At 39.7% G+C, this 144,179-nt stretch overlaps 3 protein-coding genes and 1 long non-coding RNA gene across 9 annotated transcripts; 2 read left to right on the forward strand and 2 right to left on the reverse strand.

Annotated features, from left to right (window-relative positions):
* Window positions 1–45,529: 45,529 nt before the first annotated feature.
* On the reverse strand, window positions 45,530–46,348 carry LOC310895633. Its single transcript, XR_014580813.1, has 2 exons — window positions 46,210–46,348; window positions 45,530–45,944 (listed from the first exon to the last, which is right to left on the reverse strand). It is a non-coding gene; the product is annotated as an uncharacterized lncRNA (long non-coding RNA).
* A 245-nt stretch (window positions 46,349–46,593) lies between these two features.
* On the forward strand, window positions 46,594–84,425 carry NSMAF (neutral sphingomyelinase activation associated factor). 5 transcript variants are annotated; one of them, XM_083827131.1, is made up of 31 exons: window positions 46,594–46,727; window positions 56,228–56,317; window positions 56,415–56,493; window positions 56,586–56,653; window positions 56,741–56,777; window positions 59,664–59,714; window positions 62,172–62,243; window positions 62,625–62,672; window positions 62,771–62,823; window positions 63,320–63,449; window positions 64,422–64,493; window positions 65,363–65,471; window positions 67,339–67,515; window positions 68,369–68,448; window positions 69,829–69,919; window positions 70,013–70,076; window positions 70,206–70,257; window positions 71,210–71,330; window positions 71,619–71,750; window positions 73,274–73,316; window positions 73,713–73,870; window positions 75,355–75,463; window positions 76,825–76,883; window positions 77,530–77,597; window positions 79,309–79,376; window positions 79,606–79,729; window positions 80,463–80,546; window positions 81,634–81,784; window positions 82,254–82,356; window positions 82,984–83,093; window positions 84,058–84,425. In XM_083827131.1, exons 1-31 carry the CDS (start codon window positions 46,675–46,677, stop codon window positions 84,150–84,152), a joined length of 2,751 nt encoding a protein of 916 aa, XP_083683257.1. In that variant the 5' UTR covers window positions 46,594–46,674; the 3' UTR covers window positions 84,153–84,425. The 5 variants fall into 5 exon arrangements, 4 of the variants coding, with proteins under 4 accessions (XP_083683257.1, XP_083683259.1, XP_083683258.1 ...); XM_083827133.1 differs by lacking the exon at window positions 46,594–46,727 and adding an exon at window positions 46,963–47,331; XM_083827132.1 differs by lacking the exon at window positions 46,594–46,727 and adding an exon at window positions 47,358–53,114.
* Window positions 84,426–87,290: 2,865 nt separating this feature from the next.
* On the reverse strand, window positions 87,291–100,977 carry SDCBP (syndecan binding protein). Its single transcript, XM_083827144.1, has 9 exons — window positions 100,823–100,977; window positions 96,978–97,043; window positions 95,390–95,468; window positions 92,773–92,882; window positions 92,291–92,449; window positions 90,799–90,974; window positions 89,362–89,533; window positions 88,881–88,972; window positions 87,291–88,009 (listed from the first exon to the last, which is right to left on the reverse strand). The coding sequence occupies exons 2-9, from the start codon at window positions 97,026–97,028 to the stop codon at window positions 87,955–87,957; spliced, it is 894 nt and encodes a 297-aa protein (XP_083683270.1). The 5' UTR covers window positions 97,029–97,043; window positions 100,823–100,977; the 3' UTR covers window positions 87,291–87,954.
* Window positions 100,978–112,689: 11,712 nt separating this feature from the next.
* Window positions 112,690–143,280, forward strand: CYP7A1 (cytochrome P450 family 7 subfamily A member 1). 2 transcript variants are annotated; one of them, XR_014579226.1, is made up of 7 exons: window positions 112,690–115,644; window positions 116,905–117,145; window positions 117,794–118,404; window positions 119,854–119,984; window positions 120,879–121,054; window positions 121,709–127,935; window positions 134,969–143,280. XR_014579226.1 is itself a non-coding variant. In XM_083823019.1 (6 exons), exons 1-6 carry the CDS (start codon window positions 115,565–115,567, stop codon window positions 122,006–122,008), a joined length of 1,539 nt encoding a protein of 512 aa, XP_083679145.1. In that variant the 5' UTR covers window positions 112,690–115,564; the 3' UTR covers window positions 122,009–128,883. The 2 variants fall into 2 exon arrangements, 1 of the variants encoding a protein (XP_083679145.1); XM_083823019.1 differs by lacking the exon at window positions 134,969–143,280 and having other exon boundaries at window positions 121,709–128,883.
* The last annotated feature ends 899 nt before the right edge of the window (window positions 143,281–144,179 follow it).

Genomic DNA, 144,179 nt, shown 5'->3' on the forward strand with positions numbered 1-144,179 from the left:
GGCTCTCTGGTAGTCCTCAATGGACTGTGAGATGTGGATCCATTTGCACAGATCAGAAGTTAGTGAACTTCTTTTGTCACTGATGACACCCTCGGCTTTCCATCTCACAGCAAACAAATGCTGCACTGTATTTTATTTTCATTTCCTTTGCTTTGCCTTGACCCTCCCAGAGATTAGTCCCTGGAGCACAACAGACACCGAAACCATGAGAGGTACTTCGGACGGGCTGGTGAGGAATCTAGTAATTGTCTTTGGGGGGATTGCTTTCAAATCCTGGTCCATCCTTCAGGACAGTCCGACACTTTTTGGCCTCGAGCCTGCCATCCCTCTGACGGCATTTAGACAGATCGGCTTGTCTACCTCCTGTTTCTCTGCAGCTGAACGTGCCAAGCCAGGAGGACATCTGGGGGCAGCCAGGAGCAGCAGAGCCCATGTGAAGGGACTACCACAAACATGCTCCTCTGGGACACTTTCTCCACCTTGGTGCTGTTCTGCAGTCATTATTCTGTCCCCTCCAGCCCGCACCCAGAAATGCCATGTCAACATGCCAACACAGGAGTTGTTGGACACTCAAAGCTACCGAGCTACCTCATCATTTATCCACCTCCCCCGGCATTTTTCTGCATTCATCTCCACTCTCCTATCTGTACATTGAAGCCAGTTGCAGGTGGGTCACCAGCCACTTCTCACTCTTTCCTTCACACTGACTATTGTATGTTATGTGAAATAACTGAGAGGGTGTAGGAACTATTCCCATAGCCAGGTGGAAACAGCAAAAGAATTAGACCAATTGTATGGAAATTTTTCAGCATATTGCTTCGGGTAAGCAAACCTTCCCTTTCCCCCATGCTCTAAGAAAAGGAACTCTCATCATAGCAGCAAATACATATGAATATGATTTTGTCATAATGAATATTTGTACCAGGGAAACAGATTCTAAAAGAATAATGTGCATCCAGTCAGGGAAAATGGACCCAAACTATGACCTGCATGCCCTCAAAGGAGCTACGACTTGAATTACAATGAACCATTCATGAATAAACTGCATATCAAGAAACAGCTAGTTCATCTCTCTAAGCATCAGACTTATGGTGAATATTTCCAAACAGAATAAAATTGAATTCATCGTATGAATAATTTGTTGCAAACAATTTGCCTACATTAGCTACTTTCCAAATGGTTCTTTTTATCTTTTCTTCAGGGAGAAGGAATTTGTCTCAAGATTGTCATGCCATTCCCAAAATGAATCAGAATTCCTCTTGAGAGATACATACAAGTCAAGAAGCCTATGAAGGTGCTCTTCCAGCAAGACCTGATCTTCTACCATTAAGACGAAAGGGACTTTTGCCATTGTTTTCAATACAAGTAAATTTAAAAGTAGGAAAAAAAAATGTAGACTGTAGAAATAAGAGTGAAGTGAAGGGCAGAATGGTGTTGAATGGATGCATTGATGTTATGCTATGTTTTCTTTCAAAAGCAAAAACAGATAAACTAGGTAAAAGCACATAAGCAAGCACTTAAAATGAATTAAGCTGTGTTTCAAGAGAGAGTTGAAATTCCCCTTTGTCCTCAAAACAGATTCTTTTTTTCTTTGTCCTTAGACAAGCCAGAGATTTCATTTACCTCAAACAAAGGAAGTGCTCCCAAAGGAATAAGCATCCAATTTGCAATATGACATGTGAGTGCTCCACCTGCTTTGGGCCATGCAGAGAACCAGCCTTTCTCCTGAGGACACTGCTGCAGCAAGATCTCCATGGGGATTTGAAAAATTACAGCCTCAGATGGCTGCTGGATATGAGGAAGTTCAGCCTGAGCAGTGGGGAAAAAAAATAAGAAATAAAAAAAAAAAATAGGTAAATAAGCTGTATTCCCCTTCAGCACATCTTCAGGATTTATAGGGTATACCAACACTGCCAAATGACTTAGCTCACCAATTCACTCTTGGGCCCTGATATCTATGTTAAGCATCAGTTCACTCCCGGTCTCTCTCTTGTTGTGAAGTTCCTTTGAAACAAGACCTCTGTGTGGTTTTGAGCATATTTCCCTATGGAAATTGCTTAGTTTTGTCCTTGGGGATGGATGAGGTAGCACCAGCCCTTATGTGGTACTCCAGCATTATCCCTGAATGCCCATCACCCCCAAACATCCCACTCCCACAGAGCTTCCCTTGCCTGTCAGGGGGCCGCAACACCTCCATCAAGGGTTTTGAGCCAAAAAAATAAAACTTCATACAACCTGATTTATGTGTTGTGATTCCAGGGTACCGTGAGAGCATTGGGGGTGCTGAGCCAAGAGCTGTGGGGTGTGGATGCAGCCAGCCTGGCTGAGGAGAGGCTGGCCCTGTGCAGAGTGGCTGGACCATGCTAAAGCTCTTGGTGTGAATTAAGCATCCCTTGGACCTTTTCTGTGCCTCACACTGGGAATTGTTGGGACCAAATGGACCTTCAGACTCCCTGGACAGAGCTGTGAGCAAGGCATCATCCATACAGTGGTCCTGGTCTTTAAATACCACACAGGAAAAGCTACTGAAATTATTCTTGCTCATCCAACTGTGTTCAGGTTCCTGTTTATTCTGGAGTTGTATATATATATGTATGAGAGGAAAGGAGTTCTAGTTTCAACTGAGAGTTTGCAAGCTCTTACCGAGACTGTAAGAACCATTTCGCAAATACAGTAGTGCTTTTTTAATGTCACTTGTGCCAAACGTATTGTACCAGTTAAAGCAAACTCTGGATGGAATCAAATAAAACAGCTAATGGGAGAATATAATAGATAAACAGTAAGGTTATGCATTTGACAGTTTCCCACTGCTGAGTATTATTATCAGCAACACTATATCCAGCCATGTGAATTATCATTGTGAGCTATGCTTCATTTTATAATAGGAAAAAGGCCATGTTTGAAAACTCTGATCAACATAAATTATGCATGTCATAAGTAATTTCTAATTTATGTTTTGTTTTATTTTGTGACTCTCGGCTCTAGCAATATCTCAGTCCCAAAGCACGGGAGAGTCTTCTGTATGTACGCAAACCAGGAAGGCAGCAATTCACCAGCAGCATGTTGAGTGCGATGAACAGGGAGGGCATCCCAGTTCTCTGCTGCACTGGATCACATTGCAGGAGCCAGAGCAGGAGGCGACTGGGAGGTGAAGGGGTTTGCCATCAAGTCATAATCCTGCCATTATCCATAGATGTTTGAATGAAAGCAGCAGGAGCGTTCACACTCTCTGGGGACAGAGCATGTTATCTGGGCATGAGGTAGGCATGGATTCAGTGATCTCAGAAGACGATCGCTTGGGAGAAGTGATCATCACTTGCTTTGGGGGTGAAACCAGTGACTTAATAGTTGCTGAGTATCAAAGCGTGCCACTATGAATGATACTCTTTGGATTGTGGGCTTCTTTTCAGCCTCTGTACCTAGGACAGGTGGCACTACTACAGGCTTTTTCTATTTTCAAGCCACAGAGACTTAGCCTAAAGCTGAAGAGTGGCCTTTTCCAATACAGAATGAGCCAGAGAAGCAGCTGCACAGAGTGACCTACTGTCACGGAGCAAGACATTACCATAATAGCAGCCAGATGGTCAGGCTTTGCATTTATTATTGGAATTATCATTCCTACCACAGGAGTGCTGAGATTCACCAGCAGAGATTGGCACTTGACAGCCACGTGATAAAACACAGCCTTTGCCGTACAGAGGTTCCGGTCTAAAACATCAGGACAGGTAAGAGGAGGAAGAGGGGAGTACAGAGAGAAGTCAAGAGGCTCACCGGTTGTTGTAGAGCACCGCAGGCAGGTTTGTGCCAGTGCAGCAGGACCAGCACCACGGACCAGCCCCACAGCTCCACAGGCTCTGCCTCGAAACCATCCCACCTGCCTGAGACTTGCACAGGTCCCTGTAGAAAAGGTCCCAAGCTCTGCCCAAGCTCTCTTGTGGTGCAATAATAATAATGTCAATACCAGAGGACAAAGTGAAGTTTCACCATGTGAAAGACCATTTGTTGCTAGAAACTATCCTGGCCATCCCTGGATAAAATATGACAACAAACAAATTTTGTTGACATCCCCCTTTTTAATGCAGACTAGTTTGTTTTATCTTTTCCCTCTCTCATTAGGGAAGGAAATATCTAAGTAGTTAGTAAGAGTGTAGAGAAAGATCCACCATCAGATAGCATGCATACACTTGCTTTGTTTATTGTAAAACCACAAGGAGTCTCATGCCATTTTGTTTTTAATTTGCCAAGATCGGAAAAATCAGTTTAACAGAAAAAACAAGAACTTAGCCACAAAGGTAAAAGCCCTGGGGCAAGAGATAACCATACGGGATTTTATCAAGGTAGGTCACATTTTTCTATAAAGTTGAGTACACTCCTAGAATTGATAAAATCTTGCAGCCAGATTTCATTTGATATGAAAAAGCATTTGTGGGAGGGAAGCATCTGTTCATTATCACTCATGGGCTTAATTGTATGTTTGTTATCACCCAGTGGTGTTTTCATACTTACCACATGCACTACCGTATGTCCAACTTCAAAGAGAGAAAGGAATATGGAGTGACTTTTTTCACAAAGGAAGATAGCTTCAAATAACCTGGCTTCCTTCTGAGAAAAAGGAAGGGGGCAAAGTCTGGGTAGTGGTGTCTCCTATAGGCGCTAAACTGCTAATGTGAGAATAGCAAGCTGTTTGGAAAGAACATACAGCTCCAACAAGCTAGTTATCACTCTGCCTGGTGATTGCAGGAGCTCGTGTGATTCATTTTTCCCAGGAGAAGAGAACTTACCCTTTTGCCTCACTTAAAAATAAAATAAATAAAACAAACCAAAACAAAGTAAAATAATCCCTGTTTCTCCTGGAAAAGCATATTGCAGCTCAGAATTGTAAATTAAGAGGAAGAGGCAAAAAGCAATAGAAAAAAAAAAAATGGAAAGGAGAACGAACTGATATAAGGGCTGATGATATTCAAGAGAGTCTGCCCATTCCTTCTTGCAGTACTGCCCTCTGTTCCATGCCTGCCACCTTTCACCTTGTGCTCTGCTTCCAGCCTCAGGCCTGTGATTTCAGCTCTGGTTTCCATGCAAAGACTTCAACAGCAGAAAATGAACGAGAAAAAAAAAAAAAAAAAAAAAAGAAAGGCTCACCAAATTCTTTTCAAATCACTTTTTCTACTTTCCCATGGAAAAAAAAAAAAAAAAGGAATAATCATTTCAGGGCTGAAGTAGTTCTCTCGGTGTGAGTTTAATTAATTGAAGCAAGAAAGTCCCCAGGAACCCTGTCATAATTCCCATCAAAAACACTGTAGTAAGTAACCCCATAGCTACAGATGAGGGATTTTTTTCATTACTGTTTCAATCTCAACCCTTCAGAAATCCTTTTTATATTTCAGTCATGACTCAGCTGATTTAGGTACTTTAATTCCTCTTTTCTTCCTTCATGCTTTCCATATTGTTCTGGATTTTCTAACAATACATACATGAAATTCATGCTGTGAAAGATGAGAGGTAATCTCTGATAGCAACTTGAAAGCTCAAGTTAAAAATAATCTTGTGGAACAAAAAGCTTCTTTTTCTTGTTCTGTAGATTTATACTCAATATTGGTCACATGCCAAGGAGTTTGCTAAGATGTTTATTTCCCCACATATGGCCATGGCAATGTGCAAGTCTACTGAACTACACTCACAAGAGTAGCCATCCGCTGCACTTCCATGTCACATTGCATTAAAAAAATTAAGTGGACACATTACAGTGACATCTGAGGATTTCTTCTCCCCAGTGCTCTAAGAAGCTTAACTTCCAAAAACTGTTTATTTATCCAAAACCTCATTATCGCAGACACTGAGAATTAGGCAGTTCAATCTTTCTTTCTCTCTTTCCTTCCTTCTTTCTTTCTTTCTTTCTTTCTTTTTCTTTCTTTTCTTCTTTCCTTCTTTCTTTCCTTCTCTCTCTCTCTTTCTCTCTTTCTTTCTCTCTCTTTCTTCTCTCTCTCCTTCCTTCCTTCCTTCCTTCCTTCTTCTTCATTCTTTTTTCTTTCTTTTTCCATTCTTTCTCCCTTTCTTCATCTTTTCTTTTCTTTTCTTTTCTTTTCTTTTCTTTTCTTTTCTTTTCTTTTCTTTTCTTTTCTTTTCTTTTCTTTTCTTTTCTTTTCTTTTCTTTTCTTTTCTTTTCTTTTCTTTTCTTTTCTTTTCTTTTCTTTTCTTTTCTTTTTCTTTTCTTTTCTTTTCTTTTCTTTTCTTTTCTTTTCTTTTCTTTTTTCTTTTTTCTTTTTTCTCTTTTCTTTTCTTTTTTCTTTTCTTTTCTTTTCTTTTCTTTTCTTTTCTTTTCTTTTCTTTTCTTTTCTTTTCTTTTCTTTTCTTTTCTTTTCTTTTCTTTTCTTTTCTTTTCTTTTCTTTTCTTTTCTTTTCTTTTCTTTTCTTTTCTTTTCTTTTCTTTTCTTTTCTTTTCTTTTCTTTTCTTTTCTTTTCTTTTCTTTTTTCTTTTCTTCTCTTCTCTTCTCTTCTCTTCTCTTCTCTTCTCTTCTCTTCTCTTCTCTTCTCTTCTCTTCTCTTCTCTTCTCTTCTCTTCTCTTCTCTTCTCTTCTCTTCTCTTCTCTTCTCTTCTCTTCTCCTCTCCTCTCCTCTCCTCTCCTCTCCTCTCCTCTCCTCTCTCTCCTCTCTCTCCTCTCCTCTCCTCTCCTCTCCTCTCCTCTCCTCTCCTCTCCTCTCCTCTCCTCTCCTCTCCTCTCCTCTCCTCTCCTCTCCTCTCCTCTCCTCTCCTCTCCTCTCCTCTCCTCTCCTCTCCTCTCCTCTTTTCTTTTTTCTCCTCTCTTTCTCTTTTCTCTTTTTTCTCTTTTTTCTCTTTTTTTTTTCTCTTTTTCTTTTCTCTTTTTTCTCTCTTTCTGTTTTTAATCAGAAACCCCCAGCTTTGACTAGGTCTGCTCAAAGCAGTACAATGGGTAGTTCTGAATGTTCAGCTCCTTTTGACTTGCTCCCCTCTTACACCTCTCCTGCACACCCAGCCATGCCACTTTTTTGCTCCCCTGCATGAAGGCACCGTTTGGGGCTCTTCTGTCTCCCTTGCAGCCCAGAGCATTGGCCCTGCTGCCCGTAGCCAGCTAAGCAGAGGACACACAAACCCGTTTGGAGAACTTCCTTCTCTTTCCTTTCCTGGACTAGACCAGCCCCAAGCTGGCCTTGCTGATCAACTTTTCAGCTTTCCTGACTGAAGTTACAATAAAGCCATTAGATTTTGGACCCAAGGAAAAGCAATCTCTAAAATCTACTGGTGTATCTACTATATTTAATACCTTTTTCCTGAGATACTACCTTCATTTTTCTCTTTCTTCCATCCTCCAAGTATAACAGGACACAGTGTCCAGCGTATCCTGACACAGGCTTTAACACAGGGTCCCCCATGACCCCAGCGGTTCACCCTCATCTCCCACTCCCTGCTACCACCAACCATAAATTCTTGCTATTGTATATATATGAGATTAACATCCTTTCAGGTAAAGCAAACCCTTCATTTGCCTGCTGGTCCTTCCTGGCGCTGCACTTTTAAGCTCAAAATTAAACTAAGTTCCCCAAACTGAGATGCTATGCTCCCATGTTCCCCATTTCTCCATATTTCCTTTGTCTGCAGACTGAACCAGAACCACTTACAGGGCTTTGCCAGAACTCACTTGATTCTGTCATTTCAGATATTTATTAAATTCCAGCAGCTGTATTCATATTATGCTATATTTCCACTGCTCAATTTTAGGAGAAAAAAAAAAAAAGTTGGGGAAATATAAAAATGAAGCTTTAAATAGTAGCTTTTAGTTGGCTGCAGTATAGTTGAAGTATGTTTTCCAATAATTGTTGACCATGTAAAAACAATACAATGTATCAACATACTCATTTTACAAGAAAAAGAGAACACAGAAGACTTTGTATATGTTTCCTGCAGCCAAGACACTGTTTTTGAAGGAATTTTAATTTTTGCACCCTTTGAATTTTTAAATTTTTCCTATGCAGATTTTGTGGTTTTGCATTTAGTGTCCTGTTACTTGTCTCTCTATCTCCCTCTCTCTTTAAATATATACATATATATATATATATATATATTTGATTTGAGTAATTTGATTTGAGGAAGTCATTGATCCTTTGGACATGAACTCCTTAGTTAAGGGGTATTTTTATAATGACTATTTTCCAAAGCACCCTTTCCTTACTTACCTCTTCTAAATGCTTCCTTTAGATATTGCCAGCAAAATAGAAAATATTTTCTTGTAACATTTTATTTGTATTCTGCCACTTTCCTGCATAGCCTCAGAATTCAAACTTAGGAAACTTTTCTAAGATTTCTGTGCTTTTTCCATGTTCTACAGTTCTTCCCAAAGTGAGTATTTCTGTGTCCCCTTGTTGATAATTCTTGGTTCTCAAAGAAACAGAGAAAAAGTTTTGCTCAGGGAAATTTTCCTCTACTTCCCATCAAAGGGCAAAATCCAATGGCCACCAACACTAGTGAGATGTCATTTACTTCAAAAAGGGTGCTGTCTGGTGGGCAGTGTCTCTGCCCCATCTGAAAACTTCTGTCCTGGCAGAATAAGGAATCCTTTCACTCCACATTGCTAGTGCTTCTATACTGGATAAATCCCCACACCTACCATGCAAATCTGTTTCTTCATGCTTTCCCAAAATGTAATGCAAGTGAGAAAGCAGTCCCCCTGACAGCTACTTATAAGCACTAACTGGAAGCACAGAGAAGCAGTTCTCCCAGTGACGTTTTAACCACTTTCAGCGCTGGGAAAGCACAGTGGGGAGGTAGCGGTTGACACCGTGATTATAGAGTCAAGGTACCCATACCCCCACCAAGGGTATTAATGACTGTATTCTTCTGTATTAAAATAATAACAAAAACTATCAGATCAAATGATGAAGGTAAACATGGAGCTAATCAGGAAGGAGATTTAGGAGTTACCATATAATTCCCCCAAAGCCCCGAGCCTAATTAGTGAGGAAGATAAACCAGTTGACAGACTGCACAGCTAGAAAAACATAAAAAAAAAAGAAGGTTATAATATTTATTATAAGTGTATAAGGCAGTGATTAGACCCCCAACCTATGTACAGATCTAATCACCGTTCCCTGGAAGGGATAATAGACAGCCCCGCGAGTCGGGTTTGACAAATTAATCCGAGCCTTATCCAAATAAAGAGATTTGTAGTTTTCAATGAAAAATTAACTCCCTTGACTGGGAAGCGGGGACATCACTGCATGCACTAATAGCATTGTACTGAGAGACAGTGCTGCACCGTGTCTGTGCTCAAAGGTCTGTCAAATAGCATGTGGGGACTTGTTCAGTGTTGCAGCAAGGGGAATGAATTGATGCCAAAATTTGTGTATTTGTAAAGTATTAGTCATTCTAGGACATAAAGCCTAGTACCGAGATGTAGACAGTAGTCTATAAAGGTTGATGAAGGTGGTCATTCTCTAACTCTTGGCCTTGTTGAAGGACATCCATATATCTCAGACAGGTTAGGGTGAGGAAGTTGTTCACACTGAGCATGCACAGTGTAGAAAAAAAATGCACTAAACAGATTTAATTACGCATTTATACTATAGTGTTGTAATCTGATAGCAAACACAAAAGAAGCAACATGACTAGTAGGTGAGACATCATATGGACAACCATGTTTTTTCCATTAAAAAAAAAAAAAAGATTGTACGAAGCTTACAGAGCTCAGGGATCTCAGGGAGCCTCTAAAAATGCTGGAACAAAAAAATAAAGATAAGATAAGATAAGATAAGATAAGATAAGATAAGATAAGATAAGATAATAAAATAAAATAAAATAAAATAAAATAAAATAAAATAAAATAAAATAAAATAAAATAAATAAAATAAAATAAAATTGGAGCAAAGGATATAATCTGTGGAGAAAGGACAGGCCTGATTTGTTTTTTCCATGTGATGAGTGAGCTTTTCTGCTTTGTCTTCTATTAGAGCTCCAAGGATTTCAGGTCCTTTGGTATATTTGAAGAAATGGCATGGCCATGGCCAGCATGGTATCTTCTCCCTGAACATTAACAAATGTTCTTTATAGATGTTCTTTATAGATTTATAAATGTTATTATAGGCTTTACTTTACTCACACAAAGTATAAAAACTACATGCTGACAGACCAAGCAAACACAATTTCTGCCACAGTGCTTTTAGGAATGTATACAGGGAGACTGAGGCTATGAATCTAAGTAGCTTGCGGAAGTCAGTTCCTATTTTTCATGTTTCAGGGCACCTGAAATGAAAGCCTTTGTGTGGGGTCAGACAGGTAAGCACTTGTGTGATTGCAGGGCAAGTTAGGTTTTGCAGAAAAACTTCCTCAGCAGTTAGCAGCCCAAGAGAGTTGTAGTTATGAGGAACAGGAGGGGACAGAGGTCCCCCCTGCCCCTGGCACGTGGTTCTGTGCTGCCAGAAGACACTCCCTACTTTACTGGATTTTCTCGAATTCACTTTCTAAAAGCACTCAGGAAGGACCAACCAATCCCTCTTCTCAGCAAGAGCAGTTTTCTGGCTAGAAAGTGGAAAACTTCAGTTCATTTTCAGATAACTACAGAAAGGATACAAACTCATCATCCCACCCTATGGCACAATGTCCCAACCGTTAAGATTAGCAGATTTCCTTCAGTAAAAGTAGTAGAGATGTTGCCCCTGAAATGAAGCTCTAGCTCTGAAGAACTATTTTTGTGAAATATGCAGGTGCCCTTGGGATTACGCAGCACTGTCACAATATTTGACTTCAGCTTTTAACTTGGAAATTAGGCCAGACTTGAATACTTTGGGTGGGAATCTAATGCAATTTTCTACCTACAGATCATCTTTCATTCCCAAAGTGCGCAGAATTCAGTGCAATCTTCCTTTTCAGTTTTCAATCTGAACAATTTTTGCAATTTTGGCCAAAGAGCAGAACTTTTCAAGGGATCCTTTCTCACCGTTCTCCCGAGATTAAAGCATTTACTAAAACAATGTGGTGTGTTTACCATTCTTTGTGCTTGTATCTGAATGATTTAGAGAAGCAAGACTGTTATTGTCCAGCTGTCTTTTGAACAGCTGGGCTTTACAACAGTACAGACAAATAGCTGAGTAGAATACAGGCTTTTATAATACCATGAACATGATGTTCAGAGAAGAGAAATTACAAAAAGGATCTTCTTTTACACCAACAGCGAAGTGTTTAGCTGAAATTCATATGTGATGGAACCAGATAACTAACAGTAAGTCCTTAAGATAAGTGCCCAAAATGTTATTATGCTGGTGCTATACAAAGATTATATGTAGTGATAACCAGATACAGACACTAAGGAAAATAAGTTCTCATAAAACACTTTCTGAGACTAGTAAATAAATAAAAATACAACAGAAGCATTAAGATAAAAGTGAGGGGGACTTAAAGGTAGTTTATTCCCAGGAAGAGCCTGTCCACTGAATCTAAATCATTCTCCCTAGCTATGGTTAAGGAAAAGTTATCAGGAAAAACATTGCTGGAGCACTAAGACTGCTGGTCAGGGCATCCAGGGCCCATTGGTACTCTCAGGATGTGCTCCGATAAATATGAAGTGTTTCCTAACTGTTCTGTTCATAGGCTGTCTAAATAAGGCTGTCCCTGGTGTCCCTGACTAAACAAACCTTAGCGTGTTATCCACAGTCCTGCTAAAGAATGATGCTAAATGAAAAAAAAACAGCCTTGTTTAAGAGAAGATACCACTGTGATTACTTTACCTTCCTGTGTTGTACAAGACAAAGTGATTACAACCCAAGTGCAGTTCTAAGTGCTGAGCCACAAGCAGACAGCACAGGAGAGATGCCTCCAGTACTAGTTGCTTATCCCACGCGTATATAACAGCTCATGTCTCTCTGTGTGCAGAAGAAGGTACAAAACTGTGGGTTTTCATCTCCTGCCAGACAGTTAAATAAATATGCTGGACTGGAAAGAACCATGTTGTGGGTCAGTATTTGGCTCAGAGATCAGCATTTAGATATTGGCAATAGGATTCACTGAGCTGATTCCTGCTTGTAATGAAAAACACTTTAAAGGACATGTGATCTTAACTGAGATATTTCCAGATGACTTCACCACAGATTTCGGTAAACAATTAAAGTGTTTAACTACCATGGAGTGTATGTGTCCTCAGCACTGGGTCTGGTTACGCATGTCCATCCAGGCTGAAGCACCTATTCTGACCTACTTTCCTCCTACAGTTTGCTTCAGACTGTGACCAAAGGCATCCTTCCATCTTTTCCTGGTTGAGCTAAACAGACAGAGCTCTTGCATTCCCTCTCTCTCTAAGGTATGTTTACTTGTCCTTTTGTATCTGTCATGACTGTTCTCTGACTCCTCTCCAAATTGTAAACATTTTCCTCAGGCTGCAGAGAAAACAGTAACACAGTGTTGCAGTGACAGTCAGATTCATGCCAAATGAAGAGGAAATATAATTTTCCAACTCTTAAGATCACTGTTTACAGCCCAAGGATCACATCAGCACCAGGGCCCACTGCCACACACTGGGCACTTGTACTGGGCTGAGCTGTTTCTTCACAATTTACTGACTCCCTTTGCATAGAGAGACTAATTCAAGTGACATTACACATGACTGTCTGAAAAAGAAGTTTTGCTTACATTGAGCAGCACATTCCTTCCTCTTCCCCACTCGCCTGTCCCACAGTTTTTGTCATCTGCAAACCTGATCAGAAATGGTAGAAGCACGAAGTGGTTCTCGATCCACTCTCAGTAAAACAAAATACCTCTGCCCAACACTTACCCATGTTTGCAATGACTGGTTATTGAGTTTTCCATGAGCTAGATGTGCCTTGTTACTTTTTATCATCCCAACTGTTGTACAGAACCCAACACTTCTAAAAGCCAAGATCCATTACGTTCATCATCCAGCTTTACTGAAAAATCCCATTGGTTGGCTGGACAGGATCTGTTTTCTATTTGTGCGTGTGAACTGCCTTTAAACTTATTAGTGCTATATTAGCATTTTAAAGGAACCATAACACTGAATTATATTAGCACTTCACTTTGTTTTTTCTGTGTCACCTGTTTATTATTTGAATGGGAAGAGACTGAGAGCCCCATAGTTACCCAACTTTTTCCTTTAACCTATTAAAATACAATGGTAACTTAAACAACAAGAAACAAAAGTCTAACAGAATTTCTTTGGTGCTCCAAGACTGACTAAATTTCAGCCTCAATGTTCATTGAGTTCCTTTGCCAGCTCTTTTAAAACTCATGGGTACAGGATGTCCAGATTGCTGACTTTAAAGTATCTGTTTCCACATCTGTTCTGCAACAGATTCTTACAACATTCTGTTACAACTGGATAGTGCATATTTGACATTGACATATTCTACATTATATACTGTACATACATACAAATTGAAATGTTTATTGTATGCTTCGCTTTTTTTTTTTTTTACAATACTATTGGACTGACATCACATACAATTTTGTATTAATAAACTTCAAAAAATCATACTATTCTCTGTTTTTTCTGCCATCTCAAAAATTCTTCTTTATGATTAATATTTATTACTAGCAATTTCTACTTTCTTCCAGTAAATAAATGGATATTTCTAATACTCTCTTTAAGTAAGCTTTGTTTGAGTGAGTTAGGTTTTCCTTTTTTTTTTTGCTTGGGAAATGTGGCTTTTGGTCTACTTCATACAATGTTTATAAACATTTGGAATTAATCATTCATATTAATCATTCACTACAACTGTTTTTACAAATTTTTGAAAATTACTTAGCTTCATATTTCTGGCTTCATAAAAATGCACATTTACACAACTGTGCAATATAAGGAATAGGCACCATGAGTCTATAGGGATTGGGATCAGTTTACTGGAGACCTTAAGATGAAGAGAATTTGGAGGGAGTCATGCAGACAAATAGAAGTATCTTATGTTCAATGTGACAAAACCAACTAACATAAACAAACAAACAGTGGAGCCAGTGCAGCTATGCAAGAGGTGTGTATATTTGAAATGGTGTGTCAAGAAAGCAATTTCTGCAGTCTAATTAGCTATTAGTTGATTCGAACTGGCTTCATTGACAGAAGCTGATGGCCTCTTCAGAACTAAAAATGAGCTTTGGGAAAAATTCTCCAAAACAACTTCTAACCTAGCACAAACACTGACTCTGTCATTACATCACCACACCATTAGTGTAGGAGTCTGTAGAGAAGACAATAGGGTTATCTCATCACCTTTTGTGGTGACCAAACGGTAGGATACACACACTATAAGGGATTAAAACTTCTTTGTGCTATAAACTTTGCTTGATGACTGACACCTGCTCATAGATGTTCCCAGATGCCATATGCTGAACCTGCTTTGACAGGGGCGTTGGACCCGATGATCTCTCAGGGTCCCTTCCAACCCCTACAGTTCTGAAATTTATTTATTTTTTTTTTTTTAAAGCTCTCAGAACAGCAATTTTTGATCACAGCATTTGTTTGGATTTACAGCTATACTACCATTTTCAGTTTATCGTTGTTCTCTGGTTTACTCAGTCAGTTACTCAGTAAGGCATGATAGTTGCCAAGCTTTATTAGTAAGTACATCATGATGTGTAGAGCAACAGGGGAATAAACAGCCCAAGAATCCAAATGAGGAAGAATGTCTTTGCAACACAATATGTATGATAACAGATCTTTTTAAATGATATATTTTGCATTTTAGACATGAAGAAAAAGGGTTGGCTCAAGATCAAGGTAATCAAAGCACTGCATAAGCAGAATGGATGAAGAGTTTCCCAAACTGGAGTAAGAATTGATCAGTATGGGCAATTCAGCAGTTCTCTAATTGTCAGGCTAACATTGTAAGAGCATTTTATATGCAACTAAAATAGGTTCATTGATTTCAATTGAATGCATACTCTTTCACTTAGCTGGGGATCTGAACCATTGTCCCTGCAAATGGAAGTACTCATGAGCATAATAACAATGACATTATTCATCAATGATATGTTTTATAGCTCTTCTTGTGCTGTTTATTTGACTTTGCTTAGTCCAATTTTAATCATTTAACTTGTGGTTTTCATAGTGGAATGATGTCTATAGGCAAATATTTTTTTTCTAGGTTATATAACTGTTCTGCAATCTGTTTGACATCAAAAGAAGAGTTTTTTTTTTCCTTTGTGCTACTCAAAGCTTAGAAATGAAATTATTTCTATTGCTTGTTACTGTTTTCAATGTTTATTTAGTCTAACATCTGCAGCTGGGCAGATGTTTGTTTTTTCCTGTGTTTTCGTGAAGAGAGGAACACGTTTTCCTTTTTTTATTTTATTTTAATTTTATTTTTGTTATGAGAGAAAGCAGCAAAACTGTCAATGCTTTTAAGATGTACACAAAGGAAACACCTCTTATGTGCACATATATGCATATATTTGCATATACCTGTGTACTTATGTATGCATACACATGAATATGTATATATCATATTTATCACCATATTTATGTATATGCCTGTATGTATATAGCACAGAATCACAGAAGGATTGAAGTGGGAAGGGCCCTCTGGAAGCCATCTGTTTCAACCTCCTGCTCAAGCAGGGCCACCCAGAGCAGGTTGCCCAGGACCGTGCCCAAGCAGCTTCTGAGGATCTCCAAGGAGGAGACTCCACAGCCTCTCCGGGCAACCTGTGTCAGTGCTCCATCACCTGCAGAGTGAATATATATGTATTATATATGTATACATTAATATATGTGTATGCCTGAATGTGAATATATAACATATACAGTAAATATATAAATGTATATATGTATACTCATCATCCTTATTAATGTGTTAAAACTTTCCATGACAACAAGCAAAGTAAAAAGCAGGTTCTTCTTCATATACACACTTTGGGATCTATAGTTGGCACCATGGATTCCATATCCATGTGCAAACACTATATCATATTAAAAGCAGTGATAAACAAAAGTGAAACCTGTGATAAAAACATTTTGTTCATTGGATTCAAGGTTGTTATGCTTTTTAGGACCAGAGGAAGTCATAATTTTGCATCTCAGTGGCCCCTGGCCTATGGACCTTAAATATCATCTCTCTTTCTACAAGATAGGAGAGCATAGCAGAGAGAGATTCAGAATCCAACTGGGCACAGTTTTGGACAGCCTGCTCTAGCTGACTCTGCTTGATCTTTGAGCTAGATGATTTCCAGCAGTACCTCCCAAATGCAGCTATCTTGTGGTTCTATGGCATCACTTTTTTTGCCTGAATAGAAGAAAAAATATAAATATATATGTTAGCCAGATTTTAAGGGATTTGTATCAGTGTCGAGCTCCAGACAACCACCAGGAGGGATGAGAGAGAATAGAACTCTGAGTGAATGAAGGTCTAGAAAAGAGTCAGAGAATGAGGAAAAGGAAAAAAAAAAGTATATTAGTTGTGGTTTTTTTATTTATTTTTAATCTAACATAGACTCCAACTACTAAACATGAGAAGAGCAGACAAGGGAGAAAATACAACATGAAAAACTTGAGGTACTCTTGAAATATAACATAAACTCCTAGCTGTTTGGAGGAGTATTGAACCTTATAAATCTTGATTTATCCTCCAAGATACACTTTTCCAAACAGCTGAACGTCCTTGACCTCCTTTTTCCAAGGACTAGACTTGATAAAATTATTACTTGGATTTTTTTTGTTCAGGCAATATAGCAAACAGAAAAAAATGAACAGCACTATGCTATCCCAAAATCAAAATGGGCAACACAGCAGAGCCTATTTTTTCAGTGCCTAAGATCTGCAGAGTTCTAAACATACCTTCTTTTACACCCAAAGCACTGCTGACTGTTTGCATTGTGCCAGAGATTGCTGATGTATCTGAGCCACGCACTCACAGCAGTCCATCTCCTTATTCTGCATGGGACTGGTGTGTCCTTGCTTTAAAGCTGGACAGCTAAGCTAGGGATATTTAATTTAATTTACTAGTATTGTCATTACTCAGCCATAGGACCAATAGGCTATAGTTTTATTAATTGTCACATGCACTTCTTACTGACATTTAGGCCCAGGCTTACACGGTACAGCTTGAACTTATATTCATGGATGCTCCCATTAACCTCACAGTGGTGCAGGGCTAGATGCCAATGAGACAGGCAAATGAAGAGCACAGAGTGCTGAAGGTCCTATGAAACTTTAAAAATGGGCTGAAGATTCTGCAAAGAGCACGTGTGAGCTCCATTGACTTTATTCAAGGAGTGGTGGAATGGAAGTACAAACAATCAATCCCAAGGACACTGAAGATCACATTTTGGCAATAAGATTTGGTTCACACTGTGAAAGAAATTAGAGGGGAGCACATCAAAGAATGAGGAGACAAGAAGCCTATTTGCTGAAACATGCAAATGCAGGAAAGAAGCTCTGGTAGCTGTTCAGAGCTGTTTAGAGCTGTTCAGAGTGCAGATCAGGCTGGAAAAATGAAGATCATAGGACAACAAACAGTATTCCCCTCTCAGCTTGATGCAGGTGCGTTACTCCCTTAATTGCTCATGAAAAGAAAGAGACCCTGCAGTGAGCCTTGGGGTGTGGTGGTTTTACCTCACTGGGCAGCTGAACTCCACCACAATCACTCTCTCACTCCCCCTCCTTAGAAGAAGAGGGGAAGAAGAAAGTATTCTGGAAAGGAAAAAAAAAAACTACTCATGGGTTGAGATAAGGATAATTTAATTAAAGGGAAAAGGAAGAAAGGAAGAGGGGAAAGGAAAAAAAAAAAAAAAAAAAAGCAAAGGCCATGCAGAAACACAGAGAGAGAAGAAAGAATTTACTCTCAACGTCCCATCAATGAGCAATGTTTGGCCACATCCATGAAGCAGGGCCTCAATACACGTGGGGGTTGTTCAGGAGGACAGACGTTTTCATAACAAGAGCCCTCCCCTTCCTTTCTCCTTCCCCTTTCCCACCTTTTACTGCTGACTGTGACACCACATGGTATAGGATACCCCTTTGGTCGGTTTAGGTCAGCTGCCCTGGTGCTGTCTCCTCCCCACCTCTTTCCCACCCCCAGGCTGCTGGCTCTTGAGCAGGGTTGGAGGGAGTCTTGGTGCTGTGCCAGCATTGCCAGCAGTAGACACAACACTGGTGTGATACCAGTGCTGTTCTAGCTCCAAGTGCAGAGCACAGCGCTGTATGGGCTGCTGCAGGGAGACTTAACTCCATCCCAGCCAGACCCAGTACACACGGTAACAGTAAAATTTCTGAAATGAAAGCTGTAATAATTTTAATGACCTATGGGGACGGACCAGAAGGAGGTGCTGATGGCAGCAGGGAGCCCTGCAAGGAGGAAGGGTTGGTTCAAGCCCACCACCCACCAGAGCCAACAGCATTGTCTGCAACAGTGTGAGAGGAGGGCTGTGGGGAAAATAGTGCCAATTATCCATCAGTGATTACAAAACCTTTTAACAGGCTTGGGGTCCTGGGCCTTCCCTATGGTCCCTGTTGCTGAATGGGATTACCATACAGTCCTAAAGTCTGGACTTATCTCTTCAGTATTCATTTACATATTTAACTTCGGATTGATTGCAGACCTGACATATTTTTGAATAGGACTGCTCTTGCATTAATTTAAGGTAGTGGTTCTGATAGTGCTTATAAAGCTTGTTATTTTATACGCTTGTCATCAACTCATTCATTAGGTTTTTATGTATTCTTTTACGGTTTTAACTTACAAAATGAGCACTGAAATGCAGTGGTATTAATATAAAACTATCACATGCACCCACTGTTTCTCTATTCCTAAATATGAGAAGAGGTTATATGGTGTAATTAATGGAAGTTAAATGAAGAACAAATTCAAGGAAATATTATTTCATGCAAACTATGAGATTTACAGCCCCAAGAGACCTTTTGAGTGAACTAGTGAGTTGAGTGATTGGATTTTTAAAAGATCTAGATAATTATGTGACCATTAGCATTTATAATTATGCAAAGATAATTAAGTATAATGAAACCTCATGCTTCTTGGTATAAACGGATTACTTATAGAAGTCAGGAAGGAATGTGTTTTAGGAAATCAGCATTTCCCAACTGGCCAGGTGTATTTTGGTTTTGTTGTGCAGAATTTTTTTAATTTTTTTTAACTATTCCAATCAGACAACAAACACATCTGTAGGCAGAATGACAGATTGAGTAGGGTAGCCATCTATTTTGCTCTAGAATATGCTATCTCCTTACCAGTTGAAGATAACAAAGTTTTACTGTCTATTTATGAAACTCTCCATAAGTGTTCAAAATTGACTATTCAAAATTGGCACTGACGAAATTCTATTTGGAGATATGTCAGTAACCTTATCTGCGATATCACCTTCTTGTTGCTCTTTCACTACCATGATTTTCAATGATGGACACTGTAGTCTCAGAAGCCAGATATGTTTTTCAAAGGAAATGTCATCGGTCTAATAGAGGGTAGGCTTTTTGGCAGAAGACAAAAAGTTGTTGTATGAATATTTTTAACCTAGACAAGACTTAAAAGGTGGGGTTTATTTTGTTTTGTTTTTTTTTCTAAAAATAATTGTTAATCACATATATGTCACTGTTGTTTACAGAGTCAGGCATCTGTCTTAATGTATTGCACAGTCTGGTTCTTATTTATTCATTCATTTTAAATAAGACAGTTACAACAATTTGGTGGTGGATATCTCTGTTTACAAGCTGTATGCCTAATTTATATAACCCTGCATCTTGCATAGATGTTTACGGTAGTGCAATGTGAATGTGGTTTGATTGAAATATCAGTCTATTCTGTCTGTGTTTGGCATTTGGTTTCACATCACGGGGTCACAAGGACCAAATTTGGTGTAGCCAAGGTATTTCTTGCCCATTTTGTCCATTAGGTAATAAGCAATGCTATTTTGCACAAGTTGAGGTACACATCTCTAGCTATCTGTTGTTCTGAAAGAGTCTGTATTTAAACTACTGAAGAGACTAAAAATTAGCTGGAAGTCAATAGACAAAGCATATACTGCTGTTTCAAACAAAGACTTTCTTTGTTACCAAGTTATGCAATACCTTAGGATGTTGCTTTTCCTAACTTTAAAATAACGATAGCAGCATTCATTTCAATTGGTCTGGAACTGCAAAGATTTATAATGCTCCTTGAGACCTGGCTGTCAAATGCTTAAAGGGTAAAGTTTGGTCTTTCAGAACTGTGGACACTTGTAGAAATGGTTAAAAAAAAAAAAAACCTCATTGTAGTAACAATATAACTCAAATGAACTTTGCTGCAAGATTTCTGTTACTCTATATAAAAATGTTGGGAAACGGTAGAAATGTGGAAGTATTTATTTCTCTGTTTACATTTCTCTTAAAAACAAGCATCAGGTAGTAGGATGTCATGATTTTGGCTGGGACGGAGTTAATTTTCTTGATAGAGGCTTGTATGATGGTATTTGGATTTTTGATGAAAATAGTGGTGATAACACACCAATGGTTTTGTTGCAGAGCAGCGCTTACACAGCACCAAGGACTTTTCAGTTTCTTGTACTGCCCTGACGATGAGTAGGCTAGGGGTGCACAAGGAACTGGGAGGGGACACAAACAGACTGACCAAAGACACATCCCATACAATATGACATCATGCTCTGCAATAAAATCTGGGGTAAGGAGGAAGGAAGAAAAGGACATAAGGAGGGATGGTGTTTCTCTTCCCAAGAAACTGTTATGCCTGATGAGCCCTGCTCCTTGTCTTCGGAATCTGGAGAGGTCCTAGTTGACTCAAAGTTATCAAATGTTGTTCCAATTTTCAAGAAGGGCAAGAAAGAGGACCTTGGTAATTACAGGCCTGTCAGTCTCAATTCAGTGCCTGGTAAAATTATGGAGAAAATTACTCTGGGAGTTATTGAAAAACACCTGAAAGACAGTACAGTCATTGGTTACAGCCAACATGGGTTCATGAGGCGATAGTCCTGCTTAATGAACTTAATTTTGTTTTATGACGAGGTCACTCACCTAGTTGACCAAGGGAAGCCAGTTGATGTAATCTTTTTGGATTTCAGAAAATCTTTCAATATCGTTTCTCACAGTATCTTTCTGGACAAAATGTCCAGCATTCAGCTAGATAAATACATAATACAGTGGGTGAACAATTGGCTGGTGGGCCAGGCACAAAGGGTTCTAGTAAATGGGGTTACATCAGGCTGGCATCCAGTCACTAGTGGGGTTCTGTAGGCCACTGTTTTAGGGCCGGTCCTTTTTAAAATTTTCATAAATGACTTGGATGCAGGACTTGAAAGTGTACTAAGTAAGTTTGCAGATGACACTAATCTGGGAGGATCTGCTGACCCCATTGAGGGTACAGAGGCCTTGCAGACAGATCTCGACAAATTAGAGAGCTGGGCAATCACCAACTGCATGAAGTTCAACAAGAGCAAGTGTTGGATTCTGCACCTGGGACAGGACAACCCCAGCTATACATACAGACTGGGAGATGAGAGGCTGGAGAACAGCCCTGTGGAAAGGGATCTGAGGGTTCTGGTCAATGACGAGTTGAATAAATTCGAGCCAACAGTGTGCCCTGGCAGCCAAAAGGGCCATCTGTACCCTGAGGTGTATTAGGCATGGCATTGCTAACCAGTTGAGGGAACGGATTGTCCTGCTCTGCTCTGCACTGGCGCGGCCTCATCCTGAGTAGTGTGTGCAGTTTGGGGCACCACAGTGCAAGAAGAACATAAAACTATTTAGAGAGCATCCAAAGGATGGCTTTGAAGATGGTGAAGTGTCTAGAGGGCAAGATATGAGGAGCGGCTGAGATCCCTTGGTTTGTTCAGCCCAGAGCAGAGCAGGCTGAGGGGAGGCCTCATGGCGGCCTGCAGCTCCCTCACGGGGGAGCGGAGGGGCAGGCGCTGAGCTCTGCTCTCTGGGGACAGCGACAGGACCCGAGGCACGGCATGGAGCTGGGACAGGGGAGGGTCAGGCTGGGTGTTAGGGAAAGGTTCTGCATTCAGAGGGTGGTCGGGCACTGGGACAGGCTCCCCAGGGCAGGGGTCACAGCACTGAGCTGCTGGAGTTCAAGCGTTTAGACAACGCTCTCAGACATGTGGTCTGATTTTTGGGTGGTCCTGCAGAGTTGGACTTGATGATCCTTGTGGGTTCCTTTCAACTTGGGATATTCTATGATCCCATGATTCTTTCCTGGAAGTGGCTGAAAACCTGCCTGCCACTGGGAAGTAGCAAATTAATTCCTTGTTTTGCTTTGCTTGTGAGCGCAGCTTTTGCTTTACTTCACAAACTGCCTTTATCTCAACCCATGAATTCTCACACTTTTACCTTCTGATTCTCTCCCCCATTGACCTGAGGAAAGTAAGCCAGCGGCTGTGTGGTAATTAGCTGCCTGCCGGGTTAAAACACAACATGGGAAAAATGAAGAATGTAAGTTGAAAATAAGTGTTTTGTTAACCGCAATCTTTTGGACATCAGTGTAGGATCTACCATCAGGAAGGAGGATGGGAGGTAATATTAGCATCTTCTGTCAGAATGAGACAAGCATCCTTTTTTGGGGATGTGAAAAAAGAAGAAAACCCCACAACCTTCATTCAAAGAGGTAACACATTCCTTCTGTATTTTAGTTTAGAAGTATGCCCTGAGATGTGCTATAGTGTAGACAGTTCAATTTGTTTTTTTTTTTCCTTATAATACAAGCTGAATGCAAGTGCTGTCTGCACCTGCAGTCAAGTACAAGAAGCTATAGAATTATAAATATTTATTCAACATTAATTAGAATAAATAAACCTTTCCTATATGAAATCAAAAATTGAAGTTATGGTGAAGTTAAGGTGTGTAAGCAGATAAGGTTTTGGAAATGATCTAAATTCTATAGGAAACAAAATACTGGCAGTTCTCAAGACGTATGTACCTGTACTGCAAATGCTCTGTCTCCACCAGCCTTCCATATATTCTGGTGACTGTTTCTGCCAATGAACCAAATACCTCCATCCATTGCAATGGAAGATGCACCGTGCGGAAAAGGAGGTCAGATTCTTTGCTGAATGTTCTGTATAACATATCATTATAAAATTCACTAGTTGAAGTTTCTGCTTAGTTTTCTTTCAATCAGAGACTGCCATGGAACACATTGTTATACATTGCATATATATGTATATATATGTATGAGCATAACACACTGTTCTAAGAGATGAAAGGAAAAATTACATTACGATGTCAAAAGTCCTTGATATGGGCAATCACAGGAGTTTATTCCTCTGACTAGAGCTAAGGTACCAGTAACTGAACAGACTGCCCATTTCCCTTGCACCAACAGTAGAAAACCATGGTTTAGATTTCACCTTCCACGTGCTCTTCAGGAGTTGCTGTTATCCATTGAACATCCTGGAGCTCTAAGAGTCTCAAGCAAGTGATCCCTTGCCCAGACTGCAGTCTGAGGAAAGGTTCACTGAAATCAAATTGCTGTCATATGCGTAATGATGGCATCAACTTTTGAGGGTCTTGTTTAGGCTCTGAGAACATTCCTATCTTTATCTGCCTGCCTACCCATCTGTCACACTTACACAATTCATATTGCTGTAGTACTTGAATCTTTGTAACCTGAGAAAACACTCAGCTGTAGTTTCTAGGTACCATTGAAAAAAGAATGTGCAGACATTTCAGTAGATTTCAATAGACCAATGGTGCCAGAGCAGCCGATGGATCAGAACTTATTGAGATGAACTACCCTTATTCCTAAGGAAAAAAATAATCTGTTATTCTGCAGCCATAAATCAGTGCTTTCTGGTCCCCCTAATTCCCTTGGAAGTTTCAGAAATGAAGCATACAACTGAAGTATCAGCACACAGGATCTTTCAAGACTCATTTCTTGTTAAGCTGCCTCAGCTTCAGCCTGCCAACCAAGTCAGCCCAGCTTGGGTTATATTTCAGTCACTTTTCCAAAATCCACTACTGCTGAGTCCTGGATTATCCCTGTCTAAAAATTCAGTCCCCTGTGTCTGAAGGTGAAATTTGGTTTAGCAGTTGGAAGGTGTTAACACAACTGCATTATGGAGATTAAAGTTACAGCAAAGCATCAAAAGAACCAGAAATATCCAGCACATTCAAGATGTCTATTTTTGATGAAATCCTCAAGAAAGTAATAAGAGAATAGAGTTTTACAGTAGGTCAGTTATTAATTTTTCTTGGAACAACAAGACCTTGGCATGAAAAAACATGTCTGCAATATATATAATTTTTTACTTTTGATTTAATAAGAAGTTACATATACCAATTAACTTTCTTTGCTCAAACTACGTATTTATTGTTTCGCCTGTTTTGAACTAGGAACTTTGATCTCATTAATAAAAGGTTAGAAACAGTGTCTAGTTTCATCACAGTTCCCGTAAGTATCTCTGTGTAGAGATTCATCATGATTCACTATTCATGCCCCTCCCATGTCAAAAGCTTGATAAGTACCTGTACAAATACTGGAGTGAGAAAGAGTTTTGCTTTTCTGAGCTCTGGTCTTCAGGGGACACAATTGCCATGTTTGCACCCGTGAGCAGTTGAGATGCTCCTGGTTTTACCTGCCATGGGAATTAGAGCTGCAGAAGTCGGTAGGACTGGCCTCTTCCTGGCCAGCCCCTCCAAGAGAATGGCAATCATGCCAAAAAACTGTTGTGCCTACCTTGCATGTCTAAAATGTGCTGGCTCTTGTGGTGTGACAGCATGGCAATGAGTCCCACAAAGTCCCACAGAGCAAGAGCTCATTTCAGACAAGAGTATAGCTGTCATATCTCATGAAGTGTGATCCCTCTTGTTCTGCTAACATGTCCTGCACTGCTACTCAACTACATCTGTGTCTGCTCAGCCTTCTGCCAATACTAGTTCTCATACAGCTTGCTTATACTTTTACCATGTTAACAACAACATAAGCATTTTTAGTATATATTGCTGCTCTTGATGAGCTAGTGTTTATGAAGACCCACTTTACTAATGGTGATTCTGTATGCATTTCTGAGGGAGTCTGAAAATCTTTTAAAGAACCACTGGCTCCATCACCTTTCTAATCATTTGAAGCAATACCATTTAAAACCCAATTGTTGAAAACAAAAACATCAGAAGAATGTACTGTATGTAAATGGATATAGTGCTGCAAAAAGTAGTGAAAAGCTGATAGAAAATATATGATTTAATAGGGGATTGCCAGCTATGATGCTGTTATGCTAATCTTTAATCCATACGGGTAAAACAGAACAAAAAGTTCCTATCTACAAACTACAGACTGCTTAGCTCACATTGGCCGCACTTAGGGTAGAAGTTCGTGCTGTGAAATTGCCACCTCCACAATTTAATCTGTCAGATCTACATGAGGTAGATTGGAGAGGCACAGATCATGAATCAACTGCTAGACAACTGCCCAAACAAATGGCTGTGCAAAGAGAAGTGGACTTGCTCATCTAAGGTTTCAGACACACATTTTGTTGATATCTAAACTTTATCAGTCTATGAACATGCGCTCATTTGGTTTGAAAATTTTCCCATCTGAGCTCAAAGGTTTCACATTAATGCATCCGTTATTGTAAAAAATCAAAGCAGCAAAGTAAAAAAAAAAAACAAAAACTTCCCTAGCTTGCTCTCAGAGCTATCGCTGCTGCTTCAGACACAGCAACAAAACAAACTAAGATGTGTTTAGAACCACTGAATTAAAATCTTCAGTATGTGCACTCAAGTATGGGTGGTAGTCATGCATGTGCATAATCATGTTAAAACTGCAAACCCATAAGCCTAAGTTCAGACTCAAATCACAGTTCTCTGAAATGACTCTGACAACACAGGGAAGAGCTTTTCCTGAGTAGCTTCTAGCTACTTTTAGCTTTTCTACATCATATCCTCATATACTGTGTTGGTGGATGAAGAAGAGAAATATGATTAAGGTATTTCAAGCCTGACATGAATATTTTTCCAGTGTAGAAGGTTTTGATAATGTAGACTTGTGAACTGAATTTGGAATTTGCTTTGCTTCTGTAATTGGGCTTCTAATGCCAGCAGAAGAATCAAGGCCTGAGAAGCAAACTAAAAATATATTTCAAGGGAATGCACACATCTGTGGCACAGTAAAACTATTAGGCTACCGAATGCCTGTTTTGAATTATATCAAATTACCTGAAGACCATATGGCAAATGGAAATTTTTAAAGTTACCATTTATTGTCTTGTACAATATCATGAAAGATTTTTTGTTATTTTAGCTAAACCTATATATGTAAAATCATATGCTTTCAACATTTTGTAATCAATAACTGAAGGCCAAGTGCAACCTGCTACAAATGTATAATCTGCAGAACAGAGAGCCGTCTTCCAGTGGAGAAGCGTGTCTGCATTTTTAAAAAGGGAGTGAATAAAGGAACAGTCCATAGACAGTGTCATTGATTCTTCTCAGATTCATCGGGGGAACCAGGACTAAGAATCTTAAAATTAGAAGCTGAAATGTGGACTCAGTTGTCTAACCTTAGGAACCAATATTTGAAAGCATTGTCCTCTTTGTCCTTCCCTAAAAGGCCAGTGTTTTAACAAGGTGTACTTTCCCTGTGCACTTTCCCACGTACATACCACGCTGTATGTGGGTTGCAGATGAAGAGGGCAGGCAGCAGTCCTAAGAATGGCTTTCTCACCATGTGGCAGTTGATATTTGACAAAATGTCAGAAAATATTTTGTAATTTTCTGTGTACATTTCCACATATATGGGCATCAATTAGCCAAATTATCACTCAAACCATTTGCTTAGGATAGATAGTGAGCCTTTGCCTTAGTCTTTACGTTGCCAGAATGTGACTGTCTCTGTACTGATATCAACATCATTTCCCAGATTTGCATTGTGGGACAAGACCCATGCCCTCTGGATTCCCAAATCCTAAGAAAATTTGGCCTTTTTAGATAGTATGCCTATTGCAATAGAAACTAAATTAAAGTTTGCATCATATCTGAAGGCCATTCTGGATATGTGTTTCTCAAAGCTGGGTTGTTTTGGATTTTTCCTGGCCAAGGGTTTGTTGTATTTTCCAGTTATCCTTGAAGTACTGGTGTATGTTGGTTTTTGTTTGTTTTTGGTTTTGTTTTGTTTTGCTTTTGTTGTGAATCTTGAGCTGTTTGTCTCAAGAACTTTTACTCTCGGTAACTGCACATGAATGTGTTGTTTTAGCACACATATCAGCACTAATACACATTTAAGGCAACAGGAATTGTGTGAGTGTAGCTGAGTAAAGGATACCTGGACTTAAACATCTTTGTACCTAATGTTTTCAAAAACAGCCACTGAAACTCCATTGGGAGTTTCAAAAACTCCCACTTGCAAGATGTTTTTCCTGTTTTTCTGTCTTCTACAAGAGAGAAAAAGCACCAGTCTCTAAGAGCTACCACTTAGTTTATTATTCATTTTCTACTTCAAACCAGAGAGAAAAGAGAATCTTCTCTAGATCAAAAAGGTTGCATTATGCATTCTGTCCAATAAAAGATGGGACTTTATTATTGCCGTGTCATGGTTTGTTAGATGTAGTATAGCATATTAATGAGTTGTACCTATTTAAAAATGGAAGACTTTTTTTTTTTTTTTTTAAGGACTTTATTGAAAAGAACTCCTTGATGAAAAACACTTGCCAGACTTATTTGTATTTGGATATTTTATTTTTTACATCCTTACACTAATGTGCTTATCTAAAGCATGCATTGGAAAGATAAAGACCTCTTTTATACTTGTACTGGCTACATTGCAAGAGACGGTATTTCATTTCACAGGAACAAGTTACTCTGCAGCACAACATTTATTGTTTGATCCTGCTAGTGTAGCTGCTGGTGAATATGACTATTCTGCTAAATAACACCTGTTCAGGGACCATTATCTGGCCCTGAAGCAAAGTGTCCTGGCTTGGTCCTGTCTACACTACTACAACCACTTGTCCTTCAGGTCTCCTTTAGGTACCCCTGAGGCTCTCAGATATGATTGTTGCTGCATGCATGTGTGCTCAAAATGTTCGTAATAATACAAAAGTGCATTCTAGCTTACCAAAACAGTGTTTTTGCAGCTTGAAAATAAAATTATGATTGCATGCCTTGGGTTTGATATGCTGACATGTTTGAGGGTACAAAGGCTGCTAGTACAGCTTTGGAGAGCTGAGAAGGGTGGAGGGAGCCAAGCCTTGTCATTCTTATTCATACTGCCTTTTTGGGAATGGTTGTTAATGCCTCCAAACCTCAAATCTGAATCCAACACTTGTGGCAGAGCATGCTAGTTGGCACAGAACAAAATCATGCCATCAGGCTACTTACTAATTGAGCAGCACGGATGACCAGAGTATGAGTTTCCTCCATGATTCCTGTTATTTAGCAGTGTAGATGCACTTCCATGGCTTCCAGTGGTTAAAGAGAGCAGGATTCAGGTGTATGTTTATATAAGTATGCACATCCTGTTTGGTTTTCTACCTGACACCATGAAATTTGATTTAACTATTCCTAATTTCCACTGCTGACTGAATAGTCAAAGCTCCCATTTTGTCATGCTTAGCCCAGATAACTGAAAAAACACCTCTTTTTTTTTTCCACATTGAGTTATGGGGTTGTGTGTGCATCATAGACGTGTCCAATCTGTGATCCATGGCCTGGCAGGTCAGTTTGTCTTACCTGTATAATGTTTCCAGAAATATACTTGTTAGAGAACCATCACACCTGTTTGCCTTGGCCAGACCCCATGGCCTCTCCTGTGAGTCTGCAGAGGATGGGGCTCCCTTGGCAGACAGAGAAGACGTCAAGACAGAGAGGATTGGCATTGCTGAGGTACTACAGTCAACACACACAACGCTATTTGTACTTCTTTGGAAAAGACTAAGTCTTTCCCAAATTGCATATGCTATTCAGGACTGGAATTAAGAGACTAAAAGAAAGATGAACAGTTAGCAAACGGGAAAAAAGTCATCACTACTGTTACCACACTTAATTTCTGTAGAAAGACAGCTAAATTAAGTCTGACTTCTTGAGCAGCTCTTCATGCATGCAGCTCTTAATTTGGGATGAAGGAATGCACTTTGTGTGAACTCCATAGCCTTCTTTATTTTAATTATTACTTTTTTTTTTCTTTTTTTACGTTTCTATTAACTTTTCTCCTGAATTCACAACACGCTTCTGTTTCTTTCATGGAACAATGTGAGCACTTTCCAGTGGCCAAAAATAATATGTCTAAATTCCAGTGGATTTCAACGAAAGACTGCACAGACCCATGGATAAAGTGTCTGCCTTAAATTTCAAAGCACAGTGTTCAGATTTTGTAGATGCTTGTAGGTTTAGCGTTTTTTTTTTTTCTTTTTTTTTTTTAACAGGCCTGATTCTCAGTTTGTGTAAATCAGCAGAACTCCACTGATGCTAAGGGACTAACTATGCCAAGTTAGTATCTGGCTTCACAGTTTTTTTTTCTATTTGTATCGTATTTAGTCTCCAGTATTCACCCACTAATAATTTGAAGTCTAAAATTAAGCACTTTTTTCTTTTATTGTAAGTAAAACTGTAGTTCAAGAATTTGTGAATATGAGTAGGCTCTATGAGGGGAAGGTTGTGGGCATAAAGGAATATTAGAGCTGGACTTTCCCCATTTAGACTTCTACAGAAGTCAATTGAAATGTTCAGAGTAGAAAGTGAACAAAAGCATATGGACATATTCACTTTGGTCCCTGTAAAGAAGAAGACACAATAATTTCCTTCCCTCCTTTAAATTCAGACACAAGGCTGTTTGGAATTAGAAGGCAACAGCAATGTGAGTTTTGCCATCAGTCTCAATGTATGTCCCTGAAGAGTAGTCTTGAGACCACATCATACTCCCAGATCCGCCTGTTCCCTATCTATTGACACTCATGGGTTGCTTTCACTGCTGATCCTTTTTGCCATTCACATGCTTGGACTTAATCATTAAGTAAGTCCTTGTATTTAATGCTTGCATATAATGATCCACAAGCAACCAATTATTATGCGTGGCCCTGTATATTCTGGGGAGCCATGGGTAGGGCCATACTACCAGGTGTGCTGGTTGGGTGAACCACAAAAATAGATCTTGTTAGGGCTGTCCCTCAAGCTTCAGTATAGTCCCATCCAGTGAGACCAAGGTTTTATCCTTAATTTGATTATGAAGCTCATACATGCACATTCTCCACCTAGGTAGGCCTATAACTAACTTTGTTCACAATGAAGTGTTACTTCAGAAGAAACATCTGCCAGGTGCATAAATCTTAACATATCTGAGTGCACATAATTATGGGAGCAAGAACTGAAGCCAGCAGAGCTGTATTACCTGCCCTGTTAGGTGGCTAATGGCTGATGAGTGCTGACAAGTAGTGGAGTGAGTGGACACAAAGAGTCTCCTTAGGAGTCTCCAGGAGTGTTTCTAGTTGAGCTGTCGTCATCTCAGCATTTTATCCATTTATGCATTTCATCTGTACTCAGGTAGAAATGTAATGCAGATTTTTTTGAGTAAGTATCACGGGGTTCCATGAAGACACAGAGGAGCAGGAAGGGCAGCGGTGCCCGTGACACCTGGGCAGCATATCCACTGAGTCTCCCTATGTCCATCCTCCCAGAAGTCCCTCCAATAGCCCTCTAAGTGAATGTTAGGTTTTTGATTCAAATGTTAATGGATTTATTGATTTTGCAATTGTTTTGAAAACCCTTTAGAAACATAAAAATAAAGAAATGAATAAATTTATGCTGTACGATCAAACAGTTTTAGAAAGTGATCACTGTGCAGAAATATAAAGGAGAGGGTGGTTTCTGAGTTGCCATGAAAAGTTATTCATTCTGGGTACAACCATAATCAAAACTCGACATGTAATTAAAATGGTGATCATTTTTTACCGTGGCTGTAAAAAATTAGGTTTTGTGTTATGTGATTCCAGCACACTTACGGGAAGCATGAGATAAAGATGTGTAACAGTGGAAAACCTATATGACAATGTGTGGTACTGAAAAGAGGATTTCTTGAATTCTCCTCATTTCTCTCCTTTGTTTCTCTGTCAGGGTGGTTGTGAGTTTGAATTTAGTCTTAGTATTCTATTCTTATATTTATCGTATAAAACCTAGACCTGCATCTAAAAACTAGAACTGCATCTATTATTTTTGAAAAGATAATCATACATATTTCCATATTTCCATATGTATTTCCAAACACAGTTTGACTGGTACTATATAGAACAGTGTCATTTTTCACATGGCTTATATTAGCTTAGCTCACATTTATCCAACTTCATGAAGAGATTCAGTTTGTTGTAGTTGGATTAAATTTAGTGAGTGCATAATCAAATAGCCATGAAACAAGGTATTTTAAGCCAAGAAATCCAAATTTGTGCTCATTTACCTCCTGTGGAAATCTAGGCGCTTTCATGAATAGAAGAGAGAGCAGAAATTGGCTTTGCATATTGTGGAAATCAGTCCACTGCTTTGGCCAATCCTTTTCCTCTAACTTAACATGGTTAAGGACACATGAGATTATAAATTCAACCAAAATTCTGGCAATGGATTCACTGGCTGGCACCTTGCAAATTACCACTTAACAGAAGCCATGGCAAAGTTCACAACCCCCCAGCAAGCACCATACTTCTTGATCATTGCAGAATCATTGGGAAAAGGAAAGCGAGAGGATATGACAGTGAAGTCCCTCAGAGCCCTCTCTCTGCAGCAGTTGGACAGTGACAATGCAAAAAACCTGCAAATCAATGCTCCAGTGCTCCAGAAGTGGTGGTGAAGTCATGGAGGTTTTTCTCCCCTTGGGATGGGTACCATCCAAGTCCCCCATACTGCAAGTAGACACAACAGGTTAATAAAAGAAGAACGGAAACAAGTAAAAAATGCTCTATCTGTAAGTCCTAAAATTATCAAAAGAAAAAAAAAATCGCCTTTAAATACAATGACCACATTTCCTTCCCCTTAAGCTAGATGCATGTGACGTCATGGGACTTCCCAAATTCAGCTCTGTGAAAGCCCCTCTGCACAAGTGCTGCTCAGCCAGTCACTGCTGCTCTTTCAGAAGGGCTGTTGAAAAGGCAGAGGGAGAGTGGTTGCAATCGGCAGCATCATTTCTAGAGCTGCCTGGGAATTTTGTGCCATGGCTTGTTGTCTTTCATTAAGGCCTATTTATGGGAAAGGACTGAATGTAATCTCCATTTGAAAAAGAAAAAAATCCACCCCCACACCCACCCCCATTTATTTTAACTTGCTGTAATATCCTGCTTTAGATTTCCAAAATAAAAGATTGCCTTTGGAGGTTGTAAAAAGTCTTTCAAAACCTTTGGAGGTTTTGAAATCCAAGTGACTTCCTGTTTAAGTTAAAAACATCCAGAGAAAGAGCATTATCATAACAAACTACTTTCTTTGATCCAACCAAAGCATTTTTGATTCCTGGTCTGTTAAAAATTTTCAAAAAAATTATTTTTTCTCCCTTTGTAGGATAAGAAAATACTTTTAAAGCTTAAAACGTCTATCAATCAAATAAAAATGTTCCCTTACTACTGTAGTCGCATCCTAAAAAGTCCTGAAAAAGGCTCCATTTAGCTGAGATTTCTCTCAGATTTCTAACTGCAAATAAAGAGAATACAGCCATTGTGCTGGACAGTCCATGAGGAGTTGTCTTTACTGGGAGGCACAGCAGGCTGCAATCCCATCTTTAGCCATCAATCACACCAGCAGCTCCCTGTACGAGGACTGAGATCATCCATGCCAAGCTCTCCCCCCTTCACCTCTGCATTCACGCAGTTAACCCTGACATTTAGCCCTGAAATATTAGCCATTTCCCTGTGGACACTGAGATATGTGAAGGGCCAGGACGTCCGTGTGCTCTCTGCCTAATGCAGGTGGCTATAAACAACCTGCTGGCTGTACACTGTGGAGGAAACTACTGCTCAAGGTCTGCAGATATGTCCATCAGGTTTGATGCTGGAAGGCTTGGTTTGGTCTTCAGTACATTATATTAGAAAAGGGACTTTTTTTCTGCTCAGAAATGCTATGTATTCCATTACTTTGTGGTATTTGTAGTATGTCATGAACTTTAGCAAGACAGAAGGAACACGGTAAGCCAGATTTCACAACTGTTTCTTGGTTTTATGTTTGTTTATTTTTAATCTCTTTTATGTCTGAAATCTGTCCGGAACAAAACAAAGCACTTTCATCAGGCCAAGCCTTAAAAAAATACACTGGCACAGAAATATTCTTATGCTGTTGGCGATTAATATGTATACTGTGTTCGTTTAGTGCCATCAAGTGACCAAAAATGTGAAACAGCACTTCTGTTTCGTAGGGTGTTTTTTTTCTTTCTGACTTTTTTTTTTTTTAATAAGGAAAGCTGACCTGTTCTGCTTTCAATATAGGTACAGGGAATAGTTTCACAAGGTTTTGATGTGTTACTTCTAGGGCTTTTCTCATAAGAATCTAAAAGTTAGCTTCAAAATTTCTTCCATACATTGACATATCAAATCCTCCTCTGCTTTCTCAGTTTAAAAGGTTTGAAGAACTTCTGGCTGAAATCTTTGCTGCATGTAATTCGATAGGAGGTCTCAGCTATTTCAAGTCTTGATAATTTTTTATCCCATGGTGATATCCTGAGTTTCTGATACTGGCTTTTTTAATTCACAGAATCACAGAATTGTAGAGGTTGGAAGGGACCTCGAAAGATCATCGGGTCCAACCCCCCTGCCAAAGCAGGTTCCTTAGAGCAGGCTGCCCAGGTAGGCGTCCAGACAGGCCTTGAATATCTCCAGAGAAGGAGACTCCACAACCTCCCTGGGCAGCCTGTCCCAGTGCTCCGTCACCCTCACCGTGAAGAAGTTCTTTCTCATGTTGGTGCGGAACTTCCTGTGCTCTATCTTGTGGCCATTGCCCCTTGTTCTGTCCCCACAAACCACTGAAAAGAGGTTGGCCAAATCCCTCTGTCTCCCACACCTCAGGTATTTATACACATTGATGAGACCCCCTCTCGGTCTTCTTTTCTCCAGGCTGAACAGACCCAGGTCTCTCAGCCTTTCTTCATAGGGAAGATGCTCCAGGCCCTGCATCTTCTTTGTGGCCCTCCGCTGGACTCTTTCCAGGAGATCCCTGCCTTTTTTGTACTGGGGAGCTCAGAACTGGACACAGTACTCCAGGTGAGGCCTGACCAGGGCAGAGTAGAGGCGAAGGATCACCTCCCTTGACCCTTGACCTGCTGGCCACGCTCCTTTTAATGCACACCAGGATCCCATTGGCCTTCTTGGCCACCAGGGCACACTGCTGGCTCATGGTCAAAATTGAGGATATCATAAACTTGGTGTATAAATCCTTATTCTGAAATGCAGTAGCTAGTTCTGTCAGAAACATGAACCCTAAGTGGATTGAAGTGGATATAGCTAGGAAAATGGTTAGGTTTTAGTATGTCCACTTATTATATGAATGACCATTGCATAAACAAGCATATGTAATGTAAACTTCCAAGAAAACATTTCTACAACTTATTTTTCCAGATTCTATTTATATAAATATACCTGTAAATCAACTTCTTAGTGATCATTAATGTAGTAGTCAAACACAACCTCATTCTGGAGGGCAGAACCGATCCCTCCTGAGCCATTTTCTCCAAGGTGCAGGCACCAACTCTCAAGGACACTGCGCTAACTTCGCACCAGCAGACAAAGCTCTCAGTCAGTCAGGTAAACGTGAGCCTTACCAAGTGGACGAAGTGCCGTGGATGTGCAAAAACTACAAAACATGCTTGAGAAGAAGTTGGGAGAGCTGAGGATCTGCAGACAGAACACTAAAATCAAGCATTTTAAAAATCCCAGGTAATGCTCTAGTGAGAAACAGGCTGAGAATACTGGTCTGCCAGAGCTTGGCTGTGGTCAAGAGCAGCACAGAGTGTGACTACAAACCATGCTTGTTACCTGATCAATAGTCCCCTGGTCAGAAATAACACCACAGATGATTTTGTAAAACTCTTTCCTTGACAGTTCACAGCACCTCTGCCTTTACAAATTCCTATATCATGTGCAGACAGTTAGCACTTGTGGTTATAGCTACTGGTGAAATATAAGGAAGAACAAACCTTTGTGGTGTTGCTATTTCACAAGAGCCTGTGGTTTACAGTTGGATCTCTTTTGTGAAAAGCCTGCAAGAATTAAAAACTCAGCACATAGTCCCTAGCTTTTACAGTGGTTTCATGTTTTCTGGGAGTGTCCTGAATGCACTGTGCAATCAGTACTGAAATATTTACAAGCTATTTACATTCTAAATACATACTTAAATGTATGATAACTTCCTTTTTTTTTAACTTCTTCCTGCTTTGTTTCTCACTTTCCTATGAAGCTATAAAAATTTATAATTTAAAAACTATTTGCTTCTTCATAGAATTTGCTTCTTCTATTTGCTTCTGTTAAACTAACAACTGTTTGCTTTCAATTCTCTATGAAAAAAAAGGTTGTGGAAAACAAATCTAAGTTACATATCTGGAGACCTGTGCAGACAACAACACCAAGCTGAGTGGTGCAGCCGATACAACGGAAGGAAGGGATGCCAAACAAAAGGACCTGGACAGGCTGGAGAAGTGGGCCCATGTGAACCTAATGAGGTTCAAGAAGTCCAAGTGCAAGGTGCTGCACTTGGGTCAGGGCAATCCCAGACATGAGCACAGACTGGGAGGAGAACTCACTGAGAGCAGCCCTGCAGAGAAGGACTTGAGGATTCTGGTGGATGAGAAGCATGAGCCATGCAGTGGCTTTGAACTCGACATGAGCCAGCAGTGTGTGCTTGCAGCCCAGAAGGCCAACTGCGTCCTGGGCTGCATCACCAGAGGAGAGGCCAGTAGGGTGAGGGAGGTGATTGTGCCCCTCTGCTCTGCACTCTTGAGGACCCACTTGGAGTGCTGCATTCAGGTCTGGGGCCTGCAGCACAAGAAGGATTTGGAGCTGTAGAGCAGGTCCAGAGGAGGGTCATGAAGATGATCAGAGGGCTGGAACACCTCTCCTATGAAGAAGGGCTGAGAAAGCTGGGGATGTTCGGCCCAAAGAAAAGGCTCCAGGGAGACCTCATAGCTGCCTTTCAGTACTTAAAGGGGGCTTATAAAAAAGAGAGAGAGAGACTTTTGACTCAGGCAGATAACGATAGGACATGGGGGAATGGTTTTAAACTAAAAGAGGGTTGGTTTAGATTAGATATAAGGAGGAAATTCTTTACTATGTGGGTGGTGAGGCACCTAAACAAGTTGCCCAGAGAAGCTGTGGGTGCCCCATCCCTGGAGGTGTTCAAGACCAGGTTGGATGGGGTTTTGAGCAACCTGATCTAGTGGGTGGCATCCCTGCCCATGGCAGGGAGGTTGGAACCATATGGTCTTTAAGGTCCCTTCCAACCCAAGCCATTCTGTGATTCCACAAAGAGCACAGCCAGAAGCTGAGATCAGCCAGAGATACTCATACGCAAGCAGAAATTAAAAATAAAAAATAAAATGAAATTAAGTTAAACATCATCCCTATATCACAAGATTTCAGATTCTGGAGGGGTTCAGATACAGATGATTGACTGAGAAGCAGTGGTCAGTGTAGAGGAAAAGTTGAATGCCAATCAGATGCTACCAGTAATTCCGAGGCAAAATTTTACCTTCTAAACACATCTCCCTTCTGCTAACGATATCTGCTTATGGTCTCATAACAATTTATACTTTGTGTGCCTTGCTGTTTTTCTGGACTTTCTTATGGTCCAGTTGTCATCATCATCAACTACCGTACCTCTGTTGTTGAAATGTATTTAATGTTATGGACAACAATATGCTGCTACGTATCACACAAACACAACCAAAATATGCTCCATTTCCCAAAGAATTTACTGTTTACTTAACATAAAAAGGTTAAAAATGTTTACAGTCTGAGACAGGAAAATAATGAGTCAAAAACATCCAGTTCACGTGTACAATTGACTGGAGGAATGCATCCCACTTGTTGGACGCCTGTGGTGATAAACCATACTCTTGGCTTTTTTTTTTTTTTTTTTCCCTCTTCTGAAATCAACACCACAACTGCTAAAGTTGTAAACCAGAGTGCTGGATTCTTTTATGCCTGATCAGTAGTGATGCTGAGCACACAAGCTTCTTTGAAGCAATGGATTTCAGGCTCAAAACCTCAGAAAAGGAGTAGGTATCTTTTGCTTTACACTTTTTAAAAATTCTTCTTAGTTACTTAAAGTATGCCATTGCAACAGATGAACCCTTTAATCTTCCCAGAATTAAAATCCAAACACTGTTTCAATGTCTAAACCATCTTTCAAACATGTTTTTGAAAGAAGGGCTCAGATACCTTGAAGTTAAACAGCTTCTTCATCAATGATCTTCCCCTTTAAGAATTAAAAATAATAACAATCATAATAATTTTTGGAAGAAATACAGCACGAAGAGCTGTTCAATTTATTTCCTGCATATTGCGGAGTGATGTAGTCCTAAGCAGTTTCTCACACCTATTCTGTTCCAATTCTTTGAACAGAAGGCCATTGAAGTCAGTCTATTATAATGAGGCAGCAGTATCAAATACTGAATTTTTCTCTTTCAAATCATACCAAGTGGGAACTCTAAATGTGGTACTGTAAAAATTACCATATGCTTATGAGTACCGAGCAGAAGCCCTCGTTTGATTTTGGAATTTTTTCAGATCACACAAGAACCTAGAATTTCACCTCTGCTCTTGGATTAAAAGCAGTCCCCATGAAATACAAAAGACTGCTTCTCCTCTCCTTCTAACCAGTCAGATGCTGGCAGCCCTGTTTCCACTACAACAAATGAAAGCACAGTTTGCAAAGCAGCTGTAAGAACAGTGTGCTTTATGGCCAGTGAACTATCCCTTCACAGTGCTGCCCGGTGGACAGCCTGCCCAGGCACATCTGCCCGTCAAAATTCAGGAGGTCGTAGTGAATGCAGATCCCATAGGAAGCAAAGCATTATCCCTAGCGGTGGTGTCTGAGCTAAGAGTGGTGAATCACCTCTCTCCGTATGATCTACAGTAGAAATATGGAAGACTATCTCAGATTACAAGCTCAACTTATATTTATGGCTATATTTAGGGGAGAAAAATCCACCCTTAGTGCCTGCACTACAATTATTTCCTGAAGAAATTCTGTTCTGAACAAGCCCTTTGAATAGAAGTGCTGTATCCTTTAGTCACTTCTGCAGCTGCTCTGAAATAAAATATAACTCTGTTGACTGGTGACAGAGGAGACAGAAGTTTCCAGTCAAGAAAAAATCTGGTCTTGCATTCAGAAATACATCCACAGCACATGAGCATTACACATCATATAAAATGTGTCATGTTTTCTGGATGGGAATGCTGTTGAAGGAAGGGCCCTTAAATCTTTGTTTTGTGGTCTTCACTATAGGGTAAGCAGTCTGACTGCTTATTTAGGCTTTGGCTGAGCTGATCTTATACCTCCCCAGTTCATCATACAGTATTAGGTTTTAGACAGAACTTACGTTACCATAGGTATGCTCTTTATCTTTGCAGAAGTGGGTTCTGATATATGTAAAGCAGGACACAGTCAACCAATAATTTAAAATACATATCAAAGAAATATTACATGCTTGCATGTGTATCTGAAAATTAATCTAAATTATGGATCCATTTTACTTAATTTAAATGGAAGCATGAACGCTATTTCATCACAGCTTCTGCTACTGCAGCAGGAATGGTGTTGGATACAGAGTAGCAGTCGTCGATTAATAAATGGCCTAACATACCTAGGACTATGAGCTATGGAAAAAAAAAATATATATATATATATATATGCACTTAAAATATCCTTAGCCAAGATCTTGGGAAGTTTTCAGCTACAGCCTAACTAATCCAATTACATAGCTTTGCCCTGCATCTCGGTTCTTCTTTTGCTTTCTTTGCCATCCCCTACATCTGAGCAAACCACCCCTGCCTGGGAAGGTGCTTCCGTGCAGAATGTTCAAACTGTTGACCAAAAAAGGGAGACTTAAGACTTTAGCATTCGCAGAGTGGAATTTGAACTTCCCCTTGCCATAGGATTTCATACATACTACATACACATTCTTAAACGTACTGTCACATGCACTTGCTCACAACAGGAATAAAAACCAGTGTATTCATTTGCAAATTGATGTTCTGCCAAAAAATCAACTTTGCCCATACAAAAAAAAAACGGTAAAATCCAGCAATATCGTAAATTTCTTTCTAACCTGTAAGTACAATTAAGTTACATATTATGGTGGGGGATACAGTGAAAATCAGACTTTAATCCGAAAGGTTGTATTTTTAAATACTACTTTTGCATAATGTATCTGTCTTGAATAGATGTTCCTCACTCCCCTAGACTTTTTTGGTTGACTCATCATTACTATTCATATTAATTTTCATTTCTGCTATTTGAAATACAGCTCCATTGTCTTGAGGACTGTGTGTCTATATCTATATGTTATAAGGTTACTGAAAGGCTTAAAATAGAGGTTAAACAGGGAAATGACTCAACCACTCATCTATTTTTCAAACTAACATCTGCAGTAAGATATTCAGTATTTCTACATCGGATCAGAGTGACTTCTACAGATCTAATGACATGATTTATGGATGTTGGAGGGGAGCAAAGTCATTGCTCCATGAATTACCCAGGCACTGAGGTTGTGAGGAGGGATCTTACTTGATGAACATAATCTACATTTTTTCCTGGTATAGTTATCATGTGTTCTAAACCTATTTTAATATAGTAAATATACTCACATTAAAGTTTTGCCTTTGATCTTTAAATCTTACATGCCTGTAAAGAAACTTAATTTGTATTGAGTGCTGTATACCCCACCAGTGCGGATGTATAAATGTGTACTGGATTATTTTGGGATAAGCATACACCCTGCACTATTTTACGAGTCCTCTTCAGGACACTTCCATAATGAGACTGTAGGGATCTGCCTGTATGCAGACAGCAGAGGCTGAGCAGCACATGCAAGATGTCCACCTTCATAGGTCTTTAGTAGGTAGAGTTCCATGACCTGCCAACTGGGAACTCAGGATATGGCCTGAGATTTGGGCATCACTCTTATGCTGTCATACCTTCAGTGCTAGGCAAATAATAATATGATTAAACAGTAATTCACCTCACTCTGAGACTTCCAGTTTAAGCTTCAGCAGCAGGAAAAGCCAAAATGCCTCTCCAGCTTTCACCTCTGACCATAGCAGACATCTGCAACTCAAAGCAATTGAAGACTTCGGTGACAACATACCTCTTGCATTACCTAAAATGCCTCTGCAGGTGTTTCAAGAGACGCCTGCACTCTCTGACAACTATCCTCTAATGATACGTGCTTGCCTATAGAGGTGCCATTTCATGTTTGACTACATCAGCCACTTTATAGCCCATAAACAGGCTGAACTGACCAAACCAGAGGCTGAGAATGCAGCCCTGATATTCTCCATGGCTTAAACTGTGATAAAGAGCTCCTAGCAATGTTAGTGAAAGCACATGGAGACCTAAAGGAGACTACCTTTCAGTGAGCACTAAAATCATAGAATCGTAGAATGGCTTGGGTTGGAAGGGACCTTAAAGGACATCTAGTTCCAACAGTTGTTTCTCCAGGCAACCTTTCCCAGTGCCTCACTGCCTTCTGAATACTTTGTTCCTTATATCTAATCTAAACCTACCCTCATTTTTAGTTTAAAACCATTCCCCCTTGTCCTGTCACTACACCCCCTAACAAAGAGTCCCTCCCCAGCTTTCCTGTGGCCACTCTGTAGGTACTGGAAGGCCACTCTAAGGTCTCCTCGGAGCCTTCCCTTCTCCAGGCTGAACATCCCCAGCTCTCTCAGCCTTTCTTCATAGGAGAGGTGCTTCAGCACTCTGATCATCCTCATGGCCCTCCTCTGGGCTTGCTCTAATATGTCCACATCCTTCTTGCGCTGGGGGCCCCAGACCTGGACGCAGCACTCCAGGCGGGGTCTCACAAGAGCAGAGCAGAGGGGGACAATCACCTCCGTCTCCCTGCTGATCATGCTTCTTTTGATGCTGCCCAGGATACGGTTGGCTTTGTGGGCTGCAAGCACACATTGCTGACTCATGTTGAGCTTCTCATTAACAAACACCCTCAAGACCTTCTCCTCAGGGCTGTTCTCACTCCATTCTCCTCCCAGCCTGTATTTCTGCTTGGGATTCCCCTGACCCAGAGCAGGACCTTGCACTTGGCCTTGTTGAACCTCATGAGGTTTGCACAGGGCCACCTCATCCAGGTCCCTCTGGATGGCATCCCTTCCCTCCAGTGTGTCGACTGCACCTCTCAGCTTGGTGTCACTGGCAAACTTGCTGAGGGTGCACTCAATCCCACTGTCCATGTCACCGACAAAGATGTTAAACACCATTGGTCCCAATACTGACCCCTGAGGAACACCACTCGTCATTGATCTCTACCTCGATGTTGATCCGTTGACTGCAATTCTTTGAGTGAAACCATCCAGCCAATTCCTTACTTCCACATCTCTCCAATTTAGAGACAAGGATATCACGGGGAACAGTGTAAAATGCTTTGCACAAGTCCAGATAGAGGATGTCAGTGAAATAAAAACCATTTAGTCAAGTACTCCATTTAATCATTGGTGTCATTCGGAGGGATTTCACTAGAAACATTACTTTTGTATGAAATCATCAATTTAAATTGTCGTGTAAAATACTTGTACAAAATTCTCTCTTCCTTGTCTTCACTTTTTTTTTTCTTATAGAACAGCTTTAAATGCTGACTCTAAAGATCTGCCTATAGGATTGTTTTGCTACAAGTAAAATGGTAAACTATGCATTTGTTGATTGACAAAATTGGTTTAATTAAAATTGATTTTAAATCACTTAAACACTTGCAAACTTCTTTGTGTACACACTTACAACTAGCTCAAAAAAACTTTGCAGAATTTAGTACAAATAAGCCGATTACAAACTAGTTTAAATGTGTTCACACTGGAGCTTGCAATGGTATGATCAGGGCAAATTTTATATGATTATTTTCAAATTAGTGGAATTTCTGCATGTACCTCCAAGTCATCATTCAGATCAGGACAACAGTTAAGCCATGGCACATCTAATTATTGTTGCTGCCGATGTTGTTGATTCTATTATTATTACTGTGGTAGAAGCAAGATGTACCAGTTAGAGATATATTAGTCTAGGCTGTGAGTACACATACAATGAAAAGAGAGCATATACCACAAAGAACTTTGAGCTAGCATCTGCTTTACAGGATTTAACCTGCCCTAAACTCTTGCTGAAAGTACAAGTATTTGCTTGCACCTTTTAAAAAAGCTAACTTTACAAAATGGCAAACTTATTTTAAATAGTTTAAATGTCATTGAAAAACAGTGAGAGGTGACTATGGTTTTTTCCATGAAAAATGCGCTTCTGTTTTCTCACCAGTTCTAACAATAATAGCTAGACCATTCTCTACAAGTTCCGGTTTTCATTAACATGTCAAGGATTGGCCATTACCATACACTACAGCATAAATATAGTACTGGATGGATCCTTGAAATGCACTCAGGAAGCCTTTTACAATCCCAATAATTCAGTGGGAATTTCACTGACTTCAACAGATGAGGTTAAGCCTCTCCTGAACATGTCTAAAAACTCTCCATAGAACAGAATGGATTGACATGGAATACTTGAATGTTGTATTTCATTAAGCTTTTTAGGTACTTGAAGGACAAAGCTTTACTGAAGAATACCTTCCAGAAGCCTACTATTGTAGAAACCCTCCCTAATAAAACTGCTGGCACAGTACATATGATACTACACCTAATATATGACTCCCGTACTCACAATGATACTGGCTGATATACATTCATATGTTCTCCCCAGTCCTGAAAGAAAAATCTGTGTATGCCTTAACGTCTGTGCTGATACATGGACGTTGACTAAACTGAGCCCTTTATTTATGTAAAATGGCAGTAATGTTGTGAAAACATAATAGTAGTAGGTCTTGTCATTCTGCTGCTTTCAATTATTTGCCCTCCACCAGGTTCTTCAGGAAAAGGAAAATGAGCAGGGATGTTTACCTGGGAAATAGGAGGGTTGACAAGGACATCGTTAGCATGATGCTGACATGACACAAATACAAAATAGAGAAAGCTACCCAGGATTATAGCAGGACATTGACAGAAGAAAGAAGAAAGTCCTCTATGATGGAGGACTGAGCATTGGCTACTCTGTTACAAATACAGGGGTTAACAGCACAGAATTGTGGATGGTTTGACAGGGGGTCTGAACGACATGACCATGGGGTATTGTTCCTTAAGTATTTTTCTTCCATATTGGGAAGAAATTGTGTCAATTCAACAAAGACAGGAAAGAGCATCTGAGGTCATTGACTAACATATGCAGGGAGGTGATCTTTTAACAACTTGAGAGAGAGACTTTGAAAAAGAGACTTGCCACAAAAAGCCAGGAGAAGAAATCTTAGAGAGGAAGACAGAAGAAAGAAATGATTAAGCATTAAGAGAGAAAAGAAAATCATGAAAGACACGTAGGGATATTTGAAGTCAAATGTCAGGGATCTAACAAACCTGTGGAAATAATACGGTTTTAGTATCATCAGAGATACGCTGGCACACTTCAACAATAGCTGTATAAGAATGTGTATAAGAATGCAGCTTGCTAAGGAAAATGGGCAAAGGAAAGCAAGAGAAGGTGTTTCATTTTGTATCAAGTCCAGGAAGAGAGAGATTGTATCTTGGTGAAAATGAAAAGGCAGAAGTAGCAGTTTGTCACCACTGGGGTCTACTTTTCATAACAGACTATAGCTCTCTTAAAAAAGAGGAAGTTCATGCTTTTCTTCTGACTTATTCTGAGCAATAGAGGTATACAAGAAACTCGCCCTTGAGATAACAGTGGATTTCAACTACTTGAAAATGAGAATAATTATGTACTATAGCAAAAAAAGGTCCATGAAGTTCTTGTTACGTTTTAGGGATGATCTTTTGCTTCAAGGGACAGAAGTTAAAGAGGCATTACTAACTTGAATTTCATGACAGGTAGGGTAGAATTCATTTTGACTTTAAAGGGAGAAGGTAAACCGGGTGCAAGCAATCATGGCATATTTTTAGCAAAATAGGCTTCTCTATTCTAAGAAGAGGAAGAAAAAGCATTCTGCCACTGCCAACTACAGATTGCATTGTTATGTAGAAATAGCTAAACTAGCTTTAATCAAGCTAATCTGGGTACTAAAAGCAGGTTCATCATAACAGCATGCCATCCTATATGAGTTATTTAACCTCCCTTCTGTACGGTCTAGCCTGTGCTCGGTCATTTAAAGCTAACCTAGATTTTCTACAGAGAACAATAGACTCATTTTTAATTAAACATACAATAGCAAGCTATCTTGATGTGAACAAAAGGAATTGTAGAAAGCTTAGGTATACTGCGTTAAAGTTGCATTAGGAGTCATACAAGGATTTTGAAAAAAAAAAAAGGCCACAATAAAGGGACATAACTGAAGAGTAATCTAAAAGAATAGGAATAAAAGAATAAAATCACAAAGCCTACAGTACAAAATGAGTGACAGGTAAAAAGGGATAGAAAATGCAACAAGGAAATGTGCCCAGATACTTAGTTAAATTTATCTTACAAAGAATTTAGAGAAGGAATGGGTTAAAAACTATTTAGATGATATAAGTTTGAGTTAATAGAGCCTGAAGAATTTGGTTTAATAATACAGCAAAAGTAATCTCTGAATTGCTAAGACTATGCGGGTTCCAGGAGACAAGAAAAGGATAAAATGTGTCTATCTAAGGTAAGCAGGTCCACAACTATACATGCTAATTTTAATCCTGATATTCCAGAAAAATTGTTTTATAAAGAGGTTAACATGGGTTTGTCAAGAACAAATAATCTCACACTAATCTATTGCCCTCTTTTACAATCAATTTCACTGATTCAGTAGAAAAACAGGTATCATAGACCTTGAGTTTACTGTAATTTGGAGACTGTCCCACAACAGTTTTATTAAAACAAAAAGCAAAGGAAATACAGTTTTCATGAAATCACAACCAACTGGCATGCTGCTTGCAAAAAACAAACCTGAAGAGCATATTCAGGGACATCCTATAAGGGTATGTTGTCATTTCTGTTCTACTCAATATTTCTTTCAATGATCTGCAAGATGTAACAGAATATACATATATATTTAAAAAAAAAAAAAAAAGTAAATGTTTTTCACCAACCTGGGAGCTACAAGGCAGAGTCAGAGTTCAAAACTATTTCTATTACCTGGATAAGTATCTAAAGTTAGAAGGAGGGATAAGGCCAAACGTTACATCTGAGAAAAACTCAAATGCACAGACTAAAATTGGGAGAATTAGGTGGCAGTACATTAGAAAAGGTTCTCAGCAGAAGTAACACTGTCAGAAGAAAAGCAAATTATTTCTGCGATGTATTTATAGAAGTTCCTCTTTTGTGTAATACATAGGATGTAATTCTTACACTCTAGTTGGTGTTAGTCCTCAGCTGAACTGCTCTAAGCGTCCTCACACCTTAAGATAAAGGCAAAAACCATACTGGAAAGAAACTAGGGAAAATCAGTAAGAATAAATCATTTAATTAATGTAGTCTGGGAGGAAAATGAACAAAACTGTGTAGTCTGTGTGAAGATGGTATACATATCTACACATACAAACACTTGTATAAATAAATATCTATATATATTTACACACAGATTTATAAAAACATACGTGAACAATATAAAAATATTTTCCGTTTCCATTTTGAGTTTGACAGCAAGGAATGCAGTAAAAGAATAAAGTGGGATACAAGGCAAATACATTTTCGTAAATGCAGTTAAATATCGCTGCGATCTACATACCAGAGTTGTAGATTTCCTTCAAATAGGTGTTTTTATAAATCAATTACAGAAATATTTTTTATGGATGATATCACTTTTCAGACCATGATCCACAGCCTCCTTGGATTTTGTGAACTACTCCTAAGAGGTCCCTGAAAGACAAATGGCAAAAGCAAATCAATTCTTAGCATATACAGCACTTCTCATATTCATGTTTACGGGTCCACAAACTGAAACCGAGTAACACTGATCAACACATATCTGAATCAGCCTCAGTGCAGAGATTAGATCAGACAGACTCGAGGCCTACAAGCCTATAATTCTTTTTATTCCTACGTGAAAAATCACATTCCCTGCGTGACTCAACTTTTTTTTTTTTTTTTATTTATAAAAATGCAAACAACACTGTTTTCCTACCTCACATGAAACCGTGTCAGCGCACACGTTACGGATTGTTCAGATGCAGCTGCAGTGACACGAACTGAAGCATGTGGGATTTTATTTACCTCTTCCTCCCACGGAGGTTTTTTAGGTTTTAAACCCGTGACAGGAGGACGGCACCTCCATTCCTGCCCTGAACGCACCCCGTGGAGAGGGACAACCCCAACTTTATGCCCTCCGACACCAGTTTGGGCACAGGCCCTGCTGCAGGCCCTGCTGCGAGCCGGGGACGCGGGTTGCTCCTCTGGACCTGCGGCGGTAACAAAACAACACAGCTGAAGTTTTAAGGAAGGAAAGAGAAAGGGAAGGGGAAGAGGAAGGAAGCTTAGGGAAGGCACCCCGGCGACCCGCCGGGCCGGCCCTGCTCTCCCCGCCTCCCTGAGGCGCGGCCTGGCCCGGCCTGCTGCGACAGCGGCGGCGGCGGGGAGGCCGGGCGGCTCCATGGCTTTCATCCGCAGGCGGCGGCTGGAGCGGGAGCTGTACTCCAAGGAGAGGTGAGAGTCCCGGCCACGGCCACGGAACCGGCCCCGGACCCCTCGGGTGAGAGGGGCCGGGGGTGCAGGCGCCGGAGGATGAAGGGGCTGCAGGCGCCGTGCCCGCCTGCGCCCTCGTTGCAGTCGGGTCGGTGCTGGGTGCCCACAGTCAGGGCTGGAAAGGTGCCGGGCAGAGCTGGGGAAACGGAGGTAAATTAAGCTCGCTCGGCTTAAACTGCGTGGAAGCAGCGCGTGGGAGCTCCGTTTCGGGTGTTTTCGGTTGTGTTGGTGGTGTCGAGGCACAGCGCTGTTTCGCTGTAGAGGCTGTTTGTTATTTTTCTGAACATTACGATCGGCGTATCGTCAGTCCTTCAATTACAGACTCTCTGACAGCTCCTTAAAGCTCTAAATGCAATTACCCCCTTCCTGCTTTCTGACTGTGTTTCGTGTTCCTGTGACTAACTGACCGTATGAGAAAGGCTTACCTTGCGCCCGGCCGGAATTTGCTCTCTTATTTTCAGCTTGTGTCACAGTTTCTTTTATGTGGCTTATCTACGCCTGGCTCGTCAGAAAGTTTCAAAACCCTTCATAACCGTCGTATTGCCATGTAGGAGATCTCTGCAAGGTAAGAGCATGGCACCGGGGTGCCCCCCGGGTGCCTCCCGTTGCAGGATTTGCAGGGTCTGCAGCCACAGGGGCCCGCGGGGACACCGAGCCGGGCCCGCGTGAGCCCTGTGCAAATTCCTGATGCTGGTTACACAGTGATGTTTATTGTTGGGGAGAAAAACATGTGACGAAGAGTTTGGCTCACTTTGCCCATATAAATTCTGATTCATAGGTATTCAGCCGATGAAGCTGCTACAGCTTTTGAACCGTTTCCAAAGGCCAAACGTATTCTGGATCCCTTTTTGCTTTCTTTTGCTTTCTTTTCCTTGCTGCTTTTGGGGGCTGCTGTGGTTTCAGTTAACTGTGAGGGTCCTGGAGGGAGAATGGACAAGCTTCCTGTGGAGGAGGAGAAGGATTTTTAATTGTGAAGTAAAACATCTTCACTGTAGGAAAAGCTAGAAGTATGACTATAATAGCTCTGTTCAGGTTTTAACGTAACTTGTCTCCACTTTTTTGAGAAGCTGAGGAAGAGGCCACAACTCATCAGATTTGCTCTAAAGATCCAAGTGGTATAAAAGTCTCTCCTAAAAGCCCTGACAACAAAACCAACTTATCAATGTCTGTCAGCGTTACTGATCTGCAGTTAATGAAAGTTCCTTGGAAGCGTTTTAGGATCTTCTATCTTATTGTTTGTAGTTTGAGAACATCATGAAAGATTAATTTTGTTGTCATTTTCACTTCTAGCTTTTCCCACCTAAATATCTGCAAACTCATTTCTCTATTTCTTCCCCTTGCCTAACTAGACATATGTGTAAAATAAGAGTAAATTTGTATATATGAAATCAGGTGTGGGCGTCTATATATATATATATACATATATATATATCTCTCGTGTCTCTTCTCCTCTCTCTCTTCCTGTGCCTTACTGAAGAAGAATAAAAAAATAAAAAAAAGGAAATCATAAAACATTTCTTAAGCACTTTAAAATGATTTTGGCTGTGAAATATCAAATCCTGTCTTTTGTTTTCCTTATAGGCAGTCCTGCCTTAAAACAGCACAAAAGAGATGTTTATTTTGCTTAATAGAAGTGACATCCTCTGGGAGCTTTTCTTTTAGCCTTCTTGCTGGGTAATTGGTACAAGAACAATAGCTCATACTTCTCTTAAGTAATCGTGCTGTAGTTATTTCCGACTGAGATGACCAGGCCTTTCTGAAACTTTATGGTAATGGTGTTTCATGCGTGGGTTTGTTAGTTTGCTGTTTGTTTGTTTTTGTTTGTTTGTTTTTATATAAAGCAATGAACAAATCTGCAAGCTATGAAAGTTCTGGTTGAGAGCACAGGGAAACAGTAGGTAAAAAGTTAATCTTCTTATATAGTTGCTCTGGGGGGGAGGAAGGAAGATCAGTTCTAAGCGATCAGGAAAAAATCCCAAACTAATTACTTGGACTGATTTAATATCTGATTATGTAAGTCTACTTTTCTTACTATGTTATTTTCTAGAAGAAAAGAAGATCATTCTAAAACGTCCTGTGTTCATACACTGAGAACAAAGAATGGGGTTTACTTTATATTTTATTAAACAAATCGATCTACCTAATGAGTTGGATTAATTTTGGCAGGATTTTTAACTTCAAATGTACCTGTATTCCTAGACATCTATTTTCACTTTTCCTAGGTGTTCAGAGCGGAGAAAGATATTATGTTCTCTTCTAATTAATGCAGTGTTGTGTGCATGATGACCCAATTTAATCAGTAAAAATAACTCAACATGCATTAGTAGGAGTCTGTTGGTTTGTGTTTTGTTTTTTTTTTTTTAATAATTTTAGTTACAAAACTTCAAATTAAATGATGTGGCGTTTTGGTAAGGTTGTTGCTCTCTTTATAAATAGAGTTCCGGGTTCTGCTGGCTGTGTGCCCAGATGTAGGCATATCTAACACTTGATACAGAGACTTTTTGTAAATAGTTCTGCTGGTTTGCCTGCTCGGCTTCCTGTTTGAGGAGTTCATCTGTTTTTCTGTTCACATCACTCATGTAAGACAACATACTGGCGGCATGTAAGTCCTGCAGATCGATGATGGTGTGTGATGTCCGCTTGTTTTTTTGTTTCATGATAAGTATGTAGCCTTATCTTAGCCTCTGAGGACAAAGTATATGTAAGGAAGACTTTTATTCACACATCAGCTGGCCGATAGATACTTTGCTCCTAAGAGGAGGTTTACTTAGAGCTGGTTTTGTGTAGCTGCAGGGTGCTACTGAACTGGGTGGCCTGCTTGTTCATCCCTGGCAGTGTACTTCTATTATGAGGACTGTACTTCAGTATCGGGTCAAGTGATTGTCCAAGGTGTGTCCGGTCAACCACTTGAAACTGTTCTGCCCCAGGAGTTTCCCAGCATGTGCAGTGAAGTGGTGGAAATGGTAACAATTCAATCACAGATGAAGAATTTAAAGCAGGATCAATGGGCTGCTGTTTCTTCTGGATGATATAAATGGGGTTCTGCTGAGATGCTGGTCCCTGCACGCTCATTCCTGTGCCTGATTTGGTGCTGCAGGTGGTGGGTGACATTGGAACATAAAATAAATTGTGGGTTTGTTGGTTTTTGTTGTTGTCGGGTTGGATTTTGTTCTCTCCCTGCTCACTGTATTGCTGGATCTCACTTGGATCTTTGCAAATTGAAATATGGACGGATGTGCACGTGAAGCAGAATAATACTAACATTCTCAGATAGACTGAGCCTGATATAACACACTTTCTACTTGGGGGATATTTTATTGCACCTTGGCAGGACTTACAAACCTCAAGTTGTAGTTGGTAAATCAAGAGTTGTGTGTTTGGCTTCTTTGCTGCATGCTTTGAGCAATGCTAGGAATGTTTGGGTGCAATTTGGCTTCCCAAACCTTGTGTATAGGAGGTGACATCACATGAGGTTAGGTTTTGCAAGTGTTCTCCCGCTGCTTAGTGTCCTGCTTAGTTTTTGTATGCGTCTAGGGTGTGTTCTTGACTCATAGTCCTCAGCCCTTTTTTGGAGTGGCAATTATATTGGAGCTTTTTGAAAAAGGCAAAAAATAAGCAAGACAATACTTTTTTTTTTTTTTTTTTTAGAAAAGAGCAACCAGAGTTTCTCACTGCTTTGTTTGTGTACCAGCCTTACCTGCGGTACTCTTTCTTCTTCCTGCTACAGATTAAGTTTTGTTTGTCTTGGCAAGGTGCTTGCCTTCTCTTTTTCCTTTCCTTCTTTTTTTCCCTGAAGCTACTTTTTGAACCAATACCGATTCTCATCACAAGGGAACACCTTCCACATCACTTCAATTTGACTTTTTTTCAGATTTTCTTAATGTCACTTTTCAGGGACAACACAAAAACAGGAATATGAAAAAGCCTTCGAGCAGATTTGTATTAGCGTGCTTTAATTTACGCTTAAGTGTAGGTACTTAGGTTTTAAGCAACAGCTATTAAAAGGTTGATCCTCATGGAATAAAGAGTTAATGGACAAACACCAGTGGATGGGTATCGAAGATATTCCAACAAAAAAGCTGTTAGGGCCTTCATTAAAGTTTCTTCTTTTTCTCCCTCCTAGCTGCTTCTGCTGTTGATTTCAGATACAGGGTTTGCATTAAATCTGAACTGTAATAGCTCAAATGCCCTTCCACCCATGTTAAAGCTCGAGGCTTTGCCCTGGTGGCCGTGGAGGCTGCCGATTCGTTTCATCCTGGAAGGGGCACTGCTGCCTTCTCACTCTGACAGCAGGGCTGCTGCCCTCTGAGCAGAAAGGTCTTGTTTCTGGCCACGGTGTTCTTGCCCTTGACCCCTTCATGCTGTACAGTCTGTGTTACTTGTTGTTCCCCTCCATGAACTCATTCAGGTTATTAAACCTGTGCAAAACTATCCTGAGGGAACTCCACAGCTCTGACTGGAAGCTGCTGTTCTTCTCTGTCTGCTAATTTGATGGCTTCTGCAGTTTGAAGTGAGTTGTCTCCTGAACTGTAAGTAGTCTCTGAGGAAGCTGGTAGGCTGGGTTGGACCAGGGAAGCTGTTAAAGCTTTTTTCCTTCAGATTTTGAAGTGATCAAATGCATTAAGCACATATCATTTTCTGAGAAGCTTTCTTTTACTGTTGGCAAGACTTTATCCAAGGATAAAGACCAGACTGCTAAGAAGCTAAAACATAAGGCACTGAGCATTACCCCATACAGATATTTTAATGGCATCTGAGCTTCCTTTGAAAATCTTGTCTGTTTTGTTCCTCTCTGTCACTTTCAAATCAATATATCGCTTTTTAAAAATAGTTTAATGTGTCAAGTTCAATGTATGAGGAAAAAATAGTAAATTGTATCTGAAGAAATGCCTGAAGAAATTTCTGAAGAAATGTGGCTTACTGACCTTAGCAATCTGTTGTAAGCAATTAAATAGCCTGGTGACCACAAAAATTGTGAACGTAAGCCTGTGAAATGTATCTTTATTAGGAAGCCAGCATAAATGCATCATACAATATGCTAGGGTATGAGTTTCATTGCTTGATTTCAAAGGCTATTTGAGTTGGTTTCCATGAGTTTTCCAAGAAAGGATAGCTACTTAGAGAAAGGTAATGCTATTTTTAATAAATGCTAATGAAATCACTTGTTTCAAGTGATTCAACTTCAAGGAAGTTTCAAGTAACCAAGAGGTTATACATTTCAAAAGCGGATTAAAATGAGCCACTTGCTGATGCTAAGAAAAATACCGCAAACTTGATCCTTTCGTGTTTGCCTGAAACAGTAGTTGCCAGTATTCATTGTTACTGTGCTATAGGAATACAAGGTTTGAGAGCAGTGGCCACACGTAGAAGATCCCTTTGCTTTTTATTAAAAAACACAAGTGCTTGCATTAGAACAAAACCTCTTTTTCCAGATACTAGTTCTTGGTGATAATTAAAAAAGAAAAAAAAAACTTTTTCATTTTGGATTCGGCAGTGGTGTTGTACATTTCTCAGTTGATACTTATGGTTTGCTTTTTGGGGAAAAATTAGACATAAATAGATTTTGCTGTTTTTCTTCTGGAGGGGAGGGGTGTGAAACCAATTGTATTACTGAAGCAGTCTGGTTCTTCTCACTGGAAGACCTTGTTTAGATGTTTGCCTGACTAATGGCTGAGGCTGAATTTTCTTGATGTCTTAGGGTCAGACTTGAGGAAAAAGGAACAGGCTTACCTAGTCTTACGTGACTTGAGACTGGGTTTGTGAGCCAGGCTGTTCTCCAGGGCAGCATGGTAAGTCATAGGCTTATGCAGCACAGAGACTAGCACAGCTGCTCGGTGGCTTGAGACCAAGATAGAGTTCTCCACTGCTATGTAATTCATCCGTTTCTTATCTTGGGCATCGTTCCTTTCCTTTGTGTGTGTGTTTGTTTTCTCTTGTCATGCCCAGAAGAATCAAATTACTATTCTAGCTCTGTACCAAACATATGTACAAATTCCTGTCATAGGACTATGTAGCAGCTGATAACATAAATTTTGTGTCAGTCATCTTGATACCACAAGTGTCTTTCGAATACCTTCTGTAGTTCTTTGGAAGACAATCACCCTGCTGGTTCTTCTGCAGTCCATCTGCTTAGCTGCATGTTGAAGATCCCCACTGCTATAATTGTATAGCTATCGATTTCCTGTTTTTTCAGACCTTCACAACACCATGTTTGCCTGCGGATGCCATGTACCAGAGAGTGATCTGTTCCCCTGATACCTGTAAATACTTGTTAAAACTCCTGGCAAGCCTGAATTGTCATCGTGTGTGGTGAAGGCTCTCACGAGGGACCCCGTTGATACAATTACTGTTAGTGGCTCTACTTATTTACGGTATTTCAGAAATGAGTTCTATCGAACATGATTTACCAGTTGTCACAAAAGAAGATTTATGGGACCTTTAACATCATTGCTGTGAAGCTGATTGTTCCTTGTGTCCATAGTGTCTGTTCCCTGACAAAAAAAGTGGAAGATTTTTCAAACAAATCTGGGCGTTACCTTTGTTCTTAAGTATTTTGGCTTGTGGATAATCATCTGAGTGTGTATGCTTATATATACTAGAAAGAAAAACATCCTGATGTTGAACTGGTTTACATATCCTGACACAGCTTTATTAAAAAGCTTTGAATAAAAATATGATAGCACTTGCTAGATCTGAGCTTGCAAAAGCCCAGAAAACTTAAGTTTGTCCCGTGTGACTTCAATTAGGTGACATGTTGAAAAATGGGATTTAATGGTAGCTGTGTGGAAGCTGCTATGGTTTCATACTCCTCTACCCCCTTGGGATGTAGAATGTTCCTAGTGAAGCTTTTTTCTTCAAAATGCAGAGCTAGAGCTTCTATTTTAGCTTCTTGAAGGCGAGTGATGGCACCAAAGCCTCTGAAAGCTGGGAATTCAGTTTACGCCTGTTGATAGGACGTGCTTTCATAGGTTGCAGTAAGTTTGAAAAATAACCTTCTATGAGAAACAGAAGGCAACTGATACCGTGTCTTCTGAGAAACGATATGTGATGGCAAAGCCCCTGAAACTCCATTGGAAACCTGAGATATTCAAGAAACACAGTAATGGTAACTGGGGGGAAAGGCTGAAGTGACCTTTGTGGATTTGCATTGAATTTTCTTAAGGAGTTTTGTATGGCTTATACTGCTGTAACCTGTATGTTTTCTAACATTTTAACATTAGTGTTTCTTAATGGCATCACAAAACACCTGTTTTCAAGAACACAGGGGCAAAGATAATGCACTGGACTTTTTGTAGAAGCAGTAGGGTGTTAGGGCAGAGAGTCTTGGACGTGGGGTGTCAGGAGGTGTTGAGCATGTGGATCCACTTGTAAGTACAGCAAACCTTTGTCTTGGTGCATTTAGTGCAACACAGACACAACATGAAACTTACATAAACAGGATGTATTTTCCAGTAATGCTGTTTTTTTCTAGTAGGAATTATGCTGTCCTAGCAAGCAGACTGTTTAGTATGTAGTTCATTTCTTGAACTCTCAACATGTTTACTGCTTGCTATTTAAACGTGCCGTAATGCTCTGGGGACACTTGGTGCTTATTAGCATTGTCACGAGCATTTCTTGTAAAGCACCTCATGAACACAATACAGAACTTAGCTCAAAGCGTGGATGTGAATAAATGTTAAGTACTTCTGCAGATCTGGCTGGCTCCACACACAAACAAGCTGTTGTATGTTGAAGGGAAATAAGACGTTGCTGCTCTGCCTGCTGCGCTGATACTCACTGTCATTCCCTGTTGCTGAAATGCATAGGTGACCCTGTGTTCACCCTGTTAGTAGAGCTGATGAGCTTTCATTACTTGCAGCAGTTAAGTTAATTTGTTAGAGAATGTAGTTTCATGTTATATCAAATCTAACCTATTTGCATTTACCTTGTGTGAGTGTTGGCATTACTGTGATCCTGCAATGAAATGCTTTAGAAGATGTCTTCAATTTTTGTTGTTGTGGTGGTTTGTTTTCTATCGGATTAGCCCATAAACAGGTTTCCTGGGGGTTTGAACCAACACTGGCACTGGTACAAAATGCCAAAAAGTAGTTGGAGAATGCTTTATTAGAGGGTATCCATAGAGTGGCTCAGCCGTGTTGTAAAAACCATGCCTGTGGTTTGCACTTAACACTTGAAACCAATGTCACTTAGCTTTGCTCTGGAAAGATCTTATCTTCTCCATTCCGCACTGTTAGTTCCTGCTCCACCTTTTGTGTCATTGCGTATTTTGACTGGCTTACACTGATCCGAGTTAAATGTAGTGTTATTATTAGCATTATTCCTTAAAGACTGGCTATGCTAGGATAGTTCCCACCTCAGACATATGAACAGACTGAAATACCTAACCTTGACTGTTTTGGAAGAGCATCAGTCAATCATCTTAATGTAAATACAAGGTTTCCATACAGGTTTGTTCTTTTAAAAAGTTATTTTAAATTAATTCATTCTTGGAGGTTGGGAGGGGGACAGGGCACATACAGGGTAGGGAGGCCCTGCAGAGGGACCTGGACAGGATGGGTTGATGGGCAGAGGACAGTGGGATGAGGTTCGACATGGTTAAGTGCTGGGTCCTGCACTTTGGCCATAACAACCCCATGCAGCGCTACAGGCTTGGGGGAGAGTGGCTGGAAAGCTGTACAGAGGAAAAGGATCTGGGGGTGCTGATTGATGCTGACCTGAACACGAGCCGGCAGTGTGCCCAGGTGGCCAAGAAGGCCAACGGCATCCCGGCTTGTGTCAGGAATAGTGCAGCCAGCAGGACCAGGGAGGTGATCGTCCCCCTGTACTCTGCTCTGGTGAGACCACACCTCGAGTACTGTGTTCAGCTTTGGGCCCCTCACTACAAGAAGGACATCGAGGCCCTGGAGCATGTCCAGAGAAGGGCTGTGAAGCTGGTGAAGGGCCTGGAGCACAAGTCCTGTGAGGAGCGGCTGAGGGAACTGGGGGTGTTTAGTCTGGAAAAGAGGAGGCTCAACAGCGGACCTTACTGCTCTCTACAACTACCTGTAAGGAAGGTGTAGGGAGCTGGGGGTCGGCCTCTTCTCACAGGTAACTAGGGATAGGACTAGAGGGAATGGCCTCAAGTTTAGCCAGGGGAGGTTCAAGTTGGAAATTAGGAGTCATTTCTCCTCAGAAAGAGCAGTCAGGCATTGGAATGGGTCGCCCAGGGAGGTGGTGGCGTCACCATCCGTGGGGGTGTTCAAGGAAAGGTTGGACGTGGTGCTTAGGGACATGGTTTGTGGGTGACATTGGTGGTAGGGGGGTGGTTGGACCGGATGATCTTGAAGGTTTCTTCCAACCTTAGTGATTCTATATATATATTAGTGAAGATTTCCGAAACACTTGATATATTTTATTAAGAACATTAACTGTTTTATGGTGTTTTCTTTTTGAAGAAATAATTTTTGTTTATTTATTTGTAGGTTTTCACTGCTGCTTCTTAACCTGGAAGAATATTACTTTGAACAGCACACAGCTAATCATATCATAAATAAAGGTTGCAGGGATGAAAGGTACGAAAGTTTTACATATATTCATTTACTCTAGTCGTTCTAGTCTCATGTGTCTGTAAAACGCACACAACTACTACTTGTTTTTTTGTTCCTTTAGAAAAATCAGAGGTTCTCTAAAAATCTGTTCAAAATCAATCATTTTTGAACCTGATGAAAATATCCAACCCATTATCAAGGTAAGCAGTGTAACCTTGCAAGTTCTTGATAAATTAAGATACCTTTTAAAAACCTTTTAAGAAGGGGTATGTGTTTTTCTTACTTGCTGCAGATACCATTGAGAGACTGCATTAGTATAAAAGCCCCAGAAGACAATGAAGCAAATAATCCTTTCACTCGGTATGTGAATTTGAGTTACTGTATATATGCATTTAACTCTAAAAAGCTGAAATGCCCATCACTTTAAATATCTTATTTACATTTTAGGGAAACATCCGGAGGGATTTCTGTTGTATGTAATCAGGTAAGAGCTGCATAAAACAGATTCTTGATGTATAAATATGAAAGGTTACATTCTTTATTGTTGTTGTTCTCAGAGCTGGAATTTTAGGGTGAGTTGACTGGAAACACAACTAATTGGTGTGGAAAATCCTTAGCATTAACATGAGATTATCGATGCTGGAAATTTCAAACTATAAAAGAATTTTTTACACTGCATTTTATAAAAGAGCTTAGGGCAATTTTAGAATTGAATGAAAAAGGCAAATAGACTGATTTCAAAGTGGTTATTAATCATCCTTGTTTTCGTCTTGCTATAGTTTTATATAGATTTTTTTTCTTTCTGCAGCATGTATTGGTAATGGCAAAGCCATCTTAGTCCTTTCAGTTCAGCTTTATGAAATCATTGGACTCTACTGTATGTCCACCAAGTCATTTTCAGTAGCTATCCTGAAATGTGGGCTCAAGTTTCAGTCATGAGTTGTGATTAACTTAAACATATGTGTACTTAATGTTAACCAACAGAATATACTTCAAGCTTTGCAAAATTGGGGCTGATAAGTGTTCCAATGCTTAAAACAAACAAACAAAGAAACCCCTCATGTTTTCCTTTATGGAAAGAACAGAGATGAGGTGGGAAATACAGATATGCTAGAATGTTTGAGAAGGTAAAATGTTTTTACCAAGAGTTAAGATTGAAAGCCTTGTGTTTTGTACTCTGGCAGTCAGAGGTACACAAGCATTTAATTTTGTCTATGCTATTTTTTGTATTGAGTGTTTTACAGTTGTTGTTTATAGGTATTTCTAATTGTTCCATGCAAACTTGCAGGTGGTCAAAAAAAAGTGTTGTCTTTTATTTCATTACGCTTTTTATTCATCCCATCTACCATACACTGATGTTCTGAAGAATAGATGAGTATAAAAACATTCATGAAGAAAAGAGAATTAACTTTTAAAGTGTCAAATGTTGTTAGTCCCACTACGTGTAGCGTGCCAGTCATCCTTCTGTCACTGGGGAAATGCACTGAAACATTTTGCTGTGATGATACATATTGGTATTTTATATAAAAGGCATAGGGACTTTCAAGTATAAAATACTCACTCAGTAGTTGTACTGATGATAAATCATGATCTAGTTCTGAATATTTTTTTAGTAGAATTTCTGTCTTGTAGGAAACTGTACATATTGAATAATTGGATCATCTTAAACATGTTCACCTTTTCTTTGGGTTCAAATTTGTTAATGCATAGCTGGATAAGAAGCTTTGCTTTATGTAACAAGAAAACTAAAAAATAATTACTATAAAACAGCAAATATAAATAGTAATTGGAGATTATATTAACTTATTTTCTGATACTTTTTCTTAAGATAGAATTGGAGAAAAGTCCTCCAAAATATGAAATTAATGCAGTATGCTAATTTTTTTGTTCTGCTTCCATATGTTTTTTGATGTGTGCTGTTGACTTTTCCCTCATAGTTTGGAATTTGGGACTTTCAGTGTAGAATAACATTTAGTTATCGTACAGAAGTAAGTGCTGAGTATAAAGCAGGTGTCTCTTACTCTGATTTTTATTCTCCTATAGTCTGATTCAGGTCTGTAAAAGCTGATGTCAGATGTAAGGAACTAATTGCCATTATTATTTGATGTAGCACTTAGAGAGGCATGCTGAGTCTTCAAGCTTCTAAGCATGCCGCTCAATTTCTGCTGGGTTGCACGTACTGTGAGTTGTTACGTGGCAAAGGTCGGCTCTGATGTTAGCTTCTGAGCCCTACTGAAGTCCAGGTAGACAATGTCCACTGCTCTACCCTCATCTGTCAGGCTGATAACAGTATTTCTCTTGGTTATGGTTTTCTTTATTTGCCTTTGAATGCAGACCCACAGGCATGGTGCTCTCTGCAGGAAGCAAACGAAGGCACTGGGTCTGGTGGAGCCATGTGGATGCCTGGTGTGTTGAAAGGCTCTCAGGCCATGGTGTAGAATAATACAGTTGGTAGTGCAGTCTGGTGCCTTTCGTGGAGTTCAGGACTGATTTAGTCTTAATCAGGCATGAGATTTTAACAAGTTTGAGCCTTTCCTATGGACAGGGCAAAACATGACTTCTCTGGCTTTTGACACCTTTCAGACAGCAGATGATAAGGTGATAAACCAATGTGCCAACAGTTAAGCCTTTGTGTAGGAGCTGTGAAGAGAAGGATCTGAAGGTTTCATGTGTTTGTTGGTTTTTTTTTGTTTTGTTTTGTTTTTTGGGGGGGGTGTAGTGGGGGGGAAGGTCCTCTCCAGGTCTGAGAGTAGCATCAGAGAAACAAAACTGTTCAGAAGCGAGCTATTGGATGAGAAAGGAAATCTGAGGTTCGTGGCTGTCGGAACAGGAAGCAAGATGTTTGGCAGTGGAAAGAGCTCATTTGAGAAGGCTCATGGTATTTCATGAGTTTCCCCTGTGGGAAGGGGCATTCCCTTCAGGCAGAACCCTGGGGACATGAGCTGCCAGACAAAAAGGTGGGGAGGAGTATTCTGTTGAATGGGGCCAGACTGGTGGCTGTGTTTACTGCCTTTAATCTTGCAGCTCCTTGAAGGTCATATGATGGGAATAAAAGCTCACTAATTGACTGTATAAGTGAGTAAGCCTCTGAAATGCATTGGACACTTGTCCCTTTTGTGGTTAGCAGCTACAAAAGGTCATTGTTTTTCTGCAGTTCATGTAGGGTAGTTAAAGCAGGATATTGCAACCCAGTATTTTGATTGCTTAAACAGTATTTTTAGCTCTGCCTTTATCAGGATTTATGTTTATTATTGATGTGGGTTTGGGTTTGTTTTGTTTTTTTGGATATGTTCTTTTTTGCTTAGGGTGGTGTTTGTTTTGTTTTTTTTTTTTATTTTTCAGACTAAAACTAACATTCTTGCTTTTTCAGGCTTTTCTCATTAAAGAAAGAAACATCATTGCACCCTATAAAACGGTCAGAGTAAGTATACATTTTTTTCACTGTTTTTAGTGAACTCATGTTCTGCAAAGACCTATGCTCTTATTTGGGAAAGAGTAAGATGAGTATAAGTTGAGGAATATGACAATAAAGCTTAAAAAATAAATAATTGTGTATATTGGATAAAAAACAGTGTTTGAATTCTTCTTCAGTGTATTTGTATTATTTGTTGGAGGATATACTGCAGATTTGACCCTTGCTGTGCAGCTCTGTGGGCTGAACAGAGCTGTCAGCTGGGCACTAGTATTTAGAGGACACTGCTTCTCCTCAGTTCTAAGCATACTGGCGATGAGAGATTCCTAACTGATATTTCCCAGCTGAATGCGTCACGGTTCAAAGGAATGGCAGATAAGTCTGCTCACAGCAGAAACCAGAGCTTGCTTCTGGTTCCTTTCTGCTGATAGGGTGAGTCTGCTCCAATTCTTGAGCCTGAAGGCCTCAAAGTGCACAAATAAGGGTTTTTCAGCTGGAACGGGAGATGGGTTAAGATACAAATACAAAATGAAAATGCAGAGTCATTAAAACACTATTTCTGCCCAAAAATTCTTTCCAAAGGCAAGAATTGAAACAGGCTATTATATTATATTTCTTGCCATATTCATTCAAGTAAAAAATTTCAGGAGTCATGGACTCCATAAATATGTATTACTGCTATAAGAGACAAGAAGATTGTCTGAATTGTTCTCTAAACAACTGGTTTGGGTTGTTTTGTTGATGTCTCTTCAACTATTTTATTTATTTTTTTCTTAAATTTCCTTTTTCATTTGTTTTATGCCATTAGTTCTTTGTGCTAAACCTGATTTCTGTTCTGCTCCTTGTATTTTCTGTTTTGCCTCCAAGTGCACAATTTATTAAATATCTTATAACTATCACATTGACAAAACAGTGAAAAGATAAAAGAATTAGTGTTTTTTTTGGGGAAGGTTTTTCATTTTAGTTTGTCCCAAGACAAGAGTCATTCATACCTAAATCATTCCTGAAAGTTAACCAATACAACTTCCTTCACAAAAGTGCAGGTATGTTTCTGTGAACTAAAACAGAAGTCCAGTTAGCCTTCAGTCACTTCAGAATATTTTTTTTTTTATTGCTGCACTTCAGAATATTTTTTTTTTATTGCTGCACTTCAGAATATTTTTTTTTTATTGCTGCTAGGTATCTTACACTTAAATCATTTCCAGTTCTGGATGCTTCACTGAGTGCTGGAATCTGGTAGTACATTTTAGCTTCCATGTCTTCCATTGATTGTTTGAGATCAATTACAAAACACTGCGTTGCTAATTTTGCATACAGCTGGAGAGCTAGACAGAGAACTGCTCATGAAAGCTTCTACGTTGTCGGCTATAAGCAGCCCTCGTAGACCATCCACTAGACTATGAGAGCTATGCTTCCCCTGTTGAAGGAAAATTGTGTACTTGTAAAATGTTACAAAGTTTTTAACCAAATTGCTGCTGCAATTCTAGGTTTTTGTTTTGTTTCCTTAAGTTTTAAATTAATCCAGTTGTACCCACTGATCAATGTCTTGAATTAGTTTTACTAATCACTATTTTAAAACTCTAACCAAAGATAAAACAAAACCCTACAGAAATGTGTTAATACAGTTTTATACTACATTCCGGGTCTTTCAAGGGATCCTAAACACCTTTGCTAAAGATGAGTTGTGTAAGAGTTGCTATCAGCTGATCCACGCGCATACTTTTAATATACTTAAGTCAAAATGAGAAATGTTAGTGAAATGACACTTGAGAGATCTGGGAAGACTTTGTAGAGGAAAGAAATGAGTATACCACACAAGTTGGTTGATGTTCATGAAGTTTTCACAGAATCACAGAATTGTAGGGGTTGGAAGGGACCTCGAGAGATCATCGGGTCCAACCCCCCTGCCAAAGCAGGTTTCCTAGAGTTTTTATTAATGAGTAGTCCAAACATGTGATTACATTTGGAATCATTCCAGTTTAAAACTATTTATGTAGAGAAGAATGATGACTTTTAAAGCCAGGTCTTTCAAGATTGAATGGTCTGGAATATTTTGTCTAAAAAACTGTATATAGTAGCTGTCCAAATGTATTGTCATTTACTAGTCAGAGCATTTACTAATTCTATATTTACATGTTTGTGATACTAAAGTAGTTAGAACATGTACTAGTTCTACACTTACTGATGTTTTCACTATATTAAATGGAGCACTTCAAAGCTATTATGTTGCATTATATTAAATAACTGACCAATTACTATGCAAAAAGCTTACTACAGGGAAGATGGATTTGTAAAGAAAAAAAAGTTTGAGTTTAACATAGGTCTTTCAAATGTATACTGCAACCTATGGAAACAATTTGACAAGGTTTTCGTGTATTTTAATTTTAGGTGTTTTTTTTCTTTTTTTTTTTTTTTCATTGCACTTTATTTTAAACTTACTTGTAGTAAATATCCTTTTGGTTTTAGGGTACCACAGAACACTTATTTCAACTGGATGTGGCTGGGAAAGTAGGAGATGTTGTGCAAACTCTGCATCAGGTACGTGGTTATTTGGTATCACCACACACTTTGTCCGAGTGTCTTTTTGGTATTTGATGGGGAGCTTTCTTTAAATATTTTGAGTAACTTATTCTCGAAGTGAAATTATGGGAGTATCTATTTTTTTAAAATGCAGCAGTTGAACATAGCATCTAGTTCTGAAAGCTGTTGTAAGCTACTCTCAATAGCTTTTTACTGTGTGGGGTGGTAGTGTATAGACAAATTAATAACAACGACCAAACATGTTCTACTTTAAAAGGAAAGAATAATAACTCTTCTAGTACTCCAGCACTAAGAACGCTAATGCCCTCCCAGCTGCTATTGACTTGTGACTTGTGTGGGAGTGCTGTGCTATTTCACTTAAAGTTCAATGTCCTTCAGCTCTACAGGGCTTCTTGTCTAGATAAGATGGGAGATCAAGCTGCCATGGTAAGTATCTCATTATTTCTATCAGAATATCAATGTTACTAATGAAACTCTAATTGTATTTGGATCATAGACTGTATTTTCTTTTTTCTTCACATTAGATAACTGCTATACTGCAATCCCGTTTGGCTAGAACTTCATTTGATAAAAACAGGTATTTTTCTAATAACTTTCTACTGCGAAAATATATTTGAATTTCTGGTCAATTAGTCTCCTGCTTCAGTACTTAAGTGCTTCCTTGGGGAAGCACAAGTTCTTTAATTCAGAGAGTTATCTTCTTTACACTCTGAACCACCTGGAATGGAGAACTACAATACAGAATTTGTCAAGGTGAATATGTTACTTCCCCCCATTTCTTTCCTCTTCAAACTGTTCGTTTTACCTATTAATTTTTTGCAAATTGGGCATTGGTATATGCAGAATAAAGCTCTGTATAGAAAAATGAACATAGAAATGGTATACTGCTCTGAGAATGGTGCAGAACACATGACTTGGTAAAGTAGAGGTCTCAACAAAGAACTTTCTTCTTTCCTAAAATAGCGAAGTCCCCATTCTGACATCCCATGGTTATAAACTAATCTGAAGAATTTAAGGGTAGCTCTGCGTATGTAAGAACCAGAGGTAAACTTACTCCCTTTCTTCACTTGTAGATTTCAAAGCATTTCTGAAACGCTGAATATGGAATGTAAAGCAGAAATGGTGACACCACTGGTGACTAATCCAGGGCATGTGTGTGTTACTGATGCTAACTTGTACTTCCAGCCTCTTAATGGATATCCTGTAAGTGCCTCATAGATGGTCTTGCATATGGTGTGAGCACGCTGCTCCTCTAGTGGACAGGTTTTTTTACATTATTCCTCTTAAATGCACATGCAGCACATCTCCAAAAAACTGTATTTTCAGATCTCATAAAAAGTTCCTTAGCATTCCTTTAATTTATGCTGCTCTGACTTCATTCAGTATATCTCAGTAGTCTGACTCTGTGCTAACTAACTTGCTTAAAACTTACCTCTTACTGACAAAGCACAAAATGTCCTTTGCTCATTCTCCATTAATATTTAACAATAACTTCTTGTAAAAATTCATTTAAGGTAAAGTTCTAATCTTACTCTGTGGTGTTGTTCCTACCTGGTGAGAGCTTTATATACATTTACTTCGTATTGGAAGATTTTAGCTAGGTTTTCTATTAAACTGAGCATTTATTTCTCTAGGGGAAAATTGACAGCGTCTCACTGCTTTGGAACTTTGTCACAGAAATAGCAGCAATAGTCCTAGCAGGCTATTAAAATCCTGAAAATGTGTCCAGACAAGTAAAATGTTTCACATCTTTTTATGACAAAATGCCATTCAATTTTCGTCCATTAGATGGCACCATTGGCAAACATTTTGCCTAGCAACCCAATGGCTTCCTTATTTTTTAATACAGATCTTTGTGTTCTGCGCATCTTTTGCTTGATTATTCTTACTGGCAACAGATTTAGGCGATAATGCATTGTTCTTCTTTTATTCTTAAGCTGCTTTGCTACTCAGACAAGGACCAACAGCAAAGACAAACTTCCTTTTTTTTAAAGTAACTGCTTAAAACCACTGTTTCACTTCTAAAATGACATGGGTGGATATTGCTTTGATATTGCTAGTATCTCTAGTTCAGAGAAACTTCAGATTGATTGGAAAGGTTAATGTAAAAGAATATAAATCTCCTGGAATACCTCAGTCATTTCTTCCTCACCGCCCTACCCATTCCCCCTACAGAAACCAGTAGTACAAATAACACTGCAAAATGTACGTCGCATCTATAAAAGAAGACATGGTCTAATGCCACTGGTAAGCTCAAATATATATATATACACATATATTTTAACAGCATGCTGTGTATATGTTTTGTTAAACTGACCAGCTGAAATTGTGTGCATCATTAGGTAAAATGTATATGTTTTTAAAAACTGTGGAATATTTAGTGAACAGCACTCAAACTAAATCTAAAACACTAGAAGGTGTTTTAGTTCCCTGTGTTGTCAGAAAGATGGAAACAGGAAAATTGAACTCTGTCAAGGATGAAAAATTTCCTTCATAAGCAGTCGGTGTAGGGGAAGGGAGAAGGGAGTACCTCCAGGGAACAATTCATCCCGTTTATCTCAAACACCTATCTTATGATAGAATGAATTGCCCTCTCATGGTGTATTTTCTCTCTCTGGATTGATTCATGGAGGGAGTCTGATCACTAGTTTAGTTTGAGACTAATGTGGAGTGATGAGCCCTGCTGTACATGACTGAGGGATACCGACAGTGCCATGGTGGAACCTCAGTTGTGTGTTCTCAGTGTTATCACTGAAATTTCAATATTGAACAAAATTCGCATGTCAAAACACCTTTAAACTAAATGGACCTTTAACTCTTTGCCTCACTTCATTCACTTAGGACAAAAAATATATTACCTGTCCTTAAACAAGCTAGATGGAGTCAGTCTGTGGACAGCTGTAAATCTGTTTGCTTAGTTGGGTGTAAATTGAATGCTTTTAGGGTTGGAAACAGAAAAGATCAAGATGTTAGACTGTATGTAGGCAAAACTACTGCCCAGCTTATTAGTCTTAAGCTTTAAATACTAGTAACTGAAATATATTGTAAAAACATGAATGTTATACCTTGTCAGTAACCGCTTTCAATTTGTTTTTTCTTCCCCTTTAACTTCTAAGGGACTTGAAGTATTTTGCACAGAAAATGATCTATGTTCTGATATCTACTTGAAATTCTACAGCTGTCAAGATCGAGATGAGCTCTATTTCCTTATTGCAACATATCTAGGTTTGCAGTATTTATTTATTAATGTAGTTTGCAGCCTCTTGTGAGGGGAAATTTGTCTGGGTTTGGCTTTCTTGATTTGTAGGAACAATTGGAAGAATAGGCCCTAAAAATTTTTGGTAGAAGCAAGCAAAGTTCAAAATGAATGTTGCAAAGTGGCATGTTTTTTGTTTGTATTTGAAGAACTGAGTATGAAAGCTGAGATAACATTATTAAAGTGAAACTGATTCCTTTAATCTGCAACTTGATATGTAGTGCCCAAAAAACAAAATAATAAAATAAAGCTTCTTCAAAGCAAGGAGTAAGAAAGATCCACTCAGCTAAATTGTGCTTTGCTGGAAGAATATAGACAGGCTTGTGGGTGGATTCCATTCCTACCCCCTGTTAAGTCTGAGTATAAATCGTGTTGAGAAAGCTCCTGTAGTGAATGGATTTTTTTTGTGCACACAAATATTTGAACTTTCCTCAAGCTCAGCAGCAATGGTTGATGAAAATTACCTTTCAAAAACTACTAAATTATCATTTCTATTAAGTCTTTTATTCATTAATTCCTAGAAAGTGGTGCATATCTTTTGCAGATCATGAACACAAACTTTCTAAAATGCTAGTGTGTGCGCTGAGAAAATGAAAGGAAAAGCTAATAGTTATTTTTTCTAGACTGCTACTACAACTGAAACACTGGAACTCCATGTTTACTGCCAATATTGAAAGTGTTTATGTAAATTTTGTACTATCTCGTTGTTGTACCGGAACTGTAGTTCTGTTATAATGAATTTGCCTAAATATCAGTTGACATTTTCCCCACTTCATCAAAACTTGGAGTGTTCACAAAGAAAACTGGAAAATCCACAATGAAATGATCACTTAACTTGAGAATCCTTTTTGTCTTTTACATTTTCCTTTTGAAAAGGAAGTAGAGTTTGACACGATTTTCTCTGCTGTTAAACTAATTGCATGCTGTTATCCCACTTCAGACTTTGCTGGATAACTTTCTCCTGTATTTTTTTTCCAAAGACAAAGTTTCCAGGTGCAGGGACTGATGAAGTCAAAGCTTCCAGTTCCATGGAAATAAATTATTTGAGTCCAACTCTACTTTCCAAAGAGGTCAAAAGATGTACAAGGGGGTGGAGTGGAAAAATCAGTCTTCTCTCTTTTATTCCGCTTCCAGCGCAGTTCTTTGTTCTGTCTTGAAGATTTTGTTGATGTTGGACATTAGGGATAGGGCTCACCCTTTTATAATTTCTAAAGGTGCTTGTAACATCTCAGTGGCTGGATGCTTCAGGTACATACTTTCTACTTTCTTGAGTGGTGGTAAAGTTTTGTCTTCCACTAGTTTCTCTGTTTCAGTTGTCTTGATACTGAACTGCTTTCACATTTGTGTGTGACTCCTTGCAATAAGTTATTGTCAGTGGGCATCCTTAGTTGTCCAGTAGAAAAATGTATTTATTTTTTTCCTTGCTTCTTAGCAGAGCTGCTTCTTGAAACCTGAAATCTTAAAGATTGCCTGTTTGCCATGAAAGCTGTTCATGGTCTGCAAATATTGTTCTATTACTTCATAAACTTTGAGGTTCTTTTCCACCTATTGTGTCCATATTCAGTTTCAAAACTCCTTCTGGGTGATTTTTTTAAATTTTTTTTTTGGGGGGGGGAGGGACGACACATAGAATGCACTTCAGGCCTATCTGAACAGGTATTACAAAATATATAAAGAATAATAGCTATTGAAACATAAATTTTCTACTTAATTCTGATTGGTTCTTTTAAACAACTGTGCCCTTAATTATTTTACATTGATTAATATTAATTACAGTATAATTTTGTGGGTGGAATTCCAAACCTCAAAACCCCTTAATGCTATGTTCTATTTTAGAAAATCATATTACAGAGCATACAGCTGAAAGTTACATGTTACAATGGCAGCGAGGACATCTATCAAACTACGAATATCTTCTTCATCTCAACAATCTGGCTGATAGGAGCTGCAATGATCTCTCCCAGTATCCTGTATTTCCCTGGATCATAGCAGACTACTCTAGTTCAGTATTAGGTATGTGTATACAAGAAGGCATGTTAGTGCATCATGCCTAACATCTCTAGGGCAGGTGGGGGGGGATGGGTGTTACGCTGCCAAAAGTTCCAGGTACATCAAAAAGCACTTGGTGTTAGTGGTCTTGGATGTTTTTGTTTGCACTTACCCTTATTCTGGAGTTCAGTGGACAACTGAACTTCCACTTTTTCTGTTAAATATTTCACTTTTCACGTAAAGACTCTTTAGCATTTGATTGGTCACTGAAAATCAGTGGTATTGAACATTCAGTGTGTAAGAATGGATAAAATGGCCTTTCGTGGAACAATCTGGATGTATTGAAATGTATAGGCTTCAGGTGTTCTTTCACAGTTCTGAATATTTCAAGTTGAATAGGCTAACAAGGATTGTGCCTAAATAGGCTCATTGGTTAAGGATATTTGTATAAGTTGTTTTGGAAGCTTGTCCCTCTAAAACCAGTAGAGTAGAGGAATGTCGTGGTGTTGAGCACCTGCTCAGGTAGTGCAATCTGATTGTTTGGTGGGTTGTAACTGTAGCATGCAGAATAGTTGAGCAGAAAGAAAGCAATACCAGCTGCTTCTGTGTCTAATATAGAAGACGACATTAGTTGCAATAACTGTCAAGGATGTATAACTACTAGCTCTTATGCAAGTGGTTTAAGAGCAAGTCTACCAGGAAGGAAGGAGTTGAGTAGCTACATAGAGCAAGAATTTTATTCTTTTGCATCTGGGGAGAAGGAAAAATTACTGGGGTATTTCTGTGGTGAATGTTGCAGTAGCTGTGTTTTTTACTATTGATCAGAATAAATTTGTGCCTAGCAGGAGCAATTCATAGTCTGTCTATGTTTTTTTAGATCTAACAAAGCCTGAAACATTCCGTGATCTTAGTAAACCAATTGGTGCCCTGAATAAGGAAAGGCTGGATAGATTATTGGTATGTATATCTTGAATTTCTTATACTGAACATTTTGGGTCTTGTACATACTGGAAGTAAAAGGAGATTTGTCAAGCAACCTTTGGGAGTTAATGCACATGTATAAAATACTATAAACCTTATCAGAAGCAAACTTGCCTATAAACAGTATTACATTTATTTTCAGTTTATGAGTACTGATTTTACTGGTACTAATTTAAAATTATTTAAATCTGCTTCATCTCTCTTACTAACATATCATATGTATTGTACTTTTAAATATTCTGTGTTTGGTTTTTTTTGTGGTTTTTTTTTTGGTTTTGTTTTTTAATAGTAAGTTCACCAAGTTGTCACTATTGTAACTGCATTTGTATTGCAGGCACTGAAATACTGTTAACATACATGGAAATATAAAACTTCAAGACCAAAGGATTGAAATACACAATGTAAAATATGTGTATGCATTACACAAGGCAAACTAACAGAAATCTGAAATATTTCCATGTTAGAAAAATGCTGAATTTGAGGGAGAATTTGTTAAGGGGAGGAAAAATGGATCCATGGAGATCAGAGTTCTTTGAAATTTCCACATGCAGATAGCAGTGCACAAACTTCTTCCATTTCTCAAAATAGGCACGCTTTCTTTTCATAAACAGTCAAATACAGAATTACAGTTAGAAGGTCCCGAGTTTTTTTGCTCTTAATTCTTTGTATGAAATTATTTTCTACTATGGTAGGTTGACTATTCCAAAATAATTTATGGAAAATGTTTCGTGTTTTGGAGTCTTCATTAGTCCTTAATGAAGTATTAGAGAAAAAAATACTGCCAGACTAGCGGCATTTTATTGATAAAAATATTAAGTACTTTAAAATCATAAATGGTTCTTACGGTTGTAATACTGATGATGTTTGTACTCTCCACCTTTTCAATAACAGCAAATACTTAATGAGCTTTTTATTTAGAATACAATTGGGTTTGGAGGTAACACATAGGAGCTTAAGGCAGGAGGGAATCTGCCAGGCTGAGTTCAATCAATATGTGCCTTTCATAATCTTAGTAAACTTCATGTGAAAAACAAAAATATTAAGTACTTTGAAGTTAAGTCACTGCCATGGTGTGTGGAAAGTGAGAGAAGAAAAAAGCCTAAGACCTGATAATTCTGGATGATAAGTTATAAAAAACCTTTGTGCCTTCCTATTGATTTACTGATCTGATTAAAGCAGCATAGTTATTAGTACTTAGAATATGTTTTCTCTTTAGGAAAAAAAAATCTGGGAGGTGACCCTCAACTCTCTCTTTTTTAATAAATAGATAAAGGGACAGTATATGGGTGTACAATTTTGAAAGAAAGCACGAGTGCTGATATTAAACATAACTCTTTTCTTCTTCTTATGTTGCAGACACGTTATCAGGAAATGCCAGAACCTAAGTTCATGTATGGGAGCCACTATTCATCTCCGGGTTATGTTTTATTTTATCTTGTTAGAGTTGGTAAGATAGCTTTTTACGTGTTCTCTATGCAGACAATTGCCTCAGAAGGGGACAAGGTTTGAAGCCATCTGATGACTTTTTCTTTCTCCCTAGCTCCAGAATATATGCTCTGTCTGCAGAACGGAAAGTTTGATCATGCTGACAGAACGTTTAACAGGTGTGTTTATGTTTTGTCTATAGTAAAGTTGTTTTCATTTTAAAATAGGTATCAAGGGAGCACAAAGCTTTTAACATGGTTTTTGTTTTGTTTTGTTTAACAAATGTGTGATTGATACATGTTGTCTAGTCTTGCAGAAACCTGGAAGAATTGTTTGGATGGTGCGACAGATTTCAAAGAGGTAAATGGCCAGAAAATGTTTCAAGTCCTTCTTAGTGCTTATGCTGTGCTTTCTGTTTTCAAATGCCTTCCATTGATTTGAATTTATATGTTATTGAGGCTATCGACTGCATTTTATGAATCCTTTAAAGTTTTGAACTTTTCTTCTCTATAATTGCGTTATTCCGTGTTTGTCTTTATGTTCTTTTTAAGACAAATGTCAGTATGAATGATACTTGAATAAAGGGGAATTATCAAAGTGTATTAAGGGTGAAACATGCAGTTTTATGTACTGGATTCACCTGCTGGAATCTCATTAGGATTTGGCTGCATTATAACAGTACATCCGGAGAGATTCAACTACAGAAATTTTATCTTAGGTTTTTGAGCATTTTAGAGACAAAAACTTGTGGAGCATGTTGAATGATTGCCAGATTGTGGGTACTGTTAAATAACGTTTCTTTGATAACAGGGTTAGTGATACTTAAATACTACTTTTATTTTTTTAATAGTTAATAGTGGAATTAAGAATGGTTAGCTGTGGTGGTCTTTAAAGTAACTGACTTAACCTCTCAAATTGTTCTTGTAATTCTATTTTTATTCTAGATTTTTGTATTGAATCATACCTGATGTCTTAAAAGTAACAAGGCAACTATGTGATTAGAGTTCTGAAGCTACTCTTAGATATTATGGATTTGTATGCCATACATATAATGTTAAAAATATTTATGCTACTCTGAATTTAACTTGGACAATTACCATGTTGGTAGGCAGGAAGCCTAGTTGGAAGGGTAACAGAAGGAAGTTTCCAGTGTTCTCTTACAGAGAGGAAAGCCTGGAGAAATGTCTATCCACCTTTAGAGCTTAATATATGAATTTCAGTAACTTTTATTTTTTATTAACTGTATTGTACTTAAAATGATCAAAGCTAAGCTGATCTTAGAACTTTCCTTTTTCTTTTCCTTTTCTACCAGTTGATTCCAGAATTTTATGAAAATGATTCTAGTTTTCTAGTAAACAGTTTGAAGTTGGACTTGGGAAAAAGACAAGGTGGAAAGACAGTTGAAGACGTAGAGCTTCCACCTTGGGCATCAGGTAGTAATAGTCAAGCTTCTTGTTTTATGAATGAATTAAATTATCATTGTTATTAGGTTCCTGGGATTATTCTTCTCTAAAAAGCTCTTACTCGGTTTTCTTCTGAAGCAACTTTTGCTCTTAAACACTGGTATAATAGTTACATTTAATTTTCATAGCAAATTTGAGTTTGGTGTTTTTTTGTTGTTGTTGTAGTTGTTTAGAGCCCAGGTTTCTATGTGAAGAACAACATAAATGGATACCAGTACTGAGAGGGATATCTTCTTTAATTAACCTTTTTCTTGCCAGGTCCTGATGATTTTCTTCAGAAGAGCCGAGAGGCTTTAGAGAGTCAGTATGTATCAGAACATCTTCATGAATGGATTGACATTGTATTTGGCTACAAGCAGAAGGGAACTGAAGCGGTTGCAGCTCACAATGGTAAGTATACATTTTATTGAATTAGCAAAACCAAAAAAAAGGTAAATTAACAGCCATCTGTAATGCTTGATTTGCTTTGAGCTTTCATAATTATGCTTGGAATTCTTGATCCTTTAAGGAAATACAGTTCTTTACTGGAAATGGTGCCTTATCCAGTAAAATCTATTGGCATCTTTGAAGATGTATTTTAAATGGTAGGCAAGAAGATTCTGCAGCATTGCGGTTATTTGCTTACGCAGCGTGGTGTGGCAATGTAGTGTTGAAGTTGTAGTGTTTCCCAGTTAAGAATGGAAGTTCGTAGAAGCCTCCACACAAATGTGTATTTAACGTTCCTACACTGTAATTGCAGTGTAAGATTTTCAGTTCTAAAATTCCCCCCCCTCCTCTTCCGTGAATTGTCAAGGGAAAGAAGTATCTAATGGGCTACAGCTGTTTAGGAGTGAGAATGGAGGAAAACATACGTGGTGACTGAGTTTGTCCTTGTGTAATGTGCATACTTTGTGGAAAGTTTCATTGTTCGGTATATATGCCGAACATGTATGTAGCCATTGTAAATGCTTATAAAAGAGGATGTTATTCTGGGATAGCTGTGTTGGCACGTTTAATTTCTCTAGACCTAATAGGAATACCAACGATCAGTCTATTCAGTGGTCTGATACTTAGCTTAAGTATGTTACTGTTTGATAAGGAAATGTCGTCTTGGTAAAAGAACATTAGCAGATTTGTATTAAAGGGTGAAGATACTCTGTTTATTTCAGAAGCCCTGATCCTTTTGAAGGATTACAAGTAAGAGACAATGTGAGATAGCGTGCACTCAACAAGATAGATAAATTTTGTTCTTTTTTTCAAATACTGGGAGGGAAGGAATAAGTACCTCTTAATTTTGGTTGTCAATGCTTTCTACTTTAAAAGTCAGATGATGTGATTTTAAATATATATATATTAATATGCTTTTTCACATGCCTTTAAATCATGATTGGCTGTATGTTAGGCTTGCAGGGTCTGGTTACAATATGGTTGGATGCCGTAAGTGTCAAGTAAAATATGCCAGAGGCTTTGAATGAGGAAAACTGGCATTTAAGTTATGGCATCTGTATGTTATCTCACAAATAAACTTGTAAAACACAGCGTGCTTCTCTCGTTGCAATGTGGATGAATTTGCAAGATAGTCTTGAGTAGACAAGAGACAGAAGGGTTCTGTGTATGAATGACCTTACATCAAAAGACAAAGTAAGTATTCAGATACAGAGGTCCCAAGTTAATTCACCGTATTTGCAGCTGCTACCATTATGAAAGGACTGACTTCTGAAACTTTTTCTGAGTGTCTTAGAAATCCTGGATTTTATTTCAAGTGAGAAACCCAGGATTAAAACACATGATCTCAAACTACCTAGCTCGATGAAATAGCTTGGTTACTAAAATATAACTTAGTTGAGTAAAAATACAAGTTGTTCATAGTAGATATGTAAAACAAAGAAAATGAACCTTGTATATTTATATTGTATGAATTTATTTTTTTCCAGTGTTTCACCCATTAACTTATGAAGGAGGAGTGGATTTAAACAGGTAATTAACAAGAATCAGAATGCATTTGTTAAAGTAGTAAGCTACATTTGCCAGTATCCCTACAGCTTCTCTGCTGTCTGTAAGAATGCTCTGTATGTGAACGGTGTAGCTCTTCCATTTTAGACTCCCAAATACACAGTAAACTGATACAGGGTTGTAAGTTTTAAAAAATGTTAAAAGATGGTAACTTGAGTGATTCTTCAGTCTGACTTCTGTGAAATTTTAGTATTATTAAAATAGTGGAACTGTCATATGGATGTGTGTTGCATCTGTGGTAAATCTGTTCTGTAAGAGTTTGTGATTGCTGATAGTGCCATAGTAACTGTATGTACAGATCCATGCTTCCAGGGAGGAAACAAACAACTTGCCCTAATTAAATATCTTGTTCCTCTGAAGTATTATGGACCCTAATGAAAAAGTAGCTCTGCTGACACAAATCTTGGAGTTTGGACAGACGCCAAAACAGTTGTTTACAATTCCTCATCCCCAACGGATATTATCGAAAAGCTCCTCTCGAACATCTATTCACAGTGTTTCCATAACTGAGTCTCCAGGTAAGTGTATAACAGATAAACTGATGATATAACTGATTTGGAGTTCTGTATCTTTTTCCCACAGGATCTCATTATATAACTCTCTTGGCCACTTGCCCTTTAAGCAAACTCAAAATAAATACATGAACTAACTGTTAAAGGAAAAACTGACAAGATCAGTTTCAAATTTGAAAATACATGCATTATCCTGGAGCTCTGGTCCTGCATTTTGCCTTATGTTCCAGTGGTCTCCTCTGGGACTGTTCAATCTTTGCTTTTGAAGCTGTGGGAGGGCTATCTTCCCTGGCCTTTCATGGCACTTCAGAATCAAACTGACATGACAGCAACTTCTTGACTATCTCTGCAGGCACTCTAAATGACATAAAGATTTGTTCAGTTTTTGAACAGGGATGTCTTTGGGGTGTTTGATTGGCTTGGTCTAAGTGAACCCTAAGAACTTAATTTGAGCATCCGGATATAAACATGTAGTTTGTTGTGTTGTGTTGTTGTTGTTTTTTCCCCACTCTACCAGGACTTGACTGAAAATCTGTAAAGAAATAACTTTGTTTCTACAGTAAGTATGGAAGAAAATGTTGGTTGAATAACTTCAAGAAAAGGATGTGTAAGGGCAACACAGGCTTCTGTTCATGTGAAACTTTGCCCATTTTTCTGAAATTAAGATGTTATGGCCCTCATCATATGAATAGTAGTCTACTATAAACTGGACTGGATCTTCAGCCCAGGTATAACATGGAAAGACTTCTCTCAGTTGGTTGTCCTTGATTCACTTACATTTTGATGGCTATCATTTTTAAGCAGAGAAGTAAAGTTGGTTACTACTTAGCATGGCAAGCTGAAGCATCCGAATGGCAAGATTGGCCTTGGAAGTTGTGTATGGTTGTAATAATGGTCATGCGTATTAAATATTTATGGTGGTAGACTACCTAATTCTTGCTAGACTTGGCCTTTTTACAGCAATGGATATTTAATTTGTCTTAATTTCTTTGCATTTTTTATCTCTTAACTTTCAGAACACTGCAGTGAAATACATTTGTAACATTCCTAACTGAATGAAATAAGATAATAAAAGCACATGCTGTTTTGTAGCAGTAGGTAGCTCTCCTGGTACTTTTCCATTTGGAAAGCTCTTGGCATCTCAAAGGAACACCACAACATCTCTGCAGAAAGTGTTCAGGGTTATTTTTTCCCTCTGTTTTGGAAATGTATTATATAAAATCTCTGGCTTAAAAGCCATAGTTGAGGGGGAAGGGGAGCAGGACAACAACATATTTTTTTTACTGTAGCCCTATGTATTCAGGAAAAGGTTTGGAAAAAAAATTATCTGGTCACTGTCTACAGTAGCCAGAAATTTGTATTCCTGAAACTCTGCATGATTTCTGTACTTTCATATTTATGTTTGCAACTTCAACTACCTAGCTCTTTGAAATTCATCTTTTTGACTTCTGTTTGTGATGAAACTCTTATTGTGGCACATTTTATTGCAGTTTCTGCAAATGAAGAATCGTTTGAAGATTTGACAGAAGAAAGTATAACGCTTGCTTGGAATAATATTGCCAAACTAAAATTAGATGAGCAATATAAAATTCACAAAGAGTAGGTACTACTCTCTGCCTTTCGGTCACATATTTTGTTATATTTAACTGGGGGATAAGGGGCATCCGTGTGTCAATCTGAATGATGGGTTAGGGCTTATGGTGACTTTTTTTTTTTGAGACATCTTATTGATTTGGCTACAAAAGATGGTTTGAGTATATGACCAGTTATCAATCTAGAAAAGGTATTTGTCAGCTTAATTTTATTCTTTATACAGATCTACAGCCAAGTTCATTATCATTTTAGTATCTGAAGCAGGTATTGATTACTTTTCTCCAAACTTGTCATAGCAGCAGCTAGATAAATACTTCCATTTATTTGTATATTTGTAAGCCAAGGAGCACCTAATTTCTCATAGCATTTGATTTGAAAGTTTAAGTCAATTAAAAGTTCAATTGCTGCATACCTGGAGCTGCTCCTGTGTGAGCAGTCTGACAAGCCTCCAGCCATAGGTTGTCAGGTAATCCAGGTACTATACTACTGTTCTGATGGATTCATAGGGAGCCATGAGCCAATAGTACAGTTTGAGGTGAACTTTGAAAACACCTAACAATGAACAAGAGCAAACATATTTTCAAAAACAAGTTTTCCGTTGGCCCCATCCCTTTTCCTAGTGGCTAGACTAGTAGGAGGATGTCTTACTGACTGGAACTACCTTCTCTGTGATTATAACCTAATATAGAAAAGAGGTATTTCCTTGTCCAGAAAACAAGGCAGTATTTGCAGTGAGAAAGGTCCCCCATTACCAGGTTGTTAGGGGTTAAGAAAATCCTAATCCTGAAAACAAATTTTAATTTTAGCATCTAAACATTATTTTTTTCCAAAAATACTGAGTTAAAAAATAGAAGCAGAACTGTATAAGAGAGTTTTGGCAATACAGAATGCTCTGTGCTTCCTAACAGCTAACTCACTGACTTAAGTTGGTTGGTGGGTAAATATGTAGACTATAGCGACTCTGCCAGTATCAAATTCAAGGAGAAAAAATGTATGAATTCCAAATCCCAATACTCGAGGTACTCAATATCTGCTTGTAGGCAGGTTTCCAACTCTCTTTTTGTAGCTAATGCCAAATTGGGAAGATGGAATGTGAAATCATTAATCCTTTCACATGGGCATGTCCTTTCTGGTGAGGATGAAGTTCTTGCAGAACAATATGGGGGACCTGTACTGGTGTTTCACATATATCAAGGTATATTTTTGTATATAGGCATGTAACACGCCTCTGTAGTGTTTTTAATCTCCCTGAATGTCTTAACTGTTACAGAGATGAAATAACAAATTTCAGCTATAGTCAATTTACAGTATGGTGGTTAAGTTTTAAAACCTATGAAATCACCTATAAGCTTACTTGTATTAAACAGGGCAATTACTGGAATAGCAGTCACAGGCAATGGGTCTTCTGTTTTCACTACATCCCAAGGTGAGTATTATTGCAGAGGTATTTACTAGAACCTGCAGTGTAAATGCTTCAGTAATAGGTTGTAACACCAAATAATGTTTTGTGAATAAAACAGCGTGAAACTTTCAAATGTAGTTAAGATTGAATCCCTTGAATATCTTCACTGAGAGCAAAAGGAAGGCAACATTAAATGGGATTTTTCCAGAATCAGTTCAGGTTTTTTTACAGTCTTTAAAGGAGCTTTGCCCTAATCTGCTAGATGCAAGATTCTTGTTTTTTCCGTTCACACTCAATTACTTCTTATGAATACTGAAACATATCAAGCAATATATAAAGGCTTCTTCTGTTTGCTTCTGGATTGTCACATTTGCAAGTCACTTACTACAGAAATTAATGAACTGAAATATGTATATTTCTTGTAATTAAAAAGCTTAAGTACATGTATTTTAAAGTTTTGGATCTTTAATTCAAAGATTTCAATATTGTCTATATCTAGGCTTGAGAAGTTGGTAATTTCTCACTTTAGATTCTCAGTTCAAAGACTGAGAAATCTGTACCTCCTTTTTATAATAAAATACTTGAATATTCAAACAGGAGCAAAATTATTAGCTTCTATAATATAAAACAGTCCTTTTTATCTTTTGTCTGTTTTGTCCATTATCCTTAGATTCAACTTTGAAGATGTTTTCCAAAGACTCAAAAACACTCCAAAGAAGTGTGTCCTTTTCAAATATGGTAAGTTGCTGTCAAAATTAAAAGGACATCATTAAGAATCTTCTGAAAGCTACTCACAGAAACACTTCTTAGCATACCTCAGTGCTTTTTTTTTTTGCCTTTTTTTTTTTTTCCTTCCCCTGTCTGCCTCCTCAGTTTTACTGTGTGTGAATAATTTAGTAGAGTGAATTGAGATTCCCTGTCAGGCCTCCAGGGAGAGAGAGCACATTCTGTGAACACAGGAAGGGTGCATTAAAGGCTTGCACTTTACATCTGTGTTAGTGCTGTTCTGAGTTGCTCTGGTGTCCAGGGAAGGGATTGTGGTAGACAAAGATACTCTGGCATAAGCAGAGGTTGACTTCCTGAACAACCTTGAACTGCCATTCAGTATAAGAACAGATTCACAAAGCGTAAATGCCGCCCGTGTTCTCATACCCACCATTGCCGTACTGCTCCAAGGTGTTTGGAGTCCGTGAGTCAGTCAGCAGAGGAAAGCCAAGGACAGGAAGTGGAATCCATGCTGTGTGAACCCGAGGTATCCTTTCTTCATGAGCAGCGATCTCAGCAGCCTCTGAACATTTTTCCCATGCTTCTAAACCAGAAGTTGGAAAGGAATTTTCTACTTGATTTTCTGTGCTTGAGCACTGTGGCCAGAGCTGAGTCATTGAGATTCCTTCTCTACGGTCATGTTCTGAGCAATTTGTCAAGACAAGATACTAGCATGCATTAGCCCTCTGTACCCTCATCTCTATGGAGGGGGAGAAAAACCAAATATGTTGCCCAGATAGAAGCCATAATTATGCTCTAGCAGGTCCCCAAACAAATTTTAGGATCAAGACCCTGGTTGGTGCCTTCTGTGGTACAAACTAGCAGGTGAAATTATATACAAGAATTCTTAATGCTTTAACAAGGCAAACTTAGAAATGCCACTTCTTGATGCTATAGAAAGGGAGCTCTGCTGAATCCTAGTCCAAAACTTAATTTCTCATGAGGAGGCCATGTACACTCTTGTACTCTTCTCTCTCCGCCACCCCTTGTGTAGTTTCAGTGCAGATCTGTTGCAGCAAGGCCAGAAGCAATAGTCTTTTAACACTCTAGCTGCCTACCTGTTTTTTAGAACAGTTTACTGTTCATGTTTTAGATGATACTAGTAGAAGCACTGGGCTGTGTTGTTTTTGTTTGTTTGTTTATTTTGTTTTGTGTTTTTTTTTTCTTCTGCTTCCATTAATGGCAATGTAACTGAGCACCTGTCTGTAAAGAATGTTTCTTGCTGAGAATAATAGAAATTAGGTATCTGTTGTTTAAAAGAGCTGAGCAGATAAGTGGCTGTCTTGGAGAACAAGCATCAAAAGAAACCTATGGTTTTTGGTTTCTTCTTGCATTTAGAATTGACAGTAGCTTGCAAGATGAAAAGCTGACCCAGTTTCTCCTGAGTGTGGAATCACATCCAATGTACTTGGAAAAACAGCATTTTGAAAGAGGAGATCCATCAGTTCTACATGTGTTTCTGAACTTTAATTTTCTATTTACCTGACATTCAGTGTTCTTTCTTTAAAGGATGGTCAGTGTCCAACTTACAAGGTTTTACTTAAGTAATGTTCATGTAACACCTGTATGATGTTTTTAAGAAAGAAGTTACAATGCTTCTTGTTCTCCAGAAGCACGCTAATGTACTTCTCTTTGACTCGGGGTAAAAAATACAACATTGTTTTCTTTTTCCTTTTCCCTACAGGCCCTGTCATCTTGTCTAATCTTACCAGGAGATACCACTGTCATAAGTTCTTCATGGGACAATCATATGTGTGTATTTACTTCCTAGTGACTCTATTGAATTACATTGAGTACCTTGGTAATTATATTTATGGTTATAGATACAGAAGTTCACTGTTAACATGCAGTATCTGTACTTCTATGTTTTTTTCAATGGATTCCTGTTAGAAACTGTAGAAGCAAAGTTATTTTAATAAATTCAAAGAAAACTGTTTAAATTTTCTAAAGACATAATGCTATTATAACCCCTTCCTACTAGATATTTTTATTCAATTGCATTTGGAAGACGTCAAGACATCTTAATGGGACATGATGATGCTGTCAGTAAGATTTGTTGGCGTGATGGGCGTTTATATTCTGCGTCTTGGGATTCCACTGTTAAGGTTTGTATACAAATTTCTAATATTTCAATAACTATTTATTGCTGACACTTCATTATGCAGCCAGACAAATACATTGGAGTGGATGCACCTGTTGTAGTAGAATAAATACTTATTCTAGAAATAATCTTACTGTAATACAAGCTCATTAGCTTTACCTCAGCTGTGTTTCAAAGCTGAAGTGTTACTTTAAAGGAACTTCATTCATTCTAATTTACTATAAATTGGCTCTTTTGGGGGTGAACTGCTTTTGTTGAAGGAATGTGAATGTTTTGTGACCTTGACTGACAATTGTTTGCTGACTGGAATAGGCTTCTAAAGTGTCTAATAGTTCTGTAGCTTATTTCTTCAGCCAAGTGGACCAGGAACTTGCTAATCAAAAGAACATGCCTACAGTTAGATTGAAAGATAATTTAAAATTAAAAGTTACAGACAGGAAAAAATTTCCCAAAGTCTTCTGTCAATGGTTTTTGATAAGTATACATTCAGTGCAGTGATACACAGTCACTTAGGTAGGCTTCTGTAACCTACTTGGAGTTGTAATGATCATGTTTAATATGTTGCTCTGCTTAGTGTAAATGATTTATGGTGCAATTTGTTGTTGCTGTATTGTGCCACACAGACAAGGCCCACAGTTACACAAGCAGCCCTCTTAACACGAGAATTCAGTAATGGAGAAATTAATTCAGAGTTTTACTAATGCTGTCTTGAGCAAACTGAAATGTCTGTGTTACAGGTGTGGCACTGTGTTCCTGGAGAGACCTTGAGCAATAAAAAACACCACTTTGAACTCCTTGCAGAGTTAGAACATGATGTTAGTGTAAGTATGCAGATAGAGATACAGTATCTGAGAACGAAAGTCAAGATAATGTGTTAAAGTACAAGGATTGTCTTAGGGGATTGTTTTGTTTAGCTGTGAGGTTTTAGCTTTTGGGTGTTTTTGTTTTGTTTTGTGTTTGTTGTTGTTGTTGTTTGGTTTACTAGGGTTTTTTGTTGTTTATTTATTTTTGTTTGTTTTAATCTGAACTGCTCTCCAATTTTCCCTGCTTCCTTGGATGAAAGGTCCACCCCTGGGGACTGAAGCAACAGTGTGAAGAGTTTTGTTTTGTGGTTATTTTTTTTTTCATTATTTTAATTTGCCTTGCTCAGCTTGTATGCACAGTTTTCATTAAGGGGGGTGGGGGGAGAGAGGTTGTTTTTAGTAGTTTGGGGTGATTTTGTTTGCTTTTGAAAACAAATGTGTTTTTAAGTATTTTCATAGTTACTGCTTCCTTTCAATGTATCTTTTCCAAAGGCAAACTAAAACAGAGTTCTGAATTGTTCACCATGCTATAAAATATATCACTGAATTTCACTGTAAATTATATAAACACATTCTGTGCACCTAATGACACTTAAATCTAAATGATGTGTAATGTGCGCTTTTACTTACAGCATCTGAAGTCACTCTAGAAGGATATTTAAGTATTGTAAGCCTACTTGATAGTTTTTTTTTAACAGGGCACAAGATAAACAAGTATTGAAACAGTTTTCATAACATTTAAGAACAGTACCCGAGAGTATTGGAAACAACTGATGGCTAGGAAGTTCTTTAGGAATAAAGGAGAATATTACCCATTAGGGTAAAGTCATGCATTTAGGTGGGGGGTATGGGTACAAAGAGTCTGAAATGTCAATTTGCATTTCTTACTCTGTGAAGAAAAAGTATTTTAAAATATCGTCAAAGGGACCTATTTTTCACTTTTTCTAGGTAATAATTGTACTTAATTAAGGATGTTGCAGAATTAAATGTAAAAGCTTTTGTAAATAAAATGGCATCTTAAGATTTTTTTTGTGTATGTTTAAAACCTGTCTCAAGATGGCTTACATGAAAGAACAGGAAAATCATGGGATGTTTAACTTCCTAGGTAAATACAATCGACCTTAATGCTGCAAATACTATACTGGCATCTGGAACCAAAGAGGGTACCATTAGTATTTGGGATGTTACTACAGCAACAATGTTGCACCAGTTGCCATATCATTCTGGGACTGTGTTTGATGCTGCTTTTAGTCCCGGTATGTTGGATTTTGGTTTTTAATGTGCACTGTTGGGAATTTCAAAGGGAATCTTATTCCTGATTTCATGTAATACACTCTTGTTATTGAAATTACTAGTCTAATAGTGTTATTGAAATTACTAGTCTAATGGGAATGGTGGAAAGTGTCCCTGCACATGGCAGTGGGGTAGGAACTAGATGATCTTTAAGGTCCCTTCCAACCCAAACCGTTCTGTGATTCTCTGATTCTCCACTATAAAGAATTTATTAAGTCTACACAAGGCCGTACTAGACTGTAAACCAGTGGTCTAGACTAATGTTTATCATTGCATGCTTGAAGACAATTTACAGTAAACTTTGTATAAATAAGCAGGTCATGCCCATCACAGCAAGCATGCTGTACTGTAGACTACTTTGATAACTAGAGCTGCATGTTTAAACATGCTCTTTTTTGTTGTGTTTTTTGTTTTGTTTGCTCTTTTGCACAGACAGCAGACATCTACTCAGTGCAGGAGAAGACTGTTGTTTTAAAGTGATTGATGTGCAGACTGGAACGCTCATATCTTCTGTAACTGCTGATGAGCCACAGAGGTAATCCTGAGAACACAGACTATGAAGCTGCATGGCCAGCTTAGTTAACTGTGGAGGTGCTTAATGGTTGGCAATAGCAGAATGGAAAGGGTAATAATATTGAAGATTGTTTTACTGAATTAAATCAAATAGTTAATTTTCACTCAAGTGCAAAGGCTGACATTCTAGTAAGTTGTGTGCATTATAGTCAAGCTTTCCAACTGGAATGAAAACAAACAGGTATCTAAGCAAATAACTCCTGCTTTTTCAGCACCAACTTCTTCAGTTATTACCCTGAAAGTCATCTTTGCACTTCAGAAACATGAAGTGATGGAAGTGAAAGTGGTGGTTCATGGGAGCACTTGGGTGTACCACACACGTGTACAACTGACTGGGTCCTCTTGTGCTGTGGGAATACACTTCATCCCTCTGGCAGGGAAAGAAGCTGGGTCTAGGGCAGTCAGAAAAGAAAGTTTGGGTCATGACCTTTTAAAACGGATGTGGAATAACCTTTCCAGAAAGACTCTTAAATGGTAAATTTCCTTCAGTCCCATACCTCAATTTTCAATTATTTTTGGCTTTGTTTGGAATTGTTCAGCTCTTTTTACACAAAAGTTTAAAGTGAACTGATTAGAGTTAACTTTGCAGGTGTTTCAAATGGGATGGAAATACCATCTTATCAGGAAGTCAGTCTGGTGAATTACTGATTTGGGACCTTCTTGGTGGAAAAGTTACTGAAAGAATCAGAGGACATACAGGTATACCTGAACTACTCTTGTTCTCGAATTGAAGTTTCCAATTTTCTGTCCATGTTGGTATTGACAAGTTTGAGAGTCATCTGCTCTGCTTTTGAGTGGTTCCTGATGTTACCTGAAGCACCAGAACACCAGAAGGAGGTACACATGAGCCTCCTAGGAAATGTAACAGTAGTGAATGGTACTGCTCTTTACAAGACTGAAGAGAGGCAGATAAGTTGGGATTTTCTAATTCATATAGCATCAAAAATATATTTTCTTGTACTTCATAGTACAAATATAGTATAGACTACCTTATATCAAAGTCTGTCCAGACCGTAAATCTAACAACAATTAAGTTAAGTTTGCTAAAGAAATTTGTTTTGGTTAGAGATTTACAAATATCTTACATGTATGTGCATAGTCTTCAATACATGAGAAACCAAAATGTATGAAGGAGGAATAACTATCTCAGTTTTATTCAATTTGCTTTTAAGGCTGCTTTCATGAAGTTATTTCAGACTTCCCTTCTGTAAACTTGTCTATTACAGCTCAAGTTCCAGAGTACATCAAGCTGCATCTAGAGAATCTTTAAAAGTGGGCCTCTAGGCACATGCTATAAGATGCTACATACTTTTAATATGAGAAGTCTAGATGATGTAGGAAAATTCTTTCTGGAGACGCTTCTCCCCTTATCCCAATGAATCCTTTTGCCACTGTGTTTTCTGCATTGTACACTGGAACTTACATTCCACTTCCAATTCCAAAAATCAGCCGAGGCAGTATAGCATGAGATTACTACTGTGAATAAGAACAGCTCCCTTGCAGCCTAATCTTCTTTGCATTACATTCACACTATATAAGTATATAGTATATAGACATTAAGTATGTACTGATGTACTAAGTATATATTGATGATGCTAAACTATTTTTAAAAGATATGTTCCATTCTCATGAGTACCACTTGTATTTTATTTTCCCCCCCCAGGTGGTGTAACGTCCATGTGGATGAATGAACAATGCAACAGTGTTATTACAGGAGGGGAAGACAAACAAATCATGTTCTGGAAACTGCAATACTAAGTGCCTTTCCCTCCAGACATTTAAATGAACTCTTTATTTTAAACCAAACCTTTTAAAGGAACTTAACTGTGTGCAATGATGGCTGCTGAAGTTCGACCAGATAGGAAGCTCTGTTCACCTACAACTTCCTAGATTATGGTGACTTCACTGAGAGCTCTTAACTTCCACAGTGTATGTATTTTTCATGGACTATCATTGAAAATGCTTGTCTAAAGTGATATGAGATAACATTAAAGACCTATTTTTCTGTAATTAAAGATCTCTTAACTGGCAGTCATTGTTTGATTTACATAGACTGTATCAATGGCATGTTGTCTGGTTTAAAAGAAGACTCTTTTGCATTCTCAAGTCTTTTAAGGATGCTTGCACCTCTGTGTTATGTCTCATGACATAACGTATGTACCTTGTGTAGGAAACATCTTCCTAGTGAAGATGCATACAAGGGTAAAATGCAAAAATACTACTTTCAACACTTACTTACTGCTAAGGCAGCTGTTGGGCTGAGCAGTGGTCAGTTTAGTGCTGTCTAGTTTCCAACTGTCATTATCTGCAATGGCATAGAGAAGAATAAGAACAAGTTCTATATTGTTTTTTCCTGTTATTAAAAAGAAAATGGGGGGAAGGATACACCTAAAGCCACCCTATTGTAGTAGCCTGAAAGGAAGGCAAGTATAAAACTGGTCCCCTAGCAGAGAAGTAATACATACACATAATATGTTGATATAAATCTTCCCTAATAATTGGGTTTTATTACTGCTGCCTTTTATCACTTCTGTTACTACCCTTTTCTTATTCATCTTCACCTTTTCTACGTGCTGTTTCTATATGCTTCTTTCAACTCAAATAGGCTTTGGGATGGCATTTCAATACAACTTTCAAACAGAGCTACAACTTCTGGCTTTATGTGATCCTTTCTGTCTTAACCTAGGGTCAAAGTGGTGTTGTATTGGGCTTATTTTCCCTGTAGGACTGAAGACTATGTTTCCCTGCAAGGAACTATTCTGAGGGTAAAGACTTCAGGTAATAGCCTTTAAGTGGCATATTTAAGAAATAGTCACCTGCAGCTGTGATTTTCATCAGTGTGACCCATGATTATTATTTCTCTGGTATTCTCTATGGCTCATACTAAGAAGCTTTGCTAATATACTAAGAAGCTTTGCTAATGTCTCCAGGACAAACATTCCTCTAAATTACACTGTCAGCCCTTTGAGTCTCAGGACTGAATGCCTTGGTTTTGAGACTTAACAGCTATGTCAAGAGGCAACTGTTTCTTTAGTTAGCATTGTAAAATAATTGTTTTATGGTCAGTGGCATTATTTATTTAGCCATTTTTTATGATGGGATTTAAACCTTCTTCTCAGTGTTGTAATGGCATAGAGTTAAAGCAAACTTATTTCATCTACAGTGCTCATTTGGATTAATTGAACTTTATGTAATCAATTATTGTGTGGTGAAGGCACACATAACAAAAAAGTTAAGCCATATCACATGCACGTTCTGTTACCAGACTCGATCTTGCAGGAGAATGGTTGGTGTTTACTCTGCTTCTTTGCTTTTCCTTTTCTGTATTTCCCACACAGAGCTGTACATAGTCAAGAAACATGGAAATCAAATTCTACAAATGCCTGGAGAGGTCTCAGGTGCATTTTGCAGCATGTTAAAAGTTTTAATTGTGCCTGTCATTGTTCATTTACCTCTACCCTACTGTATTTCATCCCTGGCCCCCAGGGTTAAGCTTTCTGCATACAATACCACTGTGAGTTTAACATTTGCACTGCAATTCATTTTCCATTTTAGCAGGAACTGAGTAAAAGGTACTAGCCTACAATTTTTGTTTAAACTATAATGGGCTTGAAAAATGACAAAGAGCTACCCTTCCCTTTTCACACACCTTTTTTTCCATGTTGTCTCATTCAAGTTTCAGACAGGCATGCTCCTTTTGCACTAGAGGGCCTTCTCTGCAGCATGTTGGTTTTTTTTTTTTTGCTCATCTGTGTTTGTTCCTCTAACTTTTAACTGTTTAAATTATATATATGTAATATAAAATAAGCATAACACTTACACTCAGTAGGGAATTGAAGGAATTTAGTCAGTGAAAAGCTGGTCAAGCTGGTGTTTACAGGTTTGAAAAGGTTTGCTTAAATAAGGGGTTTTAAAGTTTGAAGGGGTATAGAATTGTCCCCTGCTAAACAGTCTGCTCCTAAGGAGAAGTTGGTTAGAGATAGAGACCATACATTCTTTGGGCTACAGGGGTTTCATAGCTAAGTAAGCTACTGTGCTAGAGTTCCTTAAGGTTACTGGCTACAGGTCACAGGTTCAACTCCCATGCTTCTGAGCCATACCAAGGCTGCATGAAGTCATCAGCTACTGCCAGTAAGTGCTTGCCCCACTAGTTTTTAGAGACAATCCAATTAAAGTGGCTCCCAGGAAGAATTTGATCACCACTGCAACCTGAAGTAAGATACTGGTTTTCTCTCGCAGTAACAGAGAACTTCATTGGAGAAGCCAGAAATGGCTGAACTTGAAGTGCTAAATTTGGCAGCGTTCCCAGGAAGAAAAGTATGTCTGTGCATTCCCAACTCCATCCCCCCCAGTGCATTTCCTACAAGCTGGAATAGCTACAGCTAGGTACACTGCCAATCCCTTATTAGCATACCTGGGACTATACTTATTGCAGGGTCAAGCTATGAACTGTTTGTCCAGCTATGACCTGTTTTATTAATTGCACTTGCACTCACCTTTTGAAATATTTTTCAGTTAGATGGACAAGCACGTAAGTCAGGTACCATCTTCCCCAACCAATTTTGGATCCTGGTTCATTTAGAAAAGGAAATCTAAATTGATTTCCCACACCTATTAATACCTATACTAAACTAAAATTACTTGCGTTGGGCTATTGCAACATGTAAGACAGACAACTTCACAGCTAGAAGCTAGAATAGAACATGAAAAAAGAAACTGCTCACCACCTGGCATTTCACTTCAGGTCACTTAACTTAAAAACCTGAGTTGAACATGCCTGGGACCTTTGTTAGAAAGCTATTTAAAACTTTATTTCCTACCTCGTCTTTCTTGCCAGCTGAAAGTGACCTTGAAAAAACCTGTCTCAGCTCATCTTAAGAAGATGCACACACCATCTAAAGTTTCAGTCATTTATTTGGTTACTTCTGAATCTTTAAGAACTTGGTTAAGGCGAGAGATAAGCGTATCAGTTACAATTTGTATAACAAGTAATAAAAAGATTTGATTATCTGTACACTACCTTATTTAATATACTTACTGAATGATGCCTTCAGCTATATTCAGCTTAGCTGGCATACTTGTGTAAACAGAATTTACTAGAACAAGAAATAAACTAGTACTAGCCATACTTCTAAATAGGCTATTTCATATCTACGCTTGCAAACAGAAAGCAGTAAAAATACTTGTTTCTCTTAAACATACAAAGCACAGCATTGCCCTAGGTAACAACACAATTTTGCAAGGGATATCTGGTTCCTTTAGTTGCAATGGCTTATACGAGTAGTAAACTAAGGAAGAGATCTACAAAAAGTCATAACACAATTGGAATTTCACATTCGTCAAGCATATAAGGCTACAAGTTCTACAGTTTGTGAATAAACAAGATATGTTGAACTGTAACATTCCCAGCCATTATATATGCAAATGCTTGATGCAGCATATCTTCTCTTGGCCTCCAGAAAGGCTCATGTGCAGAAGAAAGAAATCACTGAGTATAATAGCCCAAGTTTAGTGGAATTCTCATCATATGTACGTACAGACACATGTACATGATGCATGTTTAGACTTCAGGAATAGAGTGATCCATCAGGCTTTTCATAATGCTAGTTGCCATCCTATAGAAAAGGAAAAGTCATTCAGTTTTTTAAGACAGATGTGGAAGCCTGCTAAAAGCTTCTGTTCAGTGTATCTTTGTCCTTGCTAGCCCTTTAATTCAATTTAAAAAGGGTCTCTCACTCCACCATTTTAACAAATACATTGCTATAGAAAAGCTGCACTAAACAGCGTAAGTAAGAGATGCCCCAATACCCAACATTTTGTTAGCAGCTGGGTCGTGATACAAACATCTTTCAAGATGCAGACATTTGTGCAGAGCAGTATCACAAGCAGGAGGGAAGAAAAAGGCTGGAGGGGAAGGGAATATGGCTGTTCTGGAAACAATTTTGTAGGAAGAGCGTACAGTGGGGGTGGGGAGGAACACTTAATTATACTTTAAGCATTCAACGTGTTACAATTAATTCCTAGCAGCTTTAAGACTTTTTTTCCAGGAGAGATTTAACTGTAGAAAGCTAGTGCAGCCAAAGGATTAGAGAAACCCAACTATATCCTGCCAAGAATCATGTTCACAGCACCAGAACTAGCTGCACTAGAAACATTTTAGTTGCAAGGTAACAAAGACTTGTATTATCCATGTACTTCAAAGTGCTCAGATACAAATTTAGTCCAGTTATGTTTAGAAGAGGGCTTTTCAAGAGAATAAAAGTCAAAGGAGCATCACTAACATATCAACAGTTTAAAAACAGAACGAAATCACAGTAGTCTGATTAAAACCATTGGATTATGTACATTTTCAGACTTCACCTTAACTAGTCCTTCTATCAGGTTTGTTCTCATGGCAAGACCTAATTGCATTTTATTTAACCTGCAAAATAATTATCAGCTTTGAGATAATTAACACCATGGCTGCTTTATTTGATTGTTACCTACCTCTTTATTATATACTCATAAATACTGGAAGGCATGATGGTAATTGTCACTATGTTTCCAGCTGTTGCCAAGATGTCTGCTATCTGGGGGTCCTGTTATTGAACAAGAAATCATATGAGCAACATCACTTGAAATAACCAATAAAGCAGCAGTTCAGGAACTTAATCTAGACACATTCATGCAGCTTAACAGCCCCACAACTCCTTTCTTACAGTATTTAACCTTCAGGGCAAATCACTAAGCTGCAGTGCTAATGAATTTCCTACGGAGTCACCCCTTACAGTTCCCTTACAGGAACTCACTGGAGTAGGGATACAGACATCCTACTGTAATTTGACACAGGCTGGCAGGGGAAACATTCTGCTGTTGGCAAAACATAACTTAAAAACTGAGAACCAACTATAAAAGGTAGAGAGGAAGAGAATGAGTTGCCTTGCCTATAGAAAGGAAACCACAGAGAAGCAGAACCCTCGAAACGTACCTTCAATCCAATGACGTTCTGGCCATTGATTTCACAGATGTTATGCTCTGTAAGAAGTCCATTTCTCGCAGCAGAACTGTCTTTCACTATTGAGGTTATTTTTCCATTCTTGAATATGAAGCCAACATGCCCTGTGCTGTCTTTGTGCATCGTAATAATTCGTTCAAAAGGCCTGTAAGAAACAGAAGAATCTTAAAATGCAAGAACATTTTCAGTCTACCAAACCACAGAGAGAACCACACGCTATTTCAGTACCTTTGATTTGCAAAAAGTTAATGTAGTTGATGTATGAGTCTCTAAAGAGTACAATGAAAAGTGGTAGGGGTTTAACTTCATTTTGGGAATACTTGCTATTTTAATCTCTTCTTTCTAGGCTGAAGTCACATTCCATATGGAAATTTGTTTTTAAAGTTTTTACGTTTTCCCTTTTCTATAGGTATTCCACCCTCTGGATTACTAATAAGCCACCCACCCCCCAACAGCCAACCACAGAAATGGCCACTCAAACTTAAGTTTTGCCTAACAAATGTTAGCAGGTAGCTAAAACACTGCAGGCCATTTTGACAACTGTAGGTGACTGCATGATTCTGGAGATTAAAGGCTTCTCCAACAACTTTTCCACTGTGTTATAGACAACGAACCTTTAAGTTGTCTTAACTTCTTAAGAAATCCAGCAAGAGGGCAGAAGTTGGGCGCAGAAGTGGTAGACAGTAGGGAATCTACCACCACAGTATTTTGATTTAATACAACAGAAGTCATACACCCCCCACTGGGGTCAAACTTGATTCTTAAACACAAAAGAACATTGAAAAAGTTTCTGAAGACATGTACTTAGTCACATCATGCATCATCTGTCTTCTCAGCCTAGAGACCATGCTGCATCTGTCCCATTACTACTACATACAATAAATATCCAATATTGATTAAAAACATACTGGTTTATCAAGCATACTTTTAGTGAGCCTGGCATGAACTCATATGTAAGCAATGAAGTTCACAAAAAGAGTACCATGCTAAATAAAAATGGAAGTGAAAAATTTAAGCTCATTAGTACAGCGACTATTTTGATACTGTCTTTATTGGTATTTCAATAAGTAGAAGCTTCAGTAAGTATAAGCAAAAGTCGTGTCAGAAAAAGCACAGAACTCTTGAACTCAGAATTTAAGTTATGCTATCACTCATTAGTTTATCTTGAAGATGTTAGGCCTCATCATGCCCAAGCAAGAGGTGTGCAATGGCACTTTGAGTTAGTGACCATTTTGAATATTATTTTGACTATTCCTCATAAAAAGGAACATTTCTAATGATCTTTATTAGTAAAGTATACAGACAAACACATTTTGTATGCCTGCCATGCTTCTCAAGTGAGGGAGACCCAACTTCACAAAGTATCCATCTCCAAGATAGATAACAGTCTGTATCTGTAGCGAGCCTTACCTGTCCCGAATGATCATTGAAATCCTCTCTCCAGAAGCCTGCTTCAGAACTTTGTGTGCTTTATCAGAACTCCATCCTGCACAGTTTTCACCATTGATCTGCAGAACTTGGTCCCCAAACCGCAGACCAGCTAGAGATGCTGGAGAGTTTGCTTGGACTAACTGGACAAATATACCCTACAAAAGAATGGGGCATGGTAGAAACAGGATGTACTTCCTTAAATGTGAAAGCCAATCACAGAATACACAGCCCTTTGGTTTTCTGTTTTTGTGTAATACCAAGCAAACGGACAAAAGGAGAGACAGTCAACAAGTGCTTAAGATGCATTTTTGAAATTTCAGTCAGTTTATAGATGTCTTTAAGAGAGTGACAGACGTTCACATTAAAATAAAGTTAGGAAACAGGCAAGTCTGTTCTGTTTAGATTTCTTGAAATTAAGAGACACAAGCTTCACAGTAACACCTTCCTTGAAGGAGTAAATACTGTTGTTTTAACAAGAAATCTGAAAAACTAGATCATACAGACTGGTACTAAATTTGCATGTCTGCCTGTGTATTTGACTACGAATTCCCGTGCAAGACAGTCTACATATAGCTCGAGAAATAGATCAGCAATACTAAGAACTCTATAGAAGGAAAAATCTGCTTTCTCAACCCATTAGTCTTCAACTTTTTACTGACTGCTAGCACCTCAAGTAAAAAAAGTGTTAAAAACCAGAAACTATTACCAGTCAAAGTACCCCCAAAACCAAATAAATGAGGTCAACACAGAAGGTAGATAAACCCTCCCATGGGGTGAGGGCAGGCAACAGAGAGGAATTCACACTACTTTCTAGGAAAAGTCCAGTATTTCCTGGGGTAGAACTACAGAATCATTTTAATCCTATGTGAAACCTTGAGTAAATAAATGACCTGGCCAAACCCCCCCCCCCCCCCCAAGAAAACAGACAGACAATGAAGAAGTGTCATTTTTCACACTGAGAATCAGAAAATATCTAAACAGGGAAGCTCTAGAGCAGACAACCTCCTGGATCTTTTGGCAGCTAAGAAGAGATTCTGAAACTACTCTTTGTATGTAGGTAAAACCCTCACTATCCTAACTTTTCTCATGAGTAGCATATTGCAAGAGCTTATAAAAGGAGAGGTATTTTTACACCACACACTTTTCTCTGCCTACTGTTGAGAACTTCAAGACTTCTATCTCTACCTTTGTGGAAACACCGGGAAGTACTTAAACTGCTAACTAGACTCACAGCAGCTCTGCAAGGTCATTTTATACTCTGAAGAGATACTACAAGTATTCTCCAGGTGTTATATGAAAATAAATTGCCGCTATAAAATCAGATCTTAGTCTATGCCCTAGTTTCAGATCTAACAGAGGGTTTTCAAATTCTAGTAACAGATAAGCAAGTCCCATGACCATACACTAATTCAACTACTATCTTAATCCATCAGCAGGATCTGTAAAGGCAAAAACAAACTTGTATACTTACGTTGTCAACAGACTTAAGGCGAAGTCCTATTTTTCCATCTTGATCTTTACACAAAATTGCTTCACGGATGCCTTGCTTAATTTCTGCTCTGCGAATTCCAATATCATTTCCAGTCACTGGAGCTACCATGTAATTAGTAGAAGGTCGTGTTACCAGTTGCTGATTAAGACAAAATAGCCAGACAACTTAATTTCAACTTTTTAAAATACCTGTATGTCAGTTTATATGAAGTGATTAAAAAAAGAGAAAAGAAGCAAAAATAAAATGCAAGTCACGACACCAGTTCTTCCCTTCCTCCCCCCCAAAACTGGAAGTATACTGCTCAGTTTAAAGCTGTAGAAAAATAGGCTCTGTTACTTAAAAAAAAATCATTTACCGGTTAGGTGAGGTACATACTATAAATAAGTCTACTATCTAGAATCGTAGATATACATTTAGTCTTTATGCTTTCAGTTTCCAAAGCATGCTTGACTGATACCTACCCCTTGTGGCTGAGCAGCTGCTGCCACTGGTAAGTTTCTCTGCACCTCTTCTTCATTGAGGCTCAGGCCCATGTACTGAGAAAGTTCTGGGTATAATCTGGGGTATAAACCTATATGAACGAGAAAAACAAAACCGTTAATGTGTGTTCATTTAACAGAACAGTATATTGCTGTCACACATACAACAACTTAAACAAGTCTTGCAGTATCATAATGTACATAACTTGAAAATTACAGTGGAAGATCCACCTGAATCAGGACTGTTATTCTAGCCCAGCTGAGAAAAGCAACTACAGGAGCAGTGCTTTTGAGATAACTAAAAGTTCTCCACATTCTTTAAGTAATTCCATTCATTCCTTTCTTTTATGGCACAAGCAACATTAGATATATGGTGATGAGTTCCAAAACCAATGTTGTGCTCCAGTCCACGATGACAAGCCCTTCTTTCCTCCAAAGTTTACGGGCAATTAGTGGGGAACTACTTATTCTCCCTCCCACCCCCACATCAGGCTAGCTGGAGAACACGGGATACATTAGAAAACAGCATGTGAGGGAATGGCATTGACAGAAGTGAGCGTGCAGTGCAAGAGGAATTCATGGAACCAACAGCTACTGAATGTGTAGTATCTGATAGTCTTAAAAAAAAAAGAAGAAACCCCTGAAGCCTATACAAAGAAGCAACACACACAGAGCAAACATGACTATAATATTCTTCATGAGAAAGTAGCTGTCATTTTCCCATAGCTTCAAATTGAAGTCTTTTTTAGATACAGTCCTCATACCAACAGAAAAAGAACAGTGGACCTTAAAATATCCAGCAGGACATTCCTCCGCTCTGAGAAGGAGCAGGTGGCTGGGAATGGGAGAAAAGTCAGATTTGTCGGACCTTGAGTCAAGCCACTCTGGAAAGAAGCTTGATGCTGCTCTTGACATTCCACAGATAATTAAGTGATGCTATTTAACAAGAAGCAGTTACCAGAACACACGCCCTTTTGACCAAATCAGCGGAGACAGAAAAGGCTGCTCAGAGAGCTAAGTGATACAAGGGGCAGCCCTGAAAGCACGCAGGCTCCCTGATCCACACAGATGACGTTTTTAGTGTTCATTTATGGGTATATGTATAAGAACAGCTATTATAAGAATCCACACTTGACCAGAAACTGAAAGCTACTTTTCCAAGAAGGAACTCAAAGGCCATTACAAGGAATTCTAATCCCACCGAGAAACTTTTTTTGCCCCTTAATACTTTCAGCTGTCACGTGAGCATCCTGTTTCATATGAGAACTGTCCAATCTTATTTCCAAACTGGTTTCACTGACACAGATTAGTAAGCCTCTAATGAGTACTTCTGTGGCTGTCTTCTGCTTGCCTTGCAAGCCCCTATGATTACACACAATTAAAGCTTCCCAAGACTTCTGCAGTGACTTGATTTTTCTCCTTCATTCTTCATAAAAGACAACAAGATTCATTCTACATTGTTATTACATTCTCATTCAAACGAGTCTCCAAAACAGCAGAAATCATCACCAAGAGCTGTCAGATGTATATTCTCCTGCTTTTACCAAGACAGGGATCCCCCATGGGCTTGGCATGTCCTATAGATTGTTAATAACATATCCCAAGGGAAAAGTGATCTAAGTGATAAGCAGTCTTCAGCCACACGCAGCTCCTGAGCAATTTCCAGACAAGCTGATGTTAAAATGTCATTTGGCCAGCACTACAGTAGACACAGAATTTGCAGGAGAATTCAAACTCCAGACAGTCAAAAAAAATGCTGCCAGGGAGAGGGACTGCTGAAACAAACTTACTCTAATGAGGTTAGGTCAGGTAAGAACTTAGATCCTTCCTGGATTTAAGGTGAGCTGTATAAAATCCATCCTTAAAGTGATCTTAGATGCACCAACTCCAAGAGCAGAACTGGAGACAAAGGTACACCTACCATGCTTTAATATCTGATCCACAAACATTCTTGATGGCTATTCCAGCACTGCAGCTGGTCATGCTGGTTAGCGATTTTAGGTCCTTTAGACCGAACATAACTTAACAGCTCAGAATTCAAACATACCCATGCATATTTGTGGATGTATATGAGCATCAGGTAAACAGGAGGAGATATCAGTCAATACAACTTTAGGTCTGATGGATTTCCCAATAGATATTTGACCCTAAAATCTGCAGGAAGCTTTATGTTGCTAGCATGACAATACTGAAGTTCCACTTCCCTATTGACAGAGATTTGAGCTTGTTTGTTCCCCAGCAAGCTCATATGCTGGGGGTGGGGAAGACATTCAGACTCACGCTGCTCTCTGAAGCTTACAAACACATGATAAGTACATACTTAAGTGTTTGAGGTAAGCATTATTGAGTGATCAAACAGTACCAGCAACAGATCTTGTTATGTTAGGCTCACTTAAAAAAAAAAAAAGGCTTCTTAAAGCTACAAAAACAGTTCGTATTTGCCACTTTTTTTTGTTTGCACTTGGAAGCATTTCCAAAAAGGCATGGCCTCACCCTCAGCAAATAGTTGCATGTTTATACGTATTTGACTGTACTTTAACTATAGAGTTTCATAACTGCTTTCCAAAACGTTAGGATACCACACAGTATATGACCTTACCTCCATCTTGGGGAATAGGAGCAGAAGCTTCAGACAAGATTGCTGGATTAGCTGGATTTGAAGAAAAGGCAGTCTGAGCCTAAGAGCAAGGAAACTCGTATATGTTATCTTGGAAAAGAAGAATTATGAAATCTTTACTATGCAGCCAGGAGACTATGCATTATTTTACACATTGTTACCATTATCTTGAAGCTCTGAAGTCAGCTGTTTTCTTTGAAACAAATAGTTTGATAATACTGCAGCATATTGTATTAAGTTACGTCAACAGGAACTTGTACTGTCCTCTGAGATAGCTGCACAAATAACACAATAGCTGCACAAATGACGTCAACCTCAGTTCCAGTTTTGTTATTAAGCAAGTTAAAGAGCCTAGGATCTCTCTGAAAGATACATTAAACTTGGCTGACAAACTTTAAAACTTAAAATTATAAAAGAAGGTCCTTTGCAGAGTGTTTTGTAATTAATTTTTTTTTCAGTTGAATGGCAGTAGCTCTACATTTTCACTGCTTACAGGTATTAGTCATGAGTTCTGCCATAGTCACTTGCAGGTTGCAATTCACATTCCACACAATTCAGTGGTACTAGTTTAACACCTTCTGAAAAAAAATGGACCTCCTAAGAGTTTTCTACAGGAGGTCCCAAATGCACAACTTATCCTACAGTGAAAACGCTAAGTTTAGTTTCTATATTGCTGACTGACTTGCAAATAGAAGAGACATTATTAAAGTAAGCCAATTCCCTTCCTTCTCACAGTATCTCAGCTACTTATTTTTCACTGATCATGAATACATGAGGCCAAAATAACAGGCCTCTGCATGGTAACCTAAGTATGACAGAACAGCTATCCCAGTATCTCTAAGATAGAGATTAAAGGTGGGGAAAAGTTTCAGCACAATGAAAACTATGCTGTACAGGACACATGAATCACTTAATTCAACAAGACCATTGAATTACTTAATGTTTTTTACGGAAATAATGTTTAAAAATAGAAGATTCCATAGTCCTCTTCAGGAAGTTGTGTTTAGAGAGAAGTTTCAGAGCAAGAGTGACTCATTATTTATCAAACATATTTAGAAGAAGTGTCTCCAACTCAAATGCTAGACAGAAAGAACAGGTTAGAATATTTAGTGCAACAAGTTTACGTTTAAACCAGCAACCATTTTAAACTCACTGATTTGCTGTGGACACAGATTTTCTCTTTCAGTACTCAACACAGAGATACCTTACTTCCATTTCCTCACTGCTTCATTCAGTGGTCACAAAAGATAAGTTGTAAAGAGATCACACTTAGCATTTAGATCAAACTCTAGCAGTTGATCTGTAGCTCCAGGCAGGGTGGGTTTGTCTGGGGGGTAAATTTAGTGTTACCCAATTGTATCTTCACATAGGAAGCACGTGGGACATGGCAGATGGAACAAAGAAGTCCCAACTACAATCCTAGCCTATGACTTCAAGGCTCCAATGATCCTTAGAAGTGCAATGGTAAAACATTTTATCACAACTTCAATAGAACTGCCCCCTTCCCTGTACTAAATACCAACACATCTATTATTGCCACCAACACTATTTTCATGAAAGCCTACCATACCTGAATAACTTTGTCCACCTTCAGATCTTCCAGGGAAGGATAGAGAGACATTTTGATGCAGTCTCACTGGGTTGCAGGAAGACACAGAACAGGGAAAGCAAACAACACAGGGTTAGACATCAGGTATTTACCTAGCATTACAACTTAAGAAACAAAAAGAGAAAACAGACAAAGCATTAAATAACTTCAGCTGTGACCTGCAAGTCTCAGCATGACAGATACCCAGCACTAAAGACAAATTCCATTAAGGCTATCTATTTAATCTATTATCAATAATAGCCTTTGTATAATAGGCTTTATTTACTATACTTAGTGATGCCAAAGTTTAGGTCTCGGCTATGAGAAATCCTACACGGAGAAAACCGTTCCGCAGTAAGTATCACAAAGAAAGAGCGTAGGAGGCCATGATGCAACAATGAGGAGGACTGAAAGAAAAATCTAATCATATTTCTCCACACAAGTACAACAGTAATCTATATACAACTGCGTAAGCTTTCACACTACTCCCCGAAGTATCTAAACACTCTGATAACTTCTGATGTTCCTATAAAGGAGTCACTCAGAGCTGGCTTCCCATGTCCACTTGTACCACATTAATTGTAGCAAGAGACCCTGAGCCAACCAGATTCGGTCAGTGGCGAGTTTCAAAATCCACAGGGACTTCAGCCTGCCTCTCATGTGATGTTGGGAAAGCCCTGTGACACCATTAACAGGAAGTAATAAAAAACACTTCACATGATCCTGTAATGCACCATACAGACACTCAGCTCTGCTATAGCTGGGCACCAGAGGCTGTAGAAAATGCCATTTTCAAGAGATCCTTCGCTCAAGTTCTCGCCAAGGTCAACAAAGCTTTTCAAGAGAGTAATAAGACATTTCACCCCAAATTATATGAACATTTTAACTGAGAGGAGGAAGGGTAGAAGAGGAACAGAAGCAGAAGACAACAACATAAGACAAAGTCTTTCAAGTTACATATGGCTCAGAGAGCACAGTTAACTGGGCAGCACTACTAAAAGCTTCTGGTTTGGGGATTAATTTCTCATCCAAACTTTAGAGGTCCTCATTTGCGTAACAAATTAACTATAATTCCAGACTAAAAGCGACCACTATATAAATCCTTGAGCTACTGCTTCTTCACATGCAGATGCTGAATTGATTAAAAAAAATCTGATGCCTAACATGACATTGCAGGAACACAATAGATGTCTCCTTGCATTACATCAAGGTCACTAACAGCTTTTCTTCTTGTTCAGCAGAGTGCCCAGGAGCTCAAGTATCATGTCAGACTGCAATTAAAACTTCAAAAGAGCCCAAAATGTGGCAGGGATCTGAACTGTCCTGACATAACTGGCCACACGTTTGTAATTACGTGCAACTGACAATTTTGTCAAGTTGCTGCAGCTAAACCAAACATAGCTAAGACCTGGAAGCCTTAAAAATTAAACACATTTAAAGTGAGTTTAAAATTCTATTTTAAGGCAGCATTGACCTGAAAGCAATTAAATGCTTTTGCTCAACCAAAATGGTAACAGCAAATGCAAACCCAAGCCCAGCAAAACCCTTGCTCGGGTACGCAGTCCCTGGGCACTGCACTCTGCTGCTAATACCAATAAAGATGTACACGCATCAGGCTGGCCATCTCCTTCCACGCTACATCAGTCATGGTGATTTCAGCTGCAGCACACATTCGAAGTCAGCAGTCAGCACCCCACGGGACAGAGCGGTCCCATCACAGGGCAACGAGGGGAGCAGAAGCCCACCGTGAGCTCCAACATCTGCACGGTAGCGCAGAACGCACCCAGGGTCTGCTGGGTCTCTGGTCCCAGTGACCACATCCACATGGGCAAGCTTCCACCTGGACCAGCTTTGGTTTCCCTCCACAGACCACTCTCATCCTGCCCTGCGATCTCTGGTCACACTTGCCACAGACGGTCATCTGAAACTTCTTCTACTTTATTATGAGGAACGTGGAGCTTTCTGTAGAAGAGTACTAGCAAAACTCAACATATATTAGCTCCCCAAACACTTCAGAAAGCACTCCAGCAGCTTACCCTGCCGCTTTGGCACCGCCGCCCAGGCCACCTCCCTTCCCCAGCTGGAAGCTTCCAAATCCAACCGTCTGTCACGGCCACCAAGGAGCTGCCCTGCCAGCTCCCTCCTTAAAATCTCACTGGTTACTATTTCTGGTTTTTCAATAAATAGCCAGAATAACGGTCACCCCTGTCACTGCATTCAGTGAGCCTGTCTCTCTGCATACCAGCTTTGTTGCTTTTACATCAGCAAGGAGCTTTTTCAATTTCCACACAGGCAGTTGTAACACCGAAGTACACGTCTAACCACTCATTAGGTAACGTGAGACGCCCCAAAATACCCTATTTAGTTTAAAATATGACTGTTTAGCAACAATCGTCACTGTCGGGGACTGCCAGTAATCTCAGGAAGAATCCGTCCATGACTCACAACAAAAACAGACTTGAACACGAAGTTTGAACAGCCATGGCTTTCTGCAGGATCTGGGGAGTGGTAACCACAAAGCGGAGAGGAAGGGAGGTGGGCGACTCCCCAGTCTACACCGACACGGAACTATTTGCCCTGATTGTTTACAGGCTCCTACATCCTGTGGAGGACACACATAGTAGTAACCTGAAGCTTCCAGGAAAGCAGAAATGAAAGCAAAAGGAGAAAGTGCCAGTTTCCGAGTACCCTCAAGCTCAGAAACCCAGCTGCCAGCCCCACCAGCAGGTTGTCTCACCAAGAGGATCCTATTTACCAAGGGAAGTGCCTGACCACTGGGCAGAGACCATAGACACAGGCAGCACTCGTGACAATCTTGGGCTATCAGCAGGAAGTTTTGTATGTAGGAGCTGGCTCTTACTACACACAGTGGTTCGACTGGAAGATGACGGGCTTCCCGACATTGGTTGGGTCGGAAACAACAGAGCTGGATGTAGGCTAAGAGCCAACGAAGTCTGACCTGTCCGTGGCAACTGCTGTCTCTGAAAGTGGCAGCAGACGGTATTTGGAGGGGGTAAAAGGGAAGGAATAAAAGCATTTTATACCTGTAGAGAGATTATACCAGGCCACAAAACCAGCACCTACGGTATTGGTTTTGGCTTCCCGAACAGCTAGAAAGCCATGAAATGAAGTTTTGTCTTTAAAGGACAAAACCTCCCGAAGGTCGAGCTGAGACAGCACGAACACAGGAACTGTTTTGCAAGAGGTGTCCTCCAATAAAAGAGGAAAAAAAAAAAAAGTGTTTTTCTTCTGATACTATCTAATCGGCCTCTGAGCATTTGCTCTTGCTATGCACTTTGCTCAGAAATCTGCTGCCTCCATTTCAGACCTGAAGAAGGGCTCACTCGCCCCAAAAGGCACAACACACCCACACCAGCTCTGCAACATTATGCAGCCCTAAAAAGAAGGCCCTAAAAAGCCCTAAAGCCCTAAAAAGAAGGCAGTACAGACCCCAAACCCCCTCTCCCCCCAGTCCCAAAACACTGAGAGGACGCCAGCGCACACAGACTTTATTTATTCGCGCTTTTCCTTCCACGGCGACCAGCGGAGCCCGGTGCGGGAGGCAGCCCCGGGAGGGAGGGAGGGACGGAGCCGGCCGCCCCCCGGCACCGGGCGCGCCGCGGCCCCACGAAATGGCTGCTCGGCGGCTCCTCCGCGCCGGGCACGGAGCGACGGCCGCGCAGCCTCCGCGGGCGAAGCCCTTCCTTCCCTCCTTCCCCCGATACCGCCGCGCCCCTTCCCCCTCTTCCTCCCCCCTTACGCTCCCCACAAGCCGCCCCGTGCCCAAGTACAAAGAGGAGCGAAGACCCCCGACCCCCCCCCCCTACCTCCGGCCCGGGCGGCTGCCCTCGGTCGCGGCCCTCAGCGCAGGGACGAGCGGCGGCACCAGCGGCTCCGGCAGCTCCCGGCGGCGCCGCTATGAGGGGAGCGGGGGCGGCGGCGAAGCTGGCCCGGCCCCGCGCATGCTCCGGCGGCGGAGAGAAGGGGCCGGGCCCCGGCCGCCGGGCGGCGGTGGTGGCCGGAGGGGGGGAGCCCGGGGCTGGGGGTGGCCCGGCCCCCCACGGGGAAGGGGTCCCGGCCATCGGTGCTTTGCCCTTGTCCCTCGTTACATGCGGTGCCTTGCCCGCGGCGTGTTGCACATCTTACTGCCTTCTCATCGCTTGGTTGCCTTGAGGAAAGGCTCGTTTTCGTTTTATATCCATTGTCCTTTTTAAAATCAAATTCTTCCTGCTGCGTCGTTTCGGTTACTGATTTATTTATTTTTAATCTCGTCTTGTTTTCCCTTCCCTCGTCATGCATTCGTAAGTCCTGACGTCGCAGAGCCTGCCGTGACCACATCACCTGGCCTGCGGCTCACCGCCCAACGCAGGGCTTCCCACAGCTCGGCTGGAGAAACTCCCCTAGAGAAACCATCACGTAAAGAACACCCAACACAGAGAAATTTTATACGGCTTTTATACTTAATTATCATAATTCTTACGCATTTGCCATGCTTCTAGTATTAACTTGGCTACTGTCAATTCTCAGTTTTTAAAATCTTTCTTCACTAGACTGCCCGATGGCGAAGTTTGTTCACCATATAGATAGTTAAACATGCTGAGTGCCCTAAAGCTTCCCTTTAAATAAACTTGAGCATTCAACAATGTTGTTTAACAGCTCACCAGCCCCAAGGGAGATCTGTTCCCACCTCCAGTCCCTTTCTCCTGCCCTGTAGTTGCTGGCTGGTCCTCAGCCAGTCCCAGCAATTGTCAGGCTCTTCTGTGGGACACTTTAAACTCACTGCTCCAGCACAACGCTAATCCACCCAAAAAAAAAAAATAATAATATTTTTCTGCTGGGCTGGTGTGCTAAACTAGCAACAACAGGATTTCGTGAGCACCAGCGCCAGCCAGAGCAAGGGAAGGGAGGGTGTGGCTAGGAACAGGGGAAAGGAGGAGGAGGAAGAAATGGGATTGAGAGGGAAGGGATTCCCTTCCTTCTGGCACTAACAGGCTATTTCGTCATTTGACCTACCTGTGCAATTAAAACCTTAATTAACGCTAAACGGAGATTTTTGTTGCAATGTGTGTTTTCCAGTCCTCATAAGTGAAGTGGAAAGTTTACAAGATTTATACCTCAAAAAGGGGTTTAATTCTTCATCCTGCAATGAGCCACGTGCAGTGAAGCCCTGTACCCACCCTGGAGAATCCATACCATGGTAGTGCCCTTGTAGCATGGAGATGGCAGATATACCACTGACTGCTGTCCAGGCGATGCAGTTCTGCTGGTTATTGGTTCTGACCATGGAAGGGCAATATTTTGTTTTGGTCCCTTTCATTGCAGAGACACTGTTCTTACCTTGTTACTTGCTGTTTTGGGCATTACTTTATCCCTTGTTGTTATCTTTTGAGACGTCCTGCTATCAAGGTAGCAGTGCTTGTCAGTGGATGTCAGACCTACACTGTCAATGCACATTTACCCTAGAGGCTGCAAAGGACATTCATTCTTTATGATGATGTCCTAGCCCAAACACTCATCTCTGTATAGTCTATTATTTGTTTGATGAACGTTGTGTCCAAGTCCAAGTTACAGGTTGTAGCTTCAGTACCACATCCACCTGGGGGAATGAAAAGCGCTATTTGCAAAAATTAATCTCATCTTCATCTCCAAACGCATCATGAAACACAACTCCATTAAAGATTCTGAAGAACAGTATGAAGATGCTTAAGATGTTCTTGCTTAAGAACAGGTTTTTGAACAGAGAAAGATTAACCTTGTTATAATGAAAGGCTTTCTCAAAATTATTGCTCATTTAAATATAGGAACAAAATGTAGTAAAATAGAAAAATAACAATTTGAAAATATCTATGCCTAATCTGTGCAACCAGTGCAGTTTAACATGTCTCAGGGTCTTTATGCTTTGAACCTGTAGACCAAAGGCAATTCCAACTACATTGCTAGCCAAACCCACATCTCTGAGTTTCCTTCCCAGGGAAACCGAAGCGTGGGAGGGGATGGCATGTGCCTCAGTCTCTGCGATGTGAAGGGAGAATCTGGGACTAGGGAGATACTTCTGCACCCCAGAGTTCAGAGGTGGGCAGCAGAAGGGCCTGGCTCCTCTACCTTTCCAAGAACACCTCTGAGACCGGAGAGCTTGAAAGAGTCGGATGTGAAACACCCAAATAAATGGCTCTTGATTAGTTCCTGAGCTATTTGCAAAAAGGATTCCAAGATTATCTATTGCTTGAGAGCAGCGGAACAAATGCTAAAAGTTACCAAAATTAGATCACCCATGGGCAATCTCATGGTAATTTTCCATTGTCAGTATATTCCCTCTCCACCTCCCCAGTCTTGTGCCAACTTTCAAAGAATAATAGAGGCCACCTACTGATTGGTATCAGTCACAGCAGCTGCAAAAATCATCATAAAATAATACATGGTAGTTATTTTAAAAGTCGCATTTCTCCTTTGAACCTGGGAATAAACTGTGCTTTTGTTTGCTAGGAAACTCTCCACCCATTCAACAATGAGACGTTACAAATAGTCACAGAAAGCATGTACAAATTGTGCAAGACAGCACCCTGTCAGTACTGGAAGCAGAATAATTGCAGCGGAGCAGTTCTGAACCTGGGGCAGTCGTGAGTGAGTTACCTGGCCATGCTCCAAGCCAGGTGCAAGGAGTATCCTGACGTGCTGTTTGTGTTTCTGGAACAAACCAGCCCCAAACCAACATGCGGAACTGCTGCATTGCACTGAGCTCTACCAGCTTACCTCTAGACTTCTTAAACAAGAATTTTTGGAATTTGCATATAGAAATAAGAATTTCAGTGTAAAAACCTGCTTTGTAGAAGAAATTACATCATGGGAGCTTCACCAAGTTAAAGTACGTAACGTTAGAAACTACAGGAATGAAAATAGCCTAGGTAACATTATTTCTGACTAACTGTTCACATACATTTCATCCTGCCTTCGAAGGACAATCTAACATATTACTGCCATTGTCCCCTGCCAGCCTGCAGAATGGATGGTGCTTGGGGAATTTATGATTTTCCACTGTTCAGTTGCAGTTTCATGCCCAATTTCCTGCCTGCTATTCAAACTCTGCTGTGAAGATGGAAATGCTAATGTTGTCACAGTCTTTTCCAAGTAACACTCTAGTGTCTGAGTGCTGTGCAAACACTTGCTAATTTATTTTCTGTCCTGACTCCCAAGGTACAGGCAGGGAGTCGAGGCACTTCACTGGAGTGTGCTCACAGTGCATTATTTTGAGCTTTCTGTTCTATGACATTTTACTTCACTTTGGTGAGGATACAGAAGATTGTTTGTTAAATGACCGCCTTCCTGAGCTCACTCCGGGCTGCGTGTGCCCAACACTTCTCCAAACGAGCCTCCAGGGCCTCCTGTGGGGCAACGGGAGAGCGAGGGAAACACAGCAGCTGCTTGTGGAGAGCCTGGCGAGAGCATTTGTTTATCACCTCCGCGTGAGCAGGGAGCAGCACCCACCCCGGGGCGGCACCCCCAAAACATCCTTCTCTCTCTCCGTGGTCCTCCTCCCTACTCCTCAGACCCCTCTTGGCCCCTGTGGCAGTGGTCCCACAGTCTGCGGGCTCCTTCATGAAGGGGGAAGGCTGAAGGAGGGAGGCCGGAGGGCGCCCTGAGGAAGTGGGTGGACGCGAGCTGCAGGCCGCACGCAGCAGGGGCGCCTGCGCTTTTCCTGTGCCCGGGACACAGACAGGACTTCGCTGGAAGGGACTGAAATAAAGCCAGCAGCTCTCCTCTGGCATCTGCCTTTCCACGTCCTTTGCTTTAACGTCGTAAAGACAGAACAGAAGCCAGGCATAGCAGAAATAAGGCATGTAGTTCACAGTAACGGCAACTTAACTGTTAGCACTGCTTCCTCAGGAATGCAGTGGTTGTGTTTTTTTTTTCCCTTTCTCCCAATGTCTCTAAATGAACGTTTATACATTCACATTAGATACGGTCTAGCTCAGGCAGAGGCCCTGGTCTCTGGGTTAGGCACCACTGGTGAAATTCTGTGGTCTCGATGAAGCGTGACACCAGACTAGAGGACTACAAACACGTCTCTCTGCCCTGGCCGACCATATACCTCTGCGTGCTGCCTTTACCGGGTCACAGCAATACTCGAGCCTGCTGAAAAGGAAAACACAGCAGGAATTTAGATAGGTTTGAATGCAGCTACCCAAGAAGTAACACTGTGATGGTTAGGCAAACCTCGCTGTGGGGAAGACACCATGGCTGCTCTCCTTTACGCTCTGCTAACACGGCACGAGTGCTTGCGGCAAGAGGGGCCTGAAGAAACAGGAGTGTGGGTGCCTGGATGGGAGGCTGGCGTTTTGTCTTAAAACACATCTGAGAATAAATATAACCAGACACTGACCTCTGAGCTGGGGTGGCTGAGATGGAGTTGGGCGCTCTCCTTTCACTACAGGGACGGTGACCGCCGGCAGAAGAGGCTAAGAAGAGCTGAAACCATCAGCGACACCGATTCCTTCAGCAAGGTTCACCCGTCACAACGGGAAGTCTTTGCCCCTCCTGAGCTAACCTGACAGTTTTGGAGAAAACTGCCCTGGGAAGTGGAATTGCCTGAAGCAGCCAGACACTCGCTGCACGGGTCTCATCCAAAGGGATGCTGTGCTGGTGGCACAGTGCCCTTGCTTTTCTGGGGAGCTGTCTCCACGCTGACTCAGTAAGTCAAATGCTTTCTGTAGCACGAGTGCTTTTTGGAAGTTTGCCACCACGTCACACTACACAAAACCTGCTTAACTTACAAGAGCAGAGTTTTGAGCCATATGGCTACTGGAGCATCCACGTTTGTTAATTTGTTAAGAAAAGCAAAAATCTGTTCCAACTTGTAAACTTTACAGATGTTTCAGTGCTTCTGTCTTTTACCTTGTGTTTTGTCTTTATTGTCCTCACCTCCTGTTCTCTGTTACACCTACCTGTCATCCCTCATCCATCACTTTTTTCTTTCTGTATTACCATGTCATTTCATGTATTTCTTTTTCATTTTTGCTTTTCAATTTATGCTTTAAGTTTTTTCATTAGCAAAGCGAAGCCATAATAGATCAATCTCTGGGTTTTGCCTATATACATTAAAAATACATAAAAAACATATAAACAGAGATGGGTAAAATACAGTATCACAGCAATTCTGGTAGTGGAAGATCAGAATTACTTGTTAAACTTGTGCACAGATAGATAGTTTTTCAAATTCGCCATCTGTATTCAGTTGCAATTCAATTTTCTCAGGCCAGAAGGCTGATTCACGTGTAAAGCTAGTGGGATGTGCTTTAGACAGCTTGTTTATGTAGTCCTGTATTCATCTCTTTTTAATCTGATCTGGATGGTTGGGCAGCCTCACACTTTCAAGATGCTTTCATATTATGTCTATTAGAACAACATGCCTTACTTTTCCTTTCTGCTGCACAATGAAGACATTGTTCACTTCCACAGCTTCCTTTAGCCAAAAAAAAAAAAAAAAGAGAGAGAGAGAGAGAGAAAAATGAGGACAAAAAAGAAAAAACTTTGCCCACATATAAATATGATCACAAAGAGAAATATATCACAAAAAAGGATCTGCCATGGCTGACAGATTTCTGCGGCAATATACAAAGGAACTCGCTGTTCAATTCTTCTCTCGTATCCTCCAACAAATACTCTAAAGAGTAGTACATAGAGATGGGGAAAATATAATATTCAAGCAGTTCTAGTATGAGAAGGACATGTATTTTCCATTGGAAGAGTAAAATGTGGATCAATCACAGAGCTGTGTGCCCCACACTTCGTCTAGCTCTTCACATTTTGCACAGTCCAGTGAAGCCTGAATCCACATTAAAGGTCAGATTTATTTATGTACAGTTACTCTAGGCAAAATTTCTCATACCTAGGCAACAGGCTAGCAGCAACCCACAAAGGATGCTCTCAGAAAATAAGCCCTGCGCTTGTGTATAGGTCTGTAGGAAAAATGATAGAGGCTCCTGAAACAGAAGAGCAACTGTCCAAAGAAAGATGTGGTAGTGTTTCTCTGCCCATCAGTCAGCCCTCAGCCTTCCCAGGCTGCGGAGCCTTTCCAGTTGGTGTTGTTAATGCAGCTTCTCCATTCCCTGTACTGTTGGAAGATTTCAGTCCCAAAGTGGCCATGTGAGCCCACATCAAGGGGAACTCACTGATGGCTTCCAACTATCAATTCCCTGCTGGCCCATCTTCCCTCAGATCAGCAGCTACAGCCCTATGGAAGATACCCCACTTTGGCCAGAAGTCCCAGGCTGGCTGCCAGCTCTGAAATGGTGTTCCAGTAAGGTGTAAGATCCACTTGCGTTAGCTGACATGATCCTGGATGGCTGGGGATCTTCCAGCATCCCAATCTCTATGACTTCTAAATGGGGACATAAAAATGAGTTGTGAGTATGACAGAGTAGGAAACATGAATTAAGAGCTACGCTTCACAGGTGGCTAATTTAGGGAGATTAGCAACTAGAGCAACTACTGAGCCATGATAAAACATGAGATACAGGAAGACTGTGTATTTGTTTTAGGGAAAAAAAAAAAAGGAAAAAAATATGATAACAGACTATAACCAAGGGAAGCAGGAGAAAAGGTGCTGTTACATTCCCTGCTCCATCTGCTGGGGCAGCCCAGAATAACTCGGCACATTCTTCCAGAGTTTGCACTGCAGTCATTTTCTATTGGTTTGTTACCTGTTTACCTTTCTCCAAATAATTCTTTGGTATTAGGAAGCTGTATTATTTTTGTAATCACATCTGAGCTTTGATTTCTCCCAGTTCAGTGTCTGAGTGCCTGCAACTAGGCTTTTAAGTGTAACAGGATAATATAGAAGCTGCTGTTCTATATCAAATAATACCAATCAACTGAAGAGTTTGAAAAAAAATTGCTTTAGGAAGATGCAGTTTGCTGCACTGAGTGAGTAGTAGTACGCCCTGTAGTAGCAGTAAGTAGTAATAAGCTCCTCACGGCTTATTTTGCATCCAGTATCCATGTCCTTTCCCTGCTTGCGCCACTTTCATAACTGCCCTCTTTCTTTTCAGTTTCTTCTCTGTGATACCTAGAAAAAAGTAACTTACTTAAATCTTAATATTCTCAGTTTTTACCAACAAACAGAAGTTTAATAGTACTAGTAGTAGTTTTTCTACTTTTTTAAGAAAAACTGCCAAGCCAAATTGCAGCATATTATTAAAATATTATCATTCAAATGAAATAAATTACTGCATTTGTTAATAAGATTTAGTTTAAGATGGTTGATATTCAAGGAAAGGTAGTGGCATAGGAAGATCCAGTTTTTGATGGAAAGGTTACAAAACTGTGAACTGACATTCCCAAAGAACAAAGAAAATTCCAGAGAGAAAACGAACTGATATGGTGTAAGCAAGTGAAGTTCATTATTTGATATACGAGCACATTCAGAGGATGCTCTGAGATAAATATGTAAACATTAACTTGTTCATTCAAGGAAACATCTGTCCATATTGCTATTGAAATGTTCAGGGGCAATTGTCCTTAAACAGGATGTAAATAAGCCCAGTTTCCATGCCTGACCAACTTTATAATCTGCCAATGTTGATTAACTTAATGCAAATACAATGCAATGTATACACAGAGTGCTTCATAATGAAAAAAGAATTGACAGGTTCAAAGATATCATAAAGGTATCATTACTAAAGAGTTGTATGTACATTCAAACAATCGCAGGGGAGAGGGAGGGAAAGTAAATGAAATCTGAGTACAGTACTTTCCTGGAGCCAGATAACTCAAAAATTTTGCAGCAGGCAGATTACCATGACGACAACATCTGCCCCTTGAACAACCGTGACATTTGCTAAAATAGAGCTGTAGTGTTATACTGTAGTAGCATGAAATTATAACAGATTATGTAGATCATTAAGTGCTTAAACAGTCTGGTGTTATTCCCCAGCAGCATATTTAATATCATTTTACTCCAATTCTTTTAGACAACCTATTCTTGCTTAGGTAAACAAGACTTCCACCACTTCCACTGATCTAAGAAAACCATGAAAAGGTGAATTCAGCTTGGGATCTGCTGTATTTACTTCTGGGATTACAGTCTCTTGCAGAAGATACTACATTTCTGGCATGATCTATTGATAACAGCAGCTAGCTTATGTTCTTACAACAGAGCTCTAAAATGGTGGAGAAAATAAGATGGGATCAAGAAGTACCATAATTCCATTTCCTAGTACTAATTTTACCTCAAGGGAAAGCACAGAAAAGCTGAAGTGCAATGGAGATGAGGCTTAAGACTTAATGGCTTGTCTGCCATTAACTGCTGCCCACAGGGGCAGTTCTTTGCCAAAGCACAGCCAGGAAAAAGTGCTGACCTCCGTGAAACTGCAGTGAAGGCAGGCTGGGTGATGGCGTGCTGCAGTGGGAGGCCAGGTCTAGCTGGTGGTAGTGGACGTGGTAGTGGACATGGCAGCCAGTGTTGTCCCTTCGGTGCCTTGGAGCATCACCGATGCTTTCCGAAGTGTGAGACAGAGCGCTGAGGAGGAGGTGCTGGTAAATTGAATTAGTTTCTAGACATATGCTGGCTGTGTCAGGTCAACACTGATGCTGGACCTTCAGTTCCCAGATTCACCCCTCAGTATAGGATCTGTGTGATGACAGCTCTCATTCCTCTCTAAAAACAGCTGCTTCTCATGTCTGGAGAAAAGTAAAACCCTGATTCTGCTGAAGTCAATGGCAAAATTCCCAGGGACCCCAGAAAAGCCAAGTTTTCACCTCAGCACCTTGGGAACCTCAACGATGTTACCCATCATGTCAGCACAGGCAGCAGTCCACTACCTACAGAATATCCATGCTCTGAACAAATCTAAATCTCTCTTCCTCATAAAACAGCTTTCATACATTCTATAATTATATGTAAATGCAAAGACAAATACATAGGCATGTAGAATAAATACCATTTTTGTTTTGTAGATATAGGAAGGAAATACTTGCTAGCAAAGTTCAGTGATTGCTGTAGAATACAACATACGAGTGTTAGTTGAGAAGGATTACCAGTAGGTGGTGATATACAATTATTTATTAGTATTTTTCTGTCTGCAGCAAGTTCTGAGCTACAACCAGTTATCCGTGGAACTTCTAAACTTTTCCTTTCATATTGCTGCAGCTTTCTGAGATATCCTTTATATGTTTCACAGCTGCAGAAATGTTTCATAGCTGTGATGGCATCTGCGGGCTGTAGCGTGTCAGCCTGCACCACTCTGCAAACTACAGTTGTCTTCCTGATGCAGTGTTGCGTTTTGTAAAGTTTTTGTATTTTTTATCTGCTGGTAAAAAAATATTAACCCAGTTCTCACAACAAAATCAAGGGAAAAAAGTCAACCTTTTTTTTTTTTTTTTTTTTCCCTAGGGTGTCTTTCTTATTGCCTTCTACTGAATAAGCAGGTTTTATAGTTTGCTGCATGCAAAATTTAAATTTACAGGAAAGTGCATTCAAGTTCTGAAGCCATCAGTAACCCTGGAGAAAAATAATTCACCTCAGTTTGTCCTATTAATTATTGGCTGTTTAAACACCATGGGTGGGTGATGACTAAGACGTAGAGCTGCAACGTAAGAGATTGAGCCGGGGTTTAGGTGGATAGTGAGTTGTTTCTAAGCAGCTGCAGGTAGTAAGCCAGGAGGCTCCCTCAGGCTTCAGGAGTCGCGGCTGTCCCTCTCCAGAAGTGAAGCTGGGGCTGTTTGCTCCATGGGAACAGCATTGGCTCCATGGAGGCCACGACCAAAAATAGTTCACGGACGGTGAAGAGGTGAGTGCCCCTGGCAGCCTCTGTGCACTGCCACTTGGCAGTTGTTAAAATGTGTCCCATTTGTCTTTGACTACCACCAAACGCACTGCTGAGTTTCTCCACTATTCATAAGGGATGAATGCCCAAAACAGGTATAACAAGTGCTGCTTTACTGCTGCTGGTGTCATTGGCCTGCGGGGAGTGTTGAGCCCAACTCATGTCAGTTCTTTTCACTAATCTTCTTACCATTTGTCCCAGGAGTCTGCTTCACAAAGCCTGGGCAAAACCAGTCAGTATGGGCCAGTCGTGGGCAAACTTTTTTTCTGACTGCATGGGCATGGGTTTTCCTTTCAGGCTGGAGCAAGAAATAGCCAGCCTTGTACCAAACACACAATGTGCTGCAGAAAATAAAGTATCTGTCTATGAGGGTGGGACATCACAGTGTGTTCAAGCCCTGCTGTGCAGATTGGAGGGCAACTGCCTGGGCTTTGGCAGTGGGAAGTGGGACCCAGCATCCAGCCAGACGACGTGTCTCTGTCTGTCTGAAACTGAGGAGCACCAAAATACCATATATCCAGAACTTCAGGGCGCCTTACTGGTGCTGGTGAAAAATCAGGAAAGCCTCATGTCCGCTGGTATAAGTGAAAGGAGAATCAAATTTCTCATCTGCTGAATTATGGGGAGTATCTGTGGCAGGCAAGGCTCCTGCTTAGATTTATCAGAAGGACATTTTGATGCTGTTATATGCGTGCAAATCAAAATGAGAAATATGGGCAGTTTCAGAGAAATGACTCCAGTGTGGCAGCCTGATGCCATTTGTAAATGACTTTACCATCACACTGCAACACAGCTACGCAAATCGTGTAGGGAAAAGACGAGCGTGACTGGCAGCTCTACCTCGTGCTACACATAGGGTGAGAGGAGCCACAAGTATCTGTTGCTGGACAAACAGTATTGTGGGCGTTAGACACAAAACTGACAGAAACTTCCAACTTTCTTGTGGAGTGCTGTTTGGACATAGAAAGGCTGAGGCCTACACATGCAATAAAAATTAGACACAGACAAAAAATGGTAATACTTGTTTAGGATGAGGAAATGACGGTATGTAGTCAAAGATGTTTCCATAACAGGAACAAGCAGGAAGTGGGAAAGCATGAATTTTATAAAGTGGTTCTGTCATAACAGGCTAAACAGACTATTTTCAGCTGATGGAAAAAGCAGTTTTTGTAGCAAAATGTAAGAACATCTGTGCTTAAATGGAAATGGGGTGGGATACCGGATCCTCAGCTGACATGTAAAAGGGGGGTGGCTTTTAGATTAAGTGAGGGCAAACCTCAATGATGTAAAAAGTGTTGCTCTTTTCTTTTGTTTAGAAAATTAAAAATTTCCTCCAATGTGATGGAATTTGCACAGAATTACCCCGTGCTTCACTGCCTGCCGTGGTTTGAAGCCAGGGCAATGCTTCCACCTACCAGACCTGCAGCTCTGTGCTCGATGTGGCAGACCTTGACAAAAGGTCCAAATCCTTGCTGTTTCATCACACAGCTGTAGTGACCTCAGCAAAACTGGTACAAAAGTGAGCCCAAAAAATGACTAAACCCCAGCAGTTTCTCTCTTAGAAACATAGGAGGCTCTGAGTGATTAATGAGACATTGCTATATGCTTCCTGAGTTACCTCCTAGATGGCTCAGTGCCAGGTGCTAGGGGCAAGCCAAAGTTTCAACTCTCACTGGATACCGACAGAAAGGGAAAAAAAATTTAATCTTAAATGATTAAAATAGCATCATGATAGAAATAACCATGCTGTCTTTTCCAATGTTGTGTGACCCAACAACCCTCAGTATGCAGGTTAGTTATTGTATTTATTGATTTCAAATAAGAAGCAGCATAGCTCTCATGACTTTTTCCTTAAATTTTCTTGAAGACTTTAGTCCAAACACAGGAAGACATAATTAATGATAGGACTAGAGGGAATGGCCTCAAGTTGAGCCAGGGGAGGTTTAGGTTGGAAATGAGGAGACATTTTTTCTCAGAATGAGCAGTCAGGCACTGGGACGGGTTGCCCAGGGAGGTGGTGGTGTCACCGTCCCTGGGGGTGTTCGAGGAAAGGTTGGACGTGGTGCTTAGGGACATGGTTTGTGGGTGACATTGGTGGTAGGGGGATGGTTGGACCAGATGGTCTTGAAGGGCTTTTCCAACCGTAATGATTCTGTGATTCTCTGATTCTATGGTTCTATTTAGTGATTACTAAATTCATCTCAGATGATCCTGTTACCCCTTTTGAGCACAAAAGTGCTGTCCTACTCCCCGCAGCTTAGCCTTGAGGGAAGCCACGTATTCGCCACCAAATAGGAGCATATCCAGGAGCACTCCAAGCACTGACCTTTGGGCAGCTGGTGTGTCTCCAGCAGTTACTTCACACCTGGATTACCTCCAGCCCAGAGCTAGCAGGCTTTTTGCTCTAATCTCACACTTGGCCCTTTGCAGTAGGTCCTTCACTTAACCCAGTCCTCTTTCTTACCCGGGTCTTTTTGTCTCCTTCCTTTCTTTTCCCACCTAGGTCATTTCTATCCTGAATTAGCAGCATTTGTCTCTCGTGTTGTTCTCCTGGACCCTCTGCATCAGTTATTCTTGAAGTGGTTCCTCTTCAGGGTGAGGAATATGCTTACAGAGCATGTGGCAGAATGGGGATCTCTTCTTGGGGGATGTCCTTACTGATAGTAATTCTGAAGAACGAATAGCCAAGAAATGATCACGGCCAGTGTGAGTCCTCATCCATATTTCATTGCATGTTGTACGTGTACACTTCATGTTCCTGCTCAAACACATTCTGCTCCTTGCTGCTGCTCTACAGCAATCTGAACTAATAGCAATGCAACGCACGTATTTGTTCTCCAAGCAAGTCAGTTTGTCAGGATCTTCTCCCAGATCTCTCTGTTCCAAGCCTTTGACTCTACTTCCCCCACTTAAAAGTCAGTCGTACCTCACAGAGAATTTAGTCAGTTCTTCCATGGAAATTCCTGTCACTTGGGAAGGGCCTGTTGGCAAGGTGTTGGAGACTGGCATGGTTATTGCTTAGACATAGAGGATGCATCTTGGTTTGTAATCTCTTGTGTTCATAGTGATAGAGGTAGGCAAGGGAAAGGCTTGAAGCTTGTGAGTTAAGAAATTGAAAGGGTTTTGAGTTTTAAAACAGAAAGGTGTGGAATCAGAGGAGTGAGGAAAGTGCAATTAGAATTCAGAGCAGTGCATGAGATAAGTAGAGGAAGTTTGTGGGCGATTTCTATTAATACAGCAGTGGGACAATGCCAGGATTTGTGATATCTGATTAAAGCAAACGTCAGAGCGAAAGTGTCTGGTTAGATGGAGAGTTAGAAACGTCTTAGCAATGTATGGACAGGGTATCACAGAATCACAGAACAGCTGAGGCTGGAAGGGACCTCTGGAGGCCATCTGCTCGAGCAGGGACACCCAGAGCAGGCTGCCCAGGACCATGCCCAGGCAGCTTCTGAAGATCTCCAAGGAGAAGACTCCACAACCTCTCTGGGCAACCTGTGCTTAGTCACAGCACAGCACAGAAGTGCTGCCTGATGTTCAGAGGGAGCCTCCTGTGTGCCAGTTTGTGCCCATGGCCTCTTGTCCTGGTGCTGGGCACCACTGAACAGAGCCTGGCTCCGTCCTCTTTGCACCTCCCTTCAGGTGTTTATAGACGTTGGTGAGATCCCCCCTGAGCCTCCTTCAGTCTGAGCAGTCCTGGCTCTCTCAGCCTCTCCTCATAGGAGAGGTGATGGAATATCTTGATCTATGGCAGAACTCAATATGAATGATCAGAGAAAATGAGTATATAGGGATATATTTAGGAAGAAAGGAGTCAATCAGAAAGAAAAAAAAAAAAGAAAAAAAAAGGGGGTGGGGTGGGGTGGGGTGGAGGATTTGTCCTCTGGGTGCTGAAAATTCAATACATTTTTCAGAGCTTCTGGGAAATAGGACCAGAGACCATATTCCTAGGCTATAAAATTAGCTGAATTGGTGCTGTGCTGTACAGCATGAGTCAAAGATAGAAAACAGAAGTATTAAATGGAAAAGTAAAGGGTGAATTGGAGATCCAAGAAGGGCATTGAGGGGAAAAAAAATACAGTATGATCATACAAATCTGTTTTCTCTTGCTCTGCATTATAGAAAACCCATGTTTCCCTTTCTGCTAGAGAAACTTTGTTAGAGGGAGCAAGTCCATCCTTTTACCCACAGCCAAACCTCTCCCTGTCCCTCTTGCAGCAGCACACCAGAGCCAGGTCAGTCCACACAAAGGAGAAGAGAAGGGATGGACAGGCTGGCAGCCAAAGGACAACACGATCTGCAGCCACCATTTAGCCCAGTCTGAATCCACTGGACACCTGTCAGCAGCCATTTGATTTATTGCTAAACTTGAACTATAGACTGTAATTGGTAAATCTGCAGGATAGATCAAAACACACCTGAGAGACCTTCAAATTATCAACTATTACAGCTGTTTGATTACTTTGGAACCACTACTGATACCCGATATCAGCTCAAGGCCATGTCTGCAACTGTCTGCATCAATCCAGTGAAGTGGTCTGCAGAAAGATGTCAGAACAGAGACAAAGTGGGCTATGTCCAGAAAAGGTTAATCAATAGCTTGCAAGGTTGACTGAGTGCCATTAAATACAGTCGTGCACCTACTGTATATAAGATGTGACCTGTCGTCTGTATCATTCTCAGTCACCATTTCTGCCATACTGGTAGTTACCAGGTTGTCCACCTGGAAGATTTTGTGTACAGCCAGAAATGTTCATATCATCATGGATCTGGGGAATAGTAATAATACTCTGTTGCACTTTTTGGTTTCTTCTAGGGAGGAGGAGGAGGTAAGGAATCTGTTTGTAAATGTATCTCAGTATACCAAGTATTTACTTCTGACAAACATGCTGTGTATGTGCCTAAAATTAGTATAACCTTAAGTTTATCAGGTGGATAAATGCAGGTAGATAAATGCAGGATAACATGGGCAACAAGGTACTTTGGTCTTTTGAGAGGTTTATGTTACAACAGAACTTGTCCATACAGGCTTTTAATAACAGTGAGTTAATGCCTAGGCATGTGTTGATACTAATCTATGCACAAATGAGGAAATTAAAATATTAATATACATGTTCTGATTTCCTAAAGTACTGGGCTATAGCTTTACCTGCATTCTAATTGCAGCTAATACCTACTTCTATCTAATTATAGCTTAATACCAACTTACAAAAATTTTCATATTATCCATCTATCTTAACTAGTTATTCAGAAAAAGTTATTTGCTTTTCTGTTGTAATTTTATAGTTTTCATCAGTCCTTTTCTTGTTTTATTATAAAAAGTTTAATAAAAAGGTGAAAATATTTAAGTTCATATAATAATAACCACCAGCAACATAGTAGAAGAACCAAATTATTATCTGAAAGTTATTTTAGCAGCCACAGTGACTGTATGCAGGGGAGTAGTTTTCTGACTGTCGGAATAAAAAATATAATTTAAGCATATGCTTCATTTTAAGCATATGCTTAACATAAAGCATGTTCTTAATGACGCTTTGCTCGAAAGACTAAATCTTATGCTTACTGAAGATCATGGCCAAATTCCCACTGTGTTCAGCAGGACCTGGTCCAAATGGGATATGCCAATAATAACAACCTTTCTACACTCAAAAGGCTATTCTCTTTGGTGTTCAAATTGATTTGTGAATACCATTGCCAAAAATGTTTCAGACAATGTTAGTGGGAAAGATTATTTATTTATGGGGCAATTAAGTATCTGTGCATGTTAGCTAGTGGCAACAATGCTGCATGTAAGTAGATGAAAAATAAACTCATGATCTAGGGAAAAGAAATGTGACAAAGTCAAACTGTGTTTTGTTATGCTTATCATAATACAGACTGTTAAAGTTATTCTTTTTTGTATACGATAGAAATCACAATAGGATTACTCTTTAAAGGCAAAGAAATTACTTATCAACAGCAGCAGAAATCAACTATTGCAAAAAGCTTCGCATCATTGTTTTACTTACCTTTACTTACCTTTGCTTACTCTCCTGGAGGAGAGATCTTGATACGTACTTCTAAACACAGCTTTTGTTTGTGTTTTGCAGGCAAAAAGGAGAGCCACCACTTGAAAACGGGTTCCTTCCATACCTGGGCTGTGCCTTGCAGTTCGGTGCCAACCCCCTTGAATTCCTCAGAGAAAAGCAAAAGAAGCATGGCCACATTTTCACTTGCCGAGTAGCGGGGAAATACATTCATTTCCTCACTGACCCTTTTTCATATCATTCATTGATACGCCACGGAAAACACTTGGACTGGAAAAAGTTCCATTTTGCTACTTCTGCCAAGGTACCATGTTAAAAGTGGCTTCAATATCTAACACGTAAATTATCTGCTGGCAGGACAGACTGTATCCCTGTAGCATAACCGTGCCTTTGAAATATAATTGACTTCACATTTCTGCACTTTCATTGGTTTAAAACATTGGGGTCTTTTTTTCCCCCTTTCCTTAACAGAAAGGAAATATACAGTAATTTGGATTGTAAAAGAAGGACATTTAGTCAGGTAGTATTCCTAATTGATGAAGTAGAAACACAGTTAGCACCTTTTTACAAAATGATATATAGCTTGCTGAAGCTGAAAACTTCTTCAGGAGGTTCTCATCACTATGGAAGATTAACTCCCAATGCCTTAAAAAATGATGCAGCACAGCAGAAGCTCAATCAAACTCTTACTGAAGTAAGCAAAAAGGGTCCTTTTGATGTCAGTGGGAGTTGAATGAAGCTCTAGGTAGACACATCTATTGTAAGCATGCTTGGTTTTATTTTCATTTGCATTCTTAACTGCTATGAGAAAGTATCAGTTCTAGTATTCACAGTCCTTATACTTTCCTTTAGTAAGGTATGCAGTTATACTTTGGCTTTAATTTCTGTTAGACTTTATCATCAAGGTTATGACAGGTCTTATTTATCATGCATGCAATTTATTTTGTGACAGGCTTTTGGGCATGGTAGCATTGACCCAGCAGAGGGAAACACCACTGAAAATTTTCATCAGACTTTCATTAGAACCCTTCAAGGTAACGCCCTAGATGACCTCATCAAAGCAATGATGGAAAATCTACAAGACGTCATGCTGCAGTCAAGAACATCTAAACTTCAGTTTAATGCCTGGATAACAGAAGGACTTTACACATTCTGTTGCCAGGTGATGTTTGAGTCAGGCTTTTTAACACTTTTTGGTAAAGAATTTAATTCAAATCATGACAAAAATCTATCAAAGCAGGAAACTGAGAGAGCACATATTCTAAATGCCCTTGAAAATTTCAAGGAATTTGATAGGATCTTTCCGGCTCTTGTGGCGGGGCTGCCTATCCATCTATTCAAGAGTGCCCACAGTGCACGTGAGAAGCTGGGGGAAGCACTGCTCCACAAGAACCTCCTGAAAAGGAACAACCTCTCTGAGCTTGTCACCCTCCGCATGTTCCTGAATGACACTCTGTCAACCTTTGATGACATGGAAAAAGCGAAGACCCATGTGGCAGTACTCTGGGCCTCGCAAGCCAACACCATTCCTGCCACATTTTGGAGCTTGTTCTATCTTCTTAAGTAAGTCCCAATGTTTCTTGCTTCCAAATGAGAAAAATAATGTTTATTGTCTTTCAGAAACCAGTCCACCGCTACGGGCAAATTCCACTGCTTGATACTTCTTCAGTATCAAGAAGCTTACTGATTACAACACAAGTGGCGTGCTGTTGTGGACTTCTGCAGAAACCCCCCTCACTTGCCTCAGACCAAGTAGAGGTACCACAGAGCAATGCCAGAGAAAATTTTCCAAAAAAAAAAAAAAAAAAATCCAGGGCAATGCCTTGAATCCTAGCATTAAAAAGTAGCATGTGATAGACTTTGTAAAGACAAATTTACCAACATGGCAGCTCCCTGCTGCTTTCTTCACCCAGACTGCAGCAGAGCTCTTGCACTTGGATAAAGCTGTTGCAGCAGCATGAAGATTGAGATCCCGAATCCTGAACTATTCATATATGTTTTAGGCCGGTGATTTGAGATTCTCTTGAGGTATATGTCCAAATTCCTCAAGAGAAGGAAGGACATTCAAAGCCTTAAGTGGGTTAAGATTCCTGTACATAATTTCCTAAATTTCCAGAGTAGACTTTCCTATATAGTATTTTCCTAACTTTAGATATCTGCAGTATAAACTGGAGCTGCTGAGCTTGTTACTCATGAGAGGAGAGCACAGTTCGGATAAAACTATTAATTGTCCATTTTAGAGTGAGTATACTCCATGGAATATAAACTACCCCAGCTCTTAAGTATGTATCTAAATCTCTGATGTTTTTATTTAGCCAGTGGCTTGTAACCTCATACCTACCAGCCAGTGCCAACTGAGGTTATTTGGTACTTTTCATTCTAAGAAGGCATTGCCTTAAAGCGTCCTGGCTGATCATGCCTTCATAATGACAACACTATAGGATACTGCATTATTATCTATACGTATTGCACCATATATTGTTCATATATTCCATTTCAGTAAGAAAGTCTAAATAGTAAAGGATATTCTCTGGACTTTTAGCATTTGGAAGATTCTTTACAGCTAAACAGAATATTGTCACATAATAGGACATCATCCAGGATAAGTGATGTTATAAAACTGATTTATGATCCCCTTCCCAAATCTTCTACCTGCAATGGAGCTCTTTCCTAATATACAATTGAATGTTTCATTTCTTATTCTTGGCATTGCTTTTTAGTGACATCACTAGTTATTACCTGTGTTACACACATTAGTTCTGTCCCACTTGTCATTGGAGACAGATCAAATACTTGGGGTTCTTTTCTCTTTTAGAAGTTATTGTATCTTTGCCAAAATGTGAAAAAGTCTAATTGCATAAGTAGATTTTGCTGCAACATTTTCATTTTGGAAGGTTGTACTTGCCAGCTAACAAACTAAATTTTAGTTAGGGAGAAAATGAATGGCACAAACCCTTTTTAAACCATTCTTAAGCATAACATTATGTCATACTTCTGCACTTTTGATTTTAGGAATCCAGAAGCAATGAGAGCTGCTACCAAAGAAGTGCAAAGTATTTTGGAAAGTGCTGGAGAGAAGATCAGCTTAGATGGCAAACATATTTCCTTGAACCGAAAACAGCTGGATAACATGCCAGTACTAGGTATGATTGTTTTATGCAGGAGTGCCAGAAGTCACCCCACAATTTTCACAATCTTCTATTTGTTGCCATATAAGCACTTGCTATGGAATTACTATTAACCTGCAAACACCAGAACAAAAACCTCTATGTTCCTTGGCAATGGCCAACACAATCAGTCTTCCCAGTATCAGAGGTGGTCCTGATATCAATTCACATGAATAGCACTTTTTTTCCATGGGTAATGGCATGTCTGAATACTGCTGCACAACTATTCAGTGTTGGACACCCATGGATAATTCAGAACAATATTTTCTTTGGTAATGACTTTAGATCAAATGAAAGGGTGTTGCCAAATTGTATATGCCAGCTGTTATTATGTGAAGCAAGATCTTCTAGTACCATTACTGGAATTTCTTCTTAATGCTTTTCAAATTACAGGCATATATTTCAAGTGTCCAAGTTACAGGGAAGAGTTTTGAAAATGTCACTGTTTGACTACTGCTGATTTTTTAATCAGTTTATATGGAAATTAAACAAAAAACAAGGTGCTTCTGTGCACCAGCACTAAAAGTTTCAGAAAATCCTGATCACTGCACTGTTTCTTTTTCTTGTTATGTTTTCAGTTTTTACTTACTTCAGCTTAAAAATGTGTCTCACTTTCAAATATTCTGTTGCATCAGCTATGAGTAATTTTCTAGGGGAAAGCGGATTATGTTCTCAGTGTTATCTGCAGAAGGGATAATAATGCTAACAAGAAATGAGAAAGATACTTTCTTAGGCATTTATAAAGTTATTGTTAAATTATTTCTTTTAATAGGCTTTAATAGTGGGTTTGAATTAGCTCAAAATATGTCCTCCCCCAAGGACATATACATACTATTTATGTGGTAATCATTCCTTTTCGTCTCTCTATAGATAGCATCATCAAGGAGGCAATGAGGTTATCGAGTGCATCCATGACTTTCCGAGTTGCTAAAGAGGATTTCACTTTGCACTTAGAGAATGATTTTTACAACATTCGCAAGGATGATATTGTAGCTCTTTATCCTCAACTTTTGCATTTTGATCCAGAAATCTATGCTGATCCTTTGGTAAGTATTTATCATAGTGCATTAAATTCTGAGCTCTAGCAGAAGCTAACATGTATTTTAATAGAGCACTTACCAAGAATGCTCTACAGCTGTTTCTCTGTTGTGCTCCAGACAGTCTGTTCTTATGCCTGGAGTCTCAAGGAAAGGCAAGCACTTCCCGCAAAACATGTTTTGGTGTAACCAAAAGGTGTGCTGGAAACCCAGGAGAGCCTCTTAGTTTTTGCCTTCCTCAATAAGGAAGGATCACCACTTGGGTGGGAGGAGGAGGAAGGGATCGAGAGAGGACAAGGATAAGGATAATATTTTCTCAATGACACAAAATGAGAAACCTTCCAGTTCTGATGCATGAACAAGGATGCAAGTTGTAATGCTTATTTTAAAAGGTCAGAAAAGAAGTTATCAAAAGGATTCCCTAGCTTGACTCTAGCAAAGATCCTGAGATGATATTGTCCCACATGCCAGAACTTCTCAGGGGCTACCCTTTGCAGAAAGCACCTTAGGGCCTGGTACGACCATGAAGCACAAAAACTGTCCTGTACAGTGTTTACTGACAGAGGCTCTTCCCTCCCAGCCTGCACTTTGTGTCTTAATATCATTATCCAGTCCTTGGAGGTATTCAGATATCAACTAACTCTTTTGTGGGTTTTATTACAGACATTTAAATACGATCGCTATCTCAATGAGAATGGAGAAGAAAAGACTGACTTCTACCGCAATGGTCGCAAGTTGAAGTATTATTATATGCCATTTGGGACAGGAATAGCAAAATGCCCTGGCAGGTTATTTGCTGTCCATGAAATTAAACAATTTTTGGTTTTGGTATTTTCATACTTTGAGATTGAACTTGTGGACAATAACGTACAATGTCCTTCTTTAGATCAATCCCGTGCAGGACTGGGGATTTTGCAACCATCCAATGACATTGATTTCAGGTATAGACTGAAATGTCTATGAATATATGTATATTTTATTATATTTATAAACTGTGTACAGTATAAATACACTATATAACATATACTTTGTATATATATTATGTATGTATGCAAATGAAACATTGCAAGTCTCAGGGGAAAATCTATAGGAAGATGCTACTTCATCAACATAATAGAGAATACATAATACTATTATGGTACCAGACAATAGGTTTAATGCATGGTGTTGATACAAAAGTTACTCCTTTTACCAACCATTCTAAAATGCAAGTTATGACTTTGAATTGTGTGTGTACAATAGTTCATTTTTTTCTGCCAGCAAATACCTTCACAGAGTAATATAGTTAAAATTCCATCAGGTAGTTCAAAGTAATTATAAAAATTCAACAGGAGTTAAAACATACTCATTTTTATAACTGAAATGTTGGAGGTGGAGGGTTCTCACCATGGGTGAAATAAAATTTTTTATAGTATAAAGGCAGACTGGGGGAGGGGAGAATTTCCTGGGGAAGTACCTTTATGTTTTTATTAAAAACTAGAAAAGACTTGAATAAAATCTACAAAATCTTTCACGTTCTAGTGAAACTGCAAGACTTGTATTATATTCATTGTAATATATATTTCTGTTCAGAAAGTTTTAAATGTATTACAATAAATGATATTGTCTGCATTAAATGCCTCTCTAGACTGTTGGTTGTTTTAATGTCTTAACATTCTCAAAGTTTTATGCACTCATCCCAAGCCACCTGAGCCACCTTTAAACTAACCAGCTCAAACATCGCAGAATATCCCCGCTTGGAAGGGGCCCACAAGGATCATGGAGTCCAACTCCTGGCTCCACACAGGACCACCCAAAAATCAGACCGTTTTTTCTGAGAGCGTTGCCCAAACACTTTTTGAATTCTGGCAGGCTTGGTGCCATCACTGTTACTCTGAGGAGCATGTTCCAGTGCAGGACCACCCTCTGGGTGCAGAACCTTTCCCTAACACCCAGCCTGACCCTCCCCTGTCCCAGCTCCATGCCGTTCCCTCGGGTCCTGTCGCTGTCCCCAGAGAGCAGAGCTCAGCGCCTGCCCCTCCGCTCCACTTGTGAGGAAGGCGCAGGCTGCCATAAGGCCTTCCCTCAGCCTGCTCTGCTCGGGGCTGAACAAAACAAGGGGCCTCAGCAGCTCCTCATACGTCTTGCCCTCTAGACCGTTCACCATCTTTGTTGCCAATACGGAGATAAGTAAATAACCACCAGTGCTATTTTGCACCCTTCTCTAAATTCCGTATATCCATAGACCTTCATTGGTCATACTCCATAGATCTTCCTAGTCTAATTCCATTAAGGCTACTATGGATATGCCCACACATTTCACTTTCAGTGGTGTCATGTCTGTGAGAACAATCATTTCAGACATATCATTTGGTTCTCTGTAACATCCTGTTACTTTCTGCTGCAAATGGTGGATGGGTGTCACACAAGTCCAGTTTTTAATGAAACATCTTCAGGCTGAAAGAAAGAGTTTTCTTATCATCTGCCAATGAAAAGAACAAATGGACTTAAAATATTGTTGTTATCCTATTTGTTGTATGCTTCTAAGGATTTATGATCTGAACTTTTGTCCTCGAATCAAATGTTAGCCTCATCACAGAAGATGAGATACAGAGCTATTAGATATTTTAAAATTTCACATTCTGGCAGGACTTCTAATCTAGCTGATAAAGCTCTTCCTAAACATGGAATTTTACCAGGACCCAGTCCGGGAGCTGCTTTATATTATGCATCTGTTTCTATTCTCACTATCCACTGTGCTAAATATTCAAAGGCAATGAAAAAGATTCTGTAGTGTGTGATTATTACCCGTGTGTTACCTTTGTAAATTTATTTAACCTTTTTCCAATTTCAAAAGAGAACAAAGAACACTACATTGTTGCCATTTGTATCTATAACATTTAAACAATTAGATATAATGAAAGTGGCTTTGAATTATTAGTTTGGTTCTCTTGGTAAGGGAAGTGCCCAGTCTTGGGTACAGCCTCTTTTCATACTTCTGTGAATTATGTTTTTGTATGATTTATATAAATTACAGCACATTCATTGTAAGTTAGTATTGACTCAGAGAACACACGAAAGCCTGACATTATCATAATTACATATGCCCTGGCACATATTATTACCATTAGAGTATCTACTCCTCCTTTCTTAAACAAATCCTTTCTAAAACTACTGTTTTTGAGAGTAGCAAGTGCGTGCAATGTTTTAAGTAAAATAACCTTCCTTGATGAAAAGGCATTCTAAACAGAATTGCAACAGTAGATAATGGAAGATAAGAAGATTGCTAAATTAATTCCATGCTCCCTGGAAAGTTAAACTTCTTTCATATCCTCTCTTCTCCTTCATACTGACTGCTCCAGTCTGTTCTGACTATGGTTTAATGTTTTCTTGCAGCTCCCTTAATCTATGAGAAATCAAAGTGTTCAGTGGCTCCTAAAGCTGACCTGACTTTAGCTGCCCAAGGAATAACAACAGTAGAGAAGTAGTGCGGAAAACACCGTAGGATTCACCCGGATGATTAAAATTGGGTTCTGAACATTGTGAGGAGGTTACTGACTGTATCCCCAAGAGTTAATGCCTTCAGAGACAGCACATAAAGCCAGCATCTCTGTGACTACTTGGCACTTTTTCCTCCTTCCCCTGCTGTATGACAAGCCTGATCCCTTGGAAACATGTTCTCAGGGCTTTGCTTCACTGGTCCAATCTCATTTACTATACCAATAGTGTGTGCATTAGGTCAGATGCCTGTTTTCCTTCCTAGGACTCTGAAACACACTATCTTAAACCAATAAATCTGCCAATAAATCTTTTTTATTCATTCTGGCTACTTGCCACATGGACAGATCTACAGAGGGTACTGGGAAATAAATAGGTGCAGTCTATCTGGTCCTTCAGTCCCTTCATAGACACCTTAGTATTTTGCCTGCAAGTTCAGTTAGAGGCAACCATCCACATTTTTCATTGCAGCAGACATATAAGAAGAAACTCAGTTTCTGTTTGATATTTTTTTTGTGTTTCTTTCTTTTTCTTTGTTTGTTTTCGTGAGGATTGGATCAGTCTTTAATGTTCAGAATGTACAAGATAAATGCTACAAATAAGTTAGGCTTTGTCTATAGCCTTCAGCTAATTTTGCACCAAGAAAGTGAAGACCAAATACATAAATAAAAATTGTAAGGTTCTCTGACTAGACTGCTATTTACAAATTTATGTTTGGTTTTGAAGCCAATGCTAAATTGTTGTTGACATTTTAGAACAAAAAGTGCTTCATTGCAACCTGCATAAATCCCTATGAATTTCCAATGGAAATAATCTAAACTGCTACTTTTAAAACTCTATTTGCAATTAAAATAACTATACTGTTTTATTTGTAATACATATTGATGCACATGATGAAAAACTTTGCTTTAAAAATTATTTACTGCAATATGGAAAGTAAAAGCTTTCTTTTTCAAAGAAACTTTTATAAACCCAAGAGTAATACAAAAGAGAGATACTCCTGCCAAGCCAGATATGACTAAGGAATGGACAGGAGAACTCCCAAGACATTTTGTGTCTGAGGTATTATGGTCCATCTTAGAACTGTGTCCATGAAACTTATTTAACAGTGGATGGATGATTGCAAACCTTGTGTTAATGAGGGAAAATGCATTCCTTATCAAAATGCAATACCTGTAAGAATGGGAGAACTCATGAAACGATGTCTCTAGTAGGAAAGGCTACCTGCAAACGTGCTTCAGGATTTACAGGAGGGTAATGTATCTGGATTTAACTTCTCCAGCATCTGTCTGTCTGGCTACGCTGGCCAGAAATGTGAGACAGATGTGAATGAATGTCCAGCTTCCATTGGCACATGGATAAAGGTCCAGTCTGAGACTAGCTGAGACTAGCTCTTTAGGCCTCCCAGGACTACATAGTCATTCTAGGCCGAAAGCCAATACCAATCTAGATTGTAACTTTTATTCCCATCGAGAATTGGAAATCAGTTAATGTCAAATAAAGTGAACGGTGAGACATGGGTCCTCCAGCTGGCTTGGTCATGCTAGTGTAACTGAGCATAGTAGTACCATGTTAAAAAACAAACAAGCAAACGTGAATAAGGGTCATGTGAATAAGGTCTATGACCATACGAATTGTTTAGAGTTGGGTTGGCAATGTCCACAAACTGCTTAGGGTCTGGCTATGTTGTAAAGACACCATCAAGTTCTAGCCAAATTCTTTTTAACCAGCCAGCTCATCTTTCTATAAACTATTTATAAAGGTATGTAAATATGTCCTTTTTAATCTAAATCAGAAGATTATATCTTTAAGTTTTATCAGAAATATTTTCACAGGCCGTAACCACAAATTACATATATATATATATATATACTAGGATTTTATTTTAGACTTCCATCCACATTCATTATGGTATTTAAAGCAAACATGTCATATTATGCAAATGTTTTGTATTTTACCTTTGTTATTGGTCTATGCTTTTATAAATAAATAATTTTTAAAAAAAAGGAAGAAAAAAATGGAAAGAAAAATGGAGAGAGTTTTTTTTAGAAGAAAATTCCAACACTCCACTTTTTTCTCCTATCACATCCTTTCATTCATATTATGCACTTGATTTAAACCTATTAAGAGCAAGAACATTCAAAGACATAGCTCCAAGTGCAGGCTAATGATCTATCCTGCACTCAAGCCTTTCTACAAAGACTTTACAATAAATCTGACTCACAACCATCTACTGCTCTGAGGTACCTGAGCCAGATGAAGGCTCATTCCATTAGGAATGTGGGGAGACTACTTCCAAAAGAGAAATCCTGGCACTAGTTCATGCAACACAACTATCTTGTAATAATAGTAATGCAGATAATAACGGACAGATTTTGTACACCTCTCCCACAGAGCTAATTCAAAGATTTACCATGAGAGGCAATGAGACCATCTAACAAATCACAGCAGGCAGGAGAATCCATATACCCATCCCACCCAAGTGCAATGCCTTAACTGCAGACTCACTGCAAATCGGTAGAAATCAGAACTGTAGCCAGACCATACACAGGGTCCCACTGGGGTGGCTCAAGTGCTCCTGCCGAAATTCCTGTGGGAGCATGGCCATTGCCATTCAACTTCCCATCACCGCTCTTTTGCTGGGGTAGGAATTCTCAATAGACATCTGGACCCACAAGCTGTGAATTGGTACTCACTGAGTAAGAAACATAAAACAAGAGAGGTGATCAGCTCTTCTTGTCCAGTTCTGAACTCCTGTAACATAAGGAGCATATCAGCATATCTTCAGAGGACTCTGCAGAGCAATGCCAATTTTTAATGTTAACCTAGAGTTATGAAGCTGAAAAGATCCAGGATAACCTCTTGAGCACTTTCCCCACTTTGTGACAAAAGAGATGCAAATGAAATGTTTGAACAGTTCTCCTTCCTTTTTCTTTTTTCTTTTTTTAATTTTTATTTTTAGTATTGGCTAATATGCAAGTATATTGGTTTCCTTCCATGACCGCTACATTTCTAACCTCATTTAAACCTCTGTTACCAGGGTCACCCAGATGCAAGTGAGGGGAGAAAACGGTACAAAGTCTGTGGCTGCTATGCCTCAGCTAATGTAATCAAATACTTCAGCAATCAATACTCATCTGCCTTGCCAGGGTCACGGACACCACAAAGTTATAGCAGGGCAATTCTGTGTGCTGCCTCTCCAAACAACAATACTTTTCTTAAGATATCAGACCAAAAAAAAAGGCAAGATGAAAGACTGTACAAGCAATTAGAAAAATACTGTGCAGACCCAGGCTGGTGTGAAGGAGGCAGCCTACGCCATGTGCTGTGTGAGTCTTTGAGTCTTTCACGCTACCTATCTACTACGCAGAAGGAGATATGGGCAGAAAGGAGGCAGAGACCCCACCTCCCAGGTGAGAACCCTAACCATCAGGCTAGCTCAGGCATTCACTGCTTTTCCCAGTGGTAGCTTTTCTCTGAAAAACTGAACAAATTGAGCAGGATGATTTGCATGTCTCCCAACCTGTACTCTTTTAATGAAAGTCCTCTCTTAGCTCAGAAACTATTCAGTTTTGACATGGGATTGAAGTCCCGGAAGTAGATGAGGGAATCAAATCCACGTGCTGAGGGCAGACTCTAACCATGGTGAGTAAAAGTGAGGGTACCTCCTGAGGGAGGCACAAGCACTTGGTACACACCAAGGGGTTTTAAGGGCACAAGCTTTTTTGGACCCAGATGAGCTCTGCACAGGGCTTGGTAGGTGCCTCTGCAGAGCAATCTTGGGATAAGAAGCAAGACACAGGCAGCTGAATGGGAGCAGGTGGTGTATAACCCGGCAGAAAGAGGCATTTTGGTTGAAGAGGTGGAAGCAAGACAGAGAAAATGTTTTACAGTTTTTAGGCTAAAATAAATCTTTCCTCATGGTGGAATTCCTGGAAGTGACACGATGACCTTACTAAAGTAACAAGGCACTTTATCAGAAAAAGACAGTTTTACATTTCTGAAACCATGCTGGCCATCGCTGCTATTCACCAGCTGGGAGTCATCTGCAGAGAAATTACACCTGATAACCCTTTGCTGGATGCTAAAGGTCAGGTAACACTAGCTTGGCCAGTCAACCGTCTCTGGCAGGCTGAACCAGCTCCTTTCCAGCAGAGTGGGCATGAAGCAGCAGCAGCCACACTTGGAGGTGGTAGTGGCAGGCCTGGGATGTGGAGGATGCAGCACCCACGGGTCTTGGTAGCTTTGGCTCTAGGTGGCTGGGATCTGGCCCTTGGGAGCTGCAGCACACTGGTGATTTTCTCAAGGTTCAGGTTCAGCCTGGAACTGCTTGGCAGGATGAATCTAAGACCATCTTAGCCAAATTTTAAATGGAAGAAGCTGTTAGTGCATTGTGTGTGGAGCCAATCTCTGAGACCTGATGGTCTGAGGGTCAAAGCTGTGTGCAAGGTGCTCTTTTCAATAAATAAATAAATAAATAAATAAATAAATAAATAATCACTCCTGGGCTCAGACAAAGGAGGAACGGTAGGTGCCTATTAACAGTGCTGCTTCTAAGTTCAGTCAGCCACTCTTCAACATAACAAGTGTTTTCAATGACTGCAGTTTTGAGCTAGGATTTTTGAAATCCTGGATGAAGGTCTTAAACTGTTCTTTGATCTTAATGTAGAGATTACACGATAAGCTAGTCTTTACATTACAAGACCTTTCGTGCAAGTTTCCAAAGAAAAAAAGAAGAGGAAGCCAAAAAGGGAGAAATCACGGGATAATTCTTTCTGAAAGCATGAAATATGCTTTCCTGATAATTACAGCTTGGCTGTCAGTAGCATGCTTCAGAAGATACTGTCCATGGTCTTAGTGTAATCAGATAGCTGAAGCAGGATAGATAGGCATCCACTGAATGATCATCGGTTATATCATCAGTTTATGATCTGCACAGAGTGCTGAAGTAGGGTAATTGGCAGCCTGAACATAGCACCAAGATCTGCCCTCGTTCACACCACAATAACTGCAGTTATGTCAACACACTTAAACAGCTCGCAGAGGGGGCTTGAGCATAATTATGGCTATGGTCTGTCCCTCTTTAGCCAGCTGTATAAGGAGGTTTGGTGGTAAAAGCAGTCATTGCCTCACAATAACCTTAGAATTAAACAATAAAGAGGTTACATATTATTAAATGGACTACTGTCAAAGTAAATACCTGTCTTGCTAACTGTTGTTGACATTACTTTGTTTTCTGCCAAGACAGACAGCTCTATGAGACACACTTAAAATCAAATGATCAAAATCAAATAATCTTCAGTGGTTCACATGTCATGAAAAGAGAGAGAGGTAACTTCAGCGCAATTATTGAAGAGCCACCGATTTTTAAAATTAAAAGTCCATTTTACATAATTCATCAGTCTCTACTTATCTTTTAAAGATAACAGCCACTTCTGAAATTCAGACAGATGGATCCCACAGAGGTTTTGAAAGACTAAAACACCTTAGCTGATTAAATCACTCTGGTTTTGGGAACAATTCAGTGTGAAGAACCATGTAATTATTTTTCAGAAGCGTTTATGTAATAGTTGATTGGAAGGGGATTAGATGTCTCACAGGCTCCAATAGCTGCAGACTCAAGACTTACAGACATTCACAAGAACATCAGAAGATCATAGGCTGGAAAAGGTCAGATGAAAAGACTGCCTATTTTAGCTTTCTGTCATGAGTAAATGCCCCACAACGCCAACAGAAGTATATGAGAGTATGGCAAATGTCAGTGGAACTTCCTCAGGATCTATATAAGGCACCCCATCAACTTGTTCTCAGAGGTGTTCAACTTACTGGCCCTTTTCAAGAAAACAAGTGTTTTTTCTGTGAGGTTCTGGTGGGTTTTAAGAGTCCTCTTTCCTAGCATTAGGTGCTTGTGGACACACTGCATGAAGGTAAATCAGAGCCTGCAAGAGAATTGTGGACAGATATGAACATTTACTACCTCCAAAAGCTTTATCACTCACCACCATGAATTTGTAGGACTGGTTTGAAGCACAGGATGATAAAAGTTGTGCCAAAGGGTTGCATTAACAGATAGGAGGTAATTCGGGCCTTGCTGACCTACCATGATCTCAGCTCTGCTCTCTTTAAGGCTAACTGCTCCTTAAGCAGAGGGAGAAATGCTTCCTCTCTACTTTACAAGGCATTTCAGCTTGGATGCTCTACCCAAGTAAGCAAAGCCTCAGGAAAAGTGAACAGTCAAGGAGAGGCTATCCGAAAACACACCCTCCACATTGAACTGGTTCATCTCATGGCTATTTTATTTCCCAGCTGTAAGAACTTAAACCAAGGAATAATGTTCTTACAAGGGCTAAAAGATGATGTTAAAAATGATAGAGGAAGCCATTAACAATGCAACCAACAGTCAATTAGATGGGTTCTGCTAACTATGACTCATAATACCAGTACACTGTCAAATGACTTTTCCTGAAATTTGATAATATGATAAAAATTAGCAATTCTGTAGAATCTCAAGAAATCATAGTCGGATGATCTGAGTGCTGGATACAAAAATACTGGATACAGTGGATATTTGCCAGGGGAGGTTTAGGTTTAGGGTGGATATTAGGAAAAACTTCTTTACTGAAAGGGTTGTTAGGCATTAGAATGGGCTGCCCAGGGAAGTGGTTGAGTCACCATCCCTGGAGGTCTTTAAAAGACGTTTAGATTTAGACTTTAGTGATATGGTTTAGTGGAGGACTTGTTAGTGTTAGGTCAGAGGTTGGACTAGGTGATCTTGGAGGTCTCTTCCAACCTAAATGATTCTGTGATTCTGTGATATGCTATGCCACAGAGCTATCTGCAGGTGCCTGATGTTAGGTTTGTACCACCAGAAGGTAGATGCCAGGTTGCAATTCAGAGTACCCAAGCTGACTGCTGAGGCTCCCAGTGCAGGCAGAGCAGAGTCTAGGGCTGAAGGGCAAGCCCGGTCTCACCCCAGGAGTAGTTTTTAAAGTTAAATGGTGGCACAAGTTACATGCTTATTCCTTGGCCTACACACTCAGAATGTTTTTACCGTTGTTTTATTATTGCCACACAGATCAGGACTTTGTAGTAAGAGTTATACAAACAGAGAATAAAACCACTATTCCCAAGGAGGTCACAGTCTAAGGAAAAGAGAAGATGAAAAGCATCCGTCTAGTGGAGGGCAAGGAAACAATGAGGTAGGGTTTGTCTGCATGCCAGCTAGTGGTCTGAATAGACCAGCAGGTTGGCTAATGTTAAGTTCATCACCAATACCGAAAGCATCTTGATCAGGTCAGGTCTAGAACACAAGATAGCAGATGACAGATAGGTGAGGAGTAAGCTATGAAGCTACTCGAAAGTGAAAAAAGAGCAGTTTTTCCTTGGTGCTACAAAGAGTGCAGAAGGAGGCAGCAAAAGTGGAGGGATCACAGTATAAAAGACCTTTGCAGCAAAAATATGAATTGATTGTAGTAGGACAGGAGAGCACTAGAAAATTGCAGCAGTGACAAAAGAGCTAGAAAGGAGCACCTGGGTGAATGTTTTGTCCAGAGGATGGGTAGGAAAGGCTGTATCTTAACAGCAATTATGCAGAAGCCCAGAGACAGCGTTTTAAGAAGAGGAGCACCACTGACTGTGGCAGAGACTGGCAATGGGTGACCAAGGTTGAGGGTGAGGTATTGGTTTTGAGATTTGACCTGGCTAAAGACATTAGGAGGAAGTGTCACTTGAATGAAGCAAGTGTAAATTCAATTGATGGGAAGCTCGAGCAGCACTTAGGCAGTACTCCAGACTGAGATTTTAAATGGTTTGTTCTGCAAGATTGGAAGCAAGAGAGCAAGGAATGTGGCATGATCGTGACTGAAGTAAGCTTGTATTAGGAAATGAAACAGAAAGGGAGAACAAAAGGTTAAGGGGAGGAATGAGAGACAGGGGGACTATCAGGAGGTACAACAAGAGGAGAGCCCAGTAAGAGCACCACTTTAGTGGAAACCATGAACCTAGATTTCCAGATGAGATCTCAGACAGAGCCTGTTCCAAGCAGTTACTGCTGTAAATAAAATACTGCAGACCGAATTCACATGCATGTACTTAAGCAAATATTTGTGACCACTCTGATCAAAGTTATTAGGTGATAATGTTCAGCCTTGGAAACTGGCCTTGAACAGCATTTATTAAGGTGTTCCACTACTACAGATATCACTAAAGATCAGCACACCAAACTGCACTGTCAACCAGCCTTGAACCTTTGTGCAGAGGACTACCAGTAAAAATGTCCAGAAAATAATATATATGGAGCCTGCCAAATAAAACACATGCCAGCTATCAGCAGCACTGTGTAACCATCATTACAATCTATTGTATTGTTAAAAATATGCTGGACAACAAGAAGTAACTGAGGGAATACTGAATTTTCATTGCTTGCTATACTTATCCATGGCTATAATTATTATATTTTTCAGGCAGGTGTTTTTAATAAGTCAACAACCTTTACTTCAAGTTTGTAACTACAGTGTAATATAGATTTGGCAATGAATATATGGTGAACATACAAGAAGGGAATGAAAAAACTGAGTGTCACATATACAGAGAGAGATTGAAATTTATGACATAGTCTGAAAAACAAAACATCAAATTGTGCAGCCCAAGACTACAGGAAAATAAAATTTAAAAAAGTGTGAAGTGCTATTTTCAGAATGACCAAGAGCCAGAGTGACAGTCAGGTATCCAAAGCCATTTCAAATGCCCTGTGGTATCCCATCTCCAGGCTCACTTCATAAAGGTATGTGGATCCCGTTAAGTCAATTGTCATATCTGTCAACTTCATGGTGTCTTAGAGACCTCAAGACTTCAGGGGCCTGTGGGTTGGCAGCCTAATGAAGCCCTAAACCTCCACTGACTGTAATGGTAGTTGGACACATTGCCCACAGGTAAATGCATGGAGGCAGATACCTACATTTAAGTGTCCTAATCTTTGAACTGAATCCCATTCTCAAAGTTTTGAGGACTGTTAAAGAAACATGGGCTTTGGATTAGGTTTTGGTCATTGACTTTTAAAACAAAGATAGATTTCTACATGAGCAATAGTTATTGATTGTAAACCTGGAGACTTCTCCTCTGAATTACCCTCTGAAAGGGAATCCTGTAGATATAGTATTCTTGGTTTAGGCATCAGATCAGGTAATTTGTGAAAAGCCAAGGGAGTTGAGATTGCACAGACCTGGCAAAGCATTTCTGCCAACAGTTTTTGTGGGAAAAAAAAATAAAAAGTTATATATGGTTTGTTTTTTTCCTGAATCACTTGGGTTGGAATAAAAAATTGTTTTCTTTCAATGCATTCTAGATGAAACCATTCTAGTTTTATTCCCATTTAAAAAACTCATTCATTTCAAGATTACTTCAAATTAAAGGTTTACAGATGAAAAGCACCACTGTTTCCTTTCATCAGCGCTGACTGTCATGATGTTCTGATTTGCTGAAGGTTCTGATGTATTTTCAGGTTAGATCTGCAGAATGACTACCATCCAACTCTTTCCGAAATGACATATTTCCATAGCTTCATAGTAACTAAAACTTCTGCTTTTTCTATTTGAACCATAAAACTTAACTTTCTCCTACTGTTTGTATATTGATATGTACCTAGACTCATACAGCAATTTCTTTTGAAGACTTTTACCAGCCACTGCTTTGGAGTGAAAGTTCCCCAAAATACAAGCAACTGGCCTGCTTCCAATCTCACCAACATCACTAGGAACTTTGCCTAAAGCTTCCAGAGGAAAGAAACCAGCATGTAATGCTTTTGAAAGTCTCCCCTGTATCGGTTATTATAAAGGCAGAAAGGGGCTTTGTATCTATTAACTTGAAATCACACAAGGGACATATACAGGGACAGGTTCCAAGAACAACTGTACATCCATTGCTGTATGCTCAAATGTGGATCCACCAAACCATGCAGAGATTACTGTCTGCTGTCATTAAATTTTGGCACACAGAATCATAGAATTATAGAATCATTTATGTTGGAGAAGACCTTCAAGTCATCAAGTCCAGTCATAGTCTCATGACTGTGGTAGGCTTCCTATTCAAATCAGGTAGTGACATGCACAACTTGCACATTGCTCAAATGTTTTAAAATGAACGTGCAGAGCTGCATCCTTTTTTTTTTTTTTTTTTTTAAACCTTAAAATGTAACAGGAAAAAGAATACAAAATTCTTAATCACAAAGCAAAGTCAGTGACTGTTTTATAACACTACTTCTTGGTATTGTTCTGATAAGCTTCTACATATTTATGTTTGATGCTGCAGATGTTTCTTATCATTTTATTAATTTGATTTTATACTGAGCAATAGATGATCTGTATTCAGAGAAGGAAAAAAAAGAGCTTTCTAGGTTCACTGGTGCAAGTCTAATCCACCTCCATCATTACTTTTCACTCCCAAATTCAGGCAGAAATTACATCAATCATAATGTTCAAAGGAAGAATTTTAAAGAAATCTGAAGACACCTGGAAAATTCTTCCTGGTAAGAACTACATTTTACCCTGAATTACAGTCTTGCTAATATCATACTGAAAACTGAGTCATATTCCAAAAACTTATATAAAAATAAAGTCATGATTTTGGAGGACAAAGATTATGTTTTATGGAGAGTGGGGTGGCAGAACTCTGGGGTACAGGTGAACGAGAGAACCTTTCAACCTAAACTATTCCGTGATTCATCCATCCCTCCTTTTTTATCTCTCCTCTTGCTATTGCCAGCAGGGAAGGGAAAGCCTCACACAACTGATGCAGTGCTCATACGAAGAGGTTCAACAGAAAGAGGTTCAAGAGGCTCACACCTTTTGCTGCTGGAGGTTTTCTTGGTATTTTTTTTGGTATTTTTTTTTCAACTTAACAAATGAGAACCACCCCCTGCTGACTTCTGCAGCAATCCAGACTGACTGGAAGGGGAAAGAAAAAAAAAAAAAAAAAAAAAAAAAGGAAGAAGAAGAAGAAACATCTGAAAGAGGAAGTTCTCCCATAGCTAGGTTGCAATATCTGCAATCTTTGACGTGTCATGGGCTGACAGATCAGCTTCAACAACAGCTCAAATCCCATTACTGGGATGAAACTGCCAAAGGGCAAAGCGCTCAGGCCTTAGCTTAAAGGTGATAATTATCCACTTAGTCAAAAACGGTGAGGAAAGAGGAAGGCCCTTGGTATCTGTTTTAATTGTTCTAGGATGCAATAAACAGAAAAGCAATGGGGAAAGGGAAGTCCATAATAACCTCTTACAGTAAGAACCAGCCACCACCACTCTCATGCTAAACAATGTCCTTTATTTTTATCACAGCATCACAGAATGCTGGAGGCTGGAAGGTACCCCTGGAGCTCATCTGCTCCAGCTCCTGCTGAAGCAGGGTCACCCAGAGCAGACTGCCCAGGACCATGCCCAGGCAACTTCTGAAAATCTCCAAGGAGGAGAACCCACCACCTCTCTGGGCAACCTGTGCCAGCTCTCCATCACCCGCACAGCACAGAAGTGGTGCCTGGTGTTCAGAGGGAGCCTCCTGTGTGCCAGTTTGTACCTACGGCCTCTTGTCCTGGTGCTGGGCACCACTGAACAGAGCCTGGCTCCGTCCTCTTTGCACCTCCCTTCAGGTATTTATAGACATTGGTGAGATCCCCCTGAGCCTTCTCTTGACCAGGCTGAGTAGTCCCAGCCTCTCCTCATAGGAGAGATGCTCCAGTCCCTTCATCATCTTGGTAACCTTCCATTAGACTCTCTTCAGTACGTCTAGGTCTCTCTTGTACTCAGGGCACCGGAATTGGACACAGCACTCACCAGTGAGTACAGCACCCACTTCTTATGTCCATGTGTATTTGCAGCCAACTTTACTATAAAGAGCCTCTACACTCACAGTATTTTAGCTCACTGACTCAGGGACAAGGTTTAGGCTTCCAATGCAAATCCTGCCTTTTACTTCTCTCTTGAGACAAAAAGGATTTCATTCTGAACAGAGAGGGGCTGAGAAACATCCAGACATCAATGCCTCCAGAACAGCAACAGAGAAGCAACACAAAAGAGATTCAAGGCATTTCATTTGAAAAACTTAGCTTAGCTACAGCAAAAAAGGAACAGCAAACAGTGAGGAAATCAAAATGCATTAATGACATTTGCATCAAAAACGACAATTTTGCAATACTGAGTTGAGTACAACAAGTTTCTTCCACTTCAATAAATGTCTTTCAAATGACTTTTTACATATGTATAAAAAAATGGGTCTTGGAAAGAAGGTGAATCCTGGGGATACAAAATATTGTGATCTCTCCTAAAGAAAGTAAATTTTAGGCAGAAAATAAATTGCTACATGATCAGTCTAATTAGCCACCCAACCACAGCATTACTCAGGCTGGTATTCATTACTCAAATAGACTCATTAGCTGCAAAATAGATGAGGTGCAACATAATAAATGAGACCCCAAGAGCACAGAACGAAAATATGTTATCAGAAGACTCCCTCAGTTGCAGTGACAGATGCTGAAGTAGGCAAGAACATGAGGAAGAAGCCTGACACGTCTGAAAGGGCAGATACTCAGCACAGGAAGCGCAGACTGCAAGCTCAGTGCTACGATAGCCGGAATAAGGCGGCAGTGTCTTTTATTGCCACATCTGCTGAAGCTTTTCTAGCAGAAATATCCGATACAGTTCACAAATTGTTCCTCAGAACGACAGCATAAAAAGGAAAGAGAGAAATCTCCCCCTCTTGATTTGCTGTGCTCGACTGGCACAGTGTCCCTATGTTCTGTGTAAGGGCAAACCAGAAAGGAAAGCTGGGCTCTGCACCGATGTTACCACCTGCTTCGCTAATGCTCAACTACCACATTCAAGCCTGGCCTTCAAGTCTCCAACATATTCAAGCTTCTTGAAGGCCTAACGCTTTGCTCTTGTGAAGAATTGCAAGCTACTTGCAGATTTTTTTTTTTAATTTTTTTTTACTGATGGAATTAAGACAAAATACTTACCATGTCCTGAATAAAACAAAATATAGTTGGTTCTTAGTCTGATTTCTTAGACTAGCAGTTTTGGCATCTTCTGCTTGGTTTTGTCTGCAAAATCCTAATCCAAATAAGTTTTTCCTATCTGATAGTATAATTAGTGATTGTTTTTTTTGTTTGTTTTTATTTTTTTGTTTGGTATTTTCATTCTGCCTTGCAGGAATTAAGATGTCCCTATAACCACCACAGACAATCTCTCTGTAATAGCAATGCTACTGCTACTACACAAAAATTTAAATTCTTCTGAACATGTTACAAAAATTACTTATTATGGACTATCACATTTTTACTGTATGGAAGAGTCTAATTTGTTCACTGAAGCATCTAAGCCCATCAGCAAAACGTAGTCTTCTCTATAATAAAGATGTATTACTATTGTAGAAACATTCAACAAACAATTCCCGTGCTTGTACAGAGCCAGCAGCATTATCTGAGCTTGCATTTGGTACTATTCTAAGAAAGTTCAAAAAATTAAGTGCGTGTTTGTTGGTGGCCTTGGCAATGAGCGAAGGCTATTTGGAAATCACTAACTCCAGGTCACCTCTACCTTCAATGCTTGCGCAGTAGATTGGGTAATAAAGCCCATACAGACAACTAAGGCAAACAGACCTTGCCAGGTTGGCATGTTCTGACTTCTAAGGGTTCAGCTAAACTGCCACTTCAAAAGAGAAAGACAGAGAAAACAAGTATTTACCTGCCTCTACACCAGAGCTAGAGACTATATATGTCAATGCATTAACTTGGAGATCTGTGAACAACACAATTTTATTGCAATACCAATCAATTATGTTCAGACACTAGGAGGAGGCAGAATCGAAGAAACCAGTAACGTTTTCACTAAATTGGTTTATTATTGTTCCAAAGTTTTACTGCAGTAGGGACAGAAGACTGCAACTAGAACTAGGCAGCCGCTATTTTTAGGAACTGCAGACACACGGAAAGACACAGTGCCAGTCTCAAAAAGCTTAGGATCTAAGCATTAAACCTCATTAATTATTCTCACCTGCTTACAGGCAGTCTAATAGTCTTTTAGTGAATTGCTTAGGAGCACAGATTCATATAGGCAGTATGCATTGCAGGCTCAAGGCTGTGATATGGACCTTAAAGGGATTTTCTGTCCATGGATAATATTTAGCTGTGTAAATGAGAAGTGAAAAGCACTGTGTGGGAGAGGTCAGTGCAGGCTAGAGGAGAAATGTGGAGAATCAAAGTTCTTCCAGAGTCCTTTCAAGATTCTAGTTTTCTCACATTTACTTGCTGCCAAAGTGACCTACTCTATACTTTTATCACATGTGCAACCTAAGCTTTAATTCTTAATTTGGACCCTAAGATCCCACAAAGTACAAGAAAACAGATAGAGCTGTCCTACAAAGGCTGAGATCTGCAACAACAGGAATACAAGAAGCACTACCTAAGAAGCACTTATATATTAAGAGTCCTTTCGTGGTCAAATAGGAAAAAAAAATCTTCACTCAGAGGGTGGTGAGGCACTGGCACAGGTTGCCCAGAGAAGCTGTGGATGCCCCATCCCTGGAGGCGTTCAAGGCCAGCTTGGATGGGGCTGTGGGCAACCTGGTCTGGTGGGAGGTGTCCCTGCCCATGGCAGGGGGTTGGAACTAGGGGATCTTTAAAGTCTCTTCCAACCCAAACCATTCTTTATTATATGAAACAGCATAAATAGTCAGACATAAATGTGAAACATTGAGACAACACAGAATGAAGAGAGAGGGGAGGAGAAAAAACAGCAAAAACGCCCCTGTGCAGCCTGGAATACAAAATGACTAACTGAACTTTATTTGCTAAGAACAAAAAATTTCTTGCCATAGTGAACCATGGACAAGAGGAAGGAAAGCTATCCTCAGGAGAAGTTTAGAGGTCTGGAGTCCTTGGGTTGAAATTATCTACCATCAGCTTCCCAGAAAGTCATAGTGGAGACACCAACATTTAGACTGCATAATTTGTTTTGTACTGGGCACATTGTTAAAACCAATTCAAATAGAAGTAGGGTAAGTGAAGTACTTAAGTGACACTGCTATCAGACAATCCAAACTTGCTTGATGTACCCAGGTTAAGTGTTAATTTAATTTATCTTGAGGTCTTGTGCCGAAGAAACTGGATGAAGAAAGGCATTGATTGGGAAGCCTTCCAGTCTACCTGTGTAACAGAATCCTGCAAGCCACTACAATTTTCTGCAAGAAGTGGCACACTGCAGACACTGTTCTGCTGAACAGGAACGACCAGCACAGACAACCAGTAGATAGTCAGGAATGAAAGACCATGGGTGTCAAAAGCTCAGCAGCCTGGAGTACCGGCCGTGATCCAGCAAACTGCCTCTTGCAGAACAGCCAGCTAGGCGGTGTTACACGACCCCACTAAATAAGCATCCTCATGCCTACATCTGCTGAAGGAAATTGCTTTGCCTCTTAGGCTCGAACTGCCTCCAGGTTTGTCAGAGTAATACACCCATCTGCCCCCTCTCCTCTGTTTTTTTGGGTTAGTTTATTTAAGTAATTGCCTTAGAGAAGGTTGAAGTGTGGATCACAGAGACCCAGACAGAAACCCGGAGGCTGAATTACACCAAGTTTTCAAAAAGAATCCTTTGAAAACAAACCCTTCTGTCAGCAAGTAAAAATGGCCTTGCTAACATCAACACCTTAGAATCAACGTATTGCAAAGAATATCTTTCATTTATGATTTTCCCTTGTCCATGTGACGGGTACGGTTAATGGTCAATGGACAAGATAGGAACGTTCAGGGAGTCTCCCCTGGCCATATCCCTAACACTAGGGCACAGTTTTTCCTTTGTGGTTATGACTGATGCCAGACCCATTGGAAAAGTCCAGATGAAACCTTAAATGTTTCCAGGCCTTTGAGTTTTACTTTTGATTTTGCAATGGTGGGTTATTAGCCTCTGCATTAAAACCAATTCGCAATACATTAAGGTCAGGAAGAGTTAGCTGTCCTTGCAAGACACTTGCACAAAGCTTTATTTTTACCATTTTTTATGAAGTGTAGAGAGAAAAGCATCTTTAAAACAAAATCAAGTTGGAAGGGCCAGTGAGGTGCATGCTGTACTATGCAAAGACCTTCCCTTTAATGTTTGAAAAGATAAACTTTAAATATGCCTGTACCACTCAGTAGTACATCTGAGCTTTCCTAGTAATGGTTTTAAGATAGGACTCAGGTTCAGCTTTTTCCTCTGAGCAGATCCATTTAAGGTCTAATTGTCTGATCTCTCCAAATGAAGCACTCATTCCTTTCACGTGGACCAAATCCTGGCTTATACTATCCTGAGTGGTGACCACAGTTACCAAGCTGAGTCCAAGACCTGTAGCTGTTTCCAGGAAAAAGGATTCAGGAAGATTCCTTAGAAAACCAAAAAAAATATTGGACTGTAAGAACAAGTCATTTAGTGACAAACATTTTAACATAACCTATATCCACCTACGTTCAATCTTCTGCTTTCAACAATTCATTTTATGCTACAGGATTTGGGGGGACTGTCATGGGAAATAGCACTGCTTTAATAAAAACATGCAGGAATATAATTTTACAGTTACAGGAGTGGAAACCATACATATGACATGTTCAAAATAAGAGAATCGATATGAAAAAGTGACAGAAGTAGAACAAGTATTCACAAGGATTGATGTACTCATTTACGGACAAAAAGTGGCAGCAAAAATCTGTATTCAGAGCCAAAGTTGTCTCAATGGAAAATCTGATTTTAACAAGGACCAGCTTGTTAAGAGATGAAGCATACAAATGAATCCCTTATCTAAGTTCTCAATCAGCTGCAAATTTCCCCGTAAAAATACCACTTACATCTTCACATTCAGGCAGAATTTTTTTTTTCTAAAATCTGATCTGAAATGGATTAACTAAATCAGCACAAAAGACTGTAAGGACTTTTACGTTCTGAACTTCTGATTAATAATGATTTAACTGAACTTGATTAGGAACAGTTGCAAAATAAACAGCTGTGAATTAAGTTCATTGAAATGGAATATATGTACAATGCAAACCCTGAAGTTCTGTGACTTTTACTGGTCCAAAACCCTGCAGACAACTAATAACATGAAATAAGTAAAGTTTAATCTGAAAGTCAGAAAGCTTACTTTGTCCTCAAAATGTAGTTATTTGGTAATTTTTTGGGGTAGAGTAAGTAAACAGTATCAGTTCTGGTTTGTTGTTTTACTAGAAAAGACAATTAAAATAATTTTTATATCAGCAACTAGTAAGACACCAAAAAATCCATTAAATAAATTGAATAAATTGAGATAAATACCATCTTTGCAGTCCTGCGTTAAGTAATTCCATCTACTCAAACTTCAACAAGAAAAAATGGTACAGGGAAAATTACTCCTGGGTATTCCCACTCGGGAGTACTTGCTCATTAGTATTCAAACAGTCTAAGATCTCACCAATAAATTAATTTAGACTGAGATGGGTTTATAAATGTTAAATAGCATCTCTTCCAGAATAATTCCCCAAAGGGAAGTTTTCATCCCACCATTACGAATGAATCACTCAGTTTACCTTAATGCGGTTTGGACTAAGAATCTTCTCTTACCTGCAGAAAAAAAAGAGCCCAAACATGAAGTTTATAGATCACACATTTGACTCAAGAACAGACATCTCCCAGCAAACAGACAAGAACTAAACACCCACCCCACTTTGCAGTTTGAGTTGAGAAAGCCTTTTAAACATAGTTTATTTGTTTAGCATTCAGATGTGCTGCCACAGAGCCATGGACAGAACATTAGACAGAATACTACTACAGGAGGAGAGGTGCACATAAGAAGGTGACTTCTGGGCTGTAACCCGAGTTCTGCTAATCGTCAGTTTAAAGTTCAGCAGGCTTTTTTGGAATGTCTGTAATGAAAATACTGAAGATGCACTGTGAGGTACTTAACATTTCCAGCCTTTAAATATGAAATGTACATCACAGTTTATTAACTGCAAGTATGATCTAACAAAGGCCAATTAAATTGCTCTCCAAATACTAAGCCATTTCATTTTACCTTCTCAGTAGCAAAACCCATATAAATGGTGTTTAATTAAAACAGACCAGACAAAGGCCAAGTAAATTGCTCTCCAAATACTAAGCTATTTCATTTTACCTTGTCACAGTAGCAAAACCCATATAAATTGTAATTAAAACAAATCTTAGAGAAAGCCAGCATCACAATGAGAATTAAACAAAAACCCTAAGATACAGAAGTTGATTTTCAAGGTTGCTTCATTCCAATAGTTCATATACTGAAAAATGTGTTTAACCTCACTTTGGAAATACCTGAATTGAGCTTCCAGATTTTTACAGGCTACAAAGTCAACTCTGTAAACCTCAAAGGAGCGTAAATAGATCTGCTGCACTCTTCTCCTGCTGTTGTCCAACTCCTTTTCAATCAATGCCTTTCAGGCTCAGGGCTTTTTAGGCTATTATTGTCTTGTATAATTAGATCCAGATTTGAAACTTGACATTTCGCTGCATTAAGGATGCGGTTTGATCTGATTCATAGAATCATTAGGGTTGGAAAAGACCTCCAAGACCATCTGGTCCAACCATCCCCCTACCACCAATGTCACCCACTAAACCATGTCCCTAGGCACCACGTCCAACCTTTCCTTGAACACCCCCAGGGACGGTGACGCCACCACCTCCCTGGGCAACCCGTCCCAGTGCCTGACTGCTCTTTCTGAGAAGAAATGTCTCCTCATTTCCATCCTGAACCTCCCCTGGCACAACTTGAGGCCATTCCTTGTGGTCCTGTCACTAGTTATCTGTGTGAGGAGGCTGACCCCCAGCTCCCCACACCTTCCTTTCAGGTAGTTGTAGAGAGCAATCAGGTCTCCCGAGCCTCCTCTTCTCCAGACTAAACACCCCCACTTCCCTCAGCCGCCCCTCACAGGACTTGTGCTCCAGGCCCTTCACCAGCTTCACAGCCCTTCTCTGGACACACTCCAGGGCCTCGATGTCCTTCTTGCAGTGAGGGGCCATTGCTACAGTTTATAAAGGGTTCACCCCAGCTGCTGCCTACTGATGTTTATCATTGCATTAATCTTTGGGTTTTTGAAGTTTACTTACAAATCATTGATGATCAGCTAAACGGTACCAGTCCTAGTTTTAATCCCTCCAGGGACCCATTCCAACTATATACATCCCATAGAAACACCACAAGCTTACTGGTTTTGGCATGACACGAATTCAATACTTATTGGCAGACTCTTGCCGCTCACCATCTCATCTGCCTGTAGAACAGCACACGCCTAGGCCGAGGCCTCACAGGCTTAAACAGCATGAGCAAAGGGAAGGAGCATCTCAGTCTATTCTCCCTGCAGAGTAACGCAATTAAAAGATCACGGAAGTTTTAGCTTAGTGCAAGAAACTAAGCAGGGAGCTAGTAACAGCACCTCTGAGTGCTCACAAGCTCTTCCCTGGTTCATTTAGTATTGAATAGATTTGCAGCACAATATAGTTGTTAGTATATGCTAATTGGACAAGTGCATCTAGTAGTCAGATTAAGGCAGAATGTTTACAAACTTCTCAAAATGCTGCTGAAAAAATCCAAACCAACAAGCCAGATTGTGTTTACCCAGAATAAATGATTATACAAAT

The sequence above is a fragment of the Anser anser genome, assembly GCF_964211835.1.
Source record: "Anser anser genome assembly, chromosome: 2".
NCBI classification, from domain to species: Eukaryota; Metazoa; Chordata; class Aves; order Anseriformes; family Anatidae; genus Anser; species Anser anser.

Bases quoted from the DNA above. Each gene is read 5' to 3' on its own strand.
- NSMAF (XM_083827131.1), top strand. From the start codon at position 46,675: ATGGCTTTCATCCGCAGGCGGCGGCTGGAGCGGGAGCTGTACTCCAAG. The intron at 62,824-63,319 runs GTATTTTTCTAA...CTTCACTTGTAG, and splicing joins ACTTCATTTGATAAAAACAG to ATTTCAAAGCATTTCTGAAA. The intron at 81,785-82,253 runs GTATGTTGGATT...TCTTTTGCACAG, and splicing joins TGATGCTGCTTTTAGTCCCG to ACAGCAGACATCTACTCAGT.
- SDCBP (XM_083827144.1), bottom strand. From the start codon at position 97,028: ATGTCTCTCTATCCTTCCCTGGAAGATCTGAAGGTGGACAAAGTTATT. The intron at 92,883-95,389 runs GTAAGGTCATAT...TCGTTCATATAG, and splicing joins TCCTATTCCCCAAGATGGAG to GTTTATACCCCAGATTATAC. The intron at 88,973-89,361 runs GTACGTTTCGAG...GTTCAATAACAG, and splicing joins AGAACGTCATTGGATTGAAG to GACCCCCAGATAGCAGACAT.
- CYP7A1 (XM_083823019.1), top strand. From the start codon at position 115,565: ATGTTCATATCATCATGGATCTGGGGAATAGTAATAATACTCTGTTGC. The intron at 115,645-116,904 runs GTAAGGAATCTG...TGTGTTTTGCAG, and splicing joins CTTCTAGGGAGGAGGAGGAG to GCAAAAAGGAGAGCCACCAC. The intron at 121,055-121,708 runs GTAAGTATTTAT...GTTTTATTACAG, and splicing joins AAATCTATGCTGATCCTTTG to ACATTTAAATACGATCGCTA.